Genomic DNA, 138300 nt, shown 5'->3' with positions numbered 1-138300 from the left:
GCTGTTTCGTGTACAAAATGCCTACCACGTATTTTTAGAGTGAACGCCATTTATTCATCGGGTCAGAAAAAAGCAGCCGGTGACACGGGCTTCCCACGGCGTGCCTGGTCGGGGAGAAACGTCCTCACGGCTGAGAGCGGTCAGGGTAGAGGCTGAGGCAGAAACGGGTCCGTGAGGCTTGGGAGGAACTAGGTTCTCCTCGGTGTCTAGGAGGGCCGCTCCCATCTCAGGCACCTCGAAGACTGCCCTGCACAGGAAGCTCCTGGGTACCTTGCCAGGGTCTGGGGCGGCCAGCAAACTGGGCAAGTAGGAAGCGGGGTTGGGGGGCAGTTGCCCTGTTACAGCTTTCTAGCGTTTTCTCCGTTTCCTAGTGTGGGGTGAACACTTAACATATGCTAGTGCAATGGAAGAATTGAATTCTAAATTTAATTTTAAATAAATTTTAATTAGTGGAAATTGGCCAGATAATCAATTCTGTTACTGAAAAACCGTTAAGTATATCTGGAACAATTTGAGGATGTGAATATATTTACAACTGCATATTTAATGAAGTCTAAACACAGATCAAGTATAGCTGATGAAAATTTAATATCTGAATTGGGCTCTAAATGTAAAATTCTCACAGGATTTAAAGCATTAGCATGCAAAAATAATGCAAAATGCCTCATTAATAATTCACAGTCGAAGTACCATTTTGGGTAAAATAAAATACACCATTAAAATGAATGTTACTTTTTTTCCCCTTTTTCAAATGTAGCTACTAGAAAATGAACAGCTACATATCAGCCTTGCCAGAGATCTCGCTCAGCCCCACTCCTCTGGATGACGGGTTGGCAGTGACAGCCCAGGAGCCCCAGTTGGCCCCAGTGAGGCCTGGCTCTCAGCCTGCTCCACGGTCTTGCCTGATCTCTGGAGCCACTGGACAAGGCCAGATCAGGTGACAGAGGCTGAAAGGAAGACCCATTCTTTTCCAGGAGCAAAAGGCTGGCAGTGACCATCCTGACAGCCAGTTTTGGAGGCAGCAACACAACAGGTCAGTAGGGCGAGGTTTGTCTGGGGCTAGAAACACCTGGCTCTGAGTTCTCATTAACCAGGTAGGAAGGGAAAAACTCAGGGTTACAAGATAACTAGTTTCTCCAACCTGGATTCGAAATGAAGCCTTGGTCACAGCACTGTGCTAAGCACCCGCTCTCCAGCATAGGTACACAATCCCCACTTAAGCCTTAGAACCTGGCTCCTTCCTGAGAATCTGAGTTTCATCTGTCAAGGCTCTGGAAGTCCTATGTCTGCATTTCAGGCAGGAGTCCCAACTGGGACTGGGGAGCTCAGGAAGGAAGCCAGACAAAATTCCCACCTTTACCAAAGTCACGATCCCACAGCGGCCCCTGGGTCCAGCCCCACTAGGGACCAGATTACCCTGCACTCTTCTCCCTACCTCCCACCCCTTTGAGATTCCTGGTACCCTGTGAACCACGGCATGACCCAGTGGGGTCTTCTGTGGCTCTGCTCCCAATTAGGCAGCCCTAAGTATAACCGTACAGAGGACTAGGGCTCAGGGGCTGAAGGCATGTGTGTAGGATCCTGGTTGACCACTCTGCACTGTGCCCTACCCCACCGCCCAAATTCCAAGGTCACACAAGTGGCAGGTTGCCTGGCCAGATTCCACTTCAGTCCCAATCCTTGATCCATTAACACAAAAAAGCAGGCCAGAGGGTTTATGCAGCCCTGGTACAGATACCAGCCAGCTTCCTCCACTAGCTCATTATGCTGGCTGAGTTTGCCACACAAACAGGACAAAGTCCAGACCTCCTGACCATAGGCAGTAAACCCTGCAGAGTCACTGTGCTGCACTTTAAAGCTTCCAAGTTTACATTGTCATTAAGTTTTCCAATGAGGTTTGGTCCTTGGTTCTAGCCTGGAGTAAGTGACTCATTTACATGATGGGTTGGGGGCTTCAGCTCTTGACCTTGAAGTTTTTGCTTTGACAACTGAGAGACTCCTCATGGAGACAAACGCTTTGAAAGAAGAGAAACTAACATGAATATTACAAAGGTTTCTCTGAGACTCAGTTAAAGTTGGTTTAGTTCTGGTTAAACACACACGTGTACACAAATGCAAAACCTCTGTATATTGCTATCTCTGAAAAAAAAAATCCCTTTTTAAATATTTACTTCTACTTTCCAGCTACATATTTCCCAATTCGTCATTAGGTCTATGGAGCTGTCACCAAGACCGGGTCGCTTTCAGGCCACCAACTATTAGAGAGGCTTTGGCCATTTGCTCAAATCTCCTGCTCCCAGGGGCCTGTGAGGAACACACTATGAGAACAAAGGGAAGATTCACTCCGTTTTGATTAGACACCAGTGAGGTACTGTTTGGTTTTATTAGAAACATGGAATTATCCATTCAAGTCAGAAGCAGCAAACCATTGCCACATTTAGAGATTAGTACCAGAAAGCCCAGACTCTGGCTTGGCTGGTGGACCCTTACCCATGGCTCCTAGGAACCAGTGTCTCTGGCCTCCCACAAGCCCACTTGAACCTTCATGCTTCTTAAGTCCTTCAGGGAAGAGACCCACCATGAAGATCATCCCATTTAGCACCAAACTATTCTGTCTACCAGGAAACAGCACTGAGACTGTCCCTTCAAGTATGGTGCACATGACAGCCACATCTAAAGGGAGCAGAGATGGATCCCAGTTCAGTTTTATTTGGGAGGAAGCACCCAAATCCCAGAAAACAAATACCTTTTCTCAACTATTCAAAAAGTAATGAAAAAATAATGTACAAAACACCTTTGAGCCAGACTGCAAACTCAAATGCTCACCTAAACCAGCACCAGGCAGGTGTTAGGGGAAAGAAGTGCAGTGGGGGATAGGATGGGTGGGAAGGGTAGGGAGAGGGGATCACAGCAAACTGGGAATGAAGTCATGCCCCACATCCACCTAGAAAACTATATATATTTTTTTATGTGCAATCTCCCAAGTTTCAAATATTGGCAACAAATACAAAAGATTTTTAAACTGTGGAACTTCTGCCTTAGACAAATTGCTAACTTAAAACAAACCCCCTTCCTCCACCAGATAAAATTCCAACCAAATTATTATAAAGAGATCAAGAAGAAATAGAAAAATATAGCAGCTTCAAATAGACCAGTCTCCCCAGTTAAAAGTAAAATCAATGAATCAAAATTCCTTGAGTTCATGCTTGTGTAAAGGATGCCAGCTGGATCTATCTACTGGGGAGACAATCCTGCATTATTAAAATGATATCACTGCCACCAAGGCCCAAGTAAGATGTCTTGCCAGACCTCACACCATCCCCTGAGGCCAGGAAGGGGTAGGACTAGCTCCCTGTTATGGGGAAAAAATTGAGGCACAGAGTAGGGAGGGACCTTCCTTAACATCACAGAGCCCCTCGGCGAGAGGTTTCCGGTTCTACGATTTGGCACCATCACAGAGAGAGCTGAAATAACAACTGGAAGGTCAGCAGCGCTTGCAGGGTGCGAGCCAAAGAGCAGGCACGACTGTCTGCTGAGCAAATCTCGCAGGAACCAGTGGGCGTGGCCACTTCCCTCGGGGCTTCCCACCGGGGAAATCAGGAGCTGCCCTCCTGGTCGGTTCTGAAGACTGGATTTCTCTAGGGCTCAAAGAAGACAAGGGAGGGATGCCGAGCTGCCTGAGTGAACGCGTGGCCTTGCCGGCTCTGCAGGGAACATCTCCCTGCTGACTCACAGACTTGGAGGAAAGCTTCAAGAATCTCAGGGCTGAGTCTGCTTTGACCTTGGGATAGGAACTGAGACCTAGAGCAGACGGGAGCATCCCCTGGCCCCGGCCTTCCTCCGGGTGGTGCTGTGGGCAGCTGCCAGCATTCTTACCCTACAGGACTTGGCACAGAAAGTCAATATCAACATGAGAAAGAGAGCAGTCCTTTCTTCTCAGAGGCATGCCGGGCTATTTCTGTCCTGGCCCTGCAACACAGGGACCATCTTGGCTCTGGCCTGACAGGCCCCCAGGGCAACAATGTGGTCTTTATTTCGGCTTGTTCTAAGAGCCAAAGTCCCAAGAAGCCTGACCCTCCCTGGGGGACTCTTCCTAGAATTTGACAGGGAAAAGGGACTGGTTCCTGCAGTTTCTCAAAGGAGTCACAGTATTGAGTGAACCAATTCTTTGCTGTGGAGACTCTCCTGCACATTGCAGGATTCCCACTAAGTGCCTCGGGTGCCCCACAGTCAGTGACCCACCCCAACACACACGTTTCCAATGCTGCCTGGAGGGGCTGCCCGGAGGGGCAGGTTGAAAGCCAATGGGCTGGCAGCCCCTCATACATTTGAAAAACAGAAGTCCCAGAGACAAAGTGACACACCCAAGTCACGGCCTGCATCTGATGACATCTGGTCCAGAGTTCCTTCCAGTTGCACTCTCATGCTTGTGCCCAGTGTACTGCACACACCCTGGGGTGCCACAGTTCTGTAGAGCCTTAGGGAGCCACCTGTCTCCACAGCTTGGAGTAACTGAGGCACAGTGAGCTAAAATAACCTTCCTGTGATCACAGAGTGAGCCAATGATCAGTGGGGAGTCAGTCCCAAGGGACAGGTTTCCCAGGCCCTGCTTGTCTTAGCGAGTCCTGCTACCTCGCTGGCAACAGTGAATGTGACAGCCCCCTAATAGCAGGGTCTTCACAGTCACCACGAGGCAAGGTCGACCTGGGGACTCTGTGAGAAGGGCCAGGCCTCAGGGTGTAGGTCAGAACCAGGGGCAGTCCAAGGGTCCAGCTTTCATCTGGCTTCTCCAGTGGGCTCAGGGGGCGTGTGAACAACTCCACAGGCTTTGGACCCTCTCCCACGCTCTTCACAGTCTCCGTTGGGAAATATGGCTGTCAGTGCCAGTTCCTCCTCGGAGTTCTGGAAGTTCTCTGGAACACAGAAGGAACGACCCATCAGAAGACAGAGTTCATGAGTCCGTAAGCAAGGACTGAAAGGGAGGAAGTTGCCCTAGTGAGCGTCTACTTTCAAAAGCCAAACGAAATACAGATCAAAACCCTTAAAAATGCACAGGCCCTTTGACCCAGCAGTTCACTTCCAGGATCTTATCCTGAGGAAACCATCAGGAATGATTAGTGGAACTGCTACAGCCGCCTTGCTTCCAGGCTAGGGAGGAAGCAACACTGAGGACGGCCCCGCAGAGAGCAGGGGAACTCCCAGGCTTTGTGGGGTTCCCTGAGCTCCTGGATCAACCGACTCTGAAGCCAACTCCACCTCCAGACGGTCCTTCAGGTGGGATAATGAGTTCCTCTACAGCTTACGCTGTTTTGAGCCACGGTTCTTAGCCTGTGTCTGAAAGCATCCTGATTCTGATTCAGTGACTCAGTGATTTTGGATTCAGCAAAGGGACAGGGAGAGGAAACTATGGCTCACACACAGGGTGAGATTTGGCATTAGAAATGACACACAAGGTTCCATAGAACTAAACACACTTGAATGAGCACAGTAAATTAGGGAAACTGGGATGTGATCTGTGGGTTAGGCAATGTCCGTATCTCCCTCGTGATACTGCACTTCAATTTTGTAAGCTGTTACCACGGGGGACACTGTGTGAAATGTACACAGGCTCCCTTTCTCGCTTCTTACAATTGCATGTTAATGGGTTGGGGATATAGCTCAGTTGGTAGCGTGCCTGCCTCACAGGCACAAGGCCCTGGGTTCAATCCCCAGCACCGCAAAAAAAAAAAAAAAAAAAAATTGCATGTTAATCTACAACCATCTTAAAGAAGATAAAAGATGTTACTGACAATGGAGTCGTAGTGTTACTGATGAAAAAAAAACAGATTCCAAAAGAGCATGTATAAATGTATGTTAAGTATAAGATCTTATATTTGTCATTCTTACTATAAATGTATGTACAGTTGGCTCTCTATACCCTTGGGTTTCACATCCAGATTCAATGAGCTTTAAAAAAATTTCATCTGTACTGCACGTGTACAGATTTTTTCTTGTCATATCGACTAAACAACACAGTATAACATTTATTTACATAGCATTATATGTTATAGGGATTATAAATAATCTTAGAGATGATTTAAAGTGTACAGTAGGGGTGCTGGGGAGATAGCTCAGTCAGTAGAGTGCTTGCGTTGCAAGCACAAGTCCCTGGGTTTGATCCCCAGCACAGTAAAAATAAATAAATAAATTAATTAATTAATTAAAGTATATAGCAGGGAGCTTGGGGGTGTGGCTCAGTGGTAGAGCACTTGTCTATCCTGCATGAGGCCCTGGGTTCTACAAAATAAATAATTAGGTAAATAAAGCATTCAGCAGGATGTACATAGGTTACATGCAAATAATACGTTTTACATAAAGGACTTGAGCATCCACACATTATGGTTTACAGGTGGAGTCCTGGAACCCATCCCCTTCGATACTGAGGGACAACAGTACATAAGCCATAAATGCAATTTTCCTTTTAATACATTGAGTTCTACATGTGATTTGTTATATACTACAGGGAAGGAAGTTATTCAAAATTTATGTACAATGTTAATGACTCCTTTGCTTTATTTTCTCCCTGGTTTTGAGATAGATGCTAGATGATGACCAAAAAGTTAAAGTTAACATTTTTGTAATTGACTATTTTGAATACCTACTGCAATCTGCAGATTAGATATTACTTAGAAGTAAATATTAAAATTTAAATAACACAGAGAGAGAGGGAAAGACAGATGGACAGATTAAAGGAACAGTCTACCCCAACATATTGGTTGTAGTTACCGCTCAGTGATAGAATCAAGTGAAATTTTAGTATTAATTTTTCTTTTTTAAAAAAAAGTTTTTTAAGCTTTCAACTGTGATAGGCCAAATTCTAAGACAGCCCCAAGATCTTGGTCCCTTACACTTGTCGCTCTCATACAAACCCCTCCTTGGGTGTGGGTGGGCTCTGTGAATACAGTGGCAGAGACAGGTGTCGAATAGGAAGCTTCACATGACCAAGGGGATGGTTGAAGCTGTGTGACACCCCCTCATATTGGAAACAAGGGAGTAGCTATTGTTGGGGGGCTGGTGAGAGCGAGAACAAACAGCCCGACTGACAGCAAGTCAGGGGCCTAATTGATGTGTGTCCTTTGAAGTCACCAACTTTTGTGGCGGTTTCTTTTGCAGCAATAGAAGGCTGATATATCAATTATTGCTTGCTTTTTAAAATAGGGGACACAATGTCAGTTTATTTTAAACTACTGTCCATTGTCTTTCCTTGCCCCTCTCCTGTCCCACACTGACCCGTGGGTCCAGGCCACCAGAAGTCCCTCCTAGGGCTATTGCAGTCCCTGCAAGCTGGGCTCCACCTCTGTCCTCCTCTTGCCCCACAATCCAGCCACCTTTTATACTGCCCTTCATCTGGACAGCCCTGCTCAGAAATGACCAGTGGCCAACTGCCCTTGAAGGACACCCGGGGCCCCAGTGTGGTCTAACTCTCCTCTGCGCCTCAGCCTTCACTCTCCTTCTGCGCCTCAACCCTGGGCATTCCGAGGGCTGTCCTCTGCTGAGCACATCATCTGCTGTCAAGCTTCTATGCAGGCTGCCCCCTCTCCAACCTTCCCATTTCTCCTTATAGAAAGACCTCCATTCCTGGCTAATGTCACTCACTCCATGACACTCCCTGGATCCTCAGGGGAGTCTGGCTGCACTGCCCTGTGCTCCTCACCTGCATTACAGACCTCCTCATCCCTCCTTCACCAGGTGACACTCCTGGGGCAAGAGTCCTGCCTGCCCACTGCCTGGAGGGGAGGGCCCTCACTTGGCTCACCCCCTTGCCCACATGTATGCAGCAGGTGCTCCATGGATGCTCTGTTCTTAAGGCCCAACCCTCAGGAAGGTCCAGGAAGCTGAAGCACTCACCCTGAGGAGGGCCTCGGGAGGAGGTGGCATCCTGGTCCTTCCTCTGGCTCCAAGAACCCCAAGAAAAACAAGCCAGCAGTCCTGGGAGGCCGGGTCTCTCCCAAGTTCCTTCTGCTAGAAAGAATACAAAGCCCCAGAGGTCAAGGTCAGAAGGGTCTTGCTTCACAAGACAGGGAGACTTTCTGTTCAGCGAACCAAGAGTCTCAACTGTTACCTGTCCTAGTTTCAACTGTGATCATTTCCTTTCATCCTCACAAATACCCTGTGACGTGGGTACCATGCTAGGAAAACCACAGCAACAAAAACCAACATGAAATTAATTACAATGACAAAGCACCAAAGAGAACACTCACGGGGCAGAAAGGTCTCCCCGATTTTTAGTTCGAACAGTTGCTTAACAGGAATAGATTTAATCTTTTTGGTAATCACATATAAAACAATTAGAATTTGAAACAATGTTGATTCTAGTAGTCTTATTAAGATTAGAGTGCCATCTCAGTTATCTGGAGATCACCTGGGATCCTGAAGCATCTGGAATCAACAGGAAGTGTTTTTTGTTTGTTTGTTTTTTAATAAAAAGATTTGGACCCAGGTGCGATGGCACAAGATTGTAATCCTAGCGATTCAGGAGGCCGAGGCAGGAGGACTGCAAGTTCAAAGCCAGCCTCAGCAACTTAGCGAGGCCCTGTCTCAAGATAAAAAGGGTTGGCAATGTATCTCAGTTGTGAGTGCCCTGAGTTCAATCCCCAGTACTGCAAAACAAATAAATAAACAAAAATAGAAACTAAGAAAATAAAAAGAACTGGGGAAATAGCTCACAAGTAGGGTCACTGGGTTCAACCCCCAATAAAGGGCGGGGGGCGGGGTCTTGGGCTGGAGGTGGAGCTCATTGGTAGAGCACTTCCCCATCATTCTTAAGGCACTGCAAAAATAAAGATTAAAAAAAAAACAAAAACCTGTTTACAGTCTTTCTTCACAGCCTATTCACTCTTTATATCCAGTTCTGACAAGACAGGGTCCTTAGGCTTTCAACCCAAAGGCAGCTGGCTTAGACACTGCACACTGTGCAAAAACGGAACTGACACAGGACAAGAAACTTAAAAAGTAAGGATCGTCCACAGGCAGTGAGGAAAGTAATCCGAAAACTTGTAAGAACCAGATCGTCTGCTCGGAAAACCTGAGTAACCTGGGTCCATTTGGCGTCAGGGTCATAATGCTGCCCGCTGCAATAGCTGCAAAGAAATGGGTGGGCAACAAGTTCTGACTACACCCTGTCCCTTTACTCACTAATGAAAGGCTTCATTTTGTTCGGTGTGTTTTAGGAAAGTAGGAGAGGGTTTAACATAGAAAGGGGCTTTGCAAAGCGTTAAACTTCCAAAAGTGTCATTTACCCCGTATTCTGTATGCCAGGCAGGGGGTCAGGAAAGGAATGCAAGTATGGTTAAACCCACAAGGGAGCGGTGACAGAATCAGGTGATAAGAGTTCGGACAGCAGGAAGGCAAAGGGTTCTGGGATTTCGCTAGTGAACTTGCCAACTGGAGTGCAGTTTTCCAGGAGGGCTTCCTGGAGGAAGAAGTCCAGTTTGAATGGAGAGATGAGATTGGCCAGGCGAAGAGGAGGAGGGGAGAAAGGCTTTTCAGGCCCAGGCAGCAGCCTTGGGTACAAAGCTTAGTAGGCCAGAGCAAGCTCCCATGGGAATGGGAGAGTTCCAGAGACTAAAGGCTAGAAGAATTTTCTAGGCATCAGCTCATTAGGGTGCATAAAATTTGTGTGAATTGCCTTCTTTCCCCCAGAAGAAGAAGGGGCCAAAAAACAATCAGAACAAGGCCCCACGGGAGGCATTTCCCTTTTCACATGCAGCCCAGGGGCCTCAACAGAAAGTGGCTGAGGGTGGGGGTGGGAGGTGGGGTACACTTGGGCTGAGAAGGAGAACGGAGCCCGGGTCAGGCAGGCTAGACTAGCAGGTGGGTTTGTGAGTTTTGTAACATTACAGGAACCAGGTTTCCTGCTGAGAAAGCAAGCTCTCCCGGTGTCTGGCATCTCCCAGTAGCTGGCTAATATCCAACAAGATACCCCAGGAAGCACAACACAGCCTCTCTTGTCTGCATTAACCCTTTAGGAGGTGGAGGCTGCAGGGTTTGGAGGGCTGCCCAAGCTGGATGGGGAGCTGAGTGCAAAGATCTCCCGGTTTTGCCAGACTCAGCATTACTTAATGTCCCCATTTTAACGCCCAAACACTGCAGAGTTCCTGTAAAACCTTGTGAAGCAGGATGGAAGAGATTGAGAATTCTGACCCCTCTGTGGATGGCAGCAGTCCCCGCTGGAAAAAATCCTCACTCCCCTCTCTACACTTTAGGTGCAGGAGGATGGAAAGGAGCCCCCTGCAGTGGGTGTGCAACCTGGGCCGAAACCTGGAAGCACTAGAAATTCCGTGTTTTCAGCTCCTGGCAGCTCCCCCAGCCGACAAGTCCCTTCCCTTCTTCCTACCTCTTCCCCACCGGACTTCCCTGGAGCCTGCTGGTGGCACAGGCCTCTCTTAGAGGTCTCACGCATCCTGGCTGCGCTGAGCCCTGGAGGCTCCGGGCACCCCACGGTCTGCTTCCCCACACGGGTGTCACACCACCCCACTCTTTTTCATCCCAAGGTTTTCCATCCTCATCCCCTGTCCTCATCCCCTCACCAACCCTGCCCAGTCCAACCCTTCTTCCTACCGCCTTCCCGCCTTATGCTTGTCCCGTCACCTTCCTAGTCCCCCGTATCCCGCGAGCCCTCCAGGGCAGACTAGACCTCTTGCCCAGGGCCCGCCCCCCTTTAGCTGCTAGGCTTCTCCCCGCACCCGGTTTACGTGGGTGCACAACAGGGGGTGCCGACCTAAAGGGGTGGACTTGGGGAGCGTCCCAGGCGCCGCCCGCCCACCCGCCCGAGTCCGGCTCCGCGAAGCCTCACCTGGTCGCCCCGGTCCCGCGGCTTGCAGGGCTCTGCAGGCGGCCGCCTGGACAGCCAGGCTGGAGGCCGGGTGGCTGGGGCAGTAGGCGGCTGCCTGCACCGGGCCACCCGCCTGGCGGCCGAACACTGTGCGCAGCAGCGCCTCCAGCAGCCGAAGCCCCGGCGCCACCGCGTCCTCCGGCCCCGCCTCGGCCACCAGCACCCCGACCAGCGCCGCGCCGGCCCGCCGCCGGCCGCGCACGTCCCGCAGCATCTCCCGCAGGCGGCGCCGCGGTTCCCGGGCAGCCAGAGATGACGCGCGGCAAAGCACGAAGACCAGCGGGGAGCGGATGGCGCGCGCCGCCGCCGTCCCCAGCGCCCTCTGCGCCCCGCACGCCGCCCCGGGCCCCGCACCCTCCGGCGCCGCGCAGCCTGGTTTGCGCGCGGCCGGCTCGGGTGGGAACACGGCCCGGGCGAAGTCCCGCAGCAGCGCGCGGCTCTGCTCGCGCTCCCACAGCTCGCCCACCAGCAGCACCTGCCCGCGGCCCCCAGCCGCCTCCACCAGCGCCTGGAAGGGCGGCTCGGCCGGGCTCGCGGGCCGCGCCTCCAGCGCCTCCAGCTCGCGCTCCATGCTCCCTCGCCGCCGCGGCCCGGGCGCACCGCAGCCCGCCTCTCCCGGCCGCAGCGCCGGGTCGGGAGGACACGCCCCCGGGGCCGAGCCCGCCGGACCCCCGGCCCGCAGGCTACCGCTCGGACTCACCCGCCCCCAGCTGGTGCGCGGGGGCGGAGTGGAGGGAGGGGGCTTTCTTCTCCAGCCCTCGGAGGGTGGCTCCTCCCGCAGCCCCCGGACCCACCGAGGGAAACGAGAGTCTTTCGTTCATTCATTCACCTTCCACCCGCCCACCCAGCCAGCCAACAGATACTTACAGGGCACCTACTAGGTGCAGGCTCAGGCAGCCCAGGGTGGAGGAAGAACAAATTATCATGTGAACAAAATTGTCACGTGAACAAGATGAGATCGTTCTAAGACCTGGAGTAGATCGTCGTTTCTGAGGAGTACCCACATGATTTGGGGGCCGGGCCTGGCTCCCTGTGCGGCGCTGGTTTTGGAGTGGAGGTGGAGTGTGCCGAGAAGGGTCAGGGAGGTGGGAGAAAAGACATTTCTGCTATCCAGCTCTTCTTTGGGGGAGAAGAGGCCGCTGGAGGGCCCACTATTTCCATCAATGCTTATTGGGTAGGGGCACAGCCCTAGGCATAGGGTGGAGTGGGAAAGACGGAGTGGGGTAAGGGTGGGGGTGGGTGGGTGCTGAGAACCCAGAAGGCAAACTTGCTCCCTGTTGGGCAGAATCTAGGGGAACAGGAGTGGGACTTCCGTGATGCTCAGATCTGCCTGCGAACTGTGGGTAGACCAGGTCGGAAGCAGGACCGCTGTTTCCTTTCATCCTGAAAGTCTAAGTCAGCTTTGTCCATCAGAACACTGTGATGGTGGAAATGTTTTGTTACCTGCACTGTGCAGGGCAGTAACCACAAGCCACATGTGGCTATTACTGAGCACTTGAAATGAGGCCAGTGCAACAGACTTTTACATGTTATTTAATTTCCATTAAATTTAAATAGCCATGTGTGGCTAGGGCCTAAGGCTTTTTATTTCTTCATCTATTACGAAGTAATACACTGTAGGCCCCTTTGTGTCGGCAACATGTTAATACCCAGCCCTGTCCTTCCCTGTATAACCCTCTTCTAGTTCCCTATAATTATCCTAAAACATTTCCCCAGAAGGGTTTCGTGTGTCCCTAAAACAAATCTTTCTTGAACACCTACTCTTTGCAAGCAGAGGAGATTTGAAGTGTAGAAGCCAGCCCCATATGAAATGTAATCATCCAACAGTTCTTTTAGCCAGCACTTGAAGGGAGGGTCCCGTATCTTTATCAGGGTCCTCATTAATGTGACTTGAATTTTTAAAAATTTATTCCATTGGTGCATTGTAATTATACACAATAGAGGGATTCATTATGCCACATTCATACATACACAGCATTTGTGATTCTCATTCCCCAGTGCCTTTCCTTTGCCTCCCCTCCTCCCTCCCCTTTAATTTACATTCCCTTGGAATCTCTGCTCAAGGCTGAGATCAGGGCCCCGGATTTGGAGTGAGAACCCCTGGGCTGGAGTCAAGGTAGAGTTCCAGCATTCCACCTGTATTAGTTGAGCTACTGCATGCACTGTGCCCAGTGCTGGGGAGGCAACTGTGAACCAGCAAGTTCCTACCCCTGAGAAGCTGCCATTCTAGCAGAGATTGGGGAAGAGTGACAATAAACAAGTAAACACAAATGGCAGCTTCAGATGGACATCAGTGTTATGAAAAAAATACTAATGTCGGACTGACAAGGTGGCAGTCTGTGTGCTGTGTGCCGCCCTGTGCACATACCCTGCCCGTGCTCCAGGAGAAGAGGGAGGTCAATGAGCACTCAGACACTAACATAGAGCAGAAACCCCCACCTATGCTCCATCCCGCTGTCAAAAAGTGGGCTGAGTGAACACCTTACACCTGTGCTCCTGTCTCGGTGGGGAACATGCCCACCCCCACCCCACCATGGCTCTGGAAGGCAGGAAACAGCCACGCCGGCCGTGGATGACAATGTCAGGCTGGGGTTTGAAGCATCGGGTAATGAGACCTGGCAGACCCTTCTCTGTACTTCAAGGTTCAAGAACCCATGGATTCCGGAGGCAGGACTCGGCTCATGAGAAGAACAAGCGGCCAGGGAGAGTGCTCTGTGAAGTTCTCTGAGAGGAACTTGCATAGAGTGGGAGGCGGCCTGCAGGGCAGACAGGTTCACGTGGTAATGCCACAGACAATTCCCACCCATCCCCATTCCCTGAGCTCAGGAGGGAGTCAAGGAAAAAGGCAGGTGTAATTTCTTCAAGGAGTACCCGTTGCTGGCTCTGGTGACTATTATCCAAGGAAACATGAACTCACTTGGAAAAATAATTAGGCCTGGAACGTATAAAACAAAGCAGATTAAAAGTGTCCATGCGGGGCTGGGGTTGTGGCTCAGTGGTAGAGCGCTTGCCTATCATGTGTGAGGCACTGGGTTCAATTCTCAGCACCACATAAAAATAAATAAACAAATAAAGGTTAAAAAAAATGCTTTAAAAACAAAAACAAAAACAAAAAGTGTCCATGAGTGGAACACATGGCACATGCCTGTAATCCCAGCAGCTCCGGAGGCTGAGGCGGGAGGATCTTGAGTTCATAGCCAGCCTCAGCAAAAGTGAGGCACTAAGTAACTCAATGAGACCCTGTCTCTAAATAAAAATACAAAATAGGACTGGGGATGTGGCTCAGTGGTCAAGTGCCCCTGAATTCAATTTCCAGTACCACCCCAAAAAAATAAAAGAAAGGGTACATGAATTAAATTTTGTTTCAGCTTCTAATAACAGAGTCTAAGTAGTGGTATAAACACAACATTATTTTTCTTTCTCATGAACACTTGTCAGTGGGTAACTTTTGACTGATACAGTAACTGTCTTGCTAGGTCTTTGAGGACTCAGGTTTGACTCCAGGTTGCTGTTCTCCTGTCATATCTTCAGGATCCAAACTGGCAGCTAAAGCTCCAGCCATCCCATTGCATTCTGAGCAGCTTGGTAGTAAAAGACTGAAGAAGGCATAAAAATCAAATTGACATCAAATTTCTTAACAGCAACATCAGGTCTGAGAAAAAGTTGAAAATAGTTTTGAAGTATTGAAGAAAAATAACTTAAAACCTAGATTTGAATTTCTAGCTAAATTATCAGGCGGATACAGAAGGAGAACGCTTAACACATTTAGTCCTTCTTTGAAAACATGATTAGAGGAAGCCTTCCATCAGGAAGAAAATAGGGCGGGGGGTGCAGCTCAGAGGCAGACTGCTTACCTGGCATGCACAAGGGCCTGGGTTCATCTCAAAAAAAAAAAAAAAAAAAAAAAAGAAGGAAAAGAAAAGAAAAAGAAGTCTAAGAGTGCTTCGTGATAGCAAGAAAGAGGGAAAGGGGGATTAATTAAATCCCTGCCTAAGTCAGGAATGCTGTGCCAGCAAGACTCAGGCCCTTGGCCCTCCCTCCTGACCCTAGTTCTTTCACGAGCTGAGTCCTGCAGTTGGAATCCCGGACCCAAGAAATGCGAAGGAAGGACTGTCAAGTCTCTTGTTCTGTGCTTCAAACCCCAGACTGAGGGTACCATTCCTGTAGGGCACAGCTGAGTTCTCTTCCAGTACCCTGGTGACAGTCCCCACCAAGGACAAGAGCACAGTGTGAGGTGTTCACTCAGCCCATCCCCCCATTTTTAAAACCAGGGTGGAGGATGTGTTTGGGGGGGGGTCTCGTGTTTTCACACTTGTTTCTAATAGTCCTCATTAGCCTCCCTCCTGCTTCTGTGGCAGCCTTGGGGTTGTGTGCACAGGAAGGGACCAGGACCTCAAGGACACTGCTACCTTGTCCAGAGGGCACAAGCTGAGAAGGTGGCAGAGCCAGGGAGAGCCCTACCAGTGAGCTGAAAGGGAATTGAGTCCATCTGGGTGACCTTTCGAGGAGCAGGGGAAGCCAGAACTGTGGATGAGGGAAGCTTGGTTTTAGCCCTCTTTCACGAGACTGATCTAAACCGACACACTCTGCCTCCTGACATATTTATCCTCAGCCCCTACGTTTCCAAACTTTGCAGGGGTGGGAAGAGGGACAGATCAGAGAAGGGGTGGAATGTTAAACAAAGGTTGGAGTCCAGGGCCAGTGGAGTTTATCTTTGTCTGTTATTTACATGGCAAAGTTCTGGTATGAAATTAACAGGAAATTACAAAAAAACTTAAAAAAAAAAAAAAAAAGGCAGGGTGCCAAGAATATTCCTTCCGCCTCTGCATGCACATTCTGGGAAATCATCTGGTGTTTACCTGATACCTGACACAATCATGAATTTATCTTTATTATCTGGAGAATGGAATGTAATCCAGAAATATTCTTAGAAATACATGTCTTCATGCGATTTTATAATCCTATAAGAATCCTAAGGATTTTGAGTTTTTCAGCCTTTTATTTCTTCTTCTTCTCTTCTCTCTTTGGGCATGGACCTAGGGTAGATCAATATCCAAGAGTCTCTAGTTTATTCTGGAGGCAAATTGAGAAGACAAATCTATAATGAAGTTCGACCTTCTCGGCTCCAAGTTCCTTGGTCACCAGCAGACACAATGGGACCCAGCAACTGGAAGATCATTTGCTTATAAAATTTAGGTATTTGTTATGATGTAATTCACAATCTTCTCAGCATTTTTTTTTTTTTAGAAAAAAGAATATAAAGACAATTTTAAAACCCACCCATTTTCCTACTATTACTAGAAGGTTACTAGCATTCTAGATTTTTAGCAAAGTTTTCACTCAACAATTTTTATTATGTGTCAATTGCTGGATTAAGTCCTGGGATATGCAGTGTTCGAAGCTTAGAGGCTGTCTCTGTGCCTCCCCCAGACCTCACAGCCCATAATACACTGGTACAAATAAGGTCATGTAGCACATACTGTTCTTCTACCTGATTTTGTTACTGGGCTTATATTTCCTCCATACTTTTCCATGTCAACACCTATAGACTGACATCATGTCAAACAGCTGAATAATATTGTGTAGATGATTAGCCATCATTCATTTCAGTCGGCACCCTACTACTGTGAACTTTTAGGCAATTGTAAAAAGTACTTCTGTGCACAAACTTACACGCACACACGTGGGCACCGGGTTTACCATTTCAGGATGCTCTTCAACCATCCTCAAATACACACCCAGGTAGGAAACTGGTCCCATGCCTCACAGGATCTTTTTGACTTTTCTGGTTTATCGACTGCAGTTGTGCCTGGTGATCTTCCTGTGCACTGGTCTGGCTTCTTTCTTTTGGGTCTTGCTGATTGGGTCTGCTTGCAAGACCATGGAAGAAAGTGTTTGGCTTCCTCTATATAATGGCCTGACTTTCTACAGCAACAGCATCATCTCATGCGTTGGTCTTGTTCAGTTTCCCCCACCTGGGGCCTCATTCGTGCTAGGCAGACACTCTACCACTGTGTATATGCCTGACTCCTGGTCACTTGTTAATTATTAAATTGCCTTTTCACTTCTGGTGGTGGAAGAAGCCAACTCCCCTCCTACTCCTGTAAGTAGGAGTACTGTCTTCTGGCATTATCCCAGCGCGCAGGTGTGTCTCAGATACGGTGAGTGGATGAAGGGACAGATTCCAGGACTGGAAAGGCGGTGGGGTGAGGAACAGACAGTTCACAGGTGGGTGGTAATATAAGGGAAGTAGAGGCGGGTCGGTTGGCAGGCCTGAGTTAAGAGCATGGATAAACTAAAAATGCATGCCTCGGTTCTAGAAGAAACACTGGAAACACCAAGAGACTTAATTTAAAAGCTAATGGATGAAATAATGCAAATTATAGGAGGCTCAGGAGGGAGAATCACAAGTTCCAGGCCTTCTTGGGCAACTTAGACTCTGTCTCAAAATAAAAATAAAAAGGGCTGGGGATGTGGCTTGGTGGTAGGCACTTTCCTAGCATGCCTAAAGCCCTGAGTTCAATTCTGTAGTACAATAAATAAATAAATAAATAAATAAGAAAAGTATTGAATCATAGTCAATTCATCCAAGAAAGGAGAGAGAAGGAGGAACAGGAAAAAAAAAAAAAAAAAAAAGACATAAGGGACAAATAGAAAACTCAACCATATAAATCATTATTCACTGTCAATGAAATAAGTTCTTTTTTTGTAAAAAATAGAGCTGGTCAGGCTCAAGAGAAAAATGTATAGAATATTCACCAAAGTAGACCATAGGTTGGGCCCTAAAACAAGTGTTGACAAATTTCAAAGGGCTGGAAATATTCATGATCTGTGGAGAGAGACCTTGGAGACAAGAGATGTGCTGGGTGCTCTGCTCCCACCTAACTCCAGCCGAATGCAGAGGCAGGAGTAGCCAAACTCCAACTCCCAGAGCAGAAGCGCCGCCCTACTGAGCCCCACCAACGCATGGACTCACAAGAGGTAACGCTTCATTGTTGTTTTAAGCCACTAAATTTTGGGGTGGTTTGTTACACTGGCAATAGACAATTTGAAACACAGAAGCAGCTTTGGATTTGGGGTGGTCTTTCAGAATTATCCTAAATGAGACTCAGATCCCAGCCATTAGGTTTGTGCTGCCTCTGGGAAGTGGTTTGGCGTTGGGTGAGACAACTTTCTTTAGCCAAAGCAGTGCCCAGAGAAGAGGCGTGGCTGCACCCAGTTGGCAGCACCAGGCGGCATCTGGGGCGATTAGCGTTCCGCTCTGGGTGGCACATTACGGCAAGTACTCCAGTCGTGTCTCTTCAGACTTCCATGACTTCCCTCTGGTGGAATGTAGGATGCCAAGACAAACTTCTAGCAGGATGTACCTAGCTTAAAGGAGGAGTAAAAAGTCAGACTGAAAACATAGTAGGTGAGTCAAGGAGTGTAATGGACCGTGATTCCTGGCCTTATGTGTATGCTCTCCTGCCACGATTGGCCACCTGTTGGTTGTCTTCTCAGATTCCGTGTTTCCTTATAAAAATAGCCTGTTTTCCATTCAGATAGTCTGTTTTCCCTATGCAGCCTACTTGCCTCAAGGGAAGACCATCCCAACCCAGTTCCTGGTTGGTCCTGGGTGGCCTGAGCCAATCAAGGTTTATAGTCCCCTGGTTCCAATTATTGGTGACCATATGACCTAAGTTGGTGCAGTAAGAGTGATCATAGGACTCTCACTTGGAATGCTAGGAACTGCACAGGTTCATGGGCACGCTCTCTGGGGTTGTCAATGACCGTTGTAGTCCAGGTGCTGTTGGCAGCTGTTGGGGCTCAGAATACAATACCCCAAAGCATGGCACTTTGGCATGCTGAGGAAATCGTAAGCCCTGGGAAGCGATCCTAGACGCAAAGTTTCTTTGCCCTCCTCACGTCCTCCTGACCCTTGCTGTGCCCTCTCCCCTGAAGTGAGTCGTGGAAACTAGAATTCTTCTTCCCCAAGGCAGGTGATAGAAACTAGAACCTCGCTTCCCCAGAGCAAGCCACAAAATCTAGAAGTCATAGAACATTCTTCCTTGAAGACCTTCATTCCAGAAGTCCTGTCCATGCCCTGGAGGAAGGAGTGCTACCAGAGAGGCCAAGAAGAATCTGAGCAGACAGGCCTTGTGGGGTTTCCCCCAGTCTGTACCATCAGTTCACACCTTTTTATTGGGTCCCTTCCCTTCCCTTCCCTTCCCTTCCCTTCCCTTCCCTTCCCTTCCCTTCTCTCTCTCTCTCTCTCTCTCTCTCTCTCTCTCTCTCTCTCTCTTTCTTTCTTTCTTTCTTTCCTTCTTCATTATTGTTGAACTGGGAATTGAACCCAGGGGTCTTTTGCCATTGAGCTATATCCCAAGTCCTTTTTATTTTGGTCAGGGTCTTGTTAAGTTGCTAAGGGTCTTGCCAAGTTGCCCAGATTGGCCTTGAACTCGAGATCCTCTTGTTTCCACTTTCTGAGTCATTGGAACTCCAGGCATGCACCACTGGGCGAGTTTCCAATCACCTGTCTGCATAGCTGCCTATGCTTCATTAAATCTAAGCATAGAAACAGGCTTTCCTAGGTCTTTGAGTCTTCATTCTGAAGGTTCTTGTGTCCTGCACAACTTTGATTCAATAAATGGGTTTCACTTTTGTCTGGTGGGCCTGCTTTCTGTTGTAGTGGTGTCAGCGTGACCCTTCTGATGGGTGAGGAAAGGGAGCACAGCTTTCTGTCCCTACACAGCCGTCACACGACCACAAGGCGAAACTAATTCTGTGGAAGGCAGATGCAGGGAGTGAGAAAAAAAAGGGTCAGTCTCCTCCAAGTCTGTTCCACCTGCGGACTTTACAGTTATGTGAGCCACTCACTCAGTTCCCCCTTTGTCTCAACCAGATGGACCTAGGTTCCCCTTTCTCTGTGAGTTTAACCCCCTGCCCCAGGCAGTATTCACCGAGCAGGTCTCAAGGTAAACCCTGCAGAATCTCGTTGCAGCCATTATGAAGGTCATCATGGAACATTGGGTGGCTATGAAAATGAGACCTTGCATGAAGTTTCCCTCAAAAAGTGGGAAAAGCAGGTTTTAAATATAGGGTACTAAATCCTATAGAATCAGAGGAGAAAATGGCCATTTTAACCAAATGATCGCTTGGTGAAGGGAGGTGTGGAGACAGGAAAAGAAATCTGTTTTTGCAGTTACCTCAGCTCTACTCTATCTGAGCTGGAAGGAAGAAGAAGAGGCACCTGCCAGGGAAGGAGGAGGCCCAGGAGTGGTTGCGCGCTGAGCGTCTGTGTGACACAAGCAGGTTGGGGGAGAGGACAGAAATGCGCCAGGCTTATCGGCTCAAGTCATGCCGTGGAATGCTCTTCCGTGGGGGCGGAACCTACAGCCCCTCGGTTCTGGAGGGGAAGGGCACAGGCAGCCGCCGGCCCCTGGAAAGGGGAGGAGTGGGCTCCGTTAGAGGTTTAGCCAACTCATGGATTGGAACTCCTGGTGGGCAACAAATCAGTCTGGTTGAGTCTCTAGTCACGCGAGACTAACGCGGCACCCAAGGGGTAGCAGTGAATCAAAGGGAGGAGGAGACCGAGGCCGGGGCGAGCCTCCCACCTTTGACTTTCAAGCCTGCCTTCCCAGCTCCAGCTCTGCCCCTTTTAATGCAAACGGTGTTTCTTAAGGAGCCTCTTGTGCCCAGGGAAACCCTGTTCTGCTTAACAGCTCTCAGGGCCCATGTGCGGCTTTAAAGTGTTTGAAAAGAGGAATCCGCTTTTGAGAAATTTGCATTTTCAGAAAGCTTTCAATGCGGGGCTTGTGAATAAGGGCTTTGCATGTTTGCCACGGCCTGTGAAAAGTGCAGGGGAGGAAGAGAAAGGCGAGCTGCGCACGGCCCCAGCCCCGCAGGCTGCGGAGGCGCGGAGCTGCCCTCGCCAAGAGCCCGCGGGATGCTGGGATGTGCGCTTTGGGTCACTTGCCCCTGGAGGTTTCCAGGGAGCTGCTTTGCAAGAGGTAACCCTGCAGCCGGAGCCCGCACGCCAAGGGCCCTGTTTCCCAGCTCTGCGGCCTCTTTGCCTCTCCTTTTGAAGAGCAGCAAGGAAGGGCCCTGGTGGCTTGGAGGGTGGCAGCTGGCTGCTGGTATTTAAATGGAATTCCTCCAGAGCTCTCAGAGCTTCTCTTCCAAACCTTCTTGCCTCAGGACTAAGGCGCCCTCTGGCTCCATCCCTAGGCCACCTTTGCTCTGAAAAAGGTACAGAGAAAGCCAGGAAGAAGGCATGTTAGCACCTCAGCCCCCAAAAGTTCACCCAAGGCTCCGCCCAGCACCGGAGCCAGCTGTGGGTCTTTGACTCACTCAGGGTACAGCCCCTGGAGGTCACAGCGAGAGAGAGGTGGACGCGTTTGGTCAACATGCCTCCCCTGTTCCTCTCTTCCACCCACTTCAACCTGTCAGGAGACAGACTGGCAGAGTCGTGGGAACATGAGGTTAAGGGAATCATTCTGTAAGATAGGCCCGCACACTTAAAAAAATTATTATTGTTATTTAAAAATATTTTTTATATATTCTTTTTACTTACACATGACAGTAGAATATATTTTGACATACTTCACATACATGGAGTATAACTCCTCATTCTTATGGTTATACATGATGTGGAGTATCATGAGCGGCAAGGAGTCAATGAGAGTAAATTTGGTCCAAAATCAATTGGCTTTTATTTGACACTGATCACACAATTATTTATAGTTATTCTAACTTTTAGTCACACCAATATCACACACAACTTAGTCACTAAATTATTATAAGCCCCGAATAAGCAAGACTCACTCCTTACTGAGACCCGTTCCAAGGTCCACTCCTGTGTGACGTGTCTTGAGTCGAAGGGCAGCAGCTCCCAGAGGTCAGTCAGGAAGACAGCTCGGGAGGTCTCTCTGGGGAACTCCCTCCGGCAGGAGTTCCGATCGGCCATGATGGTTGGGAGGTGAAGGAAGGTGGCAGGCATTCCGGGCAGAGACACCTCAGGCAGAATGGACACGGGCAGCTCCACTGTCACTTCCACAGGAACGTCTCAGTCACGATCAGGATGATGGATGGTCCATCAAGCAACGAGCAAGTCAGTGAGTCCCCTTCAGGCTTGGCGCAACACTGGCGTCATTGGTATAAAACGGGGACTGGAGCTAGGCTCATCCTGAGTCCTTTTAAATCCTTTTTATCAGACCCTGCCAGCCGGTCTTGGTCGGAGGGAAGTTAGTTATCTTACTTGGGGTCAGTTGCACGTGTCTCCAACTTGGGGCCAACGTCAATCGTATCTTGGGGCAACACCACATCATTACCTCATTACAGCACAGAGCACTCAAGTTATTTTTTTGCAAGTTACACAGCACAAGTTGTTTTTTGTAAGTTACACAGCACAGAGTAAACAAGTTGTTTTTTTGCAAGTTACACAGCACACAGAATGTCACACATTTAACTTTGCTCCTTACATGCAGTTACACTGGTCATGTGTTCATATATGAACTTAGGAAAGTTATGTCCCATTCATTCTACTGTCTTTCCCATCCCCATTCCCCATCCCTTCTCCCAACTCTGCCCTGTCCAATTCAGTGACACCCCCCCATCCCCTCTCACCTATTGTGAGTCAGCATCCACCTATCAGAGAGAACATTCAGCCTTTGGTTTTTGGGGATTGGCTTACTACACTTAGCATGATAGTTTCCAGTTTGACCCATTTACCGGCAAATGCCATAATTTCATTCTTCTTTATGGCTGAGTAATATTCCATTGTGTATATGTACCATACCTAGGCACCTAGGTTGGTTCCATAGCTTAGTTGTGTGAATTGAGCTCCTATAAACATTGATGTGGCTGCGTCACTATAGTTTGCTGATTTTAGGTCCTTTGGGTATATACTGAGGAGTGGGATAACTGGGTCAAATGGTTGTTCCATGCCAAGTTTTCTGAGGAATGTCCATACTGCTTTCCAGGGTGATTGCATCAATTTGCAGTCCCACCAGCAATGTATGAGTATACCTTTTTCCCACATCCTCGCCAACATTTATTGTTGCTTGTATTTTTGATAGTTGCCATTCTGGCTGGAGTGAGATGAAATCTCAGTGTAGTTTTAATTTGCATTTCTCTAATTGCTAGAGATGTTGAACATTTTTTCATATATTTGTTGACTGGTCATATTTCTTCTTGTGAAGTGCCTGTTCAATTCCTTAGCCCTTGTGTTGATTAGGTTATTTGTTTTGTTTTGGTATTTTGAGTTCTTTATGTATCCTGGAGATTAATGCTTTAAGTGAGATGCAGTTGGCAAAGATTTTCTCCCATCTGTAGGCTCCCTCTTCATGTTATTGATTGTTTTCTTTGCTAAGAAGAAGGTTTTTAGTTTGAATCCATCCCATTTATTGATTCTTGATTTTACTTCTTGTGCTTTGGGAGTCTTGTGAGGAATTCGGCTCCTAAGCCAACATGATGGAGAGTTGGGCCTACTTTTTCTTCTAGTAAGTGCAGTGACCCCACATATTTTCTTTTCCAAGAAACACCTTACCAGGCAGCCCCGTCTGGCTTAAGTGGACAGGACATGTCACATTCCTCAGCAAACTACCCATTATCTTCAGGAGAAATGCAGACCCAAAATAATGTCGATAAGAGGAGCCCAAGTTACCCTAAAGGGGGAGAATTTTGTTACCCTTTACACAGACCAGATCCTGGAACTCAGGGAGATAATGATAATTCCCCCTAACCATAAAATCTGTAAGAATTTATGGTTAAGAATCAAATTAGTACTGGTCAGCATGGACAAGAGCTACATAGAGTTGTCATGGCAGTCGGGACTTGAAAATCTGAGGTTATCCTGTTGTTCGATAAAAGTCAAGAGGTGAACCTGGGTGGGATTCTCTGGAAACTTCTTGGGGATCCCTAATAAAACTGGATAGAGGGCTGGGGATGTGGCTCAATGAGAGCGCTTGCCTAGCACATGTGAGGCACTGGGTTCAATCCTCAGCACCACATAAAAAATAAACTTATAAAAAAAACTGGATAGAGTGCAGTCTCTCTCCTCTCTGAGAGGACCACTCTCTCCCTTGAGAGTGCTCCCTTTCCTCCTCCTCCTCCTCCTTCTTCTTCTTCTTTTTTTTTTTTTCCTTTGGTATCAGGGATTGAACCCAGGGTGCTTAACCACTGAGTCCCATCTCCAGCCCTTTCTTATATTTTTAGAGACAGGGTCTTGCTGAGTTGCTAAGTGCCTTGCTAATCTGTTGAGACTGGCTTTGAACTTGCAATCACCTGCCTCAGCCTCCGGAGTTGCTGGGATTACAGGCGTGTGCCACCGCGCCCGGCTCCCATCCCTTCTAATAAGCTCATTACCTGTTACTCTGAGTGACATATCTGAAATCTTTCTGACTTGATTGTAAGAATAGGGGTTTGAAGTGGGGGTGTCTTTATGCTGCCTCAGTTTTCTGGAAGTCCCCAACCCTGTAACAGAAGGACAAAGACCGACAGAATATCAGAGCAGCCTAGGGGTCCCATGAGATTACAGTCCCAATTTTACAGGAGCATGTGGAAACGAAGCTCCAATCCTCAGTTCTTGTGTTCTTGTGATGAAAGAAAATTTAGTCAGACACGAAAAGTCATGCAAAAGAGTTTTATGGGTGAAAGTATAGAAAGGATCAAGCAGGGAACCCTCTCAAGGGGACATATCTGAGCAGAGAGAGACAAAGGAAACAGTGCTACTTCCTAATTTACTACTATTTGATATTTACCAGGGGAACTGGGGTCTACATTCTGCCGTCTTCTCATCTGGCTCCTCTTTCACTTCGGGAGGGGGAGCTTTTGACCCTTGTTGGTCCCCTCCAGAACTGTCCCGATGACCACCCTATTCAGGGGCTTCGTGTTGGTGCTGGGATCGAGCCCACCACTAACAGACTTCATCTCAGAGCAGCTGTGCTGTTCATGAGATGCTCCCTCTGAAACAGTGCGACACCTGTGGCTGAATCCTCGCTTTACAATGAGCAGGGTGGAGTTAGTCCCCTTGGTCTTTCCTTTCTGACACATGACTTAATTGGCTCCCTGCGTTTCCACCTCTTTATTCTCAGGGTCGGCGCACCTGCTGTTGTTCTACAAGTTACCTGATTGTTCATTAAAAGTTTATTAAAGAAGAAGAAGCCGGTGACCCTACTCTTGCTGCTTGCAAGTCACTGCTCATTGCTAACCACTACCTAAGGCCGATTCTTGCTGAAGGGATGGCGTGTGCACCCGTTATCACAGGGCTCAGGGAGCCAGATGTGCCGCTGCGGTTCTCTAGGATGCCCCTCAAAGCCACCCACTGCATGGAAATAAACCCGTCATCGCAGCTGAATTTATTCTATGACCAGCCCACCCCCTTGGCCAAGAAATTACTCTTGATTTTATGTCTGATGTTAACTAATGAAACAAGGTAATATAATGGACAGCAAATTAACTACAATAAAATGCCAGTAGAATTTAAAGAATGCCTCCAAATGCAGCCCCCGTTCCTAGAAAAGTGTTGCACTCTCCCCTGCTCCTTCCCTCCCTCCCTCCCTGCCTTTCTTTCTTCCAACCTGAGCAAAATATTATTGACCCCTTTCTGTACCGGTGTACTGTTCCAGGAGCTGCTAATACATGAGCGAATGACAAAATGGAGAGGCACTGGTCCCATAGAGCTTCCAGGCCAGCAGACACAGGCAGGGGGATTAAAGTGAACGAGCATTTGCAGTTTTAAGCTGGATGCCAGGAGGGTGGGGGGGTTCCTTGTGCAAATGAACAGAACTGAAGGCCAGGTGGCCGAGGGCTTTTAGGGAAGATGGTGCCTGGCACAGGGGCACCAGTGCAAAGGTTTGGTGCAGAAGGGTGTCTGGCACAGGCAGGGGGCCTGTGCAGCTGGAGCAGAGCCAGGGAGGGGCCAGGAGCTGCCATCTGAGCAAAGGGCCCTGCAAGGACCCTGGCTTTGACTTTGAGTGAGATGGGGAACCACTGGAGCAGTTTTTGTTATTGTTCAGTTTTGGTTTGGGGTTTTCTTGTGGCGCTCTGACAACTGGACCCGGAACTTTGCACACAGTAGGCAAGTGCCAACCCGGAGCCACATCCCCAGCCCCCAAGTGCTGGTTTCTCTTCAAGTCCTTTTGCTGTGAGTGCATTTTATTTATTTATTTACTTATTCATCTCTCTGCAGTACTGGGGATGGAACCCAGGGCCTTGTGCATGCTCAGCAAACACTCTGCCATTGTGCTGCCTCCTCAGCCCTTTTGAAGTTCATTTTGAGACAGACTCTCTTTAAATTGCCCAGGCTGGCCTGGAATGTGTGATCCTCTTGCATAGTGAAGAAGGAAGGAAGGAAGGAAGGAAGGAAGGAAGGAAGGAAGGAAGGAAAGAAGGAAAGAAAGAAAGAAGAAAGGAAGGAAGGAAGGAAGGAAGGAAGGAAGGAAGGAAGGAAGGAAGGAAGGAAGGAAAAAGATAAAAAAAAAAAAAAAAGAAATTCTCAGTTCTACCCCCATTGATAGTAGGTCACAAGACCCTCCTCATTATGGAGAGATCCTGCCCCAAACCTGGAGTGAGGAATCCTGCACAGAGGCACCAGAAAGACTCTGAACCGAAGGCCTTGCTGGATTCCCCACTCCGTCTATTAGCATCAGATGGCGCCATTTGGGTGTGATCACATCTCGGCTCCCACGGTTGTCCATGCTTCAATCATGCCTATTCGATGAAGGTTCCATAAAACCCCCCGAGTTAATCATGATTCCTTAATCCAACAAAATATCCTGCCGTTAGATCCGTAGAGGGTTTTTTGCTGTGTGTTGTTTTTGCAGAGGAGTAGCACATCTGGGTTCACTCTTTTAAATGGTCAGACTCTTGTTGTGGTGGGAGGTGCAACCTCTTTGAAAAAGCAGTGTGGCACTTTCTTGTCAAGTTAAACGTATGACCCAGACATTCCATTCCTAGGTATTTTCCCCTGTAAAACAGGGCTGGGAGATTTCAGATAGCTGAGCACATGGAGGTCCTGGGGGTGCTGCATGGGGTGTACCCCTTCCCCCATACCTCGCCCTACGCTTCTCTTCCTCTGTATTCTTTGCAGTATCCTTCATAATAAATCAGGAAGCGTGTTTCTGAGTCCTGTGAGCTGTTTTAGGAAATTGATTGACCTGGAAGAGGGGTCATGGGAACCCTAGTTCACAGCTGGTTGGTCAGAAACACAAAGACCCCCTGGAGCTGGTGACTGGCATCTGAAGGCTGAAGCGGGCGGTGTTGGAGACCCAGCCCTCAAGCTGCCATCTGACACAGCCTCCAGGCAGACACCTCAGAGCTGAATTGGATCAGAGGACACCCTGGCTGCCCACCCCTGCAGCACTGCTTGCTGATGGGAGAAACCCCACACCCTGTGGGGACATGGAAGTATTTGTGCCCACGAGCGTGCAGCGGCCAGCAGAGGAGAAACAGCCCGGGAGCTTCCAACAGTGGAAGTTTACTGCTCCCAGTCTGGAGGCTGGGACGTCCAGCGCCAGGAGCTGGCAGGCTTGGTTTCTGGTGAGAACCCTCTGGCGTCTTTTCACTGTATCCTCACGCGCTGCTAGGGGCCTTTTTTATAAGGGCACTGATCCTACTCATAAGAGTGTCATGTCATGACCTAATCATCTCTCAAAACCCCCTTCCCCTCCTAATACGGTCACCCTGGAGATTGGCTTAGGTTTCGACATATGAATTTGGGAGCAGGGATCACAAACATTCTGATCATAATAGGGAGGAAAAAATATTCCTTTACCAACTTAGTTTCATCGGCTGTGTCTGACCAGTTGGACTGACAAAAGGCAGCGCAGCGAGAGGAAAACAGAGGTTGTGAATGAGTGCATCTCAGGTACACAGGGGACACTCAGTGGGGAGTGACTCAAAGGCTCACATAGAATCTTAACCAAGAAGAAGAATCTTGCAGAGGACTGAATAGAGGTGGCTGAGTGGGTGGGCACACGTGTGGGGACGCAGTGGGAGGTGGGGGCAGTTGGTAAGGTCTGTCTGGGTGGACTCTCTCAAGCCCTCCGACTCCAGGGTGTGGCAGTTCACCCTTCCTGCTGCAGGGGGTGGGGTGGGGCTCCTTCATGAGAGGACTTTAGGTTCTGTTTTCAGGTAGAAGGGAGCGGGCGGAGAGCCCGTCCTGTGTCTACTTTTTCCTCAATGGCTTTCTGCTTAAAATAATCCAGACTGGCACATTTGGGGTGGCATGCTCTGAACCCCTTCAGGGAAGAGGGTGGTGAGCCTCTAGACTCTCACCTCCCACTCCTGACAGTTGGCATTTCATCCACGAGTGTTTTCAGAAGTCTCTAAATGATGAGGACTTCCTTTAAGCCTAGCTATAAAATCACTTTCCCACCTAAAAATTAATCATGATTCCTTAATCCAACAAAATATCCTGCCGTTAGATCCATAGAGGGTTTTTTGCTGTGTGTTGTTTTTGCAGAGGAGTAGCACATCTGGGTTCACTCTTTTAAATGGTCAGACTCTTGTTGCGGTAGGAGGTGCAACCTCTTTGAAAAAAGCAGCGTGGCACTTTCTTGTCAAGTTAAACGTATGACCCAGACATTCCATTCCTAGATATTTTCCCCTGTAAAATGAAAACTTCCTCTGAGCTTCCCCAAGTTTGGCTGGGGCAGAATGCTGGATTTAAGCAAGGTTGTGGTTTTGCTAAGGGGGATGAAAGAAGACAGGCAAGGAACTTGGAAGTTTATGAAACTAAATCAATTCCTAATTCCACCAGAAACTGACTCTCCTTCTGCTTGTTCCCACGGAGAAAGCAACGTCTCCAAATAATAGGAGATGCTGATCGCCAAAGGCACAAACAGACCCCAACAATCCTCTACCAGCTTCTCCTGCCCACCGCTGTCCAGGTAGAGAGACTTGAACAAGGCCTGCCGGGGCCTGGGGCTCCTGATGACCACAGCTCCAGAATCTTCCACCCGCTGAATCCTTGAAGCTGACTTATCTGCCCATCTGAAGCACTGCCACCACACCTGGGGAATAGCACCCCATCAGTAGAGCAAGGAAAGCTGTACCATCCGCAGCAGATTGGGATCTTAACACCCCTGGCCCTGGTGTAACCAGATCCTCCAAAATGCACACCAGCAGTTTGCTCTGTCTGCTGGTGGTGGCAACTGAGAGAAGGGAAGGAAAAATGGAGGGGAGAGAGGAGAGAGATTTAAGGAGGACACAGTTTCTCGGGTTCAGTTTCTTCATGGAGCTGGTTGACTGAGACCCTCTGTTCCCACTCCAGTGGAACAGTGGGCATTTCTCCTCACCTATTTCATGGGCTCCTTAACTGAGACCCAGCACTCAGACTGGGATAGAACTCTGTCTTTAACTCGCCACCTCCGAGCCCTCGGGGAGGAATCCAAGCCTGAATTCCTGCTCAGCCCCACAGCTAGGAGCAACCCGGCGTTCTTTCCTGGACACTTTTCTCCACACCCCTTGAATGGAGGCACCTCAGGGCTCCTGGGTCCTATGCTCTTTGCCAGCTCCTGGCTTGGTTCTACTTGACCTTGGCCAGAAATGCTTCTTGGAACACTGGCAAGGGCACTATGCCAATTCAAGTCCCTGCTCTGGGACTGCTCAGTGGTGGAGAGGTGGATTAGTTCAATCCCTAGTACCACAAGCAGGCAGTCGTGTACACACACACACACACACACACACACACACACACACACCAAATCCCTGCTCCGACTCTTCATGAAGACAGGTCTGTGAGGTGTGATGTTGTACTGCTGTCCCTGCATGTACAGAGAAGATGCTGATGGGGACAGAGGTCTTCCTGAGACCCCCAGTGAAGCCAGAACCTGCAACAGCAGTAGGAAGAGCTGTCCTATCTTGATGGATTATTGGTGACCTCAGGTCTGGTTTCCTGCCCTGGGCACATGGCATGAGCCCCCACAGGAGACTGGGCTGTGCCTCCGGGTCTTAGGACTGGCTCTCTGTGGCAGTTCAGTTCCCTGAATCCTGGTTACTCCATTCCTCTGACATTCAGATATGGCTGGTGTACTGGGCATTGTGGTCAGTGGGAGGGTGACTCTGCTCCAGGGTGCAGGTGGGAAGAATGGAGCTCAGAGTTGAATCTATAAGGCCAAGGACCTCTCAGACGGTCCTGTGCCCCTTGCGCAGTGAGCTGGGTTGACCAGACAGGCAGCTGCAGGAGGAGGGGGCTTCCTGGACTTGCTTCTGCCCTTTGCTCTTTGTACCCCCATCCTGTGACCTTCTCCTACCCTTGGGTAGATCTCTGCATTGGGGCAGACCTGACCAATCTGATCCCAAGACCATGCACAGAGCCAGGGTCTGAGCCCAACCTGGTGGAGATGCTGGACTTGCAGGTCCAAGCTCCACCAGCTGTCCCCAACTCAGCCACAGCTGCCTTGGTTACTGCACTGTATCGGAGATATAACTGGCTAGTCTTCTTTCCAGCTTTAAATTTCTCTTTCAAAAGCACCCATAGGGGCTGTTTTTTGGAATTGGTAGTAATTAAAATACTCCAATCCAATGACCGCATTTATAAACCACCCTGAATACAATGACCCAACCCAAACCTCAGTTTATTCAAAACGCATTCAAGAGTAATAGGTTCATTCATTCCAGAGATTCTTTTCTGAGCTGGGAAGAAGCCAAGAGAGGAAAGACCCCTGGCCCCTGCCTCCAGGACCTGACAACAGAGTGGGGAAGCCGGAAGGAAGAGGAGGCTGTTGGCACGTGACCGTTTAGCGTGCATACTTTCCACTCCTCAGGAGAGATCCCTACAGTTCACCACAAGCCACGTGAGCCCGGTGCAAGGCAGGTGCAGGAGAGTGTCCAGAGATGAGTGCCGGTGGCAGTGGCCATCAGTGAGGATGCTACAGGCCTGCTGGGCAGGTTCATTATTGTGTGGACTTGAGTACGCTGCATTCTTGGCCTTCACTGCTAACAGCTCCCATTATCCCCAGTCACTGTGACAAGAGCGCTGGGGTAGTGTGTGGTGCTGCCCCAGGGCACCACTGCCCTGAGAATCTGCCTGCCAGGGGTCTGCAGCCCAAGCCAGCTGTGGCCACTCAGCATTCATCCTGGTGGTGTGGTGGTGGCAGTGGAGGGGAAGGGGCGAGGGAAGGGCAAGGCCCTGGTGCGGACCTGTAGCTGCTCTTCCCATTTCCTCTGGCCACAGGCTACGCACAATGCTCTTTTGAAACACAGCCGACCTTGCTCTCGGCTCTCATATTCTCCATGGAATTTACTCTCAGTTCCAAAGGGCTTGCAGCCCTGGACTGGTCAGTCACGGAACTTTCCCTGGGCACAGCCATGGCTTCCAGGAGGGACCCAGGACCTAATCAGAGCTGTAAAGCTTCTTGCTAGGGGCTGGCTTGTCCTCCCTGCTAGGCTTGACCTTGGGAGGCTGGGAGGCTGTTGCTGGGATGGGAATGGAACTGACTGCAAAAGCAGAGATAGACAGAGAGGGAATCACGGCCTGTGCCCCTGGAGCAAGCCACATTTGAAAACTCTCTTCTTATACAGGAGTCAATACATTCTCATTTTGCTTAGGCCAGTTTGGGTTAGGTTGTCATTTACAACAAAAGGGGACCCGATTAATAAAACAGGAAATGGAGTTAAGCGTCTTTAGTTAGAGGGCCACAGTTCCGAAGCAGCAGTCACTGGGCCTCTGATGTCTGTGGCCTTCCTCATCCTGACCTGCAGAACAGGACAGAGACATGACTGCACTCAGCAGTCAGGAGCCCAGCTTCTCAGAGAAGGCTGCTGTCTACCTGGGGGTAGACCTTCCCAACCTGCTAGTGCCTAATTGGGAAAGGAAACCATGGGATTAGGGAGTGGCCGGTGGGCTCTGGGGTTCCTGGTAACCAGCCTGGCCCATCCTGACCAGTCTCTGCCTCCACAAAAGGCTGTCCCATTGGTCCCCTCCACCAATTCTTAGAGGAGCCCAGCTCCCCTGGCATTCAGGGTTGTCCTTTTCCCACCTCCCCTTGGTTGTGCTTCTTTGCCAGATGAAAGTGCAGGGGAATTAACCCCCTTCCTCCCAGCAGTCTCCCACCCATGGGTGTCCCAGGGTCCCATCTTTCCTCCTGGGGTTGGATTACTCTGCCAGTGTGTTCCACCATCTTCCAGGGTGGCCCCAGCAGGAGCAAGCTCCAGTTGCTCCCAGTGGCCACTGCAGCCAGGATTGACTGTTCTGCTTTCCCTGTGTGACCACCCCGCCCCCCCAGTTCCTACTGGTGTTTGCTGGGATCACATTGAACTGAGACTTCTACCTGGCTGCTCAGGAGCTGGATGTGGCAGCCCACTGGGCACTGACCAGGACCAACCCTAGGCAGCAGGTCAGGCTGCCCCATCACGGGGGCACTAAGAGCAGCCATTTCCTAGCGACAGTGCGCTGTGCTGCGGGGCCAGGGCCTCTCCTGGAGGTGCCGGCCTGGAAGCGCGCCAGCACATTCCTACATGCCCCCTGCTGGGATCGCCACAGAATGGAAGTGCAGTGGATGGTTACACCAGGCCTCATAATTCCTGCTTTTCCAGTGGGACATCTAAAGCAATTTGTTCTGTTGTGCGCGCGCAGCGGAAGTGCTCCACCTGGGCCTGTGGTTCACATGTGGCTCAGGAAGTCCCCAAGACCTCCCTGCCCATTTGCGTCTCTGAGAAAAACACACTAAAGACACAAGATTATTTTTCCTTTTTTTTTGGTTTTTTTCTTTTTTGCTCTATTTGGTGACAAGTGAGATCCTTGGATGGAAACTGGATCTGTAAGAAAAAAAATAATAATAAGGACAGAGCCTTTGGCTCAGACGATTCACAATTCTCTGAGAGTGGGGACTCTGGTGGCTTTCCAGTTTTACACTCTCAGGGGTGAGGGCTGAGCAGCTAAGATCCTTTTATGGAAAAATAAGTTATTCAGGATTTAAATGTCTTCCATTCATGATGTCGTCTTCCTTTCAGTCCAAAAAAGCCACATGGAGACTGCTTCTTCCCTGAAGGTGTGACACTTTTGCAGAGTTCCTGGCATCTACCTGGCCTGACTCAACGTCAGCATTTTGTTTCCTCCTTCTCTGAGGGTCTCCGCAGCTAAGGCGAGACTCAGTCCCCACAAGCTAGGCCGGGGTGCTGAGTCTGAGCACATTCAGGAACTCAGAGGATCAGGAAGGGCCCTTTGTTTTTAATGCTTCACCATCCTCTGAGGAAGATGCGGATGGAGAGGTTCACCAAGATTGAGGAAAGGAAATTCTAGAAGCATCTTTCCCAAAGAGGAGGCAGCTTTGCCACTGTCATCAGACGGTTTTTCAACTCTCTGGACAGAAAAGGACACCAAACTCCCTGCTTCCCTTCCCTTCCTAAGTGATGAGCCTCAAAGCTCAGAAAGACTCAGTGTACAGTTCATCCAATCCCTCTGCGTGCTCTGGGGGTGGCTTTCATTGGTTAAAGTACTTCCCGGGCCTTCACGCCAGCAAGGCCTGCCCCTTTGGTCCCCCTCAGAGAGCTTCCGTATCATCTACCAACGCGTTACCCCTGGCAGTGGGAGCTTTGGGCTGCCCCTCTCCCGTAACCTCACTTCTTCCTGGCCAGCAGGTGCCATATCTGTTTTGGATGCTCATCCCTCCTGTGTCTGACTCGGGGGAAGCAGCCCAAGCTCAGTCCTGGGGTAGATCTAGACTGGGTTAATCTAGTCACCATAATTCAATCCCTTTGTTCTTAATTATAAACTTCTGGGCTCTCCAAAGGCCTCCACTGACCCTTGCTGGTACTTTCATCCAATCCTGAGATCCATGGCATCCCTGAAGGACAGGGGAGATGACCACACAGCCGGACTCTGGCAGTGGGGCCCTGGAAGACGCTGGGTCTGCCGAGCGCCATTAAACAGATCTCAAGCTGCCGCACGCGGGTTGGTATTGAGACCTACACTGGTTCCCCCCAGTCACTGACCAGCAATTTGGCAAAAACTGCAGGTTATGTGGGGAAAGGCTGCCTTATCGGAATCACCGGGCACGGGCTCTGGGTGCTGCAAAGGCCGTCTCAAGTGATTCACATGGGGGCAGATTGGTGGCACAGTCTTCCTCTCTCCAGCATCTGTCCCCTGGGTTGTATCATCTGGCCTCCAGAAAGCCACACTGTAACCAAGGGTCTGTGGCCAACCCTGGGCTAAAGGGAGCTGACCTAAGCAGAAAGCAGAGTTGCTGCTCGGGGGAGAAGAGGCAGGGCTGTGCGAAGCTGGGAATGGCACAGGTTAGACTCTCCGGTTCCAGAGTGACATCAGCAGTGACCTCCCAACCCAAGCCCCCCGCACAACTGAACACCATAGCATGCGTACAGCTGGGGGTTGTAGTGAAGACCGGATTCAGTCTGCAGGGAGACTGGTGGACTTTGTCACCAATGCCTGTGCCACCATCTACCCTTCTACCCTGGGCAACAGCCCTGCGCCAGGCGCTTCCCTTAGTGAATCCTCACAACCACCGCCTGGGAGGAAGGGGGCAGTTATTCTTCCCATGAGAAATGACATGACTGTCAGAGGGTTAGGAGCATGCCCCTGACACCCAACTTTCAACAGCCCAGGCAAAATGGGAGCCTCCCAGCGTGTTTCCAACCACCATAGTGGCAGCAGTAACAAGACCTGCTAGCCCCTAGCTCTGTCCCGCCAGCACCGCATCCCCCCCCACAAACTCAGGAGGGCACCATTACTTTCCCTACGTGCCGATGAGGAAATCGAGACTCAATTGCTGTGGTATTTCCTAAAGCTTGTGGTGCTTCTAATCCTATTCCACGAATGTCCTGGGACAGGTAGCAGGAGCCCTTAGAGAGGATGCTGAGCTCCCACTGGGGTTTGTTTATCTTCTAGGTTTGACTTTGAGATACTTGGAGCATGCACTCCCAGTACCACGCGTGACTATGGCCACTAACTGTCCACTCTTGTGAGCAGTGGAGGTCTGGGGTGGGCTGAACTGCCTCCCACGACCCCTGCACACCCCCTCATTGCTTGTCAAACATCATTGAACATGGACCTGGCCATGGACATCACTGTGGATGCTCTTGGTGCCTCGCCCAGCCCCTTCTCTGGCCTGGTGCATCTGTAACAGCTCAGCACTGCCCCCTTTTCCAGGGATTGCACTTGGCCAAAAGGGAGCTGCCTTTTCCACAAAAGACATGCTCCTGACCTCCTCTCCCCCAGCCAAGGATGGACTGACGGGCCCCAGGGCCCCAGAGGTGCAGCTCTCTGGTGTAGTTCCTGGTCCTGTGCTGCTGGGTATCCAGCTGGGGCCTCACCTCCGCTGCACTCAGCACCATCCCCTGTCCTCTCTGGCACCCCTCACTCACTTCTCCCGGCAGAACTTCCTCAGTAAACTTCACCCCCAATCCTTGTCTCAGGCTCTGCTCCCAGGAGCCCGCCAAGACAGGGGAGGATGGACAAACAGTGGCCATGGAAGTGCTCCTGGCCCCAGAGGATCTTGCAATAGAGCTGGGAAGACAGATCCCGCACACACTCAAGAATCACCCGCAGCACAGCGAAGAGCAGGCTGGAGAGAACGGGGATTGAGGAGAAGGAAGAAATCACGAGCTGGGGTGGGGAGAAGGGAGGCCAAGTCCCCAAGGACTGGTAGGACCGGACATGGTGAGAAAGGAGACAGGCTTCCCAGGAAGTTCTGAGGAAAGGCCCTGCGATGGGGTTAAGAACTTCTGTCCTAACCCCCTCCACCCAGTATCCAGGACTAGGGAACCAGCCCAGGTCAGCAGGGACAAGGGGGATTCTGGGCTGTTTTGATTATCTCTCTCTTTTTTTTTTCAATCTGGAGATTGAACCCAGGGGTACTTTACCACTGAGTCACATTCCCAGCCCTTTTTCTTATTTTTTGAGACAGGGCCTTGCGAAATTGCAGAGACTGGCCTCAAACTTGTGATCCTCCTACCTCAGTCTCCTGAGCTGCAGGGATTGCAGGCATGGACCATCACACCTGGTTGTTCTGATGATTTTAACAATGGTTCTGTCATAATCTGAGGGCATTCAGGGCTTCCTGAGAGCCATGGCAGCTCACCCTGAGGCCAGGAAGGAGTCACTCAACTCTCAAGTTTTCCCCGAGAGGCTGGGGACTTAGCCCATCTGCAGACACCTCCATTCACAGAAGGGACAGGGGCTCCTCCTACCTGCCGGACCGTGGGCTGGGGGCTTGTTCACAAGGATTCAATGATGTAGTAGGCAGCTCCTAGGGCCCCCAGAGCCACAGCAACAGACCCAAGGGCTTGGAGCTCGGGAGTTATGCTGAGTGGAACGCTTTCTTGAAGATCTGGAAAGCAAAGCAGGAAGTGGGGGTTCGGGAAGAGGGCTTCAGAGTGTCTGCAGCAGGAGGAAATGGCCGTGATGGGGTCCCCAGGGGAAGGGTGGACTGATTACCCCTCAGGAAAGTGTGGAAACCCTCTTGATCTTCTCTTAAGAGAACACTTATTCCCCCACCCCTTCCAAGACTTCCTACTGGAAGACCCTCTAGGACCCAAGGATGAGCTGGCCTGGGGCACCAGCTGCCTGGAGGGGAGCAGGTGACAGGGCGGTGGAGACCCGCGTGCCAGGCCCTGTGCTGACTTCTCAAGCCACTGTCATCTTCAAGTCTCATAACCACTCTATGAGGTAGGGCCTATTGCTTTTCTGTTTTAGAGATCAGGAAACGACGGATCGCATCCCACTACGAAGGCAAGGAGAATCCTCACTCCTCTACTTATTGCAAAGAAGGCATTTTAAGAGTACGATATTCATTTTCATAAAAATCCTGCAAAGCAGGGATTCTTATATCATGTGAATGTATATTTTTTCCCAGTACTGGGGATTGAACCCAGGGGCATTTTACCACTGAGCTACATCCCCAGTCCTTTTATTTATTTTTTACTTTGAGCCAGGGTCTTGCTAAGGTGCTGAGGCTGGTTTTGAACTTAGATCCTCCTGCCTCAGCCCCCTGAGTCTCTGGGATGACAGGGGTAGCCACTGCACCGGCTGAGGCCAAACCAACGTTACTCCTCAGTGGCAATGCCCCATACAGAAGCAGATGCTCACAGCTGGACAGAACTAAGGCTCCGTGGCTGACCCGGCCATACTGGTCCCTATCCCTTCCCCTTCCTTTCCTAAAAGCTAAGCCTTCTTTTCGCCTCTTCCTGATCTGGAATGCTCCCCCTTTTCAGTTTAAGCTGAGGAGGATCCCAAGATCCTTTCAGATCAGCTCACATACTGGGGCACGAGGACCTCCACCGGGCCCCCAGTGTAGACTCAGGTGCTCTCTTGTTCTGACACTCCTGTACTCTCGGCTGGGCACAGCACGTCTTACCTTGCGTCCCCACTTCTAATCTCACACTGTCAGCTCACCAGGCCAACTGCATGCATTTTGAGGGTAAGGCCCTGTTCTGGTTTCCCTCAGTACCACTCATGGGTTTTTGAGGACTCGTGGCACCACTTGGTAGCAGAGGGATGGACACACCAGGCGTGGGAGGGAAACTGGGAACGGTGAGAGGTGGGCAGGCCCTTTTTGGATGGGCAGTGAGATATTTTGGATGCAGGCATGTTTTCCTCTCTCCCTGGTATCTCGTAGCTTCTCTTAGGCTGGAGACGGTGTTTCTCGTCTAGAAACGGGATGGACTGGGCCCGGGAGGGGACGGAAGGAGGAGCGGGATGAGGATGGAGGAAGGGGCCTCTGCTCCTGGGGAGAGGGAATGAGATTCCCAGTGGAGGGGCCTGCTCCATGGAGTACAGTGGGGCTGTTCGGGGGGTGCGGGTGGACGTCCCTGTCCCAGCCAAGCACATGACTTAGCAGCACTGGGAGAATGTGGGGCGGGCATCCTCAGCCTGTTCCTGACAAGTACAGGGGACTTCTTTCAAGGGCCGGCAGCAGCCATGACATTTCTCTTGGTGGCTTTGTGGAACAGGAAAAGGAGGACAGAGGCTGTGGGTGATGTCGTGGGGTGTGGCCTTTGGCAGACCAGCCTGGGCCCCCGTGACCCTTGCATTCCCCCAAATCGCCTGACATGCTCTCAAGGGGATTGGGGTCCTGCAATTACCTGGGGGTGGGGAGACCTATGAGTTACAATCAGTTTTTATCACTAAATTCCAGAGGAAATTCCTGTGCAGGACAAGAAACTGAAGGCCCATCTATAGTGCAGGCCATGGAAGGAGGTGAAAGGCCACTCAGAGTGTTTATTCACAAAGCTCCTGTAGGGTGTGGGGTTCGGAAGGGCTGGGGGGGAGTGAACTCTGAGGAAGGCAGGGCTTCTATGGAGAAGAGAAAATGGAGATGCCTTTGCAGCAGTTCCCAGAAGGAAGGCAATGGCACCTCTGTGCAGAGGGGTGGGTATCCCAGGGGACAGGCTGGGTCAGAAAGGGCCCCCGCCTGCCAAAGCCCAGGAAGAGATGGCAGTTGGAGGGTAGGGCGTTCCTTCCGGCCCATAATTCCAGGAGATGTTGCAGGTGATTGCTAATAAGGTCTGGGGACAGAGCCTGGGTCTGGGAAGTGTTTCCCAGGCTCTAGCCCCGCACGCGCTCGGGAACCTGTAGAAGGTGAGGAGGTTTGGGAGTCCTCTCCCTGACATGGCCTGACAGTCCTGAGGCAGAAGGACATCGAAGATGCGTCTGTGGCACAGCCCCAGGCGACGCCAGCAAGCAGAGCTGCCCGGACATGCAGTGCAGGAGCAGGGCTGAGGGACCGCCTGGGTCTGAGGCCCTGGTGGACAGAGAAGGAGAGAGATGAGGGAGGCACCTGTCCCGGGAAGGCCGGGGATAGCCTGGAAGACAGTTCTAGAAGGCTCACAACAGACCCGCTGTTTGTGCATGGCAATGGCAGGGTTGCCAGGGAAACCCTAGAGCCTTCAAAGGCATCTTCAAGGATGTGGGTCTGAACTGCCCGAGGAACGCAGCCACCCCCCACACGAGCCCTTCCAAAGAGGAGGGGGGACCATCTGGGTGACAGACCCGTGCTTCCTGGGGAAAACAGACATCATGACCATGCAACTGCTACACCTGTGTGGTGTGCTACACTTCCATGTCAGTCAATTGTCACAGACATCCTGTGAAGTGCGATGTTGTTAGTCTCGTTTTATAAATAAGGAAACTGAGGCTCGAGGATATAAGAATGTGCCACTGGAACAAGTAGATTGCAGACGTGAACTTCAACTCAAGGTGTCTCTTTTTCTTCTTTTTTTTTGCAGTACCGGGGATCGAAGGAATGTCTTAACTTTTAAGTCAGCAAAAACCATTGCCACGGAACTGGCAGAAGGGACATAAGCAGGTGACTGCACTCCATGACGCTGCACAGAGACTCCTGGAATCTCAGCTGCTGAGTTCCATTTATCTAGGGGCTACCGAATCTTCCAGGAGACAACCACTGCTTTGGTTTTCCTCAAGGAAATCTCCCATTTCTGCCTGCTGAGGTGGTAACCAGCAGAACTCTGAGATGGCGCCCTCTGCTGTTGGGCAAGAGGACTTGCGACCTATTTCCCTCCTGGCTACTTGACAGAGTTAAGGATTCTTCCAGATCTGGGAAGCCACTGGTCACCAGAAAACTCAGCATCTACTTAGGCCAACCTCGTCACATACTTTCCCTGAAATGGGGAAGGAAGGGATTCTAGAGGCAAGATTTACCCTTTAAAAAAAAAGTTTTAAACTGAGATGTAGTTCCCAGACCCTATAATCTAGCCTTTAAGAGTGTGCAGTGGGGGCTGGGGAGATAGCTTAGTCAGTAGAGTGCTTGCCTTGCAAGCACAAGGCCTTGGGTTCAATCCCTGGCAAAAAAAAAAAAAAAAAAGGCCTTGGGTTCAAATCCCCAGCAACCCCCCCCCCCAAAAAAAAAAAAAGGAGTGTGCAGTGGTTGTTGGCATATTCATAAAGTTGTGTGACCATCACCATGATCTAGTTTTAGAACATTTTCATTTCCTGAAAAAGAAAGCCCACCCCACGAAGTCATCCCTCATTTGCCTGTCCCCCAAAGTCCTCGGTAATAATTTGCACATTCTGGGCACTTCGGGTAAATGGAATCTGACAATGTGTGCGTGTTGTGGGGATCGACTTTTTCCACTTAGCCTGAGTTTCATCCATGTGTGGCATGCATCAGTGTATCATGTCTTTTTAAAAATGTGTTGAAGACTATTCCACTAGATGCATCATACTGTGGTTATTTCACACCACATTTTGTTATCCCTCTGTGGGAGGACGGACCCTTGGGTTGTCTTTGCTTTTTGGTTAGTGTAAACACCGATGCCGTGAACATCCACGTGCACGCCTCTGCGTGGACGTGTTCTTAATCTTCATAGGTATGCCCGCGAGCGCAATCATATGGAGCCTGCACGGTCTCCTGGGAAACTGCCAAGCAGCTTTCTACAGCAGCGGCCCCAGCTACCTCGGGCGGGCTGCGTGTGAGTGTTGATTCCTGCAGACCCTCAGCCATGCCGTTGTTGTCCGTCCTTTTGGTGATAGTCATGCTATTGGAGGACTCTTGAGTTCTCAAGTTACACAACTTTGCTTGGCTTTAGCAATTGATTTCCTTATTTAAAGACCTCCATCCCCTATCTCCAACATTCCTTCCCACTTGGACTCAAAGGGGGGAAATTTCTTTGGAAGAAAGGTGTAGAGTGTCTGCTACAATCATTGGTGAGCCACCAACATGTCTTGCTTCGCCTCCTCAGTAAGCTGAATTCCCTCCTGGGGTGAGTCTCAGGCACTCAAAAGATTTGGGAATGAAAAGTGAAAGTTCCAGGTTGTTCCACACAGTCTGTTCATCTAAAAAAGTAAACCAGGACTGGGATGTAGCTCAGTGGTAGAACACGTGCCTGGCATGTGCAAAGGCCCTGGGTTGAGCTCCAGTCATGACAAAAAACAAACAAAAAAAAGTTTTACTTTCTACAGATCCCAGCTCTGAAGGCCATAATCCAGACATGTTTATGTCCATGGTCGATGCTCACAATACACACGGTATTCAGTAGAGCACCCAAGACCATTACGTTATGTCAAGGATGGACTCTCAGCCATAGGAATATTCTTGTCACAGCATTTCTTGGATCTAGCACCCTTACTTGCATCTCTCACTAAACCATCCCAGCAGGATGAACTTGTGGCTCCAGGTCGTGGCTCACGGCAGGTGCAGGAGAAGCCTGGGGAAGGAGATTCCTCCTCCCAGGAGACCTCGAGGCCTCTTGGAATTGAGAGGTGGTGCTGTGGTCACCAGTGAGGATTCTGGAGTGGGAACAGGAGGGTCCCCTCTCACTGCTACCCATGCCTGCTCCAGAGCAAGTTTGATTCCTGTGAGGCTCAGTTTCCCCATTTATGAAATGGACCTGAGGGTAGCACCTACCCCAGGCCTGAGAGAGGAGCAGGTGAGCTTGGCTGGTCACACTGCGTGCTCGGCGTCAGTGTGGTCAGCAAGTGCCATGCCGTGAGCTGCACAAGGCTGCCCACTCCCCGAGTGCCCTGCACTCGCCCGCACAGCCGCCGCTCGCTCAGACTCTCGGACAGGCCAGAAGACGGGAGCGCTCTTCCTGGACAGCCGTTCCGTTTCCAGACAGCGCTAACTGTTGCACAGGATTCTGTACCTTGAGCAGAGGTCTGGCGGCCTCCAGGGTCTCCCCGTGGGTAAGGTTGCCAATTAGCAAAGAAAAATGCAGGATGTCCATGCGATATTTGGGGACACACATATAAAGAATTATACGTTGTTTGTTGGAATTAAAATTGAGCTGGGAATCCTATATTTTGTCTGGGTCTCTTCATGGGCCTCAGTCAGACTGCTGGGGACGACACAGAAAGACTGCTCACGTCTCCCTCCTGGCAAACACGTTCTCCAAGTCCATCAGTGAATTTCACACACCAATGGTTCTCACTCCCCTCTCCCCTCTCATCCTCCATCAACCTGGACTCTCTTCCCTGGACTAGTTTGTTAGTCATCTTTTATCGCTCACAGGGACAGCCTGATGAGGACAGTAAATCATTTGGCCACCTCCCTTGTTATAAACCGTATACTTCTATAAATGGATCCTTGGCTCTTATTTTTTTAGCTGCCACACAGTACTGCTGACTCCTAATGAGCTAGGATTACTCTAGAGCAAGTTAATATCAATATGTATGCATGACTATCTTCAGTGAGACTGATGATGATGAGAAATGACAAAATCCAGGAATCTCAGTCTCTTAGGTAAAAAAAAAAAAAATTCTCGTACACTCCACAAGCACAGTTTCAGAACCCATGCTAACCACGCACCACTACCCTATAAGAACCAGCCTCTGGGTGGCCCTGGAGCCCTTCGGCAGGAAGGCTAGAACTGTTTAAGCTAGAAGTCTGCCCACCTGCTTTCCGGGATGGAGGGGTGGCTTTGGAGTTGGTGTTGGGAGATGACGGGCATTCAGAGGACTGGTGCGCTTCTGGAGCTGGAAGAGCCTGGGACGTGGACTGCTGCGGGCTGTTTTCGGGGCTGGACTTCTGAGGTCTGGACGGCTGCACGGGGGACTTGACCTGCTCTGTCGTGGACCCGGGGCCGGGGCTGGGCTGGGTGCTCTCGGAGCTGGGCTGTTGCATGCTGGAATCGGAGCTACCCCTTGGGGAGGCGGAGGAGTCTCTGCGTGGTCTGGTCTCGGACTTTTTCTTCTTGCTCTTCTTCATGATGGTGTATCCTCCTAACCTTAAGTTGGACCTACATGGAGCTGCCTAATCCTTGGGGTCCCTCTGAGAGGGGCCGTCTGCCCTCTGCCCTTGGTGTTCAGCCCTGCCACTGACTGAGCCCAGGTCCCACAGAGAACAGTCACTTATACCTCCTGTGAGGTCACAAAAGCCAGGCGGCTCCCACGGCCAGTGCTCCAAGACAGTCTTCTCTGCAGGCACCAACCTGGTGTCTCTGTTCATCCCAAGCTGCCAGGATAGGCAGAGGGCCACTTCTGTCCTGCCCCCTCGCAGGCCTGGTTTAGCCTGGGGACCTGTGACAACTGGACCCCACGATTCTGCGACCAGAATACCACCTTCAGGCTCTTCATCACTGTGTGTTCCTTGGTCCAAGTGAGCTACCTCTTTCACTCTGAGACACCCTTGATGGGACACTCAGTTTCATCACCAATTTCCACATACAAAAGCAAAGACACAAACATCTGTCCTCACTATGCCTGTAGTAAGTTCCACGTAACTTTTCTGAAGATCTGGGGCTTCTCTGAGCACGTGACCTTCCACAGCCCAGAGCCTCCACCATTTCTGAGTAGCTTCCCCAGCCTCCAAAGCCTGCTCTTCCCCAACCATGGGAGGGAAGCTAGTTAGGTGTCCCAACTGTTAGAAGAAACTTTGGATTTTCAAAAAATTCTCCCTTAAAACATACCTGTTGCTCAGAACACAAAATTCTTAAACTCATTACTTTGGCAAAACCTGGTGGATTATTCCCAAACCCACACTGGTTGGGTCCACAGATTATGATCTTCATCTACATTAATGAGATTTTCATTTTAGGACAGAAGAGGGAAAAGCACTTTGAATAGACAAGCTAAACTTCACACTTTGCAACGAAAGAAGTGTTCATCGGAGAAGACAGATACTTCATCCAGCAGGTGAGGACACCAGGCCACCACAAGGTCTGGAGAGCTAACTAGATACAAAGGATTCAAAGGGGTCCCCACACAAGGCCAGCCCAAGCCAACTGCAAAACCACAGGACCTATTTTAGGGCTTCTAGAACCTGCAAAGACTTTAATGGTTATCTTTTTGAAGAAGGGGACATTGACATTTAAAGAAGTTAAATTACTTTTGCAAGGTCACATGGCTAGTTAGGGGCACAGGCAAAGCTAATTCTAGTTCAGGGTTCTTTTCATTTCCTCAGAAGGCGATAGGGAATTGGATAATTACATAAGCTTTAAAATCAATGAATCAAAAAATAAAAACATTAAAAAATTCATTGAATGAGAAGACTGAAGAAGCCAAACAGGCATGAAGGATTAAGATGGAGGGAAGCTCAGATCGATAGTGTTTGCCGTATGTGGTTGATGCTGGAGTAAGGAGGGAACAGTAATTGCCTGAAGTCAGGAGCAATGGTTCTCTTCAGGGGGTTCCATTTAGAATCAGAAAGGCTGGGACCCAGGCCAGGGACCCCATTAGCAGACAGACCAGGAATTCCCAAGGGATTCATCTCTGCAAAATTGGATTTTTGGACACCAGTGGGATTAGACTGTAGGCCTCCACCTAGTTGAAATCAGGGTTTCTCAACCTCAGCTTTACTGACATTTTGGGCAGGATAATTCCTGGGTGCGAGGCTTTCCTGAGCATAGTGGAAGTTTAACAGCATCTCTGGCCTTGACTCACTAGCACCTCCCTTTGCCCGGGACAACCTAAAATGTCTCCAGACATTGCTAAATGTCCCTACAGGTGGGAGGGAGTGTCAACATTGCCTCTGGTTGAGAACCATTGGTTTAAACGAGTTGGGGGGCGGGGTGGCGGATATACATAGGTAGAATTTTCTGGTAGCCATGATACTCCATTTCATCCAAAAGAGTCAAAGAGAACACATGTCTCTGTTCCCAGGAGGGAGATGGAGGAAATGCAGTGGGCAGGCTAAGGAGTGTGTCTATGGCTGTGGAGAAACTATGTGTGGGTTCCTTACTACAGGTGGTCCCCAGAAGCAGGAGAGGCAGTCATGGAATGAGAGGTTGTTCCAGAAAAATGCAGAAGAATGGCACAGCAAGGGATCCTGGCCAGGACACTGTCTCTGCCTGAGCCCATGTTCCCTGCCTGGGAGCCTGGTGATAATATGGCGATAGCTCACTGTCCCATGCCCAGTGCCACCAGGCTGCTGCCTCTGTCCCACTCTAGCCAGCTGGTCTGGGAGGTCTTGTGAACATGCCTAACTTTCAGGCATTTGTAGAAGTACTTTCCCTCCACTATCTCCTCCCATCTCTGTCAAAATACTTTGTGGCCAAGATCCCTCTCAAGGGGATCCACCTCTTCATAAAGTCTTCCTTGAGATCCCCAGAAGAAAGCCATCTTTTCCTTTCCGAGCCTGAGGTGCCTGTTTGTATGGCAATGGTCACATTCTGCATGGTGTTAGGATTGTTCCTATCCTTGTCTCCTTTCTTGTTCCCCAACCCCCCACTGCGGAGACGGAGGAGGGCCAAAGCCAGCAGGGGCTCAATGCAAGCTGCTTGAATTGCAGGAGGGTGAAGAGAGGACAGGGAGCAGGGGACAGCTGCAGGAAGGATGGGAGATGGGGACAAGGCACCTGGAAGATTTTCATCATTACAGGCTGTTTCCAAAGATGGACCAGGTCTTTCTGACCTCTGCCAAGGATGACAGTTGGAAGAGCCAATAGGTAGGGGGCTTTCCCAACCACAGCACCGGCCACGTGAGACTCTCCTAGACTAAACTTGAAGGCTGTGAGAAGTATGAGTCTAAGCGGATGTGAAGTTAGGTGCCAGGGCAAGAATTGAGGGGGTTAAAATCCCACCCACCCCAAAGGCCCCTGATGGTGCTGGCTCTGGGATGTGTCCTGGGCACTCAGGCAAAACACGCCACCATTTGTCCTGAAGCATTTTCAGGCTAGATGTCATCTCAGAAGACTGGCCCATTACCCTCATATGCCACATGGGAGGGGAACCGGCCCACAGAGAAGACACCCACCCCACCCAGAGCTTCCTGAGTCCCTGCGGTTGCCCTACAAGAGTCCACTAACTAAGGCCCTCAGGCTGCGGATTAGCCCTGGGGCCGCAGGCCCAGCGCCCTCGCTCAGAAGGGTCTGGGGCTTGCTCAGGGGAGTTCTCATGTCAGCAAGCACTGAAGTGCCATCCTTAGAGGGCTGCTGGGGGGCTTGGAAGTGAAAGCCCCGGGACAGAGCCTGGCGCACGAGAGGCATGTTTTTATTGTAATTATTATTCCATGGGGGAGGAGACTAAAGAACCCCATCAAGGAACAGAGGAACCAATCAGTGCGTGTGGAGAGGAGCGGGTGGGCTCTCGGTCCTACGAAGCTCCCAGTGAGTACCCGACAAAAGCGCAGCTGCCAGTAGTGGGAAATGGTACCCCACGCTGTGGGAAGAGCTCAGGGCTGGGAGGTGTGGCCCACTAAATTAGGTTGATTCAAACACTTTCAGATTGCCCAGCGGGCGCACCTGGGGATGAGAACCTCAGTTCATCACCCGAAGCCGTACCCAGAATTGCTGGAGGCGCCATAAGAAGAGCCACGAGGCTGGGGTTTGTCCAAACTCAGCGGGGCACCGGGGTCGGGACAGGACTCTGAGCGCACCCCCTCCACACAAACCCGCGGCGCCCCTCGGGCCCCTCACCATCCATCTGGGTTCCCCGATCCACTGGGGGGACCTTGCGCACTTGGCTGGCGGCACGCTGGACGTCCAGGGCGCCTTGCGGACGGCCGGGGCAGAACACGGCCGTGTGCACCTCGACGGCGGGGTTGTGCTGCGCGAAGATGCCGCAGAGCAGGTTCTCCAGGCGGCGGCGCGCCTCCGCCTCCTCGTCCGGCTGCGGCTGCACCAGGATCCCGATGAGTGCGGCGGGTAGGCGGCAGTCCCGGGCGCGCACCTGCTCCAGGACCAGCTGCAGCCGCGGGAGCTGCGTGCACAGCGCCGACGCGCGGCACAGCACCAGGAGCAGCTGCGCGCCCTGCTGCGGCGCGGCCTGCTGCTGCTCCACGGCCCCGCAGCCCGGTGCTGGGTTCTCTGCCTCCACGGAGCTGGGGGTCTTAGGCCAGGTCCTGGGCGTCTCGCGCTCGTCCCGGTCGGCGAACTTGCACTGGCTTCTCCCCGCCTTCTCCGCGGAGCGTTTGGACTTAGCGGCAGGGCATTCGGAGTTGTCCTCGGAGTTGTCTGCGGAGTTGTGGCCGGAGCGCTTGAGTCCCCTCCTGGAGCAGTTGCTGGAGCTGCCATGACCTCTGGTGGCTCGTGTGGACAAGGATCTGGAGAGCTGATGGGTTGAGGTCAGCTCTGGAAAGTTCTGCAGATCCATGCAGTAGTCGTCCTCCTTCCAGAACTCTCTTACCAGCAACACCCGCCCGTGGCCCTCGATGGACTGGGCTAGAATCTCTTGCTGCGACTCGGTGCTCTCCCGGGCCCCGGAAGGCTGCGACTTGAGCCGCTGCTCCATGTTGATCCGGCTTCCTTGTCCTAATGGGCTCGGACCTCGGTTGGCCAAGGGAAAATCTGCCTTTCCCGAGCATGTCACAATACCCCTGCGCCTTACCTCTTCCTGCATGGCCAAGGGCCTCCGCCCACTTATTCCTTGGAAATCTTCCAACACAGGGAAGTTGCTATTGGATTCTGGTGTAAGGCGAACTCTGTTCAGTTTCTCCATCATTCCGTATGCATATAGCTTTAAGAGGTACATCCTTTCATCCGGTGGATGGATCTTTGTGCCCAAGCCTCCAAGTAAAACGAATTTTTGTGCACCTGTGGTATTTAAAAAGGCATGCTCTTTGTACCTGGAACTTTGGAAAAGCACTTGAGGAACAGAGTGGCCGTTCTGGGTGGGTGTGGCCCGGCAGGCAGGTCTCAGTTGCACGTCACCTGGCTCTTCAACAGGTGAGCTGGGAGCCAGGTTCCTGGACTATTGTAAACCCATGGGGGCTGCAGGACATTGTCTTCTCTGGGTACCGGAGTCCTGTCAAAATGTCAGCCAATATTTTCAGCAAAACAAAACAAAAAGCAAAAATTCCTTTAGTTGCCCTGCATGTGGGGTGAGTGAAGGGAGCTTGGGGAAGTGGGACAGAAAGACCTGGGGCAGCTGAGACTGGGACCCCAGTGGTGGGGATAATTGTCCCTTTGTTAATTTCTAAGAAAATGAGCCTTGTTAAGCTCTAAAATATCTTTGAAAAAATATACAAATAAGACTCTGAAAAATCAGTCTGTCAACCAGAAACCTGTGAACTGAGAACTCTAGGACCCCAGGCTGTGGAGCTGCATTGCTCAGTGAAAAGTGACACCGGACTTTCATCTGGGACGGCAGCCCCACCAGACAGACGTTGACCTTTCTGCAGGCTGACCTGAGTGTGGGGGTCTCAAGATCAAGGTTACTGTGGGATGTTGGAGCCCAAATCTTTGCTTTCTAAACCAGATTCTACCACAGTCCTAAATTGGGAAAACCAGGTCATAAAGGAATAGAGAAACCTCAAACATCGATTTGAACTGTTCTGTTCCCTCTGATGGGCAAAAGTAGCCCAGAGTGTGGTGGTTCTGTGTTGTTCATGGTCAACTGAATCTGGACAAAGTTCTCAGAGGTCTGATATGGGGGATCCCCTTCTATCTGCCCCGGGCACACAGCCACATCACGACTGAGAGGAGGCAGGACCCCAGCCAGCAGGAGGATGGGAAAGCAGACAGGGTTGGAGGTGGGGAGAGGCAGCCTCCTGTCCTGGGAGTGACTTGGAATCGGGAGTATCATTTCCTCCATATTCCATTGACCATAATCAGCCGTGTGACCAACTCTGGCTGCAAGAGAGGCTTGGAAATAGTCCTTGGGTAGTCAGGTACCCTGTTAATCACCCTTTGGGAAGGGGTGAGTGTATTTAAGGGACACTTAACAGCCTCTCCTTTGTGTCAAATAATTGCCCCTATGACTTCGTGTCCTCCTATGCGTTGGGTGTGTTACATGTCTCATCTTTATACAACCCAGAAATGGAGACAGCAGTCTTCCCAAGTTGTAGAATAGAAATGGGGGCTCAGCCAGGTTAAGTAACTTGTCCAAATTCAGGCAGCTAGTGAGTGGTGGGTCTGGGATTTAGACCCAGGCTGGACTGGCTGCAGTTCTTAGAGTTGTGGCCTTGGGGACAGTACTTTGGCTCCCTGAGGCAGGCAGCGGGTCTGGCCTTCCATCACACGCTGGTTTCTGGAGGTTAATACTGAGATTGGGGAAAGAGACTCAGGAAGGAAGAGAGAAGTGTGGGGACAGGAGTGCTGCCACCAGTCCCCACTTGTTTTAGGTCTTAGGATTGCAAAGGCTTCTGGGCCCAGAGTTTTAAGATCACAGTGACACTGGGCAGGGAATTTACATTTCATCAAATGACTAATCCTTCTTTCCATCCTTTACTGATTTAAAAATTTTAATAAAATATTTTCAAAATAAAAGGACATTGAGAAGAAAAGAGTTTAAGAGGACAGACATCCTCTTGCCATTTTGAATATCATAAAATCAATTATTTCCAGTTTTGGAAAGACAGAAAAGGTCCTGTTTGGATAAAAGACTAACCCAGAAGCTTGTAAGCTGAGGAGTGAGAGACATGCCTGAGATGGTCCCTGGGCTCTTGCCCTTGTATTTGGCAGTCACATCGGGCTTCCTGAGACATTTAACTTGATGAGGGAATTCTGTGGATAACGTGTGGATGCTGCTGAGTAGACCAAACTGAGTTAGGCTATTTTACAATTTTTTTTCAAAATTTTATAATTTTGAAAGTTAATTATCTTAAATCATACAGAGGTACTTGGCTAGGATAAATATATCCATATTGTGGCTTGGGTTTCACTCTTTTGGATCACTGGGGGATGCCACTGCCATATCTTGCAGCCCTAAGGAGAGAGTCCAAAGGCAGGAGCAGAGACCTCCTTGCCAACAATCATCAATGGAGCCATCTTGGAAGTTTTCTGTTCTGTTCACAACCTTTTGATAACTTGGTGGTTGATATCTTGTCTGCAGCCTTGTGGAAGACCTGAACTGGGATCACTCCGCTGAGTCACTCTCTAATTTCTGACCCTCAGAAGGGGTATGAGATAATATTGGCTTAGACTACTACATTTTGGAGTTATTTTTTACATAGCAAGAGATAACTAATAGGGCTGGGGTTGTGGCTCAGTGGAAGAGCACTTGCTTAGCACGTGTGAGGCACTGGGTTTGATCCTCAGCACCACATTAAAAAAAAAGAACAAATAAAATAAAGATATTGTGTCCACCTTTAAAAAAAAAAAGAGATAACTAAGAGACTCAACATTCCTCACCCCCACTACAACCTTTGTAGGCTCTCTATTTTATAAAGAAACAGCTGGCCAGGTGCAAGGTGCGTGCCTCTAATCTCAGCTACTTGGCATGCTGAGGCTGGAGGAGAATAAGTTCAAGACTAGCCTGTCCAGTTTGGTGAGATCCTCTCTCAAAATAAAAGGAAAAGAGTTAGGGATGTAGCTTAGTGGTAGAGGGCTTGCCTAGCATGTGTGAGGGCCCTGGATTCAATCCTCAGCATTGAAAAAAAGGAAAAGAAACAGATCTTGGAGGTTGTATAATTGCTGTGGTCTGTGGAAGGCAGCATAAAGGCCCCTCAAAAATGCCCACATCCTAATCCCTGGGTCCTATGAATCTGTCAGGTTTTCTGGGAAAGAGGAAGTACGGTTGCTGATGGAATTGTGGTAACTAATCCCTGATTTTAAAATAGATTGTCCTGGATAATCCAGGTATGCTCAAGTGTCCTTAAAGGGAGGCTGAGAAGGTATGATTACAGAGTATTGGCTTTGAAGATAGAGGAAAAGTGTGTGGGTGTGTGTGTGTGTGTTGGGGGAGCAGTTCTAGAAACCAGCAAAGGGGAGCAAATAGCAAATGGATTCTCTTCCGGTCTTCAGAAAGGGCCACAGCCCTGCTGATGCCTTGATTTTTAACCCAGTGAAAGAGTTAAGTTCAACCTACAGAACTGTAAGGTAACAAATTTGCATTATTTTAAGCTACTAAGGTTGTTGAAATTTGCAGCAGTAAGAAACATAAACAGTCCTCTAGCTAGGAAGTTGGAGCAAGGAGTCCACCCTACTGTCCAGCCAGAGTCTGCACCTTACCCGCCTCCCACCCGCCTGGCTCCAGATGCCGGAGACTCCCGCCTTTTCTGCTGCACTTGTCCTTTGCTCAGCATGTGGGTTTTGAATGCCTGTGATGGTCAAGCCACTTGAGCACATCCTGTAAACCATAAGGGTGACCCCGCAGGCATGTTTCTTGTCCGTGAAGAGGTTGCCATCTAGTGGAAAAGAGACAGATTGATCCTCGCAGTAACCACTGTGACCACAGCCTGTGTTGTAATAGATGCTGGGCAGAGAAGTTCAGGCCTCATCCAAGGCCACGTCCAAGGTCACAGAGCTGGTGAGAAGTACCACGGAAGGGGCTGGACCCCCCAGTCAGTCCACCTTGCTAACTTGCCAAACTGAGCCTGGTCCCTCCCCGGGGGTGCCACAAACACAGCTCAGAGCATGGGCATCCCTGGTGGTAAGACCAGGGAAGGGACTGTTGGGCCTAGGGGCTGGGCGGTGAGAATGGGTCAGGGAGCTACAATGATTTCATGTCTAAAGTCTCACCTTATGGCAGCATAAAGAACTGGGCGATTAAAGAGCATCACAGGCCATGAAAAGATGTTCACAGGATGTTGTTAAATGGGGAAGTTAAGTTGCAAGATGTTTTACCTTATGAATTTCACACATTTTTGGGGTAAAAAAAGCTGTCTCAGTGTGTTAACTAGAGCATAACTAGGTTAAGGGTATAGAGTTACTAGATTTAGCAAATAAAAATACAGGTTAGCTAGTTAAATTTTCTTAGATCAATTATGAATAATTTTTTAGAATAAGCATACCTCGTGCAATCATCTGAAATCTGAATTTAACTGACTTTATGTCCTGTATTTTTATTTGGTGACTTGATATAATAGTTTCTTTTTGTTCACTTGTATTTTTTTTTAATGATAAACGTACATTAATTTTTTCTTAAATTTTTTAGACTTTATTTTAAAACTGATACATAGAAACATAAAAACTGAGCTGGACATGGTCTGGATGTGGTTTGAATATGTCCCCAGAAGTTCATGCCCTGGAAGCTTGGTCCTCAGTGTGGTGGTGTTAGGAGGTGGTAGAACCTTTAAGAGGTGGGGCCTCATGGAAGGTGGTTAGATCATGGGAATGCCACCCTGGGGAGGGATTAAGGTAGCTCTCAAGGAACTCTGGTTAGTTCCTACAAGAGTAAGTTATAAAAGAGCAACCTATCACACATGTAATCTTGTGACTTGGAAGGCTGAGGCAGGAGGATCACAAGTTCAAAGTCAGCCTTAGCAATTTAGTGAGGCTATAAGCAACTTAGCAAGACCTTGTCTCAAAATTAAAAAAAAAAAAATAAGAAAAGGGCTGGGGATGTGGCACAGTGGTGCAAAAGAAAAAAGAAAAAGAAAAAAAGAATCTTAAACATTGTATGTAGTGACGGGGCACCACCCATTACCTTTGAAATAGAAAGAAAAGGGAAACGAACAGGCGTCCTGTCTTGGGCAGAAAGGATTTGTTGGAGGTGTCTAGATGGATTCCTGGATTCCCTGTGCACAAATCAGATTAATCAGATAAACAAATCTTCCTCTCCCACCTTGGCCCTGGGCTGGGACACAATTCCTGTCCCTGCCAGAGCGACAGCCACCACCAGGCGGCGCTGCTGGGTTGCAGGACAGGAGACGGGAACCCATTAGTCATCTCTAGGATCTAGGTGGCTCTGGGGAGTCCCCACCCGCCAAATGACGCAGGGATAAATGGGTGCAACTGTGGAACTCCTCTGAAGCTCACCCTATTCCCCTTTCCTACGCAAAGACCCAAGGCGCAGTAACTGGAGGTGAGTGTGGGACTGGAGCACAGGAATCAGCCCTCCATGTCCCCACAGTGTCCTGGCCCCTTTTCTCCAAGAGAACCTGCCCTCAACTCTGGGCAGACTCCAGGACAGAGAGGAAAGATAATTTCTGCCCTTAGGGAAGCGGGCAGGGATGTCTGCTTCAAGGCGGGGAGAAATGAAGGGAATACCCAGGAGTGTGAAGTAGGCGGGCATTGTAAATTCCCTGGGGTGCTGAGCTTGTGTCCACGCCTTTGCACGGCTTGCTCAGGGCAATCAACAAACACTCTGAGCCCCTCTTTGCACCAGGCACTGGGAGAGGCTCTGGGATGAAATAAGTCCCTGCCCACCTAGAGCTGGTGTTCTGGTATGAGAGAGGCAGTAAGAGGTGGGCCAGTGTTATAATTTCATATGCTGCTGAGCTCTAGAAGAACGTAAATCAGGGTAAGACTCTTAATCCAGGGTTTATGTGTCTCCCCACCCCATGCAGGGGAAGGAGGAGGGTTTGGGGCAGGGAGATCCCCTCCTACCTCTGGAGCTTCCAACTCTATTGCATCTAGGAGGGGCTTCTTGGGGGAAAGGTAGTTCCTGGAGCCTTCAAAGGGATGGGGTCCACCTAGCTGGAAAGAGAAAGACTCAGGAAGGCAGAACTCAAGTCCCTGGGATCCTTTTGAATAGAACAGGTCAGGGAAGAGCCTCATCCTGGAAGGGGAGGCCACTGAGAAGGACTTGGAGAAAGGACACCTCGAGGAGCCCCAGAGGGCATTTGGAAAATGGGAAAGAGCGTGATGGTAATTTTACGTGTCAACTTGGCTGGACCATGGTACTCAGATATTTGATCACATCATTCTGGATGTTTTCTGTAGAGGTATTTTGGGGTCGTGATTCACATTTAAACCAGTAGGTTAAAGTTGGGTAAAGCAGATTTGCCCTCACAATGCGGGAGGGCCTCATCCAGTAGGTTGACGGCCTTAAGAGAAATCCTGACACCTCTCTTCCTCCTTATCTTGAGAAAGAAAACATTCCTGACGGGGGAAGTTCTCCAGCAGATTGCGCTGGAATTGCAGCATCCATTCTCTGGGTCTCCAGCCTGCTGGCCTTCCCTGCAGGTTCTAGATCCTCCAGCCTCCACAATCATGAGCCAATCTCTTTAAATCTGGTTCTCTGAATCCTATTGGTTTATCTGGAGAATCTCCCTAATCCAGGGACCCTTAGGGCCCCCAGCTGAGATTGATTGGACCCAAAAATTCTCAGAAATATCCAACATTCAATGAACACCTCCTGGGCATGAGCTGTGTCTGGCCCTGGACATGGTGGTTCAACTCTAGACCTGGACACATGTCCTTTGTTCCTGTGGTGGCTCTGGTGGACAGTTGATCAGAGGGAAGAAAACTGACATGGGTGAGGGGTGACAAGTACTCTATTAACTCTCTTACTCAGAATTGCCCTTGGTGGAAAGGTCCCTGAATGAGTCTGTGAAAATAACACGCTGCGAATTCCTGCGTCCGACTTAGGAAAGCAGCAGGAGGAGCAAAAGGGAGAAATCTCTTGATCCCCTTTCCCCTCGCCCCATGCCTGTCCTCAAATCAGACCTGCCTGGGACAAGGGAGCCTCTGCCTGCCTTGCTAGGTGGGTCATGGAGATCCTGGCTCAAAGATGATTTTGACCACAGGGGCTTTAGCTCCAAGTACTGCCTTTTGAAACTCCTGCTCCCCGTGGGAACCTGGGACTTCATAGAACCAGCCTGAGCACGCAGAACAGGGGGATGCACGGTGAATTACCAAATGAGTCTTCTCCAAAGGCTGAGGCCTGGTGAGAGTGGGCAGCCAGAAAATGCCTGTGGAGGTCAAGGCCCAAGGGGAGACATTTGGGGCCTGTGATGGCTGGCAAAGTCCAGGGCTTGAAGAGGGGTCATTTGCATGATTGTGGAGGGCGGAAGGTGGTTGGGGCCCACCAGTATTTCCCAGAATGCCCTCTGTTTTCTCCAGCAGTGAGAGCCTGCGGGAGGGATGGGTTTCTCAGTGCAGTCCCAGTATGAGTGGCCCTTGCCACAAGGCACCAGCACCAAGTCAGAAGGCAAGCAAGTTTAACCGCTGCCTCCCTTCCCCCACGGTCTGTGAAAGTCTCATGCTGCAGTGGCTTCAATGGCGGTCCAGAAGATACGTCCATATTACCATTCCCCAGACCTGGGCACACGACCTTATTTGGAAAAAGGGACTGGCAGACCCTGGAATGAAATGACACATGGGACCATTATTCAGATCAGTTCCAAATTCAGAGACACATGTCCTTCTGGGAGATATCCAGAGGAGAGACACAAATGGAGAAGGCTGGGTGAGGTTGAGGCCAGGATTAGCAGCTACAAACCAAGGAGGATCTGGAGCCACCTGCTGGAAGAGACAAGGAACAGATCCTACCCTGGAGCCTTGGGTGTGTGTTGGGAGATTGTGGCTCTGCTGGCACCTTGGTTTTGGACCAGGTGTCTGGTCATCTGTTATGGATGACCTGCCTACATTTTCTAATTCCCAGACCCTTCTTCCACCCATGACCTGCTTTGTCCCCTTTTGCCCTGGGGGTGAGTCTCCATGTCGTGGATGGGTTCTACATAAAATGTACTTCCAGCAAGAGTTTCTAACTGGCTTGGAGACCATGGGTGACGGGGTTGGAGGAAAGGTTCCATTTCCCAGTACAAGCCCTGGGCTTTCCCTTGACCACAGCTGGGTGAATAAAATGATCTCTAATCTTTTTTTTTTTTTTTTTTTTTTTTCCTTTTGGTACTGACAATTGAACCCAGGGTGCTTTAACCATTGAGATGCATCCCCAGCCCTTTTATTTTGAGATAGGGTCTCAATAAGTTGCTGAGCTGGCCTCTAACTTGCAATCCTCCTGCCTCAGCTTCCTGAGTTGCTGGAATGACAAGCATGTGCCACTGTGCCTGGCTATGATCTCTAATCTTTACAGAGCTCATTGGATACCTCTGGGCCACTAAATCTTGAAGAAATAATTATGCATGAGTGTGTGTGTGCACACGTGCGTGCACATGTGGGCCACCTTCATATCCCCTCCCACACACCTTGCTTTCAGGAGACAAGGGAAGGGCACCCGTCCTGCTAGCAAGCCAAAGAAACCCTGTCACCTGGGGCATAGGGTGCTGCCCAGAACCTGCTTCTGAAAACAAAGAATGAAAAGCAAAAGAAAAGGAAATTGCATTGGACTGAAGCCCTTTCTGGGTGTGTCTTCGAGGGAGTGGTGGCAGTTTCCAGAGGAAGAACACGGTGGGCTTCTCCCACACCCACAGCCCAGCACAGGCCTCCCCTCTGTGTGTTCAGAGATCTGCGTAGAGGTCTGTCACTCCAATCTCGTCTTCAGGTTTCATATGGGATGTTCCAGCGAAGGTCACTGCCATCCAGTTTTACAAGCAGCACACTGGGAGTGTCCCTTGATACTTTCCTTCTCATCGTCCCCCAAATCCACCCCATCCCCCAAACCTATTGTATTCCCTGCTTGTATTAGTTCATTATTTGTTGCTATAACAAAATACCCGAAGCTGGGTGCTTATTCAAGAAAAGAAGCTTATTTGGCTCACAGTTCTGCAGTTTCAAGTGCATGGCACCAGCATTTACTCAGCACTGGCCTTGCAGCTACATCACAACATGGCAGAGGGCATCATGGTGGACTCATGTGCAAGAAGAAATCAGTCGCACAGCAAAATGAGAAGCCAGAGAAATTCAGGACAGGCTTGACTTTTTTTTTGTAACCAGGGATTGAACCCAGGAGTATTTACAACACTGAGCCACATCCCCACCCTTTTTTATTTTTTATTTTAAGATAGGGTCTTGCTAAGTTGCTGTGGGCCTTGCTAAATTGCTGAGGCTGGCTTTGAGCTTGTGATCCTCCTGCCTCAGCCTCCCAAGTCACTGGGATTACAAGAGGGTGCCACCATGCCCGGTGACAAGCTTGCTCTTTTATAACTTACTCTTGTAGGAACTAACCAGCTCCTTGAGAGCTACCTCAATCCCTCCCCAGGGTGGCATTCCCATGATCTAACCACCTTCCATGAGGTCCCGCCTCTTAAAGGTTCTATCACCTCCTAACACCACCACACTGAGGACCAAGCTTCCAGGACATGAACCTCTGGGAGACATACTCAAACCACATCCAGACCATAGCACTGCTTGTCCCTCACATGTCACCTCAGACAGTTCCCCCACCAGCAGCTCTGCTGGCACCTTGTTCCTTTGTGGGATTGTCACAGTTGTAGTTTGCAGAGAATATGACATTTGTTCCTTATGGTGTCCCTAGGGCCTAAAACAGAGCCTGGGGCATTGTTGGTGCTCAAGAAATACTTGTTCTGGGCAGAGGGTGTAGCTCAGGGGTTGAGTGCTTACCTAGCATGTGAGAGGCCTGGATTCAATCCCCAGCTCCACACACAAAAAAAGAAATACTCGTCCCATCACTGAATGAAAGAGTGGACCAAGGCCTCTCCGAGCCAGGGTGGTGCTGCAGAGGAGTAGAGGCTTCCCTGGCAGAGCCCGAGGCCACATGGGAAATGCCCAGGTGTCCTAGATAAGAAAGGAGGAGCCCTGGCTGGAACTGGACTCTTCCCACCCTTCCATGAGTGCAGGGCTAGGCCAGCCAGAGGCTTCCGGGTGTGGGGGAAGTGGGGGGTTGCGGGGGGGGGGATGCCCCGCCCGGGCCTGGGGATCGGATGCTCCTCCTCTCCACCTGTGCCACGTTGCCAGGTGCGTTTCCCTCAGTAAGCTTTTCCGCTGGGTGTTGGGGTCAGCTTCCACCTCGCTCTGGTCTTACCAGGTGCTGAAAGAGGGTGAAGAGGATCAAGGAAACGAAGGGCAGACCCTTCCCCCTTTGAGGAAAAGTTCATAAGAAGGGCGAGTGGCAGATGGCCTTGGGTCTGTCACCCTCGCTGCCACCACCTTCTCTGCGTACCCCACTCCTGTCACATTTTACTTTGAAATCTTCACTTCCAGGAGAGTTGGAAGAAGAGCACCCTGGACCCACATCCTCTGGCTGTTAATGTTTTCCCAGAATGGCTTGCTTTCTCTCAGCCTGTTTTCCTTTACTTCTATTTTGCTGAACAGTTTGCCAGCAGGTCTCCAAGTTGATGCTTCACTTCTGACAAGGACGTTCTCCACGAAACCACGTCCCAGCATCACAACCAGGAAAGCATCTAGCACGCCACCCGTATTCAAATCTCGGCAGCAGTCCCTGGGACGTCTGTTAAGGGTGGATTCCCCACCTCTCCAGAATCCAATTAAGATTCCTGTATGATGTTTGGTTGTTTTGTCTTTAGTCTCTTTTAATCTAAAGCAGCCTCTTGCCTTTTTGTTGTGATTGCTGTTTGTTTTTGTGACATTCTCCTTTTGTAGAGTCTTGTAGCATAGCCTGCATGCTGGGTCAGTCTGGTTAAGAACACACAATTTGGGTTTAATGTTTTGGGGACAAGTGACTCCTTCATTGCATCACTTCAGGAGCAAGGAATGCCTGGTGTGCTCCTGCTGCTGATCTGAGCGTGAGCACCAAGCCTCTCTCCACTTCCCTGCTTTGGATCAATTAGGGAGTCTGTGGGATCCTCGAGTGCTCAGAGGGTCAGTCGAATACCCAGCAGTGTCGCCAAACATCGATGGTGCTTGCAGAAGGATGGGGGATGCGAATGGGTGTTTTTAAATTCTTTTATGCTTTTTACATTTGTTAGTTGGCAATATTTTTCCTGTAAGAATTTACACTTTAGAACCATTATTCCCTGTGGATTCCTGGATTTTAAAAGTGTTATGATCAAATAGCATCGCTATTTATTTTGATGTTCAAATGTCCCTGCCTTTGAACAGCAGGAGCCTCTAACTGGCTCCCGAGTGCCTCTGGCATGATCACATTTATTTGAAGTACTTTTTTGCTTTCTGATGGGACATGATATTCCAGGCTCACGTTGTACATTTCTAGCCCAAAACCTAAAATCAGCCACAGCTCCTGGGGCCCCGGTATCTTCAGTGTGAGAGGTATAGAGAGAACAGGAACTTTGCTTCGGGTGTGTCCATGTCCTGGATGTTGCTGAGCTTTCCCCTCAGCAGATACAGTTAGGAATTCCATTTTATAAAAAAATAAAATCGTGTGTTCAAACTGGGTGCGGTGGAACACACCCCTAATCCCAGCGGCTCAGGAAGGAGGATCTCGAGTTCAAAGCCAGCCTCAGCAATTTAGCGAGGCTCTAGGCAACTTAGCGAGACCCTGTCTCTAAATAAAATATTGAAAAGGGACTGAGGATGTGGCTCAGTGGTAAAGCGCCCCTGGATTCAATCCCTGGTACCAAAAAAAAAAAAAAAAAAAAAAAATTGTGAGTTCAAACTGATACTTCGAACTCAAATTTAACATGACAGGGTGTTCTTTAACTTTTATTTATCACTAGTATCTTTTCTTTTCTTCCAGTAAAATACATATTTGCTTATTTGTTTTATACTGTCATACATAAAAGAGTTTCAGAATTACAAGACCTATATTAGTACTAACAGTAACTCCAGTAAAGTTGGAGATTATTGTGGTTCTTTTGTTCTCAGAACAGATCTGCTGTGTACTTCGTACTTGAGCTAATCCCTTGCTCTGTGTGGTTATGGTATCACTTCCATATAATATCAGTTTGATTTGTTTCTGTTTGCACTCTATTGTAGGGTTTGCTTTATTCCATCCTTTTAAAAATTTAATTTAATTTTTTGAATATATAAAACATGTATATGGTTCAAAAGTTAAAATGATACAAGGCAGAAGACTCAACTGTTCCTGTCCCTTCTCCCCGTTCCCTCCACTCTGCACTTAACTCTTGTTTGTTTCTGTTTTATAGATAGTTTCTGTATTTCTTTCACAAAAGTGATTCACCCACATATTCTTCTTTTTTCTCATTTAGATACAAAATATAGTACACTGTACATCCTCCTTTGCATCTTATTGAAATTTACTCTTGGTAAGTGTTCTGGTATGTACTTTCTTTTCTTCCCATGTTGGAACATTCTGCCTTCATATGAAACCCATCCCTTGTTGGTTTGTGTCTAATCTATCGATGTCGTCTGCTTAGAAAACCCTGTAACCCGTGGGCTGTGGCATGGGGAAGACCTGGTTGCTCAGGGAACTGACACGTCCTTCCAAGTCTGAGAGTTATGGGAGGGGAAGGCCTTATGCAGGCGGATCCCTCTGCTTGGCCTCTGCTATCTTGTGTCTTTTGGGACACAGGCAACTTTGGGGATGGTGTTTGGAGAAGGGGCTTTGACATTGGAAGATTACGAAATGTTGCAAGGAAAGATCTAGTTTCTTTCTCACCCCCTTTTTATATAGTATATATTTATTAGTTTGTACTAATACATTCTCTTTTAACAAAGGCAATTTAGGCTGCAGCCGAGGAGCCGGCAGTGTCCGCGAAGCCTGAGAGGGAACCGAGCGTCAGGGGAGGGGCACCGGGGTTGGCAGGAAGGCATCCTCCTGGTAGGATACACACGAGGTTTGAGGAGTGGCTGGGCCTTCTTTCTCCACTTGAACGAGCCCGGAGAAGCGAGGGCTGTGGTGATGGTGGCAGTTACTCAGAGAGCCCCAGTTAAGCTGCGCTTTGGGAGATACATCCAGAAGGTGCCCAGAAGAAACAGCCTGTCAGAAAAACTGAAAAAGCAGTATTTATAACACAGGAATTTGTGGATAACTTGTTAAAATGGCAGAATGTAGTGAAAATAATAGTAAAAATGTAGATGTAAGGCCCAAAACTAGTCGGAGTAGAAGTGCTGACAGAAAGGATGGTTATGTGTGGAGTGGAAAGAAGTTGTCTTGGTCCAAAAAGAGAGAGTTGTTCGGATGCTGAAACAGTGGATGCTATAGAGAAAACTGAAGTTCCTTTAAGGAGTCAAGAAAGCACAGCTGTTCATCCATCGAGCTGGACTTAGATCATTCCTGTGGTCATAGATTTTTAGGCCAATCTCTTAAACAAAAATTGCAAGATGCTGTGGGACAGTGTTTTCCAATAAAGAATTGTAGTAGTCGGCACTCTTCGGGGCTTCCATCTAAAAGAAAAATTCATATCAGTGAACCAATGTTAGATAAGTGTCCTTTCCCACCTCCATCAGATTTAGCCTTCAGATGGCATTTTATTAAACGACACACTGCTCCTATAAGTCCCAAATCAGATGAATGGGTAAGCACAGACTTGTCTGAGAGTGAATTGAGGGATGGTCAGCTAAAACAAAGAAGAAACATGGAAGATGTAAACTGTTTCTCTCATACCAATGTTCGACCTTGTGTCATAACTACCAACAATGCTTCATGTAGAGGTGGTCTCATGACTGACTCTGTGATGAACCTGGGTTCAAATAACAGTATAGAAGATAGTGATATGGATTCAGATGATGAAACTATAACACTTTGCACAAGTTCAAGAAAAAGAAACAAACCCAAATGGGAAATGGATGATGATATCCTACAGTTGGAAACACCTCCTAAGTACCACACCCAGATTGATTATGTTCACTGTCTTGTACCAGACCTCCTTCAGATCAATAGCAATCCATGTTACTAGGGAGTTATGGATAAATACGCAGCTGAAGCTCTACTGGAAGGAAAACCAGAAGGTACCTTTTTACTCCGAGATTCAGCACAGGAAGACTATTTATTCTCTATTAGTTTTAGATGCTATAGTCGTTCCCTCCACAATAGAATTGAACAGTGGAATCACAACTTTAGCTTTGATGCACATGATCCTTGTGTCTTCCATTCTCCTGATATGACTGGGCTCCTGGAACATTATAAGGACCCAAGTGCCTGTATGTTCTCTGAACCACTTTTATCCACTCCTTTAATTCGGACTTTCCCCTTTTCCCTGCAGCATATTTGCAGAACAGTTATTTGTAATTGTACAACTTATGATGGCATTGAGGCCCTTCCAATTCCTTCTTCTATGAAATTATATTTGAAGGAATATCATTATAAATCAAAAGTTAGAGTACTCAGGATTGATGCACCAGAACAACAATGCTAGGAAGAGGGTAGTAACATGGAAATAATTGCATACATATTTTTAGTTAACATTTTATTTTTTGCTATTCCTCTTTGAATTTTTCTACAAAGGCAGTTGGAGTTGAAAATAAGCCTCTGCTGGATCAGTTTATTTTTCTTATGCTACACTATTTGTTGGATGTTAATAGATATTTTTAACCACAGACATTCAGTTTTGGGTTTTACTGTATAAATTGTATGCGTAATTTTTCTTTCCTTAATTTATACGTGGTCCAGGCATATTTGAAATTTGGTAGGCATTACAAATATATTTGGATAGTCTGTATTTTTCTTTAATAATAAACTTAAGTTCCTTTCTACATGTAAAATATTTTTTAACCTATGCTATCAGTGTTCTTATACATAAAATATAGTTTCCCCATCCCCTCATTGTTGAACTTTAAAATTCTTCAGTAAAAGTAAATGTTATGATTCATCCAAAAAAAAAAAAAAAAAAAAAACCACAAAAAAAACAAAGACAATTTAGTGGAAGAATCTTCCTTTTGATATTTGACTTCACTGAACACACAGAACTATACATTAAAAAAAAAAAAACAACTTTCACTTGGATAACAGAAAAAAAAAAAGACAAGTTAAACAACAACAAAAATTTCCTTTTTTACAGGTGGAGGTTGAAATGGACCTAATTTGTTTTCTTTTTAAAAGCCTTCAAAGGCAAAAAGCAGTTAAAGGCTAATTAAAATGAATAAATAGCACTATTCAAAAGAAATAGTTTCTATGCCAAACACTTGCCTTAGTCAAATATAGGCTTTTTAAAGTTTGAGACAAAATTCATACAACATAAAAATTTCCCCTTTTGCCACTTTAAAGTGTACCTTCTGCAGCTTTCAGTACACTCACCATGTTGTGCACGCATCACGTTTTGTCACCACCAAGGGGAACCTCGTTTCCACCAGGTGATCCCTTCCTGGCTCCCCTATCCCCAACCCTGGCAACCACTGATCTGCCTGCTCTGGATATTTCACAGACTCACACAACACGTGTGTCCTTTGGGGTCTGACTTCCTTCACTTAGTCAGATGCTTTCAAGTTTCATCTGTGCTGCAGGGTGCGAGGGAGACTGTCCCTCACCTGGGTTACACAGTCCGTGTGCGGGGTCCCTCCGTCTATAAAGCAGCCCTTTCCCGTCCGCTGCCCCATCTTGAGGTGAAGTGCTGAGGTGGGCTGACTGTACACCTTGTTTGCAGGAGGAAGCAAGCACCAGTGGCTGGTCCAGTCGTAAGGCACTAACTGGTCAATGGAGGCGTGGTGCTAGTAAGGACGCTCGCTGTGGGCTTGCTGCACTAGCCAGACGCACACGGAGGCCGAGACTCACGGAGGCCCGGCAGACTCATTTTGGAAAACCAGGTCCGCCAGCTTACCACACACACCAGGCCGAGGGCACAGCCCCCTCACTCGAGGGGCACCCCACGACTGGATGAGGCAGCACCCTGACCTGGGCACTGGTCACTCATGGTGGGCACTGGTCACTCCTTGCCCAGGAGACTTGCTACAGCGATGGGCCTCCGAGCCTCCATCCTTGGCTTCAGTAGAGTGGGGTGTCCCCTGCCTGTGCCCACCACCCAAGGGCGACCCTGTGACGCTGGCTTCGGTCAGGACCTTGGCCTGGAATAAGTCCCTGCCCTTCGACAGCTGAACTGTTTGCTGGGTCCTGATCTCCTCTGCCCACTGCGGTGACTCCGCATGCACACCTGCTCTCGCCTCTATTCTCAGTTCAGCCCCTGAGCCCTGTGGCTGCCATAACCCTTTCTTGGCCCTTCTGTAACCTGCATGCATCATTGTGTAAAGCAAGGTGTGACTTGAGTGTCACAGATACTCGACATTAAGATGGGAATGCAGGAAGCTGTGATCACTCAGCTCGTGACCAGCAGGACCCCAGTGTTCAGTGACCAGCAGCGGCTGAAAGGGGTGTGGCCTGTGAACCTACTGTTATTGGATGAATCCTGACATTGTGGAGAGACACACAGTTCCATCTCCTCCAAGTTTTAGTCTCCTCTTGTGAACGCTGGTGCTCAAACGCTCATATACAAGTTTTCGTTGGAATACTTGCTTTCTCGTCTTTTGCATATATGCCTAGGAGTGGGACTGCTGGGTCACGGAACAATTCTGTTTAGCTTTTTTTGGTGGAGCTGGGATTGGACCCAGGCCACCTGCATGCTAGGCAAGCTGCTCTGCCTCTGAGCCACGCCCCAACCCCCTGTTTAACTTTTTGATGAACGGTGGAATTGTTTCCACAGGAGGCACTCCATTTTACATTTTTATACCTTTCTACCAGCAGTGGATGAGGGCTGCACTTCCTCCACGTGGGCACCAAGACCTGCTATTCTCCTTTTTTGATTATAGCCATCCCAGCCAGTGTGAGGTATCCCAGCACCCCATTCTGACAGAAGCTGGAGAAGTCACAGTGCATGTCCTTTGGCATCCCAGGCTGTTGAAAGCTTCCATTTTCCTTTAAGTAAGATTAGTCTTTGTTATTGTTACACAAACTTGGTGACCCTAGCGGTTCAGGCTATATGAGGGGGATCTTGCTATATGCTAAATGTGATGTTAGCTGAATGTTTGCTAAAATAAATAAATAATAAAAAAAAAAAACAAAGCAAAAACCCCCATCTTTTTACAGCACTTGGCCACACTTACCATGTTTTATGGGAGTAGAGAAAAGCACAGGTGGCATTATTTAGTGGGGTGAGGGGTGTGAAATAATGCCTGGGACAGGTGACCTTTAGGGCTTTTTTTTTTTTTTTTTTTTTTTTTTTTGTGGTGCTGGGGATCGAACCCACAGCCTTGTGCTTGCAAGGCAAGCACTCTACCAACTGAACTATCTCCCCAGCCCTAGGGCTCTTTTTAAATACACAGGTGATGGTGATAACCTGGTCCAGGCCTGCAAACCCAGGCGTCCTGACAAAACCACCTGAATGGGGAGAGCAGCCTTCTCACAACAGCCCCCGGGGGCCTTTCAGCCAGGCGTCTTAGCTCAGGGCTGCTGGTGCTAGTGAGCTCGCGCTCTGGGCTGGAGCCCGGTGAGTCAGAGCGGCCAGGGCGAGAATTACCACTTCCTGTATGTGAAAAGCTCGCATGAGTGTTGGTTCCCACCACCGCCAAGAATCAGATCGGGTTCCTCTCCACCCTCAGCCTCCAGGGGTTCACTGGCTCCTGACAAACCGGGCGCTGCAGAAGGTGTTCACAGGGGCGGGTCCGAGGGGTTCTCCTAGTGGATGAACGGTTTTAACTGTGCTCTTTTCAGATTTAATGAACATGAATCCTTAACCCAGGTCTTACCTCACTATCCTCCTGCCACATGCTGCGCAGAGTTCATGGGATGGAACGCAGTCACCGGCGCAGGAGTGTTGGGAGGCAGGGGTGATAGCAGGTGCTGGGCTGAGAGGATTCAGCCCTCCTGAGTGCATGACACCTTCATCGGGGAGTGGGTTTGTCCTGAAGCGGGTTTGGCCCCCTTTGCTCTCTGCTCTTGCCCTTCTTCCTTCTGCACAGAACCCTGCAGCAGGAAGGCCCCCACCCGATGCTGGCTCCCAGCCTCTGGAACTGCAGCCAAACACCTTTCTGTTCATTATAGATGATGCAGTTGGCATAAAATGGATGAAAACACCAAGAAGTTTGGAAAAGGAGAAACTCCTGGGGAGTCAGGGAAGACGGATGGGAAGCTTGAGATGGAGGCCAGGGGCGCAGAGCAGGAAGTTACGGTGCTGCCCTCACACAGTGCCCAGCACCAACAGCTGGGCAAGGAACCCCAGCTTGGAGCGAAGCCAAGTGTCCGGGCATGCGAGGCGCGTCTGCCATAAAACCATAAATCCGGAATTTGTTGAAAAATTATTGTGGCAGTTTTATTTTAATAAATCCAGTGGTCAAATTTTAAAAATGTGACATTACAGAACAGGAATAATTATTTCTTGGCACTTAATTCTGCAATTTCCTCCATACTCACCCCGCTGAATAATGGTCAGACCGCAAGACCCTTTTCAACCGAGGTAAGCGGAGGGGCAGGATATTTTGGGGCTGTGGTTATGGGAGCCACCCAGGATGACCTCCTTTACCCCTGGGGTCCAGTGTAGTAAAAGCATCCACTTTCACCCCAACAGTGTCCACATTTGGATAATATATGAACACTCTTTATCATGGATATTAAAATCATTAATTTTTTAAAAATTGTGGTAAGATATACATAACGTAAAGATTTCCATTTTGACTCTTTTAACCAATATTTCTTTTTTGAAGTGTTACTTAATTGTTGACTCAGTGTCATTGGCAGATGCAGGGATTCATTTTTAAGCGTGCACTTCAGTGTTCATTATTGGTATATAGAAAAGCAGTTGATTTTTGTATATTAACCTTGTAGCCTGCAGCTCGTTATAGGTTCCAGAAGTTTCCTTGTTGTTTCTTTAGTGTTCTTTACATAAATAATTATGTCCTCTTCGAATAAAGATGATTTTATTTACTTCTTGATTTGTACACCTTTTATCTCCTTTCCTTATCGTATTAGCTCAGTGTTCCAGAATGATCTTCAAAAGGAATGGTGAGAAAGAACGTTTTGGCTTGTTCCTTACTTCAGGAGTTAACATCTAGATCTCATATTAGGTAAGATGTTAACTGTAGGTTTTCGTAGACTTCCTTCATCAGATTGAGAAAGTTCTTCTCTATTTGTTTTTTATCATGAAGGGGTGTTAGATTTTGCCTAATGCTTTTCCTGCATTTTTTGATATGATCATATGATTTTTCTTTATAGCATGTTGATATAGATGAGTTATGCAAATCGATTTTCTACTGTTAAACCAGACTTGTATTCCTGGAATAAATCCCAATGTTGGTCAAATCCAACATTGTTGGATTAGATTTGCTTTATATACATATATACTTTTTGTTTCTATGTTCATGAGAGATATTAATCTAGTTTTTCTTTCTTAAAACCATCTTTTTCTGGTTTTGTTATTAGGGTAATGCTGGCCTCAGAATGAATTAGGAAGGGTTTCCTCTAATTGTATTTTCATCTTTATTTAGTTTAAAATATTTTAAAATTCTTTCCATATTTCTCTTTGACCCAGATATTTTTAGAAGTGTGATGTTAAATCTCCAAATATCTTGGGATTTTGTAGCTATCTTTCTGTGATTACTTTCTAGTTTCTCTTCTATTGCTAATTCCATTGTGGTCGGAGAACATACTTTGTATGATTTCTGTCCTTTTGAACTTACTTAGTATGACCTACAATGTGGTCTTTTGGTGAATGCTGTATGTGAGCTGGAGAAGAATGTGAATTCTGCTGTTTGGGGATGAAATATTCATATATGCCCATTCATCAATGGTGATCCCATTCATTGATAGTGCTGTTCAATTCAGCTGTCTGGTGGATTTGCCAACTAGTGACAGAGGGGTATTAAAATCTCCAACAACAGTTGCATGATTTTCTATTTTCCCCTGCATTTCTATTGGGGTTTCCCTCTTAATTTGGCACTGTTGTTAGGCCCGTGCACATGAAGGATTTTTATGCTTCCTTGCACAATAGACCCTGTTACTATTATGTAATGTCCTTCATCCCTGTTTTCCATTTTCCTTGTTCTGAAGTCTGCTTTGTCTGAAATAAATATATTTACCTCAGTTTTCTTTGATAAATTTGGATGCATCTCTTTGCTTTTTCCCAGTCCTTTACTTTAAAAAACAAACAAACTAGTTTTTATTGTGGCAAAATAAAAATGATGCAAAACTGACCACCTTCCCCACGTTGAAGCGTGTGGTTCATTGACATTCAGATGGTTGTGCCCACACCGGTGCTGTTCATCTCCAGGCAGACTCAGAGTGGAGGCCAGCTGGCATCGGAGGTGCTCAGAACTCTCGTCATCTCGCAAAACTGAAACTCTACACCCACCAAACAAAACCCTCTAGCATTCCTCCAGCCCCAGCCCCTGGAAACCCCGTCCTGCTTTCTCTCTCTCTGAATTTGGCCACTCACATAAGTGGAACGATACAGTATTTGTCCCTTTGCGTCCTGCTTATTTCACCTAGGATGACATGCTCGAAGCTCGTCCATGTTAAATCATGTGTCACAATTGCCTTCCGTTTTTTTTTTTTTTTTTTTTTTTTTTGTGGTACTGGGGATTGGACGTAGGGCCTCACACTTGCTAGGCAAGCACTCTACCGCTGAGCTACACCCCCAGCCCTTTTGGTTTAGAGACAGGGTCTTCCTAGATGCCGAGTCTTGCTGTCTTAGGCTTGAATTTGGGATCCTCCTGTCTCAGTCTTCTGAGCAGCTGGGATCACAGGCGTGCACCACTGTGCCCAGAGAAACTTTTTTCCTCTTAAAGGCTCTCCTTCCTTTACTTTTATTTATTTGTTTTTATTTTTTGGTACTGGGAATTGAGCATGCATGCATGCGCGCGCGCGCGCGCGCACACACACACACACACACACACATACACACAATTTTTTAAAATTTTGGGACAGAGTCTTGTTGAGTTTCTATGGCTGGCCTTGAACTTGTGATTCTTTTGACTCAGTCTCCCAAGTTGCTGGGATTACAGATGTGCACCACTACGCCCAGCTCATTCCTTTACTTTTTTTTTTTTTTGCGGTGCTGGGGATCGAACCCAGGGCCTTGTGCACGCAAGGCAAGCACTCTACCAACTGAGCTATCTCCCCAGCCCTCATTCCTTTACTTTTAATCTCTCTGTTTGTATATTTAAAGTGGGGTTTTTGTAGACAACATATAATTGGGTCTGTCTTTTTATCCAGTTGCTTTTTAAATCGTCCTACTTAGACCATTCATTTAAAAATAATTTTTGGTCTGTAACTGCTTTCTATTGATTGCCCTTGTTCTTTATTTTTCCAAACCTCCACCCCTTCTGTACCTTCTCTGGTTTTAACTGAGCCTTTTATATGGTTCCACTTTTTCTCTCCTATATATCTCAGTATATCAGTGAGGACTCTTTTAGTGTTCTGTTGACCTGGAGTTTGCAGTGGACATTTACAACTAATCTAAGTCTACCGTCAAACCCGACTATGTAGCTTTCCTGGTAGCGCAGGTCATGTAGAGGGATGTGTTCCCGATGCCTCTGTCCTAGGCCTTATAACATACTGCATCCATTTCACTTGTCCATAAGCTATAACTGTCCAATACATTGCTGCTATTACTGTTTTGAACAATTGCCTATTAGCTCAATTAAGAACAAGAAAAGGAAAAGGTTTTATTTTACCTTAATGTATTCTTTTTCTCTTTTTCTTTATGTAATTTTGAGCTTGTGATCTCTGTCATTTTCCTTCTCTTTGAACTTTTAATATTTTCTATAATGCAGTGCTACTGGAAACTAGCCCTCTCAGTTTTCACTTGTACAAGGAGATCTTCTTTTATCCTTGACTTTTTCACTGGATACAGAATTCCAGGTTGGTGTGTTTGTTTGTTTGTTTTTGACTGATGGGATTCAGGACATGTTACCTCACTATATGGCACTGTTCAGACTACTATAGCAAAGTACCTGAGGCTGCATAATTTATAAACAACAGAAATTTATTTCTTATAGTTGTGGAGGCTTAAACTCCAAGATCAAGGTGCTGGAAGATTTGATGTTTGGTGAGGGCTGTTCTCTGTTTCCAAGATGGCGCCAGTTTGCTATGTCCTCATGAAGCCAGAATTAAGGACAGGTAGTTAGTGTAGAAATAGGGAATCGGGTCAATTCGAGGAAATGAAGCCATGAAGTCATCTGCCTCTGGAAGTTGGAGACTGTCCCTGGGAGAATGGAATGTCAAGGATCTCCAGAGCCCATTGATTACCAGATTTATCTGCCTTTATCAAGGAGTGCAAGCATGGAGCTGCTAGTTAATGCCCCCTGGGCCCTTGCCTGCCTGAATCACCTTGGCCCTCCCCCTGCCCATGACTTCTCACTTAATGCAAAACCAGGCCTAGTCATGTAGGCAGGAAGGAGAGAGAAGAGGGGAGAGAACTGGAGAACAAAAGAAAATTTAACCTATAAAAGATGTAGGGTGCGCTCACTTCTTGGGGACTTTTAGAACATCAGCCATGGCACGCTCACTTCTTGGGGACTTTTAGAACATCAGTCATGGCCCCCTTCTTCCTGCCGGGAGAAGTCTGTATTATTACCTTTAAATAAAACCTGCTTAATATACTTGCCTTGGCGTGCTTCCCTAGTGTTCAATCTTCAACATTAGAAGGAGCAGAACTCGTCACCGGTAAACGGCAATATCACTCACAGGGCAGAAGGGGCAAACACCAATGTCCTCACATGGTGGCAGGGGCTACCTGCTCCCTTTACCTTCCTTTATTAGACTTGAATCCCATTAATATCTTAATCCCATCCTCAAAGCCCCACCTTTTTTTTTTTTTTCTTTTGTACCTGGGATAAAACCCATGGGGACTTAACCACTGAGCTACATCCAAAGCCCTTTTTAATATTTTATTTAAAACCAGGGTCTCAGTGTGTTATGTGGTGCAACTTAAGAACAGACTGATCACCACTGAGAAGTTCAAATTTGAGAGTCTTTATTAAGCTGGCTGGCTGACCGTCTCACACAATGCCCCCAAAAATGGCTATTGGGAGAACAGCTGGACCACAGGGTTGTAGGGGTTCTTATACCAAAAATCACATCAATCATAAGTATCTGTTGTTATGATTTGAAATTACAAACTAACATCATCAGATCATCAACAGAGAGGGAAGTGGGTCAAAACGACCCTTACCTAGGTACAAAGTAAAGAATGGTTACTGACATCCACACAATCACTGTTCACATGGCACATTGGTTAAGAGCAATAGGGATCAAAAGAGAGCAATTTTTCATTACATAAGAATTGTCCTTTTGTATTGTTAAACATGTCACACTAAGTAACTGAGGATGAGTACAGAGGTGGGGTGTTCCCATGGGAGAAACTTATTTCCTACATAACATGGAGTCTCAGAGCAGAATGGAGTCTGTTTAGTCATTTCCCTTACAGTCTGGCCTATACATTCTCATGGAGCCAGATCTGTCAGCCCATCACAAGTGAGTTGCTTAGGGCTTCACTAGTTGCTGAGGCTGACTTAAAGTCACACCTCTTAATACCACTCCAGTGGGGATCAGGTTTCAACATGAAGTTTGGAGGGACACACTCAGACCTCCTTGATATTTGAGCAAACAGCAAAAGTGAGAAGATCCCTTTTGCCCCTCCTCCCTCATTTCTCCCCTGAAGCAGGTCATCAAACATCCTGTGAGGGAGGCTCTTCCTATACCCAGAGGAAAGGAGCATCCTTATCTCTGAAGATGAAGACTCAGAAGGATCGGAACAAAGAGAACTTGCTAAATTTTCCCCAGTTTAGTATCATCATATCATACTCTGTCCAATCATATTTTTCCATGACTGTCCATTCTTTATCAAACCTAGCATTAAAAAGTAACCCACAAGTTTAGCTGTTTCTTCTGGTCTCATTTCATTATGAGGCTCCCATATCATGTAAAATAAATGTGCATGCTTTTCTCTGTTATCTGTGTTTTGCTAAAAGGGCCTTAGTTTTTAATCTGGGAGGGGTAGAGGAAAGATATCTTCCCTCTCCTACACATTTAAAATATTTCAATTTCTTGCATGGTTTCAGATAAGAAGTCCAAGGTATTCATGTTCTTGTTCCTTAGAAGTAAGTTTAGCTCACCCGACTTTTTTCTCCAAGATTTTCTCTATGTCTGTGGTTGTCTAGAGTTTGAATATGCTATCAAGGTGTGGGTTTTGTTTTTAAAATTCTTATTCTCTGAGCTCTCTGTATCTGTGGCTTCATGTATGTCATTAACTTTGGAAAATCCTCCGTCATTATTATTTCAAATACTCCTGCTCTTTCTCTCTTTTCCTTCAAATGTTTCTACTACACATGTTATACCTTTTAAAATTGTCCTTTTGTTCTTAGATATTCTGTCTATTTTCTTCCCTTGCATTTCGGATGTGATTTCTAGTATTTCCTTTTGGTACTTAAGAGTTTCTGTCTCTTGGCTTGTTGTTATGTGTAATAAAAATAACAGTGTGTATTCTTGCACAGTGTCTTAGTTTTTCCCACTAGAATCCTTAACATGTTAATCATAGTTATTTTAATTTCCTACCTGATAATTCCAAAATCTGGATCATATCTGAGTTTGGTTCTGATGATTGCTTCTTCTCCATAGACTGAGTTTTTAACCACCTTTGACATGTCTTGTAATTTTCTGTTGAATGTTGGACATGATATATGTGATAATGTATGTGACATAATTGGGCCTTCAGTGTGAGGTTTTACGTTAATCTGACCGGGACTGGGTTGTGTTAAATGTTTGCTGTATGCACGGGGCCAGAGACTTCAGTTCTCTTTCCTTTGGTGGTGGATGCAGTTCTCTCTTCCTTTGGTTTCCCTAAGAGCATCCTCTTAAATAGAGCCTGGGTCTCACAGCTCTCTCGGTTGTGATCTACTTTCATTATACTGGAGCCTGTTGTTGAGGGTCCTCCCCAAATTCATGTTTACCTGGAACTTCAGAATGTGAGCTTATTTGGAAGTAGGGTCTTTGCAGATGTAATTAGTAAGATGAGGTTATACTGGGTTAGGGGAGGTCCTAAATCAAATGATTTATACCTTTAAAAGAAGAGGGGAAGATACACACAGACACAGAAGGGAAGGAATTCAGCACAGGCTCCCCACTCCCAAATGTGCCACTTTGGTATAAGGATTATTTTGAGTTAAAGGCACCTGAAAACATAGCACATACAGCTGGATGTGGTGGCACATACCAGTAAGCTCAGCTACTAGAGAAGCTGCAGCAGGAGGATTGCAAGTTCAAGGCCTGCCTGGGCAGCTTTGTGAAACCAGCAACTTAGGCAGCTGAGACAGGAGGATTGCAAATTTGAGGACAGCTTCAGCAACTTAGTGAGATCCTGACTCAAAATATAAAACAAAAAGGGCTGAGAATGTGGGGATGTGGTTCAGTGGCAGAGCATCCCAGGATTCAATGCCTGGTCCTGCAAAAAACCAAAACGACCAAAGCAAAACAGTAGGTAAGAGAAGGATGCTTAGCCTTCCCCATTTTCTTCTTGAAAGCAGGAGATAAAAGCTGCCTTCCCCATACAGATGGTGTACCCCCTAAACCAGGAGGAAAGCGACATTCTTTTTTTCCCCATATTTTTATTGGTGCATTATAGTTGTACATAGTGGTGGGATTGGATGTTACATATTCATTCATGCATACATCATAGCTATGTAATTTGGCCAATATCATTCCCCAGTATTTTCCTTTTCCTTCCCCTCTTCCTCCTCCTCATCCCTTTCCTCTATTCTACTAATCTTCTTTTGGTTTTCATGAGACAACCCCACCACAAACCACATTTTTCCCTTTTTCCTCTCTAGCTTCCACATAAGAGAGAAAATATACATCCCCTGACCACCTGAATTTGGCTTGTTTCACTTAACACAATGTTCTCAAGTTCCATCCATTTTCCTGCAAATGAATTTCATTCTTCTTTATGGCTGATTGTATGTATATATACCACATTTTCTTTATCCATTCATCCATGGATGGACACCTAGGCAGGTTCCATAGTTTGGCTATTCTGAATTGTGCTGCTATAAACATGGGTAGGAAAGTAACATTCTTATCATTAAAGACAAAAAGTCATAGCTGAGAAATCTGTGCAGATGAACCCCACTGAACTCACCTCACCTTCCGCCCCTGTGTCTACTCACATTTTCGCATCTTTATTTTTGCCCATATAATGTTTGACTCCACCCTTCAGGTCTTCGTTTCTGCTATGGTCTGAATGTCCCTCCAAATGCAGGTGCTGGAAACTTAGTCCCCAGAGCAACTTAATCCTCCACCGTTGGGAAGTGGGGCCTGGGGGGAGGTGTCTGGGTCACCAGTTCTGCACCTTCCCAAATGGAATAAAGCTGGTAAGAAGGGATTGGGGTTGTTCATCTTCTCTTCTGTCATGTGAGGACTCAGCAGTTAGGGCAACATTTTGGAGCAGACACTGGACAGTGAACTTGTAAGTGACACTTTGATCTTGAACTCCTATCTCCAGGACTCTGAGAAAGGGCTTTTGGTATTTTAAATATCACCCCGTACATGGTATGCTATGACAGCAACACAAACTGGTCCCAAATGAGTTCCTCCTGAGGGCTCCTGTGTCACACAAAATTTATATCAAATACATGGGTATGCTTCTCTCCTGTTAATCCAAGTTACTTTAATTCTCAGGCCTAGCTGAAAATCTTAAGGGTGCAGAGGTAAAATTTTGTCTCCCTTGTGGAGGAAAGGCCATGTGATGATAGAGACAGAAGTTGGAAGGATACAGCCACAAGCCAAGGAATGCTGTGGATGAGCACGGGCCCCCGGAAACCAGGAAGAGGCCAAGAGGGAGTCTCTCCTTCACCTTCAGGGAAAGAGAGCGTGGCCCTGATGACATCCTCATTTTTGGACTTCCAGCTTCCAGCTCTGTGAGAGTGTAAATTTCTGTTGTTTATGTTGGTGGTGTTCAATGGCAGCCGGAGGAAACTAATACCATAAGCTGTTGGGCAGGGGGGAGTGTTCTACAATCTGTGATAAGTCCCAGTGGGCCTGAGTCCTTGGGCTGTGACCTTCAAAAGTGGTTCTTGGTCCTTCTTTCTCTCCCCTGATGAGAGGCTGGAGGGCTAGCCTGTCTCACTGCCCTTCCTACAGAAGATAAGGCCCTGGTGAAGGGGTGTCCCTTCATGCTAAGCCTTGGTGAGAGGACAGAATGTTCTGGGCTTTTAAAATGGTTACTTTTCCTTGGGCGTATTGTGAAATGGTTACTTTCCTCCTCTCTTGGTCTGAAGCCTGGGGGTTTTTCTCTCATCTTGAGTGAGAACTGGGTAGATAGCTTTCGGAGTAAAACCCTGAGAAAGGGTGGGGCCCCCTAAGACTGGACCCCAGGAATTTTTAACTCTAACTACTCCACACCAGCCTCCAGCAATTCATCATTTTCCGTTTGAGCGTTCCTACAGTTCCTGCTGGCTCCAGGGATGGCTTTGGCTCCAGGTAAGCCACAGCTCTCCCTGTGTCCCCTGTCTCCCGTTCTCAGGGTGGGTGATTTGCCCTGCGACCTCAGCTCTCCGAGGGATCTCTGAAAAGTTGTTGATTTTCAGTTTGTTCAGGTGTTTTCCTGCTCGGAGGATGCAAGTCTGAGGCTGTCAGGTTCTTCACTGTGGGACCTGTCTTATGGTGGCTTTTTGTCATTCAGAATTATACGTGGCTTGGTAATGGAATTCAGTCTCCCTACTAATTCTTCATTTTCCTTTTCAAAGACTTTTTAAACTTTCTCTCTTTTTTCTGCTGAAGGCTATGGGGCAAGGACAGAGAGTAACAGAAATGGGAAACAGGAAAGTTTCAAAGACTGAGAACCTCTGAGTAATGAGTCTGGTCTGATTCCTTCTAGAAATTTCTTGAATCTTCTGTATTTCGCCTTCCCAGCCGAAGGTCAGGCCTCTTCTGCCACTGAGCTTTTCTTATCTTGTCCTCTTCACATTTGCTCCCCGTGTGTTTCCTTGTCTTGCTCTTACTTTGTTAACAATTCGAGGTCCGGGACACAGTCTTCTCTGACCTTGATAGCTGCCTGGAGTCTTGCACAGAGCCAGCTTGTGATTAGGGCTCTGGAAACACGGAACAGCAGTGAAGTGGATTTTCCCCCAATTGGTTTGGTGGACAACGAGTCATGTACATTGCTAAATTGGCACCTGCTGGCATACAGGCCCAGGTATGTACCCATGGGTCCACCCTGTTGATCTTGACTCCAATAGAGACAGGCAGCCCCAGAAAGAATGTTTTTGAATTTGACCTCTAGGAATTTGCTCAATCCTTTTTTTCCCTTTAAAAGTACTATTTATATCTATTATAAAAGAAATGCATGTTCATTGTAGAAAATTTGGGATATGTAGATTAGTATAAAGAGGAAGATAAAATAATGATACTAGTCAATATTTCATTGGGATTCTTCTGGTCTTTTGAATATGTGTGGCTGATACTTGGGGGCAAGGATGCATTCTTCAGCAATCAGTAGAAATCAGGGCTGCTGTGGCTGTTGCATCTGACTATGGAAACGATAGTTCAGTCGTTTAGGAATGCAGCTGGGCAGGAACATGACCTTTCAAGTTGAATGGGTCTGGTCTAAATCCCAGGCCTGTCACTCACTGGGTGTCCTGGGGCAATTGCTTTCTGCGGTCCAGTTTCCTCATCTGCACAGTGGGCCACCCTAGGGTGGCTGGGAATAACCAAACGATTGGATGTGCATGAAGCCCTTCCACTCAGCGAAGTGCTCAGTAAGAGGAACAGTTGGAAGGAAGGGAGAGGGAGGAGAGGAAGACGAATGGGGACCACAAAGGTGGCATTTTCCACTTTTGGAAATGCTCTGGTCCTTCCGCGGTACACTGTGCTCACTGCTACATTTGTAGCGGAAGACATTTTACTGTTTTAAATGTGACTTATAACAGTTGAAAACCCAGATTTCAGCTTGTCTTCACAGAATGCCAGCTGATAAATGAAGAAGAGTGGTAGAATTAGATAATCAAGACTTTCTGAAGACCCCATAGCCACAGGGTGCTACTGCCATTGGATGACAGTTGCTGGCATCGCTTTATAGATTACATATGAGTTGCAGAGGCAAGAGCTTGTCAAGTGTCACCTTAACTGAAAGATCAAAATTAGACTTATAAATAATGGGACAAACTAACCTTCTGTGCCTTCGATGTGCTATATTAGGAAGAACATGAAACCTATGTAGTATTCTTGCCCCAAATGGCTGATCTGAATTGCCTCTCAAGGAGTAAGTGGGCAAATACAGATTAGGAAGTAGTCCATAGTACTCTTCCAAAATGTCAATGTCATGAAAGACGAAAAAAGGTAGGGAGGCAGCTCTAAATGAAATGTATTAAACAGTCAAATACAACGTGTGAATTATTCTGCATTTAATTGAATGCAGAATAATTATTTTTTGAAAAAGGATGTAAAAGACATTTGGGAGATAATTGGGGAAATTTGAATAAGAATTGTCTATTAGGAAATATTATCTTCATGTTAAATTTCTTAGCTCTGATGATGATATTGTGGTTAAGAGAATATCCTTCTTTTAAGAGATGCAGGTGAAGTAGTTTAGGGGTGAGGTGACCCTTTGTTTGCAACTTAATCCAAAAGGCTTAGCAAAAATAGCTGTTTCCCACCCCACAAAATTGGTGAAGAGTAAATGGAGTTTTGTTCAATTGTTTTTCAACCTTTCTGCAAGTTTGACATTTAAAAATCAAAAATTGGGAGTAAAATCCTGCTTTCGGTGAGAATCAGAGTTCTCTCTGGCTTTGCCATTGGGACTTCCTCTTAGCCCCGAGGAATCAGGAAACCATAGTTTAAAGACACTGGCGTGGTCTTTTCTGGCTGTGTTTTCCTCTGGGAGTCTCCCTTTTGGACACGTGGTCTGCATGTGTTAGTAATCATTCTCTACCCTTGAGTTGTACTGGTTTTGTTTTACAGTTCTAAGAAAATTCAGTCTGGTGTTTCCTGGGCTCCCGAGTAGTGGTACTCTAAAGTGCTACCCAATTTTAGACATGAACGGTCTGAACAAGCAGAAGAGAGTGTAGGGTGAGAACCAGCCTGTATTAGGTAGTGGGATTTTGTCATTGTACAGGCGACAAGGACTTTATGTGAAAACCTCTTTCTTCCCTAAGGACAGCTGATCCACTCTCACACCTGTCCATTAAGATCTGTTGTCATATTAAGAGAACATGGAAAGCAGGAAGTCAAGACTTTTATTTTCCCAAAGAAATAACACAAAATCACAAGACAGCAAAGAGCGTAGGGTTTGTCTTATGTAATCCCAATTGCGCACTGTGAATTTTTCTTTTCTTTGTACTCAAAGCAGAGTGATTATCATTTCATAGGAAGGATGAAAGAAGTGCATACCAGCTCCGGGGGATGGAGGGAATTACTGTCCCATAGTGAGGGAATAGAAATAATGAGAGGAATTCAAAAGATGAATCTGTCCCTGGCCATGTTTGTCTCGAGAGATGGCACATGTTTCTTTTCACCTGCCTCCCATTGTTTGACTTTGTTAAGAAGGATTTCTGGGGCATTTCAGGTTTAGGAAAAAAGAATGTGGGAATTGATTAGTGAGGTCTGTTATGATTTTTTGGAAGAGCGGAGTTATATACATATCATATTACATACCATATTTTCCATCTTTAAACTCCTGATAAACTAAATTGGATGCTTGAAAAACACCAGAGTCCTCAAAAAGGCATTGGTCAAGGTAATGATCATAACCATAGCTTATTTTTATTAAGTACTTACTAAGCACAGACAGGATTCCGTGTGCCTGGCAGGCACTGACTCATTTAGTTCTCACGACAGTCTGATGAAGTGAGAACTGTTTTTGTCATGCCTGTGTTTCCACTTATGAAGGGGAGTCACCTCCTGCAGGTGGGTGCTCACTTTTGCACTGCGGCCTTCCCTGACTACCTCTGCAACTCTCAACCCTCTTTCCCTGATTTAATTTTGTCCTTGCCCCCGCTGCCGGCTGACCTTCTTTGTTCATTGTCTCCTCCCACTAGGATGTAAGCATTTAAGGGCAGGCATTTGTTTGCCTTGCTTACTTCCCAGAGAGGTGCCCAGAACCATCTGGGGCCTGGTCTGGCCATGGCTAAACCTCTACCTCCCAGGAGCTTTTGGTTCAGGAACAAACAGGTTGGGGATGTTGTCAGCTCATAGAAACTATAGGGAGGCTTCTAACAGTGACAGGGAAAGAAGGGAAATTCGACTGTGGCCCCACAGCCAAGCTTTAGCACCAACAGGAGATGGATCCTAAGAGACTGTAGTCAAGTCCCTTCAGGTGACAGAGCAACACCAGGTTGCAGCAAAGGCCTGTTTGTCATTGTGGAAGCCCTGAAAAGGGAGTGTCATGGATGGGGTCCTGGTCATGCTCTCTACAGCCTGTCAGGGGATGGGGTTGCGGGGCCGGGCCCCAAAACGCCAGGAGCGGCTGTCTGGGCCTGGTGAGGGGTTGGGTGGCAGAGGCTGTGAAATATTCGAGTCATGGAATTTGCTGCGAAGCCTTCTGGCTGTGATTTGGCTTCCTGAGCATCTTGGCTTGAGCAAGACAGGGTCCTGTTGCTTCTCAGAAGCCAGTGATCTGGCAGTCTTGGAAGCTGTGGTTCTCAGAAGGAGCTCAGCTAACGTGACATGTTCTCCAAGGCCCACTTATCAGACCACAGGGCCTGTGTGGCTGAGGCCCTGCCTTGGGAATCCCCGCAAGGAAGGAAGTTCCAGGAGCCCTGCGGGACTGCCAGCCCTTTCCCTGTTTGCGTGCCAACTCATGCTCAGATTCATGGTCTTTAACAAGTCCATGCTGGGCAGGTTGTGTCCCGGATGCTTCCATCCTCCACCGCTTCCTGGTGGGTCCTGCCCTTTAATACCCTCGTTTCGATCAGCTGAGGCCCCATCCCAGGAATCCAGGGTGTGCACTCAGCCGGTTCTCCTGCCAACAGTGTCTGGGAGGCTCTCTTAGTTTCCTGTTGCTGCTGTAACAAATGGCCCCATTTTTAGTGGCCTACAAGGGCACAGATGTGTTATCATACAGTTCTGTAATCTGAGTCCCCCAGAGACTCCCTGGGCTGTGATCAAGGTGCCCGGGGGCCATAGTCTTTCTGGAGGTCCTGCGGGAGGCAGAGGCTCTGCCCACGTTCCTCGAGTTCTCTGTGGCCCCTCTGCCTCCAGCAGCAGTGGTGTGTCCCGGCTCCCTCTCTTCCTCCGAGAGTCCTGTGCTTACGACGTGGCCGCCCACGTAATCCAATATCGTCTCCCAGCGTTAGGTCGGCAACTTCAGTCCCCGTCTGCCACATCATTGAACGTGTTCGCAGGACGTGGGGATTCGTGCAGGACGTATTTGGGGTATGGGGAGCCTATGGCCCACCCCAGGTCCCTGAGGGGTGCTCTAGCATCCACACAAAACCTCCCTGGTTGCTGCTGGTCACTTTGGCCAGACATCTCTCCTTCTTACCTCTGGTCATCGGGGAATAAGCTTTTTCTGGGGTGCACATTCTCCATGAGCCACTGCACCCTAGGTGTGGGCTCAAGCATCACCCAATCCCCCAAGGCCCTGGTGACGCAGAGTGAGAGTTGTTACTGTAACCATGGGCACCTGTGAGTCCTGCGGCCTGGGACCATCGTTAGGGCAGAAGGTGGGGCAGGAGAGTGTGGGCGCCTGCAGGAGCATCCTCGGGCCTGCCCCATGGGCTCAGGCTCCTGTCGGCAGACAGGTGCCCTGCGCCACTCTGGCTGTGGAGGTACCTGACAGCCAGAGTCCTGCTTCTGTGATGTGACATCTCCCTCTCTCTCCAGTTCCCAGCCTCAGAAATCCCTCAACACTCCCTTCTGCCCACAGACGGGGTCTTGGCGGGACTCTGAGGAGAGATAGAGGGTGGAGCAGCTGGAGGGACCACGGGCAGCAGCGAGAGGGGGCATGGAGGGGTTAGCGGCCCAGCCCCAGGAACTTGTGGAAAACTTGGGAGGGCTGTGGCCATCCCCAGAGCAAGGAACAGGACACCCCAGGGAGGGCCCTGCCTCCCCTGGACCCTTGAGCTCTAGATGAACAGTCCCATTTAGAGCTGGAGGCCCCACCAGACTCTAGCAGACTTCTCAATCGCTTGGTGAGGACCAGGCTGTGCCTTTTAACCGTGTGTAACTGGTGACTCGGTGATATCAGGAGGGCACCTCCAAGCAGAGGGAACACCCAAAAGTGGTCAGCAGGCATGTGGCCCCGTGGGCCCTGGACTGCGCCCTGCTGCAGGGTTTGCCCAGCTCGCAATGAGAGTCCCTTGGCCAAGTTGATCCACTGAAGTCCACTTACCCTCTCTGTCCTTGAGTGTGACTTTCTCTGGGCCTGCTGAAGGGGCAGGAAGACCCCCTACTCCCTATTCTCAGGGTCTCGGGCAACTCCAAGTTGCAGTGGGGCAAAGTGTGGTCATTGTTAAGGCTCTTGGAATTACCTTCTAGAAACCACCTGCAGACGTCCGCCAGCGCTGAGCAGGGCCGTTGAACAAATCTCTGACGACTTCCTTTTCATTTTCAGTTCTTTGATTACATGTGAGATGTTTTATAAAATATGCACATTATTTATTTTGAACGGGATTAGTAATAATGAAATACCTATATCAAATGTCATTAAATCTCTAGATGTGAGAAAAATTTCGATTCGCAGGAAGAAGGGAAGGTTTTGTTATCTGTGTGACTTTTGTTATGAGAATTGAATCTGGGGGAGGGGAGAGAGAAAAACAAGAAAAAAGGAAGAGGGGACAAGAAGAGGAGAATCAATGAAGAAGACAGGGAAGTAAAGTACAATCGCCTGTGCCTGTCTGGGGACCACGCAGGGAGACAGGCGTGCAGGCGGGTGCAGATGGGCTGACTCTGCATTCTGTCTCCTAGTGTCCAGGCCTGCAGTTCTCAAACTGTGTGACCATGGAACCCCTTTATACTACTACTAAAAATTGTTAAGGACCTCCAAACTTTTCCTCATATAGATTATATTTATGCATATTTCTCTAGTAGAACATGAAACAGAAACCCTTAAAAATATTTAAATGACTTTTTAATTAAAAATATATTTTGTCAAAACAAAAAACAAATGAATGAGAAGAGAGGCATTTGTTTTACATTTTTTCAAATCTCTTTGATGTCTGGCTTTATTAAAGATGGCCAGCCTAAACTTAGGATTGTGTAAGGGAAATGGGGCAGGAGTGGGTCGGGGAAGGAAAGATAGTGGACTGAGACAGACATCATCACCCTGTGTACATGTATGATTACATGAATGGTGTGAATCTACATCATGTACAATCATGGAAATGAGAAGTTGTACCCCATATGTGTACAATGAATCAAAATGCAGTCTGTAAAAATAAAAAAGAATTAAAAAAAAAAAAAAGGATGGCCAGCCTAGCCTATGTGCATGTAATCTGTTGTGATGTCATAGGTCACGTAGCCTCTGGAAGATTCCATTCATAAGACAAAGAGAGGAGGTACAGCTAACAATGTCTTGGTATTATGAAGATAGTTTTGATCTTGTGGGTCCTCTAAAAGTGTCCCAGGAACCCCTCAGGGGTGCCAGAGTCACACTTTGAGAACCAATGATGGAGGTAGAGGAACTGAAAAATGCTCTTTTTCTCTCCTAAAAAGAAAATGGGACAATCTATAACAAGGACCCAAAACCCTAACACTGTGATTCCCCGTCAAGGGATATGTTTTAAACCAGTAATCCCAAAGGAAGAAAAAACTGCAAAATGATCCATAATTGGGGAATGGTTAAATAAATGCTAATGAGTCCACTTAGTAGAATATTATGAGGTTTAAGAAGATAATTAGAGAGACTGTGGACTAGCACGGGAGGGTATAGCCTTCAGCAGGAGCTGCAGAGTATGAACGGACTCTTCATACCCAGCCAGGGTCAGACTTTGTATAATGGAGACAAAACCCAAAGGTAGAGAAGGATGGTAGGTTCTGTTTGTTATACGGGACCAGGGATTATGGGACAATTTTTTTCTTTTCTTTTTGCTTTATTGTCTCTCTCTCTCTCTCTTTTATAAAGTTGTTTTTCTTTTGCAAGAATTAAAGAATTGAAAACAAAAGTGAGAGATGTCCAGTCCTTCTCCCCTCAGGCAGTGTGACTGTGGGGGAGCCGAGGTCATCGCCTAGAGGCCTAGGTCGTGGGGGCTGGTAACGAGGGACCGGTCAGGGATGGATGGGCTGATGTTCCAGCTCACTCTGATGCCTTTTCAGTGGTGACATGAGAAATCTTCGCCAAGCAGCTGGTATCAGAGGCTGGCGTGGAGATGACAGGTGATGGGCTGGAGGTTGTGTTTCACTTCTCAAAGGGAAGGAAGAAGCCGGGAGGCACCTGCAGAGCCCCAGACCTCTTGACGAGGACAGCGGTCAGGGGCCATGCCATGCCTCAGGACCTGGTGAGGTGCTGGGACAGCGGTTGGTACTGGGGGGTTCCAGTCACAGAGGGAACAGGGCCTGGGGGCCTGGCTCAGTCCCTGCCCTGCTGAGGGGGCTGCAGAGAATCCCTGTATAGGCCCGGTCACTGCCACCTTTGCCTCCCAGGAAACCTCACAGGTAGCTTGTGCAGGTTTCCTTAGATGCTGGGGAGGATTAGTTAAAGCTGAGCACAAGGATATTTTAAAAACAGCACTAAATTGGTCAGAAAGTTGAGCAGCAGGCTCAGTTTTATGGGGGAACGGGCAGGGAGTCTGGAATGGGTCTTATTCCCCCAAGCTAAAAATATAACCCAATCCCTAATGGCACTTGTGACTTAGATGCAATCTTCTAGATTGCGAATGTGCCTTTAATCATGCTCTCGTCCTTCACCCGGGATGGGGGTTGGCTGGCTTCAGTTGGGTGCCGCTGATTGAGGCCCCGGCCCTGCGGCTGCCGCTCTCCTTCATTTCTGCCTTCGTTTCACCTGTGCTAAGGTCCTTTGCTATCATCGTATTGGTACTTTCATTTCTTCCCATTTGTTATTGACGTGCATAAAGCATCAAGGACTCATCTTGGTAAAATAGACCACAGTCCCCGGAACTGTGGTGGTGCAGACCGAGAGGAGGCGGCTACCTAAATTGAGTCAAGGGTGGTCAGGCAGGTGCCACCAGCATCTCTGAAGAGGTGCGTGTGAGAGCTGACGGGTCTCTGGGCTGGTGGACCGTGTTGGTCTGTGATCTGCGGGAGCACGAGGGGCTGTGGGAAGCCTGAACGCACTTGGGTCAGACCTGGGAAAGCTGACGACGGGGTTGGGCCCACCAAAGTCCAGCGGGAACCTGGGAATGTTCTTACTTACTTTTGGGGGTTCCTGAGTAGTTCAGACTATGGATTCTGCCCTTCAGTTTGTGGAACTGTCCCAAAGAACCATACCAAGTGCCCACCTGCCACAGCTGCCTGGCTCCTGCCTCGAGAGGCCCAGAGGTCCCTTGGGGTTTGAGGCACATGTCCTTCTGGCTTCTGTCTCGACCGGGACTTCGGTGGGTCCCAGAGGGGACCACAGCGGGAGCTTGTCCTGCTCTGTCGGGTCACCCTGCTCAGCTCCACGGCCGTCAGTTCCTGCCAGCCTTGTGGCATTGATCTCTGCCTCCCACCCACTCCCTCTCAGCCCACGGTGTGGTCGCCTGGGTGTGTCTCTTCTGATAAGGATGCTTCCTTTTTCTTCACCTCCTCCTCTGCTTATTAAGGTAGGATCCATGAGAAGCGCGCATCTTCCTGGTGTGCAGTGGGATGTTTGGATCCGTGTGTGCAATTGTGGAACAATTAAATCAAGCTCATTGGTATATCCAGCACCTCGCGTACTTATTCTTTTTGTGGTAAAAAAAATTATGATCTACTCTCTTAGCAAATTTCAAGTCTCCAAAAGATATTGATGATAGTAACCACGCTGTACAGTAGATCTCCAGGATTTACTCTTGTCTAACGGAAACTTTATACCTTCCAAACACGGTATCCCCATTCTCATCACCCTAGGCCCTGGCAACCACTGTTCTAAACTATTTCTGTGAATTCAATTTCTTTAGATTCCACATGGAAGGGAGGTCACATGGTACTTGTCTTTCTGTGACCTGGTTTATTTTATTGAGTGTAATGTCCTCCAGGGTCTCTCATGAGCCTCAAATGATAAGGTCTCTTCCTTTTTAAAGGCTGAATAGTATTCCATTGTGTGTGTTTGTGTGTGTGTGTGTCTGCGTAATTTTCTTTACCCATTCATCTGTCAATGGGCACTTAGGTTGATGGCCTGTCCTGGCTATTGTGAATAAAAAGGACACTTTCTAATGCAACCATCATGCCTTCATCATAGCAAACAAAAAAGTACGCTTTGGATATCCTCCATATCCAGATTCCCCTCTGTGTCAAAGGGGTCTTTTTCTGGCTGGTTTGTTGGAATCAGGGCCCAAGGGAGGGCGTTCACTACATTCTTTAATAGTCTCCTGTCTTCTTTTCTGTTCATGCCATTGATTTGTGGAAGAAACTGGGTCCCTTGTGTGGGAGCACATTCTCCCTGGGCAGCTCCGCCCCAGCCTGCCTTCCACAGGGACCATGGGGGACCGCAGCTGCCACCCTGCTCGCTCATCCCTTCGGTTCGTTCTCAACTCCCAGGTGCCCCTGCTTCTGTGAGCTGGCTTTCTCCTGCCGCCCCCATCCTTTTGTGCAGGCCAGCTCAACCTGTAGCCTCTGGAGTTCTGCTGGCCTCATGACCAGGGGTGGGGGCTGGAGCACCCAGGGGCCTGAGCGCGCAGACGCAGACCCTTCCCTCCGGCTGCTGGTGACAGCTGCACGGTGAGCCCGCTTGTGTCACGAGGGGGCTGGGGTCTCTGGGTCCTCACCAGGCTGCAATGGCTGTGGTTGGTGGTTGGGACCGTGTCTTAATTCTCCATTGCCCGGCAGGGTCTGTACAGGGCTGTCACCTGCAGGCCATCAAGATGGACTCCTGGTTGTCAAGAGGACAGGCAGTGGGGCTTCTTTGGGGTCTTTGGGACAGTGGCCAGGCCTGAAGAGAACTGAACAAGCTGTGTGTTCAGGGACGCTCTGGCCACTCCTGAGAGACTCTCCAGCCCCTGGTAAAGCCAAACCTGCGTGTGGCTCTCTGAGTCATCCTCAGGGGCTCCCCACGCTCTGCCTTCTTGTTCTCACTCTGAGAGGTGCCTCTCGTGCCTCCACACTCATCTCTGCCGTGGACATTTCCCTCGGAACTAACCAGCGATGCTTACTGGAACCCACGTCCCCTCCAGGTCCCTCTGGCAGGCCCTCTCCCCGACACCCCACACAGCTGGGGTTTCCCAGGGATCGGTGCCGTGGCGCCCACGAGGCATAGGCAGCTCAGTGCACAGACTCGCATTCAGAGGAACAGGCTTGTTTTTCTAGGTCATTAAGTTCACGGGAGTCCCAAGGAAAACCATGTGGTCATCTGTGTGAAGGACATGGGTTTCCAGTGCAGGAATTCCCACCAGCTCTTCCGGCCCTTCCCTCCTGGGATCCAGGCAGCACAGGATGCCCCATGGCCAGGCATCTTCATGGGCTCAGCTGGGGTTCTCGCTCATCCTACTCCAGGGCTGGGCCAGAGGGGACAGGGCCTGCCCCTTCCTAGCAGGGACTGAGCAGCAGGCTGGTGACTCTCTAGGCTCTTGCTCCTTGACCAACACCAACCTGCAACCCCGGGGCCCTCGCCACCGAAGGGATGGCCATAGACAACATGGCCTCCCCTGTCTACTCCAGTACATTGCTGAGCCCATACAGCCCTCAGGTGCCCACGGCCAGGGGGAGCCGAGCCACATGGACAGCCCCGACCCCGTGGGGAACTGGGAGGGGAGGGTATCCATGAAGGAGGGGCCACCCCAGAGGACAGTGGCCATGAACTCTCCGGCAACCTCTGGGGAGGGAGCCAGCCAGGACACTGTCCGGTGGACCAGGTGGGGCCTGGCACGCTGACAGGTTGCAGAGGCGCCTTGTCCTGGCTCTGGCCCAAGCACTCACTCTGACAGCTGCACGAGGGCTGGGTGTCCACTCTGGAGTGGCAGAGCCGTGCTGCAGACAGGATTCTGCCCGCCCCCTCTCCGTATCTTCTTGTGAGGCAACAAGGACAAATCCTAAGGGAATAGAGGCAGGGTGGGCTCAGGTGTCAGAGCCGCAGCTCCTGCTCTTACCCGGTACCACAGCCCCCACCGAGGTGCCCCGCTCCTGCCCTCCCTCCTGGCCTCCCCTCTGCTCCTCATTCTTCCTCTGCCCTTGACCTCCCTCTGGTCCTTCTCTGGCCTTCAGCCCCCTGGGCAAGCTCCTCAGCCGCCCTCACTCCCCTCTGACCCACTTGCCTTCTCCCCCCATCTCCCCTCCTCAGGCTGCATTCCTGCCAACCTGTCCCTCTGGGAGCTGCAGGGGTGAGGACCCCACTGGGTGCAGGAGGCAGCGCATGGCAGGCAGTTGCTGTGCAGCCTGGTGGCCTCTGGGAGCTTCAGGAGGCTGCCTGTCCACAGTGAATCCTCAGCCATGTAGGGTGAATGACCCTCTTTGACATTGGTCCACAGGCCAAAGAAAATGGAGCAGCCTTGGGGCTGGGTTGTGGCTCAGTGGTCGAGTGCTTGCCTAGCATGCATGAGGCCCTGGGTTCGATCCTCAGCACCATATAAAAATAAAAGGTATTGTGTCCACCTACAACTAAAAAAAAAAAAAAACTATATATATATATATATATGTATATATATGCCGAGCTCAGGGGCCTCGGGGCCTCTTTCCTTGTGACCCCCTTCCCTCCCTGCAGAAGGAGCAGCAATACACCCTGGTTTCCCTAACCAGCCTCCCCAGGAGGCAGACTGGGGCTCCCTTTGCAGGGCAGAGTCTGCCTGGGAGAGGGGCTGGGGGTAGAGAGATGGGGATGGAGACCCGAGGACCTGGGTTCTTTAAGGGAGGCATTGCAGGGCCCTCTCCACCAGAGCTTGGCCTCAGAAGCTCCTGACTCAGGTTTCTGAGGTCACGTCTACAGCCATCACAAAGTTCCTGCTACCCCATTGGTGCTGGTCAGGCTCTGGTGGCCCCATCCGGCCACCATGCCTTGCCTGCCTATTCTGACCTGGGGTCAGGCCACTGTCCCTGTCCACCTTATAAGGTCTGCTTTCAGTGCTAATGGACTGGACTGCCTCATGGAGGCAGCCTCGGCCTAGCAGACTGGTGAGAAGTCCCCACTGGCTGTCTCTCTTCCTGCACCCTGGAACACAAAAGGCTGACTGCTTCCCTCCTCAGATGACAGCGTGGTGGCTTCTAACCCAGCCCTGGTTCTGAAATCACAGTCTAGCACAGTCTGCAGAGAACGGCCCCTTTCTGTTCCCATCTCACCAGAGCTAGTGGAAAGGACCAGGTGGTATGTTCATAGGTCCCTAGCCGCTCTGCAGCCCCTGCCCCTGATGCTCTGCTTTCTGCCCCTCAGGGAGCGGGTTTCGAGACCAGATGTGAGATGTTGACCACAGTGATTTTGCTCTGAAAACCTCAACCCTGTGCTCTTACTGCCAGGAAAATTTGGACACAAGTCCAAAGAGTCAGGGAAACCCATCTTTGCCCGGCCCAGGTGGGTCAGCAAGATCCCCAGCCCTCCCCCAGCACACCTCCACCCGCTCCCACAAACACTGGGTCTGAAGGCATTTCCCAGGCCAGAGTCCGCCCCCTCAGGCAGGTTCAGTTCTGAGCTCCTCAGGGTGACCTTGGTTTGCCACTGAGGTGGGTGAGGGTGACCGTCTATTCTGGTTGGTCCAGGACTGAGGGCCCTCCTGGTGGAGGGACGGCGCCGGGCTCTCAGTGTTAGACCAGGACAGGTCTGACAATCCACAGGACAGTCAGGGGTACTGGTCTGTCCCTCCAGTCTGAGGCTGTCTCACCCAGATTAGGAGTGTCCTATTGGGTTCTCGGCCCCCTGCTCAGGATCCCAGCTCCCAGCTGACAGTGCTGGGATCCTTGTCTCCCAGGGCCACCCACCTGGACAGAAGGGCACCCCTTTGTACCAGAGACACGTGGGTCTCTGGCACCTGAGGCAGGGGGTACTTTTCCTCTATCCCTCAGAGATGGCTGACTGGAACCCCTCTTTCATCACCACTAAGACCGTATATCTAAGAAAAGGCTCCTGGTTCCACTGTTGGAACAAAGGGGCTATGTGTGACTTCAGGCTGGCTTGTTGCCATGCACAGAAATGTCTGGAACCCGTAAGAGAAGGGCCTCGAGGTACACGGAGGCAGGCCTGTCTCAGGAAACTCGAGTGTGGTCCAGAGCCCAGCCCTGTCTGATGAGGGGCCCAGGGAGAGCCCGGACACTTGCTCATGATCTTCTCCATTGGCAAGTGTCTCCTTAGGCAAGTAACTCCAGGGGTCTCCAGCGTGACCTGCTCTGGCTGCAAAGGGGTTTTTCCCAGTCAATTCAGTCCCAGTTGTGTTGTGCATTGTGGTCTTCCCTTACAGCTCCCCAGGCTCACAGCAAGAATTGTGCACACCCACTTGGATGTCAGCATGCGCACACCCAGAGACACACCTATGCACACAGCTACCCACATATGTGTACATACCCAGAGACACACCTCACTCAGGACGAGAGATTCAGTCACATACACATCACCCCAAAACACAGCACGCATGCATCTAAAGACAAGATCACACACACACACACACACACACACACACACGGCCCACAGGTACACACCTGGAGATGTACTTTAACTTGAAACACACATTCAGAGACATGCACGTGAATGCATACTCATGCTCATGCACACGTGCACAAATTCCTCCAAAGACACCAGCACGCTCACACTGCAACCCGATGATACAGGCCTGTATGACAGATCACACCAAAGGGCAAGGAGATGGCAAGGAAATGGCCAGCTGGAAGGCTACATACTCATGAGCACACACCCCGAAACATACCCAGCTGCATACTCCAAGACAGGTGCACCCCAGAACCCACCAGGAGAGTCCACACGGCTCATCACCTCAGTTCTGGTTCATGATCTCCTCATTCCTCTCTGCGGTCCCAGTTCTGGTCTCCCGAGCCTTCCTCACCAAGAGGACTCCACAGGATGGCCGGGGGTGGGGGACAAGTTCAAGAAAGACACCCAGGGGACATGAAGCCAGGGTGCTGGCAAAAGTGATCTGAGCCAGTGACAAGAACCAGTGATGGTCTTACTACCATGTGGCACGGTCATACTGCTGGCAACCAGGGGCCAGGGTGAAATCCCCAGACCTGTTGGCTACTTCAGAACGCAGTGGGAGAAGAATTTGAAAATATTCCTGCAGATGACATTTGGGGTGCATTAACGTAAAAGGTTTTCAAGGAACACCAGACCTGATAAAAATAACTAAGAAGTGAATCTTGAGGAAGGAAAAACATAACACTTACAAAAGTAAAACATCTGGTTAACTATGGTGCATCCTATATGCAAGAACTTTACTAGATTTTTAGCCATGTAGAACAATGCATAATTAATGTGATTTTGAGAAAATAAACTTGGGTAGAAATTTTTGCTATGTTATAACTATGCAAATAAATAAACTTTGGATTAATGAGAAAACACAGGAAAGAAAAAGAATAGGAGAGGAAGATAAAAATCATGAGAATATTAGACATTTTTCTTTTCCAATATTTTTGTAAAATTGGCAGATAAATATTAAAAGTAATAAGCATGTAAGTATATTGTAAGAGAGACCAACCTAGCCACAGAGGACAAAGTTATCACCTCAAATGGTTGATGTCTTCTTCCTAGGAGTAGAGTGGGACTTTATGAAAGCAGAATAAGTCAGAATCTGACACTGAAAACCTGCTCTTACTGATTTGCCATTTTAGAAAAGTCAACGTCAAGTATTAGATTCCATTCTGATAAAAACTAGTAAAGGGGCTGGGGTGTAGCTGGGTGGTATGACACATGCTCACACCCTTGACATTCACAAGGCCCTGGATTGAATCTGCAGCACCAGAGCAAAACTAAATAAGTAATAAAAGAAGTCTACAGAGGTCCTACTACTGAGGACACAAAGATGAATAAAACATTCTCCATAGTCTAAGGCTTCTTGGAGGAGATGCTGCCTGATCCGGGAGTAGAAAAGGAAAGGGGGAAAGATGGATTCCAGGAGTGATTCAGGGAGAGTCGAGGGGAAACTAATTTAAATAGAGAAGGATACTGTGGAGTCAGCAGCTCAGTAGCCACTCCTGGGTTCCTGGCCCTGGGACTCCATGCAGACTGAGCTGGGAGGGCAGTGATTGCATTGTGGACCTGAGGATGTGCAGTCCCTGGAGAAGATGCCCCACCCACACGGTGGGATGCAGAGGGCGACTGGAAAGCCACCCGTAAAGGAGAAAGCTTGCAAGTTTGTAGGAAACGTGAACTGTGGGACACGATCAAGCTGTGACCTCTGGGAAAGAGCCATAGTAGAGAGGTTGGCAGAGAGATTGGAACCCACGAAGACGGAAAGGGTTGCTCAGAGGTGGGAGAACTGCAAGTCACAAGAGCTCTTTCATAAAATCCCACTCTTGCCCTCAGAACCACCAAATAGAATAGAAAAATTTTACTCAATAGAATAATAAATTTTGGTTCGACTCACTCTTACGCTAATAATTAAGTGTCATGCAGAACGTCACATGAGAAGAAGCTGGCTGGGCAAGGACCTCTTTTAACTGCCACTTGAGGAAGTAAAACCATCAGGGTGGGCTTCGTAGGGAACCAATTTTCTTTAAAAGACCATGTAATGCCTTTTACTCGTTCTAAAATATGCAAAAAGTACAAAGTTCTCTTTCTGTCACTAGATGATCAAAAAGAAAAAAAAATTGTGGGACCAGCCATGCATAACTTGGTTTTTTTCTCCATTTTCCTGTGAAACAGTCTAACAAATTTTATATTGCTTTGAGAAATTCTGCTATTCCGGATGGCTTTTCACTTGAAGAGGACCCAAGTGCTGCTTGACTGGCACTCAGGAGGCTGGACTCTGACAGTAAAGGCAGATTCCAGGTGGCCGTTTGAAAAGCTCTGGAAAATACAAGACTCTCTTGGGAATCCCAAGGAGGTTCCTGGAGCCCAGAGCCTTCTGTCCACCAGCTGTGCCCTGGGGCAGCTGGGATTTCTCCTGGGCCCTTGTGACCTTGCCTGGTGCTCCTTTTCCATCCCCTTATCCCTTGAAGGATGTCATTTTGGATAAGAGGAAAGAAAACTCTCAGTCCAATCATTTGTTCTCAAGAGCTTTGATTCCTACTGGATCTCTTCCGGGTCTTAGTAAACAATCCCAGGAGGGTCAGGACTTTAACAGAACTCTTGAAACACTGCCCCAAGCAGTGCTTTGAGAAGATAGTTTACTATCCTTCTGGCAACTCACCCTCCCACTAAAATTCAGAGCTCAAGGTTGGGGTCTCCTGACTGACCACATTCACTTCAGAACCATCAGCAAACTTGAAGCCATCAGTGGGATGGGACCTGGGCTTCCCCGGCCGCAACACTGTGAATTCTGAGGAAGAACCAGAGGACTTTGGCTCCAGAGCAGGCGCTTACCAAGACTGAGAGGGCGACAGGGGCCAACAGTTCTGGACCCCGATACACTGCAGGCTGGGGTCAGGGTGGGCCTGTCCAAGTGACCTCTAGGAGACAGTGCCCAGTGCCTGTTGGTGAGTTCTGAGGGGTGAGCCAGGAATTCTGAGACACCTTCCTAGGAGGACAAGCTGCTGCCTGGTGCCACCCCAGCTCCCATCTGGCCCTGCTGGGTAGCTGGAAGTCTCTGAGGAAGCCTCCATTTCCGGCCAGTCTAGCTTCCCTTGCCTCAGGTGCAGGGAGCTCTGGGGCTGCAGGCTCTGGTTGTGTGTGGACTGCAGAGGAGGAAGGAAGGAGAGGGTGGAGGAAGCAGGCCCGGGAGTCCCACCAGTCAGTCCTCGCTCCCCTCAGGAGCCTGCAGCCACCCCCAGGAAGACTGCACAAGTCCCATCCTGACGTAGCTGAACACTGGCCAAACACAGCCGCCCAGGAGCCACATGAGCCGGGACCTTTGGGCCAGGAGGCCCCCAGCCTGAGCACAGCATCTGACGCCTGAACCAGAGCTGGCATCATGGTGGTCCCGCCCACTCTCCCAGGCCCAGGGGTGCTCAGCTGGGGCTCTTCCCCAGTGTCCACCGCTTCCCGCACAGTTTCTCAGCCTTCTCTCACTGGGACCCCTGGGCCCACTGGGACCCTCAGGCCTTGTGAGTTTCCCCTGTGTGAAGGTCTCACTGAGCAGAACCAGACCTTGACTGAGAGAAGCTCAGTCTTCTCTGGCTCTGAGTCACTTGCAGCCACCCATCTGTCCTTCAGGTCTCAGGTTGAATATCATCCCTGGAGAGGCCTCCCCGAACCCCAACTTCAGTCAGGGTGGCCCTGTTATCAGTCATGTCAAGCCTCCATCTTCCTAAAAAGTTGTGATCTTTAAATATTTTAAACATTTTGAGTATTCTGTTTGATGTCTATTCTCAGCTCTGTACTCTAAGCCCTAAGGGATCAATATCTTCTCTGATTAACAAATATTTGCATAAGTTATTGAGTGATCAGTCAGAGCTGGCCTGACTGATCCCAGCCTGAGATTTCCAAGGTATTCTGGGATCCAGACAACAGGGAACCAAAGGCCACTGTGGTCTCTCTGAGCTACCCTTCCCTGCATGGGGCCGTTCTGGGTTTTTCCTTTCCTGAGCAAGGTCAGGAAAGCCCTGGAGATTGAAGTGAAAGATGGGCCACCAACAAGATGGGGCAGGAAGGACTGTCAGGGGGCAGGGCAGGGCTCTATTTAGAGGGGTCACCCCACCAGCCCACACTCCGGCCAGCAGACCCCCAAGAGTGCCACAAGATCAGAGAAAGGAGTCAGGACAGAGGGTGAGGCCCTTGCTCTGCTGCCTCAGCCTGACCTCCTGGCCCTGCCCCCAGGATTGCCCCAAGCCAGATGAGCCCAAAGGAGAGTCAGAGAGTGGGTGAAATCCAGGCCTCCCTCTGAGCCCTGAAAACTGCTTCTGAGAGAGGGAATTCCTGTCTTCTCAGAAGTAGGGAGAATCCTCAGACTGCCTCTGAGAGGACCCAGTCCCTCAGCCTCTACCCCAATCACCTGTGGCAGGGCTTTACCCAGGCAGCCTTTGCCCTGCAAAGGGAGCCCCAGTCTGCCTCTTGGAGAGGCTGGTTAGGGAGACCAGCATGTGCTGCTGCTCCTTCTGCATGGAGGGAAGGAGGTCACAAGCAAAGAGGCCCTAAGGCCCCTGAGCTCGGCTCCCCGCCCCCTCCATGGTGGCCTTGGGAGCCCCATAGGGGCAGAGAATGGACCAAAAAGGAGGTTGCTCCATTTTCTTTGGCCTGTGGACCAATGTCAAAGAGGGTCATTCACCCTGCGTGGCTGAGGATTCACTGTGGACAGGCAGCCTCCTGAAGCTCCCAGAGGCCACCAGGCTGCACAGCAACTGCCTGCCATGCGCTGCCTCCTGCACCCAGTGGGGTCCTCACCCCTGCAGCTCCCAGAGGGACAGGTTGGCAGGAATGCAGCCTGGGGAGGGGAGATGGGGGGAGAAGGCAAGTGGGCCAGAGGGGAGTGAGGGCAGCTGAGGAGCTTGCCCAGGGGGCTGAAGGCCAGAGAAGGACCAGAGGGAGGTCAAGGGCAGAGGGAGGAGTGAAGACTAAGAGAAGGGGGCAGGGGGCAGTCAAGGTCTGGGAGGGGGTGGCTGTGGGGCAGTAGGCCCTGCGGGCTCCCAGGTGGGAGGGGCCAACTGGTGGGAGTGGGGAGCCTGGCTGGGGGAGGTGGGCAAGTGGGAAGAGGCCAGGCCAGAGGCCCTGGAGGGGAGGGAAGGCAGAGGAGCGGGGAGCGGGGCTGCGGGAGGGGCAGGGACACTGGGCAGCTGGATGAAAGCAGATCCATGACTGCTTCTTTGGTTCCCACGGCCAGAGTGGGACCCTGTGATTCAACATCCGGCCCATCCTGCTTCTGTTCCCTTAGGAATTTTCCTCGTAACCAAGTAGAGAATGAGATGGAGACACAGGCAGACGGACAGACAGACAGGGAGACGAGGAGAAGTCTGGTGGATAGCGCAGCTGTGCCCGGTGTGCAGATGGAAACTGGAGGCGCTGGCGGAGGCTGCGCTGGGGCCAGATCTGGCCGTCCTTGGAGGAGGAGACCCAGTGCTGAGCCCCTGGAGATGGGGGGAGGTCTGAATCAGGACAAGGGCCAGAACTAAGTGCGGCTCAGGCCTCCTGCAGAGCAGTGGGGCAGCTGGCCAGCAGGACCCTCCAGACACGTGGGGGCCGCAGCGGAGACGGTCCTCGAGTTCACACCCCCTTGGGCTCAGAGCTCTGGGGGCGTTTCATCAAGAGGCCTCCGCGCGCCTGTTCATCTTATAAATATTCATACCCACGTTCTCCTCATTTGGAAGTGTAGATCCAATTATTTTAATGAACACTGAACACTTTCCCTTCCATAATAGCTTTCCCTTCATATCACATTATGAGCATTATGTAACGGAATTTAATGTACCTTCTCTGTAATTTTAAAATTATATAATACATAAATCAAGACTTCTGGTCACCTTAGAACAATATCCATCTAATTTGGGAGTGGTTCTCTACCTCCAAGTGAAACCATTTTTATTCTTGTGACATCCTTTAACATTTTCTCTGACCTTGGGACACCCCGTGAATGGCAGTGATGACCTGATGGAGCAGTGGCCCTGGACATGGGTGGTCAGGCTGCAGAGGAAGAGGGCTTTTCTACATAGCAGGGGCCCCTTCCAGGTCCTGGTTGGATTCAGACAGTGCCTGGGCTTCGGAACAGAGACAGGGCCTGACACCGGGAATCCAGGTCCTCTGTGAGGCGGGAGGTGAAGGTATCCGTGGATTGTGGGGCCTGGAGCAGAGTCCTTGAGACGGGGAGTCACCTGGGATGGGATCGAGCTGGGGTGGGGCTTGTCTGTCACCAGGGAAAGGATACTGATGCCTTTGCTCCGGAGCACTTTCCATGGGCTCAGGGGCCTGAGGTTGCACAGGAGGAGGGGTGGGGGACTGGAGGGGCTGGGGGGACCTTCGCTGTGGAGGACAGGCACCTCATTCACAGTTGCGGAGGGAGAACTAGAAGAGAGGGGACCCTGGGGACAGAGGGACTCCACTGTGTCTGCTGAGGCTGGGGGAGAAGGGGGCACTGTGAGGTCGGGAGGTGGAGGGCGGGTCTTTGCGGGCACAGCAGGGTGCGTCAGCGCGGGAGCCTCTGGCATCAGGCAGGCGTGGTTTGGGTTGCTGCTCAGATTTTTCTTTGATTAAAAAAATGGCGCCTAATAATTGTGCAAGTTTGTGGGGTACAATGTGAAGTTTAGATACATGCATACCTTGTGTAATGGTCAAATCAGGAGAATTACCACATCCATCACCTCAAATGGTTATTGATTCTTTGTGGTGAAACATTTATCAAGCCTCTCTTCTGGCTATTTTGAAGTATCCAGTGGGCCTGGGCTGTGGCTCAGTGGTGGAGCTTTGCATCCTGGAATTCAAAGCCCTGGATTCAACCCCCAGCATTAAAGAAGTAAAAAATAAACTCTATGCACACATACTGACCCTAGTCACCCCAGCGTGCCCTAGACACCAGAACTCATTTCTCCTGTCCAGCTGTCACTTGACTTGTTGACCGTCCCCTCCTGCTTTCCTCCTCCTGGTCCTCCCTATCCCCACTCACCACCTTCTACTCTCTGCTTCTGTGGATTTGTTTAGGTCCACGGGAGTGAGACCGTGTGATGTTTGTCTTTTTGTGCCTGCTGTTTGCACTTAACAGGATATCTTCTCATTCCATCCAGCTGTTGTGGACGGCGGGATTTCATTCTCAAGCCTGAACGGTATTGCGCTGTGTAAAAGCATCGCATTTTCCAGTCCTCTGTTGCTGGACGCTTAGGTGGAGTCTGTGTCCTGAGTACTGTGAACAGTGCTGTCATGGACATGGGAGTGCGGGTGTCCCTGTGCCACTCAGCTCATTCACCGGGGTACATACCCAGCAGCGTCTCAGCTGCTGCTTCTCTCTGTAAATGAGGCTGTTAGAGTGTACACCTCTGCCGAGCTGTGGAGAACAAATTGATTTTATTTGTGATGTTGGAGCCCACAGACTAACCCTGAGGACAAGCAGCGTAACAGGTGGAGGGTGCTGTCACCCTCATTAATGACATTTCCTTGAACAGCTGGGGTGACTGGGGGTGGAGACCAAGACTAAGCCACGTGTGGGGCAGATATTTGATGACATTAAGGGGCAGAGTTGGGGGGCCCTATATCTGGGATAGGGAGTGGGTGCTGACAAGTGTTCCTGGGGCATTGGCAGCGCCTCCCCTGTAGCCCTGACCTGTCAGGTTCTTGTACTGAAGAAGAATTTTTATCACCTACCTCATGATTTTTAAAAAAGTCATCCATGTGCACATCTGTAACCCAGTGACTTGGGAGGCTGAGATGACAGAATGACAAGTTTGAGGTCAGCCTCAGCAACTTAGGGAAGCCCTCAGCAACAAAAGGCTGGGAATATAACTTAGTGGTAAAGCGTCCCTGGGTTAAATCCTCAATGCAAAAAAAAAAAAAAGTCAAAATTAAATAAAAGATTTTCAGGAGGGAAGTGAATACCATAATTATTCTAACTGTGGAGGGTTGACAATATTCTCATTATTAAAGAGCTACAAGATAATTCATGGGAACAAAAGGACAGGACTTTGACCAGAATTAACTGTTTCCACAGTTAAACAAAGATGCAAAGGATAAACGTAGGGGAAGGGCCGGTAGGGATGAGAGGGAGAAAATGCTCACAATAAATAAGAACAGAAATTTCACAGCTAAAGCCCAAAAGAACACGAAGCCCCTGGCAGTGTGTGGGCAAAGGAAATAGTACACTTTTAGGCAACAGGAAATGTGAAGAGAAAAGACATATTTCAGAAGGGTCCACCACCTGCTCACTCCATCCCCACGTGGCCCCAAGAAATAAACAAGAGTAACTCTGTAGCTGTGACCTCACCTGGTGTCAAGGAGAAGGCAGAGGTGGCACTGAGATGAGAAACCCTTGTCCTCGACCCCTGGCTGAGGAGACTCAAGGGCTCTGGTTGGCAGGTGGGAGTGGAGGAAAGACCAGGAAGCCCCAGGACGGTTCAGCTCAGGACCCTGCCCCGCTGAGAGCCAGACCTCAAAAGGGCCCCAGGGGAAGCCGGGCACCAGGAAGCCAGTGGTGTTAATGTGGGAGCATTTTTTTAGAGTTCATAAGATGCTCAGAGGCTCCACGCATGGGGTGTGGTGGGGGAAGTCAAGGAAAATGGCGGGCTTCCCTCCGAGCAGCAGTCCTGTTCACATAAAACAGGATTCTTTCCTTCCCCGAGTTCAGCAGTGTCCATTTTTTTGGATATCCATTTTTTTCCAGAACATTCCTGGTGAAGGGCTCTCTGGATGCTGTGGATTTCAGTGTCAAGATAATCACTGGCTGGAGGAGCACATTGGTTAGACTTCTTCATGTTCAGGGGGCTCCAGGCGCCATCAGGAACCTGAACCCCACAGCAGGATGGCTGCAGGGAGGAACCGGGAGGCTCCAGGGTTGGCCAGAGTCCTGACAAGGGCAGGAGGAGGAGGCAAGCCTGCACACAGAGGCTGAGCACCTCCAACTCCTCCTTTGACCTCGGCGTTACAGTTCCAGGGAAACCTGGGGAGGAGGGACACATGCTAAATGGCTGCTGGCCCCTGCCTGGACGAAGCATCTGGGACCTTGATGCAGGTCAGCTGCCGGTGTGTCCACTTTCAGGAAGGCCAGATGCCTTCAGTGCTGCCAGTGACTCTTAGGATCCAGCTGTCTTTGTGGGCAACCAGGCTCTAGGAACAGGACTTGCTTGTGTTTCTGGATGATTGACTGCCTGTGGGAGTCATCCAGCCTTAGGTGGAGCTTGGGGACGGAAGTGTGGCAGAGCCGTGGGGACAGAGGCTGAGATGAGCAGCTGCTATGGAGCATCAAAGTTGCTCAACCCACCTTCTTCTCCTTTCCTCCCCTTCCTCAGTTTCCCTTGCCCTCCCCTCTCTCTTGAGGTCTCCTCTTCTGGTTGGGACCCTGCCATCTTCATTCAAGAAGGTTCCATTATCAACGTTACTCCTTTTCCTTCGTTCAGATAGACCTTCAGGGAAGACAATGGCAGATGCGTCAATGAGGACGAGGGGTCTGACCCTCCTGCTGTGCACCAGGCAATGCTGGGTGCTCTGACCTTGTCACCCTGGCGACTCCTCAGTGCTTCTGAGAGATACACTGCTGGTCTGTCTTGACCACTGCCGGCTACTTAGTAGATAACCAACCAATGCTTGAATCCATGACCCCAATTTGCAAATGAGGAAGTGGTCTCAGAGAAGTGAGGCAACCAGCCCCAGTCTACAGAGGGGGAGTGGCCACTCCGGGCCTGCTGGGCTGTCTTTGGAGTCAGGCTGCTTCAGATGACCTGGAGGCCCTTCTCTCAAGACAGTCTGACACCCCTCCATCCTGGTTCCTTCTTGCTATGACTGTTGCCTCACTCCACCCTGCCACCTCCCGCCCCCGTCCAGTTCCTGAGCTTCCCCCATGTGCAGTAGCTGATCCTGATTTGGATGAGAGAAGAATGTCCGGGTCTCCTTCATGGGATGCCTTCCCACGCAATGTTCCTGTCCAGTGCATGTGTTTCTGGGGACCCTGAGCATCCCCTGCCCCTGTTCCTGTTTGGCTGGCCTCCAAGCCACCACTCTTGCCATTCCTTATGCACCCTGGCCTTGGGCTGCGCAGAGAGACCTTGGGCCCCCAGGATGCCAAATGCCTCCTGCTGTGTTAGTTCCTGTTCGCTGGCCTCAGCTCCCCTACCCCCCTGCCTGGCAGTGGGGGCCCTGGCCCAGCTTCTCTCCTCTGAGTGGGGTGTTCCAGGAGGCCAGGGCCAGCCCTTTGATGCTGAATGGAACCAGCGTCAGGAGAGGATGTGGCGAGCCCCAGGTATGGAGGAGCTGCTCTTTGACAAGCACGGTCAGAAGGGCTTGTTTCCTGCCCTAGGAGGAGCCGGAACCTGGAGCTGTCTCGCTGCCCGGCTTGGTGAAGTTGGAGGTATGTACTCAATGTCACCCCTCTAGGGTCCCCATCTGGAAGGTGGCAGGAAGCACACCAGGCTCCTAAAGCCTCTAGTTTGTTCTCTGTGGCGATGGGGTGGGCAGAACAAGGGTGTGTCAGTTCCAGGAGGCTCAGGGAGACCTTCTGAGAAGTTCTTACTTCTCCCCGGGCTGTGGTGGTGGCGGAGGACCGTGTGGGACTTCGGGAAGCTGCCTGGCTCTCCAGAGCTCAAGCTCCCCTTGTTCGGTGAAGAGCCTGGCTACCCCCAAGTAGTGCAACCCTCTGGGTGTCTCTGGAGTACACAGGGAGCTGGACTTAGGGGAGAGGGGCAGAGATCTTTTACCAAACTTTACATATGTATTTGAATCATCACATGTGTTCAAACATTTAAATCAAAGCAAGGTCAGTAAGACAGAGAAATATGCGTTCTAAAAAAGAAGGTACCTGGGCATGGTGGAACATGCCTGTCAACCCAGTGACCTGGAGGCCGAGGCTGGAAGATCACAAATTCAAGGCCAGCTGGGGCACTTAGCAAGATAAAATAAAAAATAAAAAGGGCTCAGGGTGTGGCTCAGGGGTTAAGTGCCCTTGAGGTCCAACCCCAGGACCAAACAGAAGGAAGGTGGCCAGAGCCGGAGGTCAGCAAGGCCCCCTTTGAAGGGGCTGAGCGAGGACATGCCTTTCAGGGTGGACCTCCCACACCACAGGCTGTGGGCATCAAGGTGGCACCTGACGCCTGTGTGTCATCTCCCTGCTGCCGTCCTGGTCTCCTGGACCCAGGGTGCTCTGCCCTGTAGGCGCTACCTTGCCTGGTATCCAGCTCTGGCTGGGGACACTGCAGGAGCCTACGTGGCACTCCAGGTCCTGTGCAGGGAGTGGCCTGGCGTTACCCATCACACCAGCATGGTGTGATAAGGACTGGTGACCGGGAGAGCCAGAAGGGCTGCCACAGTTCTGCCAACCTCTTCACCGAGCAAGGGGACTCCAAGCTTTGGAGGGTCAGCCAGCTTCCCAAAGTTACACACGAGTGGCTGTTTCTACAGGGAGGACCCGCGTGCTGGGATGAATCTCCCAGACCCGCCTCGCGTGCTGGGATGAATCTCCCAGACCCGCCTCGGGTCATGTCCCTTCCTGCAGACACCTGAGAGTCACAGCATGCGAGACTTGTGAAACATCCTGTGCCTCAGAACTCTGAGGTGGACTCGGGCACTTCCTGGACACGCGAGCTTTATCTGCCGGACTGCGTTTCAGCCCAGACCTTCCTGATGGCCTGGGATCTTTGAGGGGTCCTGGTTGAGAGCCACCCACTGCTCAGGCCAGTCTCGGTTTTCTCAACCCTGGAGATCAGAGGCACCGGGGAAATCTCTGCTGACTGTGCGTGTAGTCAGGCCTGTGGGGGACCAGGCGTCCCTGGGCTGGGCCACCTGGACTTTCCAGCACAAACGTGGTAGACACCACTCTCCTTTCTGTGGGCAGCAGGTTCTCATCCTAAACCCAGAAGTGCTGCGTATCCTGGCAACCTTCCCCCGCCTCCTGCTGCTCCTTGTCCCTGCCTGACCCCGTCTTGGAACGTCAGGTATATGAGAGGCTGCCTTCTCTTTCAAAGACTTCCAGGTCTTCACACACGCACGCGCACCCACACCCACACACACACACACACACACACACACACACACACACCCTCCTTCTTGGCTTCTATTTTTTGGAAGCTGGGTGGGTGTGCAGACCCTCCATGAGAACACAAGAGTGTCGATGCTCTTCCCGAAAGCACGCTTCCTGTGAGTGACAGTCTTGATCTACTCAGAGGCCAGGGACCCCCACCCAGTCCCTCCACCACACAGGCTGAGCTGGAGCCACTTGGAGCCTTTGGCCCCACCCCCTCCTCTCGCCCCCGAGGAAGTTCAGAACCAGAGAGGGGAAGTGGCTCTGCCCAGAGCAGACAGGTAGCCGGGTCTGGAGGAGAAATGACGTCTTGCAGCCCACTCAGCTGCACTGGACCACCCACAGGTAACAGCTTCTGGGCCACTTGGGAAACTGAGGCATCAAGCTCTGACCTGACCTGGCTCTCATGGACCACAGGGAGACTTTCCTGGGGTCAGTGGGCCCTTGTGGGCCTATGCTCAGCCCACACTTGCCCTGGCTCAGTGGGCCGCCCCGGGTGGCAGGACGGTGGCAGACCTCGGGCACACTCCACGACAGCAGAAGAAGCAGGCAGACCTGGTTTGTCCCCGATAATGGATGACATTTTCCTACAAACCCTCAACTTCCTCCTGATCTGAGTCAGGGTTGCAGCATCTTGTTGGGGTGAGGACACTGCCCCGCAGGCAGCCTGGGAACCTCCCCAGCAGACTGGGCTAGCGAGCCGCCCCCTCCATGGGGCCAACCCTGACCGGCTGCCTGCTCCCCAAGGTCTTGTTGGGAAATCATCGAGTGCCCGAGACTTTGTATTCTCAGGAATTATCCTGCTACCTCTGAGCACGGTACTTGTGGCGTGCCAGGGCCCTGCGTGGGAGCCCAAGACCAGCCACATACCAGTTGTATCATTTCCCTAGCCTCAGTTTACCTCTCAGGGGAATGGGACAATATTGGTTTCTTCCTCATAGGGCTCTTGAGCAAAATAAATGATTGGGACTGCTAGTCCCCTGCAAGCACCTGGTCAGCTCTGGCTACTATCATACAACTGGGTTGCTCTTTTATTATTATTATTATTATTATTATTATTATTATTATTTACAGAGCTGGGGATTGGACCCAGGGCCTCAGGCATACTAGAGCAAGTGCTGTACCACTGAGCTATGTTCCCAGCCCTAACTGGGTTGTTCTTGAACTCTAACTCTTGAAGAGGCTGGGAGGCAAAAACTAGCAGCATTTAAAACCATGGAGTTCTAGATTCTTTCCTGAGCATGAGATCAGGAAAGAATGTCTGCTGAACTGTCTTGGGTTGGGCTTTGCGCTGCTCAGGGTGGTGCCGAGGGGGAACGGGTGTGCAAAGCACTCCCTACGGCACCCTGGGAGGCTCAGCTCTGCTCCGGTTCTGAGCAGCCATCCTTGCCCCTAGGGTGCACCTGTCACCTGGCTGCAGCCCATCGGGCCCTCCCTCCCTCCTTCCGCTTCTTCCTTTCATATTCTTTTTCTCTTTCACTCAGTAAGACCTTCTGGAGGACCAGTTTTCAAGACACTTGGTGATATAAAAGGGAAGGAGCCATGGTTCATGTCCCGGGGTTGAGACTGGAGAGCGGGGACACACCCTGTAGTACAGAGATGACTCCAGTGGTCCCCACTTGGCTACCATGGGTAAATCATATGGGATGATGCGGGTGGATCAGGGTGTGGGCGTTGGAAGGAAGGGGTGGGATTTTTAGCAGTGGAGGAGAGTCCGAGACGAAAGAGGAGGAGGCTAGTGGGGCCAGCTCACAACAGAGCGAGGAGGGGCCTGGGGCCTGGACAGCAGGGTGCTCCCGTTGGTGCTGGTGGGGGCCCGCACGAGGGCTGCGGAAGGAGAGACCAGAATATGAGTTCTAGCTGACCTTCAGCATCTCTGAGCTTCATCTCTATAAAATGGCCTTCCAGGAGTGTCCCCTGTCCCTTCTGGGGAGCACTTAGAACAGAGCTGGACCCCTCTACTCTCCTAGCCCCACTCCAAACCCACCAAACTCCAGAACAGTCCTGGCACCACGGAGATTCTGTCTGTGTGCTCTGTTCTTGCATCATGGTCCCCAACTCTGAAGCCCACGTGGGCGGATGAATTATTCCCACCAAGGTGATGGTGGCAGATAACTGCATTCAGCTTAGAGTTTTGCTCCAGCTATGGTATTCCACCCTGCAAACCTGAGGACACTCGGATTCTGGGCAAGGAAACTGGGTTGGGGTAGTATGAATCTGGGAGAATGTTCCAGGGCCCCTTCAAGATGTATCCCTGAGGTAGCGCCAGCTCCCAGGGTCTCGTGGCTCAGAGCAGACACTGCACAGATGAGGGCTTTGCAGCCACGGGAGAGAAGGGGACACTCTTTTGATCTACTTGTAGGAAATCCAGGCCACTGGAGGAAGCAAGGTGGAGCTTGTGTGGAGCCACAGAGCTGGGTTTCGGTGCCCCAGCTGTGCAGACACAGGCTCAGGGCTTCAGGTGGGAAACCATATCCTGGAAGTTGTGGGCAGGTGGGGGCACCATAGGGCACAGGGGCCGCAGGAAATCAATGGTCCAGAATGTGGCAGAGTTTGTGGGTCAGAGCCAGCATGTGGAGGCCAGCAACAGCTGACCGGGGCTGAGCAGGACCTTGTGAATAGGAGAGTAGACGTGAAGCTCTGCCACCTCAGGGAGCTGGGGCTGGGAGGGGGACGGAGGCCCTGAACCCCTGACCCAGACCCTTTCACACATTGGGGTGCCTTCTCTCCTTTTCATCGAGCATTGGAAAAAGTAGTATACTGAAAGAAGATTCCATTTCGGGGCTAAAAGCAGATGGCACAGCACTCTCCAGTAAGACCTGCTGTATGTGTGGAGTCCTGGACAACATTCTAATGAGCACGCCTCCTGCTGCCTTTGCCTGTCATACCTCTGGTGACAGAGAGCTTTCTGCAGCACCCGGAACCCACTCTTTTTATGGTCCCATGAAGTCTCACTGTGGAGCACGTCCTGGGTGTTGGGGGACATACTGTGTGTTTCCCTCTACAGATTCGGAGCCCCTTCCTCTCTGCATCTTCCCCTGCTCATGGCTCTCAGGTCCCTCCATAGGCAGTCCCCGCAAGCAGCCAGCCTTGGGTCTCAGGGGGATGCGAGCCCCATAAGGCCACAGCAGCCTCTGTTCCTCTTCCAAAGTCTCCAGTGTAGCCTTGGTTCACCTCAGCTCTCACTTTCCTGTTCACAGGGAAAAAAACCGCTTAGAAACTCCCATGTATTATTACAGCTAGAGCTGCATTCATGTTTCGTGTGTAGACATTTGTTCCTTCCCAACATCTCAGCAAGGCGCTTCTGATTTTCTCTCTACCGCACGTTATTCAAGAGCATGGGTGGGCACAGGCCCAGAGGTGCCTATTACACGTTGGTAGTGTCAAGGACCTGCGGCTGCACGGTGAGGACCATGGCGTTGCCGTCCGAGAACCGGGTGTGTAAAATCACCTTTGCCATTGACCCCTGGCCTGGCCCAGGAAGGGAATGGATTTTGTGGAACTCCTTTGGACACAGAGAGTATGCGTCCTGGGTTTGCAATTCTCGGGCTGGGCTGCTGGCTCTCCTTGTGACCGGGCTGCCCAGAGCTCCAATGTCTGTCTGTCTGTCTGCCGGTCTTTCACCAGAGCCAGCACTGACGTCACTTACTACAATAATTTTCCCATTTTTACTTAACTTCTTTTTGCATTTCTGACTTGTTTCTATCACGCTCTGCTTTGCCGTGCTCATGGGAACATGAATCGAGTGCTTTATGCTTTCGTTATTTATTACGATTTTTGCCATCCTGGTCTCCACTACCCTCTCAATATTAAAAAAATTCTGTTGTTATAGTCCCTTCTTTTCCAGCATGCTGTGGGCCTGATAAATCACAGAGTATTTGATCATTTAACTTGGTCTGTGCTTTTTGTTTTTTTCTGTTTCTTATCGACAAAAGAGGTTTGGATTTAAAAAAAAAATGCCTGGTCCTTTCTGAGGAGTTCATTAATATTAGAATCCTTTATAATATCTCTATGTGCGGGGGTTGTTCCTCTGCTTCCTATATTGAGACATTGTAGTTTTTTCACTTTCGGTTTCTTTTATATATTTTCTCTTCTTTTTGTTCCTTTAAAGTGGATAATATAATTTAATCTAAATATCCAATTTGAAAAAAATTAGACTTTTACGTTTATTTCCGTTAATAGCTTGCCGAACTTTGGGGGTGTGTATTTTAGATGGCGTCCTTTACTTTCTCTCCCTCCCTTGTGGATGTGGCATTTGAAGTGTCTCTTGTGCTGTTCTTCACCCAGGATGGCGACCTGCGCACAGGTGAAACTCTTATTTTTTCATTGTTTTAAAAAATCCTGCCTGGGTTCGTGCTGCTGCTCGCTCTCTCTTGGTGGGACCTACTTTTTCACTTGACACATCCACTTCTCTCTTCACTTCATGCTTTGCTCCCAAATCCCTCGAAAGATAATACAGCTTAAGATGTTGGTCTTTGACCTGGTAAGATGAGGTGTCATCCACTGGGCAGGGGGTAGCTCAATTCATTTGTTTAAATTTTTAAAAATATTATTTTAGTTGTAGATGAACACAATACTTTAGTTATTTTTTATTTTTATGTGGTGCTGAGGACCAAACCTCAAATGTGCTAGGCAAGTGCTCTACCACTGAGCCACAACCCCAGCCCCCATTTCTTTTAATTTTGAGTAAACTTCACATCCCCTTTTGTTCCTTTGATATTTAAGAGAAAAATCAAAAGAGACGCTTAATCCACCCCCAGCATTTATTACAAATTTTAAAAAATCTTAAGTCATTTTCAGACTATCACAAATTATGATGTAACTAGAAACATGCACTTAAAAATTAAGAGCTAAAGATAAAAGATTTTAAAAACTACCACCATCTAACTGCTAGAATGCAGCACTTTTTGGCATATGGAAATTTTTTTTCTAGGTTTTTTTTTCCCCCTCTGCGTGGGTTTTTTAAAATCATAGTTGAAATCATTTTGAATGTGTAATTCTAGAGTTTGTGGGTTTTTTACATAACCTAGTCAGCATCAGCATAACAGAGAAACATTTTCCATTGAGTAGAATTACCCTAGTGAAACGCACTCTTGTTGGCATTTAAGGGTACTTGTGCATTTTTTGCTATTTGAAAAAAATGCCAAAGTGAATATATTTCTGTAACTAATTTTCCCTTCTTTTGCATAATTTACTTAAAGTCTTAAGAATTACTGGATGAAAGACTAATATGATTTTTATGGCTTATAATATAAGCTACCAAATCCCCAAAGTTGTGTACTAACTGGTACCCTTATCAGTTTATTTGTGACAGTTTCATGGAAACCTGGCCATAATCCTATTTGGTAAGCAAAAATATGTCTGGGTAAAACTTCTTCTGGGAACAGCGTCCATGGAGAGAGAACGTCATTTATCTAACATATTGGTTGCTTTTCATTTCCTCCGGTACATTATTTGATGTTAAAAAAATTTTTTTAACAAAGTAAAATTTTCTGTTTTTGTGGGGCCAGACCTGTCCTGTTCGTTTTCTGTTCCTTTTGCCTTTGATCATCCTAGGCTGACAAAGAACTTTCCCCTCATTGACTTTTATAAACAGGTTGCCTATTGAATTTTCATCTTTTTTTTTTTTTAAGGTTTGCTTTTTGAAATGTAAAATCCTCAAAGAATTTGAAATTTTTTCTATATGGTGTGAGGTTAGGATCATAATTTTTAACTGCAAAAAAATTTTTTTTTGGTACCGGGAAATTGAACCCAGGGGCACTCAACCACTGAACCACATCCCCAGTCCTTTTTTGTGTTTTATTTAGAGACAGTGTCTCCCTGAGTTGCTTAAGGTCTCCCTAAGTTGCTGAGGCTGGCTTTACACACATGATCCTCCTGCTTCAACCTCCTGAGCTGCTGGGATTACAGGCATATGCCACTGCACCCAGGGGACCCCAGAATTCTTCACTGAAAGTCTCAACATAATTTACCAAGGCTTCCTTTCCTTGTATATTATTAATTTTCTGGGGAATGCCTCATTTGTTTTCTTGTTTTGCTAAATACCATAATGCTTTGTTTGGAATTTCTGGGTCTTAGTAAGTGTCTGATTTCAACAAGAATGTCTTTCTTACTTGACTGTTAAATACAAAATTGTGGTAGTGTGAGCAAGTTACTCTTTATTATGTGTAAGAAGTACCTTTCTAGTCCTTCATGTAAATAACTGTGAATAACTTTGTTGACATAACCAGATGGTTTTTCATTTTTTGTTTTAATGAGGTTATACAAACCACTAATAGATTTCCTAATATTGAAACTATCTTACATTTCTATAGTAAATCTGATTTAGTTGTGATGATTTGTAAGTTCAATGTACTGAATTCTACCTGGTAGTATTTTACTTAGGATGGTTGCATATTATTCACATGTGCATTTGATCAATAGTTTTTCTCTTCTGTGTTACATGTGTTAAGTTTTGGCATTTGTGTAAGCTAGTTAGATGGAAGAAATTCATTAATACTATCTTATATTTTGAAATAGTTCAGAGAGTAAGAGAATTACACAGTGCTTAAAATTTTGCAGTAAGGGAGTCAGGGTAGACCATGTGATTGGCATGCATGAGACCCTGATTTCTATCCCCAGCACCAAAACAAAGAAAGCAAGCTACAGCCTGTTTTAAAAGTAACTATTTGCCAGGTGTGGGTGTACCCCTGTAATCCCAGGGGGTCTGGAGGCTGAGGCAGGAGGATTTCAAGTTCAAAGCCAGCCTTACCAACTTAGTGAGGCCCTAAGCAACTCAGTGAGACCCTGTCTCTAAATAAGATACAAAAAAGGACTGGGGACGTGGCTCAGTGGTTGAGCGCCCCTGGATTTACTCCCCAGTACCGCCCCCCCCCAAAAAAGAGAGTAATTCTTTGATAACATTCTCAGTGTCTTTCATGGTTTTGCTAATAAGGCTTCTTTTTGCATTAACTCTGCCTGAGTTGTGATAAACGGCTCCAAGTCACTGACTACATCAAGGTTTGGCAGGGGCCTGCCAGACCAGGATAGGACGTTTCTTACTATGTTTACTCCTCTTTCCATCTAAGCTCAGCCTCTTCAACCAATTTCAATTTCTCATCATTTGTGTCTTTATTCTTGGTCATAGCTGTTAGAGAAAAATGTATGGTTTAGTTGATTACTTATGTCCCCAAGGAACCACCCATCAAATTTACAGATTCTGATACTTCTATTTTCAATTCATTTATTTCTGTTTCTATCTCTGTAAGTTTTTTCCTGATTTCCCTACAGCTTTTTTTTTTTTTTTTTTTGTTCTCTCTCTCTCTTTTTTTCTAAATGCTCAAGTGGAATGCTTAATTCATTTATTTAGTTTTCTTTTTTTTTTTTTTTCCCAGAGAAGAAAAAAAAATTAAAACAATTAGGGAGATGTATGTATCTCTGAGAATAGTTTTGGCTGCATCCTGAGAATTTCTTGTTTAAACAACCAATCCAAAAATGTCTGTGTTCTTGATTACATCTCATGCAGTTTGTTTTCTAGTTCTCACTTTATACTTATTTATTTATGTGGCATTGGGGATTGAACCCAGGGGAAGCTCTACCACTGAGCTCTGCCCCCGACCAACCCCCACACACAACTTTTTTTTTCTTTTTGGTACCAGGGATTGAACTCGGGAGTGCTTTACACCGAGCCACATCCCCAGCCCTTTTTAAATATTTTATTTAGAGACAGGGTCTCGCTGAGTTGCCTAGGGCCTTGCTGAGTTGCAGAGGCTGGCTTTGAACTCACCATCCTCCTATCTTGGCCTCCCGAGCCACTGGGATTACAGGCAAGTGCCACTGCTCCCGGCTCACCCCAAAGTCTTTTGGAAACAGGGTCTTGCTAAGAATCTATGATTCTTGCCTTGAATCTATGATCCTCCTGCCTCAGCCTCCCAAGGAGCTGGGATGACATGCATGGACCACGAAGCCTAACCTACTTTATTTATTTTTAAATAATCAATTCTTTTTTTTTTTACTACCTAGGTTTTCGTGTCTGTGGTCAGAAAATATGGCCAACATAATTTCTGCCATTTTTTTAAAAAATGAGAGATTTTGGTTTTGCTGAACAGATAATAATTCATTTTGGCAACTGTTTCTTGGATACATGAGAGAAAAGCAAGTTACCTATTTGTTTAAAAAACAAACTCAAGAAGTATAAGTAAATGATATTAATTATATTATTTATGTAATCTAGTCTTAATTTGTATTTTGCCTACTTGATCTGTCTTTTCTACTTCATGTATCTTTGTCAGTGGTTTGAATTCTAACAGTTTTACTTTGCATACTTTTATACAGTGCCATCGATGCATAGATTTACTATACAGTATTGGTCTTCACGATTGTGTTTTCTTTTATTAATATAAAATAATCTTAATCCGATGAGTGAATTTATTCCTAAATCCTGCAGTGCTAGGTTTGCGTATGGCCACTTGAGGCTTGTTTTGGTTTGCTCTATCTTCGTGGGATTTTTACAGTGAACATTTGGGTGACGTTACATGTGCCCTTTATAAAGGTAGAGTTGAAATGTACTTCTTAATTGAATTGAGGCTGTTAGGAAAGTTTGAATTTTTAATGTTTGCTGTCATTTCTATGCTTGGTTTCTTTTTCAATTGTATTTACTTCTGTGCTGCATAGGTCAGTGTTTTTGTTTGTTTCTTTCTCTCTTCAGTGACTTTGAAGATAGACACCCTATTTTTAACAGTCAGTGTTAGCTGGGTACAGTGGTGCCTGCTAGTAATCCTGCTACTCAGGAGACTGAGTCATGAGGATCCAAAGTTTGAGGCCAACCTGGCAACTTAGCGAGACCCTGTCTCAAAATTGAAAAAGAAAAAAAGTCAGTGGTTTCTGTAGGGTTTTTAAAAATGCTTACACTTATATTTTGGTAATTATCAAAATCAAAACCAAAACAAGTAAGTTCTGGTATTCTGTAGCACTGTGAGGTAATTCACGAGAACCCACCACCTGTGTTATGAGGATCTGGAAGAGAGCAGTGCCCAGGCTCCAAACAGGAAGAGACAAAAGAGGAAGGAAGGCTGTTTACCCGACAGGACCCGCGCACTCTGTGAGCACCAGCTGAAATACAGACCATGCCCTACAAATGTGCAGTCATTACGTGGAGGTCAGAAACAAGATCAAATTAGTTTTTAAAAGCTGGATATCAAGAAGTTTAAAAAATCCTCCAAACATGTGGCTACACAGCACAAGGGCAAATAAATAGGAAAAAACTAGGCATAGAAATTGCAACCATAAATATTAAAATTCAAGTTTTCTTTCCTAACGGTCTCAGTTCACATTAGAAATACAGTTCGCCCCTGCTTTTGTGCAGGGCACACTTAAACAACAGAGAAGTGTTCAATGTAGAAATCCCACAATGACAGAGCAAACGGGTCAAAACATAACTTTTGATTCCGTTTTATGGAATATTAGCAACAGAGCCGCTTGCTTTGCCAGGTGCTGTCCCTCCGCATCATTCCCACCTCCAGCCCAAGAGCACGTGTCCTTCCGTGTCAGGTCTCTAGGGTGTGACCCCCAGCGGAGGCTGGAGACCGAGGATCACACTGAACTCCGTGGTACTTTCTTCAGACACAGTGCATTGTGTCTCTTTCATCTTTTCTGTTTTTCCCTGCGGTTGTGTATTCATCCTAATCGAAGCCTCGCTCTATAGTTTCCTGCTCTCAGTGCTCAGTTCCAGGCTGTTCTGCCTCCATGTCTTCTTTCCACCTTCTCCATCCTTATTACCTCTTGGACGTCCGAAGCTTTGAGGCCACAACTACCTGAAAGTGGCTTTCTGTGCTCTTCAGTCCTGAGCAGCGACTGGGTTGGCAGCAGATTCTTGCATCCCGGTGTTCTCTCAGAACTCTTCTGGTGTCATTTTTCTGAGAGGCGTCCAGGAACACTGTCCACTCATGGATGTGGTGGGTTCTATATGAGTACCACTGGAAGATGGCAGCAGGACATCTGGGAGCGGCTCCTTCCATGAATCTGGCATGAAACCTGGCATCTCCGGGTTTCTATCTCATGTTCGGTTCAGCCCTACCCTACCTCTCAGGCCCCATGCTGCTGGTGACTAACAGTGGTCAGATCTCCCCTCCAGAGACCCTGCTGCTGGGAGCCCTGGAGAGAGACATGGCAGCTCAGCCCCTTCAGGGCCACTATGGTGTTGACAGAGTCCACACTTTCCTGCTCCCAGAGAGTGACGGAGCCCAGCAGAGGTGCTGGGCCTGGGTGATTCCTGCTCCCATGGGGGCGCCTCCAACAGGCAGCCATTGCTCAGGGATATCCCATAGCCTGGCCAAGACGTTCTCAGAGCTGCCCGTGGTCTCAGGTTCTCCCTACCTGGTCCTTCCTTCCCTGTCTCCTGCCACAGGGTCAGACTACAGGGGCCTGAATGCTCTTCCTCTCCACTCTGCTCTCCCTTTTAGCCTCTCACACCTCGTCCCCTAATCAGGCTCTTGGAGTCTAATAGCATCTTAGCGCCTGCTTCTTAGAGGACCTGGAGGGACGCAGCCACCCGCACTGCAGTGGACAGATTGGTTCGGAACCCTGGCTTGGCCAGAGCCGCCCCTGGCCACAGGCCCCAGGTCAGCGAGGACAGTCTTTACCAGCAGTCCTCTTGGAGAACGATGACTGTTTCATCTCGCTGCAGTCTGAGTGCATTTTTGCCCTTTTATCTTAGTCTAGCGAAGTTCCGGATTTTTTTTTTTAAAGAGATTCTTAGATGACTTCCTTTGACCTTCAGAGGGAATTCAGAGGATTAATATTTCAGATTCTCTGCTCGCTTTGCTATTAGCTGGAAGTATTTTTTCCAACCTAATTTCTTTTTGCCAGTCCACAGAATGAGTGCTTTCTCTGGCTTCAAAGATTACCATCCGAGAAGTTTCCATTTGAAGTCTGTCAGTAATTCAAATGTGACCTTTAGGATAGTCCTACTGGAAAACAGAGTGGGATTGTGTCTATTTCCCACACATACACCTGTTTCAGCCAACGAGGACAGGTCCCCGCATCCTGGATTGTAGCTTTCCACCAGACCAATTTCCCTCTGTATTTCTTTTCTTCCTAAGTTAGCCGTATTGAGAGTTTGAGTTGATATTTGAGCAGCACTGATTTTCTTCTTGGCTACTTAGGTTCTAGTCTTCCAACCACCCCCAATATGGTAGAGTCACCCATGGAGCTTCCAGAGAGTGACCAAAACAGAGGCCCTATGCTCTTTTTTTTTTTTTTTTTCCCCAATTTTGTTGAATTTCTTTTTTTCCCCGCCCCCTGCAGTCCTGGGGCTTGATCCCAGGGCCTTGTGCTTGCAAGGCAAGCACTCTACCAACTGAGGTATATCCCTAGCTCTTGTTGGATTTCTTTAAGCATAAACTTTTGCTTAATTTTGGTGGTTCTTGGTTTTCTGCTGTCTCTAATCTTGAAGATGACTTCTCTAAGGGACTTGCTCTTTGGTGTTGTGACATTGTTCATTTAGACCTGCTTTTCTCATCATTTAAACATTTATCCTGTGGGTTCCAAGCTATGCTAGCTGTTTTTTGAGGTAGACGCGTGGCTCTTTTGGCGTGTTTTGTCAAGAGGAAGCAGCCTGCTGGCTCGTGCTTGTCTCATCTTCCTCCAGCAGGAGTGGTCACCCAGGACCCGAGGTCAGGACCAGCTTTGTAGAGGTCCCGCTGCCCTCCCAGGATGTGCCACCTCATGCACTGAAGGGACCAAAGCTTTCATCACCGGGAGATGTTTTCCTGGATCTCTTGTGACATGAGTCCATAAGAAAAGCTCACACAGAGGAAAGCACAGACTCTTTGGAAAGTCACCGAATCAAGTAGTGTCTACTAAATGTTTAACACACAGTGCTCAATGGGGGACGTATCTTTGTATCTATAAATAGATGTGTACATGTCTATAGATATATATTTTTCCTTTTAATTAAAAGATAGAAAGGGTTTGGGAATGGTATTCTATACAGGAGCTTAAAAATATCTAGATCCTTTCTTTAAAAGGCTCCCAGGGAACTGTAGTTATGATAAGTAGTAGCAAAGGGGGGATCCTCATAGCATTCCCATATTTATCAACAACTGTGAGCCAGAAATAAGTCACAGGGATGTTTATTGTGGAATTTCTTGTTTCCCCATAAAGCACTAGGAAACCTAAGTGTTCGTTGATGTACTACTGGCTAAAGGAATTGTGGTTTATCCACACAATGGGAGGCAGCAAAGTTTCTAGGAAGAAAAGTTGGCTCATCTATACTGACGTGGAACAATTCCCAAGAAACCCTGTTAAGTAAAAAGGTGAAGGACAGAGCTTCAGGTATAATATTTTTGAAATTTTAACAATGTCCCCGTAGGTACGCATGGACTTGGAAAATGTCTAGGTAAAGCATGTGAGGAGCTGCTAACCATGGCTGACTCTAGCAATACAACCGAGGCCCTGGGTCACACTGGCTTTCCTCAGCATGCTCTTTTCACTGTTCCATTGTCTTTTTGGGTGCTTGGAACTCTTTTTCAATTAAAAAAAGAAACTAGTATAACAATAAAAGCTAAAAACAACGGTTGCCCAGTGAGGGTCACAGGTGCAGGGTCTCCAGTGTCAGGCTGTGTTGATGCCCCCGCCCTGACTCTTGGGATCCGGGCGCTGCCAGCCGGGAGGTCATGGAGGGTGGAGGAGGCACAATAAGCAAGGGCCACAGAGCAGGCCGAGGCTGCCGAGGCTGCTGAAGTGACTGAGGCACTGAAGCAGAGGCCCACTGTGATCCACCTTTCTACAAGGGCACCCTGGGCACTAGTGAACATGACCTGTCACATCAGTAGCTTGGCTTCACTTTGGGGGGGAGGGGGATGGAGGGAGGTGGGCAGAGGTGGCATGGAGGTGATGGTGGCAGGATTGGGACATATTTGAATTTTCTTCCCAGCAGCACTGATTCTGGATGCTGGACTCGGGTGCGGATCTGGTCCAGGGCCACCTGCCTTGGTGTTGACACCACAGTGGCACACCCCACACCCTCCCAAAGTGGCAGACTCATAAGTGGGAGCTGGCCGGGCCCACATCACCACACCAACAGCCCTGGTTCTCTTCTCCTGATCTTCAGCCGAGCTAAAGGCCTTCCTTGCCCCATGGATACCCCAGGCCCCCACTTGATTCCCTCTGGGAACATCCTTTCCTCCATGTTTCTCCATTTTCTGTCTGGTTTCTCTCTTTGGGGTAGTAAGAGGCGGAGGCAGCTCCAGACTTTGCATCTGCCTGACTTCTAATCCTGCAGAAAGACACCCAAGCAAGAGTTGTATTGCTTTTCATTGCCTTTGAATGAGTCAAACATCTGTCCCTGAACCAATGACAAACCAATTCTTGTGTCCAGAAGAATGTGATACGCTAAGACTATTCCTACAGCTGAGGGCGAAGTCAGCTCTGCTCAGTCGTTGGGAAAATGAGTGGGAGGGCACAGGGGGTAATATATGGAGAGGAGCTGAGTCCTGGAAGCAGCATTTGAATCTCCAATCAAGCTGCACCTGGATAGACCCCTACCCTCATTTGCAAGTTTTCCATTATGTGGGATTTTCTCTCTGTTTAAACCATATGGTCAGGGTTTGTATTGTTACTGCTTTCAACAGTTCTGATTGAAAAAAGGGAGAGATGTGTATGGACAGAAGGATTCCACTTTTGTAAAAGAAAATAGAGAAGGAGTCTGGAATGATATACAGATAACCCCCAGCTTGTGATGATTCGACTTAAGAGCCTTTGGCTTTGCGATGATGTGAAAGCGTACCCACACGGTTATTCTGGTTTTCGCTTTTAGTAGAGTATTCAGTAAATTGCATAAGATATTAAGCACTTTACTACAAAATGGGCTTTGTGCTAGATGACTTTTGCCAATGCCAGGCTAATGGATGTGTTCTTAACCTGTTTAAGACAGAATAGGCTAAACTATGGTGTTTGGTAGATTAGGCGTGTTAAAGGCATTTTCAACTCCTGATGAGTTCATTGGGACGTAACTCCATTCTAAGTCAATCTAATGCCATCTGAATGAAAAAGTAACAATGGCTTTACTGGGGCAGGGGGAGTAGAAGTCATTTTCTCTTCAGTGTTTTCTGATTGTGACTCAACGAGCGTGGATTGCTGTGTGATACAAGGGAAGTATTCATCATGCTCCACCAAGTCATTTGAGACCACCACTTGAGAGAGTGAGAGAACCCGTCTAACCTGCCCTTGGTGTTGCAGGCAAGAACATGAGCCGGCTGCGCACGAGTGAGAACTGTTCGTTCAGCGACGTGGATGAGCTGATGAAGACCCTGCAGCTGGTGGTCCACATCCCCACCTTCGTCCTAGGCCTGCTCCTCAACCTGCTAGCCATCCGAGGCTTCAGCACCTTCCTGAAGCAGAGGTGGCCAGGCTACGCGGCCACCTCCATCTACATGATCAACCTGGCTGTCTTTGACCTGCTTCTGGTGCTCTCGCTCCCATTCAAGATGGCCCTGGCGCACGTTCGGCCTCCCTCCTCCGCCTCCTGCACCCTGGTGGAGTGCCTCTACTTTGTCAGCATGTACGGGAGCGTCTTCACCATCTGCTTTATCAGCCTGGACAGGTTCCTGGCCATCCAGTACCCACTCCTGGTCAGCCACCTTCGGTCCCCAAGGAAGACATTGGGGATCTGCTGCACCATCTGGGTCCTGGTGTGGACTGGGAGCATCCCAATCTACAGCTTCCATGGGAAAGTGGAGAGGTACACGTGTTTCCACAACATGTCGGACGGTACCTGGAGTGCCAGGGTCTTCTTTCCACTCGAGGTGTTTGGCTTCCTCCTGCCCCTGGTCATCATGTGTTTCTGCTCCTCCAGGAGCATCCACATTCTGCTCGCTCGTAAGGGCCACACCCAGGACTGGGTCCAACAGAGGGCCTGCATCTGGACCATTGCGGCCAGCCTGGCGGTCTTTGTGGTCTCCTTTCTCCCAGTCCACCTGGGATTCTTCCTGCAGTTCCTGGTGAGGAACGGCTTTATTGTGGAGTGCAGAGCCAAGCAGAGCATCAGCTTGTTCTTGCAATTGTCCATGTGTTTCTCCAACGTCAACTGCTGCCTTGATGTTTTCTGTTACTATTTTGTCATCAAAGAATTCCGCACGAACATTATGGCCCATCAGCCTTCTAGGGTCCAGGTGGTTCGCCAGGACCCCATGATTACCAGAGGCTAAGGGAAGGCAACCTAGCTCTAAGGAAAGAAATCCCAATGCCTAGTTCTTGTAAGGGACATCCCTTTCCAGTTGGTGTCCTTCCCCTTTGATGCTTGTTGGACACCGTCTTTGCTTTTCATACCCCATAATGTCCAGCTTGGTGGACATTGTCCCATATGATGAAGAACCTAAGCACTAGGTGGATTCTTCATTCTAAGTTCAAATAGCATGAGGCAGAAGAATTGAAAAGAATGCATTGAAAAAAAGTTGTTTCTCAACTCTCTCATCCTTCTGTTCAACCAGAAGATTCTAGAAAGGATGAGAGAGAAGGCAAGAAGAGTTAGGGAGGAAGGTGACTTGAGCAGAGAGGGAGTGGCAGGGAAGCATCAAGCCCCTTTTCAGTTTGAGGACCCCAGAATGGAGTGTACCCACACCTCCCAGTCTCTTCTGGAGCTCTACTGGAAATAACACAGAGAGAGACAGTGTCAAACAGGAGTGTCTCGGCTGGGCAGATATTCGTGGATAGTGCTGCTTCCTCAGGCCCTAGAAAAGCACAGCAGGCCAGCCGGGCCTCCCCGAGCCCATGGGAAGGCTGCAGAGGGCTGTGGGGGCCTCTGGACCAGGTCATGGGGAAGTGGCAGGTGCCTTGTGGAGACAGTGGGGACAAAGTGGAAAAGCATTAGTGATACCTGAGAGCCCTGAGGGTCAGCACATACCGGGGGAAGGAGGGAGACAGACCACGGGCTGGAAGTAGACGGCCCCTCTCCCATGGCCACTGGGGTGTCCACCACGTGTAGTGTTAGCACTGTTCTCAGGAGAGGGGACAACCTGCGGGAGGAGAGATCCCTGACATGACAAGCTTTTTACCTGTGGTAGAAACTTGGGAAGTTCATCCTTTGGCCTTGTTTGTAAAGACTGTGACAAAAGAGTGAGGAGGCGTTTGTCTTGCTCACCTGGGTCTTGGCTGGGCAGGGGGCACTGCCCAGGGAGCTCTCCCCCTCTGGTGGCTGGCAGGGATAAAGTGAATGAGGCAGGAATGGCGACCCATCTCTACCCACAGGCACAGGGCCGGGCCTTGAGAAGGGCAGCCAGGGGGCTGCCAGCATTTCCTGGAGGCGACTGTCAACAACTGATTCACCATGTGGATCCCTCCCTCGCTTCTCTAGCGCTCTAGAGGAGCACACGGTGACAGCTGAGCGCCTTCCAATGACTCAGCTGTTCCAGAGAGTGAAATGATTCGAAGGATAAATTGTGGGGTGGTTTTGCAAGACGGAAGGAGTGGGATGAGAAGCAACCCATGAGACAAAGTGAACAAGGAGACGGTCTTAGGAAGCGGCTGCGGGCAACTTGTAGGGCGGTGGCTTTAGCTGCCAAGCGGGGGTGGAGGGCCTGGGAGAGGGTGGTCCTACAGAAGGGGGGTGGGAGAGGAGGTGACTTGGATAAAACGGGGACCTGCCTACTGAGGAGGAGGAAGAGGGGGAGGCGCAGGAGGGGAGTGGTTGCCCAGGCTTGGAGCCATGGAGGGGAGTGGGGCGGGCAGGAGCTGCGGGGCAGGAAGGGTTGAGGGCAGAGCTGCTTCCTGTCTGAGGGTCCGTGTCTCCCACTCAACTGAGAGCCACTAAGGGCAGGAGCCTTCCACAGCAGCAACTGTGGCAGTGTTCTGGTGCTTTCTGTGGAGACTCCTTCTCGGAGGCTGGAGGGAAAGATGAGAAAGAAGGCGCGGAGGAAGGTGGAGTTGTGATGTCCCGAGGGCCAGAGACCAGCAGCCACGCCAGGGCTCTGCAGACCCAGAGGTGAGGCTGTGTCCCACCCAGCTGTCCCAAGCCCGGGACACTCCTCTTCCTCTCCCTGCTGTGGGCCGCATGTCCCATGGCCATTGTGGACAGAGTGGGAGAGCCAGGTTGTCATATACAGCAGGACATTAGTGCGGGGGCTGGGAATGCTGCGGTGAGCTGGTGGTGGCCGTCTTGGGCACATGTGTCTACCCTTGTGCCTAGGGCCAGACTGGCTTCCCAAGAGAGAAGTCCCGACCATCCCCTGCATCGTCCCTGTTGATGTTCAAACCTAAATCTTGTCCATGTTGTCGCATGACTGTCCATGACAGGGAGGGCTGGCGACCTCTGAAAAGAGAGTCATCGAGAAGGGAGGGGTCTAATCATGTATAATTACATAAGCTGCGTCGCTGTAAGGGGTGTGTCCTTGGAGTGGTCCAGCAGTTTCAGGTTGATGGGATGACCCTGAACTGAAGGTGGGCCTTGGGACCCCTAACCCATCCCCAACCAGTGTGGAGGGCAGAGAAAGTCTCCTCCTCTTCCCCAAGGGGACTCCTCCCGGCCCCAGGGGCTGTGGGTTGGGCACGGGTCCAGTGCTACAGCATGTGGCTGCTCTGAGGAGAGTCCATACTCTGGGCCCCAGTAGCCACAGTCCTCTTGGCCCACATCAGTACCGGCCCAGCAGCACAGAAGGGTGAAGGGATTGCATGAGGGTCAGGGTGAGGCTCAGGGGAGCAGTGAGCGGGGAGCCCAGAACTCGGCTGTGGGAAAGGCTGATTCCTGCTCCTGGAGCGGTGTCGGCTCGAGGGTATGGTCTGGCCATGAACGTGACCTTGTTGGTACTCCTAGCCTGGAATCACCTGAGACATACCTGCTACACGTACCTCTGTGAAACCAGCACGATGAATTGGAAAAACAATTTGATTAATCTGATTTGCCAAATAAATAGATTTGTACAATGCAGTGTGACCTTGTCTTGGGCTACACTTTCTGGCTCCAGGGAACAGCTGGCCCTTCATGGCTCCTGCCAGGAGACCCAATAACCTTGGTCCCTTCAGTAGCCACTTGAACACTAGATACGAAGCTGCAAGGAGCCGGCCCTCAGGCCTGCCTCAGCAGCACAGCCAGGCCTGTCCCAAGTGGCCAGGAGCCCAAACCAGCAGGCCCCGTGGCAGCTTCCTGCAACCATTTGGATGCCTGGTTCTGTGTGTTACCAAGTGGGCTGCACAGACCCCACACACCTGGCCCTGGTCCACCCCACCTGCTCCCATCTTGTTCCATTGCCATGACACAGAAGCTGCCTCCACAGGCCCTGGAACCTCTGCATACATGGGACTCCCAGCACAAGAGGCCTGCTGGTCACTAAGGGGCAGCAGACAGGGCCAGTCTCCGTATGTCCTCCACTAGTGACCTTTCCTTCTCTAGTCTCCTATGGGGTGAACCTGACTCAGGTCAGACCTGAGTTCTCTTCGCAGAGGCTCACTGCCCACCTGCAGAGAGCTGCTCATGTGATCACTGGTCTGGGCCACCTCTTTCTCCTGTGTCCCCCACAATTCTGAGCCCAGCCCAGCCATGGCCTGGGGCCGAGGACTGACCAGGGACATTCTTACTCTTTGACAGTCATTTGCTGTTAACCTGGGAGTCACCTCACATGGGGGTCATGTCCTCGGGGCAGTGACTCCTCTTGGCTCCCATTGACTTGGAGAAAGCCAGTCCACAAGCTGAATTGTCAACTCTGTTCTCCTTGAATTACCTCTCTGGGGACCGAATGAAGCTGAAAGTCACTATATTAATGGGATGTAGCTTGTCTGGGACACTAAGAGCATCCGCATGTGAGATTCTACCCTAGTCGCACCTCATAGCAAGTTGTCATAAATGGACAGCATTTGTGGGGTGGAGGGTGTGGCTCAGCGGTGGAGTACTTGCTGAGCATGAGTGAGGACCTGGGTTTGATCCTCCGCACAGCAAATAAAGAAAAAGAGAAAGAAAGTAATTGCAAAGAGGCTCGAAATGACTGAGACCTGGTAGGTAACTCCAGAGACTCACAGGGATTGAAGAGGTTTGGTTAATGGATCAGCAAGAACTAAACAGGCAAGTCGTGCATGCTGATGTGACAAGTGACCAGGCAGGGACAGAGACATCCCCACCTGCCGCATGCCTCTCCCCTCACCCCAGAGAGGGTGCTGTGCTGTAGACAGTGGCCTGCCAGGGCCCCAGAGAGGCTGGCTGGCCGCCGTGAGAACCTTACTCTGAGGAGGAGAGGGGACTCAAAGACACGCAAAGGTGGGGCTTTTTTTTGTGGGAGAGGGTTGCACCCTTGAAATTACCACACAGCATTTCTCACTTTTCCCACCAGCCCTGAACTTGCCGATGAGCCTGATTCAGGCCACTACTGGCATTTGAGAGCCGAGACTTTAGAGCAGAGGAGGTGGACCTGGGAGCTGGAGCCCAAGAATACAACACGTCCCTTGTCCCTGTTTCCAGTTCAACCCAAGTTCCCTCCAGCCAGGAGCCAGCTCAGTGCTGCCAGAGGGCCTTGAGCTGAGCCATCAGCACTTTGAAGTCTCAGAGATCAGAAGCACTGTCACTTCAAAGCGACCTCAGAGGAGGGACCACTGAGCTCCCCTTTGAGGCCTCAGGCAGCTCCTTTGTTCTGGGGCTGTCACCTGAGTGAGTGGAACCAAAACAGCCCCTGCAGGGGAAACCCCCGTCTCCGCAGGGCATGGCAGTCACGCAAAGGTTATTTAGGGGGATCTGCAAAGTGTCCTGGTGGGAAGCCCCTCTTCTGAGGACGGCTTTGGACCCTACATCTGTGCTGATGAGGTGCACACACACACTCATGCATGTTTCTTATTTGAGTGGTGTCTTGTGAAAGATTGAAATCAGAAGTGACAAAAAATTTAGGAGAGATATGTAGGAACTGGACCAGACCTGGCGAAATGCAAGTGATCCAAAGAACTGATTCTCCCAGAACATTTCAGGCACACTGGCCCAGGCAGAGAGGAGCTATTGAGTTTACCTGGCATATGTGAGACTGTGGGTTCGATTCCCAGCAGCTGAACAAACAAACAAACAAACAAATAAATGTCTAGTGACCCAATGATCCTGGTACAGGCCCAGGGCCAAGGTGGGGTTTCCTGAAGGGCTGTGGAGGGGCCTCAAGACAGTGGACCTGGGATGGTTGAGGAAGACCCAAGAGGACTGGCCTTAGGGTAGGGTGTGTGTATGGGGTTTGACTCCAGTAGCTCCTGGTAGGCCCACCCCCAAGATGGGCCAGATGTTGGGGCACCGGACTCTGGGCTTGGCCCTCTCCCACACTGGAACGAGCTCTGCTATCCTTTTCCTAAATCTTCAAGGGGCACCTGGGGCTCAGCTTTCACCCAGGGGACTCGGGTGTGCACTGCAGAGAGGAGTGTGGTGCAGATGCCAACCAGAGGCACCTGAGGGCCTTCCCGCAGCTCCTGGGCAGGGGACCCAGGAATACTTGGGGAAGGGAACTGAGCAGAAAACAACTTCCTGCATGAAGCACGGACAGCAGGTCAACATTCCTTGAGTATTAAAGAAACTGACTCCAGAGTCAGGAAAGTTTAAGTCACCTGGACAAAACAGATGAAACTTGATGGTTAATAGAGCTGGAAACTGTTGATATTTCACACTGCAAAAAAAATCCACATACGGCAGGTGCGGTGTCTCGGTCTGCTTGGGGTTGCCGTAACAAAATGCTACAGACTGGGTGGCTTCAAGAGCATTTTCTTAAAAAAATTTGAACTTGAGTTCTAAGTTCAAGGTCTGGCATGGTTCTCTCTGGTGAAGACTCTCCTCCCGGCTTGCGGATGGCTGCCTCCTCACATGGCAGAGAAAATGAGCTCTCTGGTATCTTGCAGAAGGGCACTAATCCTACTGGATCAGACCCTACTCTTATGACCCTATTGTACCTTAGTTGTCTGCTAAAAGCCTTGGGGGTTAGGGCTTTGGCCTGTAGATTTTGTTGGGCACAATTCAGAACATAGCATGTGGCTTTTACTCTGTGACTTGGAGTAGAAGAAATGTCATGCTTTTAAAATTTCCTCAGAGGAATGTAACCTGCCCTGAGCTCACGTGGCTTTGCTGCGTTATCCCAGCTTGCTCCATCAGAGCTGGGCTCCCTCTCGCTCCCAGGATCCTGCACAAGTCCTATTGGGAAAGATCCCCATTTGTAGGGACCCGGGTGCCCACTGACCAGGCCCTCCAATGAAGGCATCCACAACACCGGGACACAGGCTCCTCCCGTGGCCCGCAGCCCTCTGAGCTCAGTGCTTCCTCTCCGTCAAGCCCGAGTCCTCCCTGGCCGAGTGCTTACCTTGGCTTTTCCTGGGAACCACAACAGCCCTGTCCTTCCCACGCACAGGGCGCTCCAGCGCTCTGACCCACCTTGCAGTCTCCCGCCTCCCTGGCCCACCGCCACACTCTCCCTGCGAATCCGGCTGCGCTTTCTCCATCTGGCCTCCTTCTGGACTCAGAAACCAAGCTTCCTTCACAGGCAGGAGGAGAAAGAGATGCTGAAATCAGCCAGACCCCTCTGGCCAGCAGACCCCTTACGCATGGTCCTCGTTGCAGGATCCCTGCTCTGGGCAGAGGAGCAAGGAGGACCACCGTGCCAGCGTCAGCCTGCGAGGGCAGCCCTGGCACCTCCAGGTCAACTCAACCGGCTTTGTATTTCCTGGACAAATGCCATGTGTTCCTCCTGTGTGGTTCACAGCCCTCCGAGAGACCAGTGGCTTCCTCGGAAGGGAAGAACAGGATGGTCACAAACCCACACCTGCCGCAGTCCCCGGCCAACTTCCCCTGGGTATTTTCTAAACTTAAAAAAAAAAAAAAAATCACTCTACAGCAGTTGAAAAGGCAGGGCAAGGAGTCTGACCCATAAAAAGGTAGAGGAGGATTGCCGGGCACGGCGACGCACGCCGGCCATCCCAGTGCCTCGGGAGCTGAAGCAGGAGGAGCCCAAGCTCAAGGTCAGCCTCAGAAACCTAGGGAGGCCTCGACTCCGCAACTTAAGGAGACCTTGTTTCAAAACAAAAAATGGGAAAGGACAGGATGTAGCTCAGTGGTAGAGGACTCTGGGCTCCATCCTCGGTATCAAAAATTAATTAATTAAATTCAGAGCAGCCGTAGCAGGAGGGTCTCGGGCAGCATCCCCACCCCTGCTCCCAGCGGAAGCCCAGGCACCCTGTGGCCTGTGGTATGAGCGTCAGGATTGCAGGGTTCAGTCTGGATTCTACTAACCCTCCCGCCACCCACCCGCTCCCTCCGGAAAGGCCCTGGCTGGAGTCAGAGCTGCGCTGAGGGCTGGGGTTCTGGAAAAGCCTCTTCTGAGCTGGAGCGGAGCCTGGGGGCTGCCTACGGAGTGTCCTTGGGACTGTCTTGGGAGAGAGGGCGCAGAGGCAGCAGGCCAGGGGAGACCTCCCCGCTCGAGCACCAGCCTGTGTCCAAGGGCGGTCAGGCCCTTGGACCTCACGGCCCATCCTGGGAAGGACACAGCTTGGGCAGACAGCTCCCGTGCTGGGGCTGAGGGCGGTCAGAACCACGTCCTCACTGAAGAGGGCCCACGCCCAGCCTCATGGCCTCACGGTGGCCCCAGGGGCCGGCAGTCACAGCATGGGGACAGCAGACGCATTTAGCTAGGTCCATTTGGGGTTCAGCACTGCCCTGGGAGGAGCTGTTGGGGACATTATGACCGGGAAGCAGGGTGTCCAGCAGAGGCTGAGTGAGAAGCACAGGGCAGGGCAAGTCACCTTGAGGAACACCAAAGGGTGGCTGGAGGGAGGCAGCTGGGGGTCTGGGGGTCCAGCTGTGGGGTCTTCAGAAGAGTCAGACAGGGTCTTGGCCTTGAAGGACCTCTGAGACTGTCGTGGGCTGGAGCCTGTTCAGGAACGGTCAGGGTCCGGACCATGGCTCCTGTATCACAGCCACAGGTCCCAGCTTCCCTGGCTCCCTCTGCCAGGTACAGAGACGCCTGGCTAGTGTCGGGACCTGTCTGGAAGAAGACTGCATGCTGACGGGCGGGCTGGAGCTGGGCTCTCGGCACCCCAGCTGACGCTCGTGACCTGGTGGCTGGGTCCACAAAGCAGCAGTCAGGAAAGTCCGGGTACCAGTGAGCCGAGTGAGGGATGTCTGATTCTGGGGACCCGGGCTCCCCTCCTCTCTCAGCTGGGGTACTTGGAGCCAATTTAGTAACCTCTTGTCAGTGAGATTGGAAATGTTTGCTCACCAAACCTTCTTCCTTAAGAAAAGAAATTATTTGGGGAGATCCTAGGGGTGGTGATGGAAAGAACTGGAGTGGAGGAGGAGAGAGAGAGAGAGGGAGGCAGGGGGAAGAGAGAGAGAGAGAGAGAGAGAGAGAGAGAGAAAGAGAGACACAGAGAGAGAGAGAGAGGGAGGGAGGGAGAGAGAGAGAGAGGGAGAGAGACAGGGGAGAGAGAGAGACAGAGAGAGAGAGACAGAGAGAGAGAGAGGAGGGAGGGAGGGAGAGAGAGAGAGGGAGAGAGACAGAGAGAGAGAGAGAGAGAGAGAGAGAGAGAGAGAGAGAGGAGAACGTATTATTTCAGGAAGAGAGGAGGGACAGGGAGACCAGATGGCGAGAGCTGGTAGGGACGAGAAGGACTGCAGAGGGCTCCATGACCTGGAGAATCTCTAGTAAATTATGTGAGTCTTGCAGCGTCTGGTGCAGAAACTGGACACTAAGGTCTGGGGCCACCTGAGCCGGGCAGGCCAGACGCAGCACCCGGGGAAGAGAGGTGAGGAAGGATGCCAGCCCCTGGACATGGGGTTGGCAGGGGCGGGCTCTGTCCCTACCCCCACACGGGCTGTGACACCCTGCTTCTGGTCACAGCGTCCAGGCCTTCTAGCAGCAGGGCCCAGGGTGAAACTGAGGATGAACTTGCTTGGTCCCTGTGAAATCAGGGCAGCAGAGGGCACAATGTCAGGGCCAAGGCTGCCCCCCAGGGAGGTAAATGCTGTCCTCCCCAAGACCACTCTCCTAGACCTGAGGGGCCAGGGCCCTGGGGTGGGGGCTACACTGAAGTGGGGGTCCTTGGACCCTGGAGGCGGACTGCCTGAACTCTGGGGCAATGGGGCACCAGGTCAACCCTGGCTCCAGCTCTGACCCCGGGAGATCACAGCCAAGTGACACCATTTGTTACACGGTGCCTCAGCTTTAAATGAAAATAACACCCTACCTACAAATGCAATATGCATAGAACGTGCCTGGGATGTGGTAAGTTCTCAGGAAGCAGCTGTCAGAATCGGGGCGAGCTACTCAAAACAGCACGACAAAACCAAAGGCGAGGCCAGTTGCTCTCTGTGTTGACCCCAGGGCCTTCATCTGTGTGTGCCGTGGGTTCCTTCTGCAGTCTGTCGAAGCCTGTGGACCTCCCCAGGAGGATGGCTTTACATGATGAAGTAAAATGCAAAGGAAGAGGCAGGAAATGAAATAGGCTGAAATCAATCATCAGGATAGGAACATACGCTTCTTTACTCAAGCACTGGATGATAAGGTTGAGGGTCAGGTGTAATAACTACCATAATCCTGAATCAGTGATCATCAGAAATATTGTTTCACCAAAATATCGGCAGCAACTGTAGTGTGATATGAAAGACCTGTGGTGTCCATTGGCCACTTGCCGGGCGCCATCTTGGTGCAGGCTGGAGCCTTCACGCAGAGTGGAAGCCCATGCTTCTTTCAGACTAGGACACGAAGGTAAGTGTTCGTGCTTTCTTTCCAACCACTTCAAATCACCTCAGATTCACTCCTGATCCCCAGGGTAAGAACTCCAGGCCTAGGGCTGGGGATGCGGCTGGGCGGTGGAGCCCTCGCCCAGCATGCTCCAGGCCCTGGAGTGACTCCCCGCACCGCGAAACAAAACAAAACTCCCTAGTGAGGCAGAGATGAAAGGAATCCCGACAGGCCTTCTACTTCTGGAGAAGGATCATCCGTGGGCCCTCTTGGTCATACACGTGTGGCCCTGCAGGGTCCCGTTGACTTTTCCTTGGGGTTTGGGCTGACCCAGGACTTCTGTTTGTGCAGTGTGGCCGGTCCCTGCAGGAATGCCACACTAAAGGGTAAAAATCCCTGGGACTCCCTGAAAGCAAAACATCCAGATCTCGGCCCCGATCTCTAAGATGCCAAGTCAGGGTTACCTGTCCAGGTGTGCCGGGGGGAGTCCAGAGCAGTGGCAGGAGAGAGCAATGGGGCCCCTGAGGTAAACCCGCTGGAGCGGCCTGTGGGGGATCCAGGCTGATGTTCCGTTCTCAACGGGGGAGGGCTGAGGCCCGCGTGGGACGTGCTGCTGCCAGACCCCCCTCAAGCCCAGCCACCCTGCCCCGGGCCCCAGGCTTGGGGAAACTAAAAAGGGCTGTAAACCTGAACAGGGCCGCCAAGGCCATCCCAGCCTCTGGGGGCAGCAGCAGCCTCCTGTGGGAGACCAAGCTTCAACAGTGACACCTTGTGACAGTGTGGAGAAGCGGCGGCAGCGGTGGGGCTGAAGGAACCCTGGCTCTCCAGGGGTCAGGAAGCACTGCTTCCCCATCCCTCGGGAAGGGTCCCTCCTTTGACACACAGGGCTGGAGCAGCAAGTGAGGCGGGGAAAGTAATGTGGCAACTTCTAGGAGGAACAGCTGTGCATAAGAAGTGACACCGGGTGGCCTGCTCCTAAGAGCAGGTGACAAAAGCAGGGAGACAGAAGGCTACAGGGGGGAAGCAGTGGAGCAGGAGGACCAGAAGCAGGGAATCAGGAGGAACCAAAGGTCACCCAGTGAGGCCGTCACCATCCTCCCACACGGTATGTACCACCACTGTCTTCTCCTGCGAGGTGACGTAATCCTGAGCTCCACTGGGAGGTGACCTTCCCTATCCTTCTGCGCAAGTTCTGGGGGCTCTGTCACCCGATAAAGCGTCTCCGAGACCCACCCACTCCCCACAGATCCCACCTTGCGACTGTGAATCGGTGTCCCACCTCCAGCCTTCTGTCTCTTCCTGTTCTTTGTCACCTGCTCTTAGTGGTGGGTCACTCCTGGTGCAAATTGGCCACAGCTGTTCTTCCTAGGGCTTTGTTACCTTCACATGGAAGCAAAGCTGTCATTCAGAGGAAGCCGGAGGCAAACAGTTGTCATGAAGTCTCAGAGCCTCTGAAATGCCAGCAAGCCTGTGCCCTTCCCAGAGAGGCGTCACCGAGATCAGCAGCCTCACGGAGGACAGGGCCAGGTGCATGGGGGCCCAGCTCCGCACCCCGCCCGCCTTTGGGAAAGTCTCCCGCAAGTTCTAGACTCCTCAGTTGTTCTTCATGTGAAAAGGGAATTGGGAATGTTCTGTGTGGGTGCTGGGGCTCAGGAAAGGATCCCCAAAACCTCACACTGTGACGTGCTGAGAGGCCTCAGCCCACCTCAGAATCCAGGTCCTTCTGGCCTCCCTGTTCCTCCCAGGGACAGACTTTCTGCAAAGTTTTCTCATCTGCCTGAAATTAGTATGCTCAACAAAAGTGAATGAGTCACGCTGGTCCCTTCCCGTTTAATTTCCATTAACTAAACTCATATCACAGGAAGAGACACACCTAAACAGACTTCTGCCGCACCCCACAGTCCTCTGTTTAGGACCCAGAGAGAATCACTTACAAACCGCTCTCAGTTCTGCGGGACCCACTGACCTGTGACGGCACCGTGTGTTCCCCAGTACCAGTGGGCTCCCCCAAATATTCAGGATTCCCCTCAAAAGCGTCAACATCTGCATTGCCCCCACCCTGTGTAGAAACAGGGTGCTTGTTTCTGAACGAGCCAAGCTGCTGGGTAAATGCACGTGTGTGATTCCCTCATGCACTTGTCACCGGAAAGTGGGGGACTCAAGCTCCAAACTGTGGTTCTTGCATCCTGATAAAAGAAAATTTAAGTCAGACACAAAAGGTCAAGCAAGGGCTAGGGCTGGGGTTGGGTTCCAGTGGCAGAGTGCTTGCCTCTCCATTTGAGGCACTGGGTTCGATCCTCAGCACCACATAAAAGTAAGCAAAATAAAGACATGCTGCCCATCTGCAGCCACAAAAAAAAAAAAAAAAAAAAAAAAAAAAAAGACACGCAAGATCATCTTATATGTGAAAGCAAAGTTCAGTTCAGGGGCTGGGGAGATAGCTCAGTCGGTAGAGTGCTTGCCTTGTAAGCACAAGGCCCTGGGTTCGATCCCCAGCACCCCCCCAAAAAAAAAGTTCAGTTCAGAGCGGGTCCTCTCGGAGCAGAGAACGGCAAAGGAAAGAGCACTGCTTCCAAATTTGTCCAGTTTGATGTTGGCCAGAACTGGGCCCACCTTCTGCGGTGTTTGGTTCCCCCTTCATGGAGGGGCGGAGCTTCTTACCCCAGTGGTCCTCTCAGGAGCTGACAAGAGGGTTTCACCTGCAAGTCGCTCCTATGCTAAAGCGCTTCCGTCGGTTCTTCCGTCGTCGATGACCTGACCGACTTAGTGCGCCTGCACTCCTCATGAAGTTTCCCTTCTGAAATCCATCGGGAAACCTGTGGCCTTACCTTTTAACTTTACAGTGACCTCAGCTGACCCCGCCAGGAGTTAGCCCCACTGGTCTTTCCTTTTCGACAGTATTCATTGGCTCCCTTTGTTCTCACCTGTTTATTCTCAGGGTTAGGACACCCGCTGGGATCCTAGCAAAATTTGATTATTATTAAAGGAATTTGAGGAGCCCCGTGACCCTGCTGTGTTACTAATTTGCATGTCCCTGCTCTTTACTCACCACTACTGACACTGTGCGTTAATAAACGCGTTGCCTTTTCTTCTACTTCATGTCTTTGTCGGTTTATTCCAGAAACCTTCGGAGGGCAGAGGGGAAATTTCCCTTGGCCCCTACAGGGAGCAGATGCAGAGAGAGGCAGGACTGTCTTGGGGATGTGAGGGTTCTCGCTGAATGTGGGTGGGAGGGACCACAAGCCCTTGTTTGGAGAGTAAATGGGGTGACCCCACAAGCTGAAGATGGGGCTGGAAACGGTAGGTAACAAGACCTTGGCTTCGAAGGGGGCTGCTGTGCAGATGTGCAAACTGAGGCCTGAGGAGATGTGGACAGCACTGATTTTCTGATCCGAAACGTGATCCTGTGAAACGTGGAGCTGGCCTTCCCGCCTGGTTCCTGGTGTGCAGCTCCTCAGATCCTTGGTCCCTCCAGGTGATGAGTCTTTTACATGCTAATAGATGACTGGCAACTGGCAACCCTGGGTGCTTCAGGAGGGGGTGGTCCCTGGAAAAACCAGGACAGAGCTAAAGTTGGGACGTTGGGACCCTCCCCCAGCTTCCATGGAAGGGAGAAGGGCTGAAGGTCGAGTCCATCACCAGTGGCCAGTGATTTGATCAGCCACACCTTTGTAATGAAGCCGCCGTAAACCCCCAAAGGGACAGTCCGGAAGCTTCCAGATAGTCCAACACGTGGAGACTGTCTCCTGGAGGTGGCTCACCCAGCGAGCGCTCTGCCCTGTGCCCCTTCCCCTGTCCCTCTCCCTGTGCACCTCTTCAGCTGGTGTTCGTTGGCGTCCTTTATAATATCCTTTCGAATAAGCCAGTAAACTTGACCAAAGTGTTTCTCTGAGTCCTGTGAGCCGCTCTCGCAAATTAATCCAGCTGAGGAGGGGGTTGTGGGGATCCCGAATTACAACCTGCTGGTCAGAAACACAGGGAAGAAAGACAACCTGGGGCTGGGGACTGGCATCTGAAGTGGGGGCCACCTTGGGGACTGAGCCCCCGACCTGGGTACCTCCATTACGTAGTGTCAGAACTGAATTGGCTCAGAGGACAACCGGCTGGCATCCATTGCTGCTGCACGCTTGCTTACTGGTGGGTGACCCCCCTGCGGCCGCCGCCACACTTGGTCATAGAAGGCGTCTGTGTGGCTCCTTGGATGAGAGTGCAGGAGGAAACGACCTGGGGTCCCTCCTGCGTGCTGTGCTCCTGCTCTTTGCATGACAACATCCTGACCTCCACTTGGTCTCTGCCCTGGCTTGCCCTCTCCACTCCAAGACCCTCTTCAAAGACCCTGAGCCATCAGGGATGACCCCTCTGCCCTCCAATAGAGGTCAGCACAACCCAACTGCTGGTCTCCACTGCCGTTTGCGCCTGGCAGAGGAGGACTCGGAGGTGGACTCGGAAGTGGACTCGTCCTCTCGGGTTCTCTTGAGTCTGCAGCGCCTCATTTGCTTCCCCTCTCCCTCTGCACTGCAGTGGGTGTGGTGTTCTAAGTAGGATCAGTGCCTCTTAATCCTCTCTGCCCGAGAGCGCTCACTTCCCTCTCCGCCCTCAGTGCCGGCACAGGCTGGCTGCGGAGCAGCGTGAGGGATACTGGTGACTGACAGCTGCAGTCCTACCTGGGCCCCAGGCCTCACTTTACACCAGGGTGCAACCCGAGGCTCAACAGCTGGCACTTGCTCATGACAGCAGGGTGTCGGGGCCTCCCCTGAGCCTCTCGTTCCTGACTCTTTGCGGGGAGCCTCCGCAGTAAGAGTGATGAGCCAGGAGGAAAGTGATGTGCCCTGGAAGCTGCTGGTGACTCAAACTGTGTATCTGGTGATGAGGAGACAGACACCCCAGTCAAGGGTGACAAGTTGAGATAAAAATATCCCATGAAATGTGAAAGTGGAAAAGAGTAGCATTTCCAGATTTATATATTGGTTACTCCTGTGAAATTAAAATAGGTCTTTAAAACCTGATACAATAACTTCCCAGGAGACATTTAAGCAATCGCACGCACACCCCTGGTCACTGGTACATTCAAGGTGGATATTCTCATTTGGAAAAATTAAATGTGGTGTGCACTCTCTTAATGATCAAGAGGAAGCACTCTATAATTGGGTGTATTTGCTTTGATTCCTGGAAATACTCAGGTCTGGACCAGTGGAGCAAATCCAGATTCTTTTAATGGGATGTGGAAGCAGAAGGGGTGGCATCTTCCGGAGGCAGGGTCTGGGTCAATGCCCCTGATCCCTGACATTGAATGCTCCAAAGGCTCAAGGCTAGGGACCCTGGGACCCAACTCTGCTGTCAGGTTCTTTCTGCCAGGAGGGAAGGGGAGAGAGGCCCAAGGCTGTTGGAGTCACCTCCAGGCAGCTGGTTGCCTGGCAACTCCTTTGCAAGCTCCAGGTCCCTGCAAGGAGCCCCTTATTTACTTGGATTAGCTTGAGCTGGTTTCTCTTGCAGGCAACAAAGAAGCCTACTGTTGCTGAAATGAAGTTTCCTGCTCCAGAATGAGAAGGGCCAGCCATGGGAGAAGGGAGTGCAGGGTTTGGGGTGTGGAGTGGCGAGACTTAGCAGGGAATCCAGGCCAGAGGGGAGGGGGCGGTTGTATGGCCAGACCTCTCCCACAAGTCTCAGAATGAGACTCATCAGCCCTTGGTGACAATCTCACTCAATTCCTTAGAATCCCTGGTTTAGGACTTTTCCTGAAAGAAAAAAACAAACAACTCTGGGGTGATGCAGGCAGCAAAGCCAGCCGCTGACTGCCCCAGGGGACAGGTGCAGATTCTCCCCTCTCCTGCTGTGAGGACTTGGGAGTCCTTGTGGCTGACCTCGGAGGACCTGTGCACAGACACCGGGTGGGCCAAGGCTGCCTCGCGAGGGCGTGGAAGACCTGTGTTTGTGGGTGCTGGTGGGCAGCGTGGGATATAGTGGTGATGCCACACCGTGTCTGCTGCAGGGGACACCGGCCCAGGGTGGCATCTGGCAGCTGCTGTTTAAAGGTCAAGGGATGCTCCTCCCCTACATCTTCAAGGAGTTCTCGTTTGTCTTCATCTCTGGTCTCACCTGGAAGCCTTCCCAGCCCCAGGCAGGGTCCCTCCCCTGTGTTCCCATGGTACCCTGGCTTCCTGCAGGGTATTGGGGCAATGGATGGAGGGTCTTGTGGTGGCCGGGAACTCACCAAGGACCCTTCAGGAAAAGCAGGTGGATGGTGATGATGTTTGCAAAGCTTTCAAGTTTACTAAAAATTACTGAATTAAACAAGAAAGGAAACTATTTAAGTGTAAGGATGTACAGTCACCCCTCGGGATCCATGGTGAGCTGGTTTCAGGACCCCCATTCCCCCTGTGCATTATAAATCATCTCTAGATTACTTATAATACTGGTACAGTGTCAATGCTAGGTAAACAGCTGTATGTTGTATTATTTAGAGAATAATGATGAGAAAAATGTCCACATATGTTCAGTGGAGATACAGTTGGTTTTTTTCCTGAAAGTTTTCTGTCCCTGATCAGCTGAATCCTCAGATATGGAACCTGAGGGTACAGAGGGCAGAACTTACATAGAACTAAAGAAGACTGGATGCTCAGCTCCATGGTAAGGCTGCCTAAGACCCCAGGAGGAGCCCACAGCCAGGGCTCCCTGGGCCAGGCTGGGCCTCATGGGGCCTGGAACATGCTCAGGGTGTGCAGGACTGGAGGGTCCCAGGAAGGCTCTTGGCTCTGCTCCACCCTCTCGCCTTTCAGTTTCCATCTCCTGCCACCCCTATTCCACCTAACTGCCACCATCTCTGCTGGCCTGTCCACCTACGTTGGTGGCTGGCAGCCTGAGCATGGGCCGCCCGTGGGTCAGGTGCTCAACTTACTGCGGGTCCAGTCAATTGCCAGTCACATGGAGAGGAAATGGGTCTGCATGAAACACCACAGGGCCATGTACAGAGCCACAGAGAGCCACTGCCGCCAGCAGGAGCCGGATAGGTGTTCTGAGGCTTTGCGTGTCTGTCTGCACCTCTGCTCCAGGGCCTGCTGCTTCTGAGGGTTGATTGGCACATGGTCACACCCCTTCAAGCTGTCGTGGCTGCTTTTGGGTGACCACAGTGGAGATGGGTAGTGATAACAGTCTGTATGATTTACAAAGCCTCAAATATTTATGATCTGGCCCTTATCAAGAAATTTCTCTGACCACAGCTCTGAAACACAAGCTCGGGAGGAGGAGACTAGGTCACGTTCATCCCCAGCGTCCCAACACTTTGCAGAGCCTGACACATAGCAGGAGATCATTAAATTGCATTAAATGGAGAAGCAGACAGGGTCTGGGCTGAGTCTGTGAGTCCATGCCCCTTACAATGTCCCCCAGACAGCACCCTCCTCATGCTCGGCCTGTTGAACAAGGTAAACAACTGTCCCAGTTTGTCCAGGACTGAGAGGTTTCTCAGGAGAGCCCCAGGCAAACTAGGAACATGTGGCCATCTTATGTTGGACCCTGGCCTCTGTATACAGAAGTGCCTGCCTGCCCCATCTGGCCAATTAACCCACACATTTGCCAGGAAGAACTGCATGCCTTGTGGAAACAGACACACAACAGCTTATATGACAGAGACACATTCAAATGACATTGGAGGAGAGTGCTGCTGGGCCTGGCAGTAGCAGGGGACAGGGATTCTGGATGCTATGAGTGAAGCAGCTGAGATCTTCCTGGAGCAAGATGACAAAGAAAGGTGCCCTGGGGAGCTGGGGTCCAGCTGGGTCTTGACTGGATAAGGACAAAGCCATTGCTGGCAGAGAAGACAGCAGGCAGTGACACTATTGGTACACAAGATTCCCAGTGTCTGTAGGTTAATCCCCAGTGGACACTCAGATTGGTCACAAGGTCATTCCTGAGCTAAGTTCTGTGGCCAGGAGCCAAGGCTTGGCTGGGCAACCCGGGTCACGTGTCCAGCGTGGATGGGCTGAGGGATGCTAACTGTGGCCCCCAGAAGATCCTATTCGGTGGAGGAGGAGCTCTGGAAGGAACTCGAGGTGGCTTAGTTTGTGTTCCTTAGAAAGTGGAGTGTGAAGCCAAGGCTCCCTGCCCTTCCTGCTAGGAGTGGTGACTCGCAGGGCGAGGGGCGGGCGTGTGGCCGGGAAGGAAGTGGAGCCACTTTCCCAGTGTCTGGGAGCTGGCCACAGCCTGTATGAATACTGCAGGCTGCTCAGTCTCAGGCGCATCCTATGAGAAGGCACAGTCCTTCAGGTGGACAGGGAGGAAAAGCTGCCCCTGTCTCCCATCTTGCTTTGGTTCACCCGCAGGAGGCCAGTTCCCCAGACTGGCTGGCTGTGCGTGGCTGGATACAACCGCTCAAGCGAAAAGGTCCAGGGAAGCCCCAAGGGCTGCTCCCCAGGATAGGTGCTGCTGCTGGGTGTGCCTAGGGGAAGCCGATCTGAGTCTACCCGGGGTCGGTGGTCTTAGCAGTGTCCTCTCTCTATGGAGAGAGGTGCCCACAGGCCCACGAATAAATGACGGGGTCCAGTGGTCCAGTATAAGTGTCTGATAGAGGGAACTTGAGAGCACAGGTCACTGTCTTCCTCAGGACACCTGGTCTCTGCTTCTAACTGCAACTGAGACCGAGGCTGACTGGCATCTGCACAGACTGTCAGGTGGCCAGGTGTAACCGGGGCTGGAGCAGCCACCGGGTCAGCTCTCTCTAGTGAGAACCAAGGGATCGTCTTTAGCCCCTGCTCTGTGGAGTCTGGAAAGGTCTTATAAAAGTTGCTTAGCAAATATTTAATTAAGCCGAGCAGGCGTAGTAAACTCCAGGACCCAGTTTTCTTGCCTGTAGCAGAGAAGCCCTGAAACTGCAGAGCCGGGCGGGGCGGTGGGTGGGGCTCAAAGGCAAACGACTAGGATCACGATTTTATCAAAGGACTTGGAGAAGTCGGCAAGCAGATGGGTGACAGAACAGCATAAAGGAGCAGGTGCCCCAGCCCCAGCCCCAGCCCCCGCCGGAGGGAGGAAGCACTTGCTCTCGAGCCCGCTCTGTGCGGGTGGCTGCTGGGCTTGCTGTGCGCCTCAGGCCGCATCCCTCCTCTCTCAGTGGAACCAGGAGGCTGTGCAGTCCAAGGAGCTCCAAGCCATCTCTGGGCCTTGAGGCTGTGGCCAGGTCTTCAGCAGATAGATGGGGTTACTGTCAAGATCAACGAGGAAAATGCGAAGACTCACCCACTAGTTCATCATAAGCCTGAAAACATTTGGCCCTGATGACACAGGATGACGTTTAGAATGAATCAAAATGCAGGTCCCTGTTGTTTTGCTTGATTGCTTTGGAAATACTCTCTCCCAAAGTGCCGACTTCTTCACCGTAACACTTAGCACACCGCCCAGTCTCTTCTGTGTCTTCCTCTACCCCACTAGAGCTGGGCTCTGGGGAGGCAGAGTCCATTTCTTATTGCCACTCCACTCCAGGACACACCCCGGGGCCCTCTGCCCCACAGGTGCCCAGCAGGGCTCCTGAAGCCTGTTTTACACCTTGGTCTGGACATCAGGTCTATCAGGCAAAAAGGCAGGACAGTGCACAGGCTCCCCGGGTCTGCCACCTCCTAGAAGACAGGGCTGGTGGACTGTGCATCTTGTCCCCAGTCCCCACCAGGCCCAGCACATGGCAGGGCTCCGGAGTGTGTGCGTGTGGATGACTGGCTCTCTTCCTCTCACTGCCTTTTCTGTTCCCAGGTCAGCAGCTGGGGTGAGCTGAGCAGTTGGAGAGGGAGCTCTCGTCATAGCTGGACACTGAAGACACCCTTTCCATTCAGAGAAGGGAATGGAGGTGGCAGGGGGGGGCGGTCCTCATGGCTCCCGGCCTCTGAGGGTGCACGGTGGGGGTGTTTTCACCCTCTGTGCACCCAGTTCCCCAAGAAGGGGTGGTGGGTGATGTGGTTGCCATGAGAAATTGGTGGAATACAGCCCCCCTGAGCCAGGACATCAAAGTCCCAGGCTCTGGCTGCCCGAGGGGGCCACCAAAGTGCCAGGACCTGGCACGTTCCCCAAAATGCTGTTCTTTCCACCGGGTATTTGGCCCAGTTCTGGGAAATGCAGTGATAGCAACAAAAAGATGAAGTCGGAGGAGATCCAACTGGAAACCTTCCTGGTCTCAGAGGCTCAGTCTCTGTTCAGCACAGTCTGGCCGAGAACTCCTGCGGACCATGGTTTCCTTGGTAACACTGGACCAGACTCAGGAACTAGAGCCCTGCTGGGGGTCTCCCTGCCGGGGGTCTCCGAGGTCAGCTGGGCAAGCTGTGTGGGGCGGCTTGGCTTGAGAGGGGTCACCCGAGGGAAACGCCTGGGTGGGCCTGGCAGGTGGGTGGTGGCTGGGGTGGTCAGGGACCAGGATGGCCTCCACAACGCCTGGGAGAAGGGGGCTCCTGAGAAAGGCTGCATCTTGCCCCTCCCTCTCCACTGCTCAAAGACCCCAGTCTCCACACTCCTAAGGCAGCCCAGGACTGCCCTGTCCCTGTCAACAGGGGTTTCTGAACATGGTGAAAGCCAGGTTTTCCATCTTTTTTGAAATAGAGATAACAGGGTTTTGCTCCCCATTTCAGCTAGAGCCACCTCATTTCCCAAGCTACCCAGGCTCCGTCAGGTGGCAGCAGCCCCGGCTGCTAACCGCCTAAATCCTGGGAGGCCTGGAGATGCCCCCAGGACCAGTCAGCTCCACCCACTGCTTCGTGCAGACTGCTGAGCTGGGGCTTGTGCTGGGCCTCCTGCAGAAGGGGGCCCAGGCCCGCATGCTAATGAGTTGGATGCCACCCACCGCTGCCACCAGAGCTGGGGCGGGGCTGGGGGTATGGTGGGGGCTGTCTTTCCTCTTAGGAGCCTAGGACTCTACACTTCTCTTTTCTCCTGCTTGACCATGAAGCCCTTTAGAGGCCCCCAGGAAATCAGCTACAGGTTTACAAGTGGCTACCAGTTAGTGGGAGCCCGCAGAGAGTGGCCTTAGCATTGTTCTGTAGGATGGGGGCTCATATCCCAACCTGGGGAAACTGATGGCTCAAAAGCCCCTCCAGGAGCTGACCCCAGACCCCTGAGTGCTTTGCTGCGTCCCCAGGGAGAAAGGGAGGGACAGCTCAGAGGATGCAGGGGTGGTGGCACTAGATGCAAGGAATTGGAGAGGAAATGGCAGAGGCAGATGCTGAAAGGTCTACCACTAGGAAACATTTCCACATTTCCAAATTGTCAAGTCTTGAGTACTTGACTGCTCTCGTAAGCCACCAGGGTTTGCGCTGTTTGTTGTGCAAAAACAGATAAATCAAACAATCCTTCAGTCAATAGGTGGCAGAAATGGGATTCAAATCCAGGTCTGGTCACTCAGGGTCCACTGTCTTACCACAGTTCCTTGGGGTTGAACTGCCTCCACTGATGTGTCTGGTGTCACCCTCACTCTGAGGTGAGACTGCAGTGCCTTCCTTTCACATTCAAAATGCAGATTGATCACTGTCTGTCTCTAGGACCTCTGGAGCACAAGATTCCCTGAATACCCAGGGCGGCAGAGTAGGGATGCAAAGAGTCGGCCTCGGGAGACGCTTCTCCTCAGCTGTAGAACCAGCTGCCTGAGGCCTAAACAATAAGTAGTGCTAAGGAGACGTCACAGACTTTCCTTTTCCCCAGTCTTCTTCTCCAGGTCTAAACAAGACTCCACAAATCAAAGGAAAACCAAATTAGAGACTAGTAAGGTCACAGAAGTGGGACCCTGGGTCCTCCTACCCCCATCATCTGAGGTTAGCTCCTGAGAGACTGTGTGCCCCTGTCTCAGTCTGATTTTCTGTTGCTATAACTGAAGTCCATGGACTGGGAGGTGGATTTAGTCAGCATTCTGTTCTGGAAGTCCAGGAACGTGGGCCCAGCACCTGCATGGTTTCTAGGGAGGGCCTTTCTGCTGGGCCATGACATAGTGGAGGGTACTCTATGGCAAGGCAGAGCAACTAGCCAGAGAGAACTCACTTTTACAACAAAGTCACTCCCTCAAACACCCATTAATCCAAAATGGGTTAGTCACCTCTTAAAGACCCATCTTGTCCCACATTGTCCCACTTCTTAGTACCTCACCATGGGGATTAATTCCATTATGACTTTTGGTGGGGACATTGAAGTCATACCATATCCCTTGGGGATCTGAGATAAAGAGGGAGGATTGTGCCCACTTAGCCACACATTTCAAAATAGAGGACTTGCAGAGGAGGTGACCCAAACTCACTGTGCCCCTCACGATCACCCTCCATTCCGGCTCTCTAGCTAAAGACTGCCTGGAGAGAGCATTTCTAAGGAAAGAGCAGTCTGAGGGTTCCATGTAGCCCCCCTGCTGAGGCTGCCCCAGAGCTGGACACGAGTCCTCTGCTGTGGGGAGGGGGCCCAGTGTACAGGTGTGTGCCAAGATCCTGAGGAAGCGAAGGGTGAAGGGCAGGGCCTGGGGCTGTCTGCTTGGAGGAGAGGCATGTGCCAGGAGTGGCCAGGCTGCTGGAGGCTGTAGCTTTGAAGACGTGCAACTTTCTCAGAAGCTGGTTTGAGCTACTTAGATCCAGTCTAAGGTGAGGTGGCTTGGGAGCATTTACCTGTGCTGAAGTGCAGCGAGGGCCAGGGAGGGGACCACAGCCTCCCATGGAGCCTCTGTCCAGGTAACAGCAGGGACTTGCCCAACTCCTTGTCTCCTCCATGCCCTGCCTCAGCTCCCAACCATAGCCCCAGCCTTGGAGGAGCCCAGTGAAGGAGAAGAAGCCCAGAAGATAAGGCAGGGAGCAGAGAAGTGGGCCCTCCCCGAAGCCCTTGCAGGCTTCCCAGGTGGGACAGGCCTGCGATGGGGAGCAGCTTTAGCTTCAAATGATGTTTGGATTTCAACCATCTTTCGCAGTTGGAAATTGTAATGATTGAAATCAGATTTTTGTGACTAGAAGTGTCCCAAGAA

The 138300-nt window shown here is 49.9% G+C and overlaps 4 protein-coding genes, 1 long non-coding RNA gene and 1 other non-coding gene across 9 annotated transcripts; 4 read left to right on the top strand and 2 right to left on the bottom strand.

Annotated features, from left to right (window-relative positions):
• Positions 1-3545: 3545 nt before the first annotated feature.
• C3H2orf72 (chromosome 3 C2orf72 homolog) lies at positions 3546-11713 on the bottom strand. 2 transcript variants are annotated; one of them, XM_047544206.1, is made up of 3 exons: positions 10835-11713; positions 7888-8001; positions 3546-4913 (listed from the first exon to the last, which is right to left on the bottom strand). In XM_047544206.1, exons 1-3 carry the CDS (start codon positions 11442-11444, stop codon positions 4777-4779), a joined length of 861 nt encoding a protein of 286 aa, XP_047400162.1. In that variant the 5' UTR covers positions 11445-11713; the 3' UTR covers positions 3546-4776. The 2 variants fall into 2 exon arrangements, with proteins under 2 accessions (XP_047400162.1, XP_047400163.1); XM_047544207.1 differs by having other exon boundaries at positions 7888-7998.
• Positions 11714-16932: 5219 nt separating this feature from the next.
• LOC124981419 (uncharacterized) lies at positions 16933-26149 on the top strand. 2 transcript variants are annotated; one of them, XR_007107963.1, is made up of 3 exons: positions 16933-17034; positions 17684-17854; positions 24946-26147. It is a non-coding gene; the product is annotated as an uncharacterized LOC124981419 (long non-coding RNA). The 2 variants fall into 2 exon arrangements; XR_007107964.1 differs by having other exon boundaries at positions 17025-17101; positions 24946-26149.
• Positions 26150-36038: 9889 nt separating this feature from the next.
• Positions 36039-42474, bottom strand: Spata3 (spermatogenesis associated 3). Its single transcript, XM_047543907.1, has 3 exons — positions 42162-42474; positions 38382-38553; positions 36039-36141 (listed from the first exon to the last, which is right to left on the bottom strand). Exons 1-3 carry the CDS (start codon positions 42472-42474, stop codon positions 36039-36041), a joined length of 588 nt encoding a protein of 195 aa, XP_047399863.1.
• Positions 42475-59292: 16818 nt separating this feature from the next.
• Positions 59293-61729, top strand: LOC124980800 (suppressor of cytokine signaling 4-like). Its single transcript, XM_047546719.1, is given in 4 exon segments — positions 59293-59351; positions 59764-60211; positions 60213-60274; positions 60277-61729. Coding segments are annotated over 3 exon segments (1314 nt in total). The 5' UTR covers positions 59293-59351; positions 59764-60086; the 3' UTR covers positions 61404-61729.
• A 39226-nt stretch (positions 61730-100955) lies between these two features.
• Gpr55 (G protein-coupled receptor 55) lies at positions 100956-115882 on the top strand. 2 transcript variants are annotated; one of them, XM_047547056.1, is made up of 2 exons: positions 100956-101037; positions 114910-115882. In XM_047547056.1, the coding sequence occupies exons 1-2, from the start codon at positions 100995-100997 to the stop codon at positions 115875-115877; spliced, it is 1011 nt and encodes a 336-aa protein (XP_047403012.1). In that variant the 5' UTR covers positions 100956-100994; the 3' UTR covers positions 115878-115882. The 2 variants fall into 2 exon arrangements, with proteins under 2 accessions (XP_047403012.1, XP_047403013.1); XM_047547057.1 differs by lacking the exon at positions 100956-101037 and adding an exon at positions 104930-104998.
• An 11891-nt stretch (positions 115883-127773) lies between these two features.
• Trnat-ugu (transfer RNA threonine (anticodon UGU)) lies at positions 127774-127848 on the top strand. Its single transcript has one exon. It is a non-coding gene; the product is annotated as a tRNA-Thr (tRNA).
• Positions 127849-138300: the final 10452 nt, after the last annotated feature.

The sequence above is a fragment of the Sciurus carolinensis genome, chromosome 3, assembly GCF_902686445.1.
Source record: "Sciurus carolinensis chromosome 3, mSciCar1.2, whole genome shotgun sequence".
Classification (NCBI taxonomy): domain Eukaryota; kingdom Metazoa; phylum Chordata; class Mammalia; order Rodentia; family Sciuridae; genus Sciurus; species Sciurus carolinensis.
This window is presented reverse-complemented; position numbering and strand designations above follow the sequence as displayed.

Excerpts from the sequence above, each read along its gene's own strand:
- Gpr55 (XM_047547056.1), top strand. The coding sequence starts at position 100,995 with ATGACGTCTTGCAGCCCACTCAGCTGCACTGGACCACCCACAG. Across the intron at positions 101,038-114,909 it reads CTGCACTGGACCACCCACAG|GCAAGAACATGAGCCGGCTG; the intron begins GTAACAGCTTCT and ends TTGGTGTTGCAG.
- Spata3 (XM_047543907.1), bottom strand. The coding sequence starts at position 42,474 with ATGAAGAAGAGCAAGAAGAAAAAGTCCGAGACCAGACCACGCAGAGAC. Across the intron at positions 38,554-42,161 it reads CCCTCCATCCCGGAAAGCAG|GGCCTCAGACCCAGGCGGTC; the intron begins GTGGGCAGACTT and ends TCTGTCCACCAG. Across the intron at positions 36,142-38,381 it reads AACCTCCTCACCTTCTACAG|ATCTTCAAGAAAGCGTTCCA; the intron begins GTTCCCGAGCGC and ends TTTGCTTTCCAG.
- C3H2orf72 (XM_047544206.1), bottom strand. The coding sequence starts at position 11,444 with ATGGAGCGCGAGCTGGAGGCGCTGGAGGCGCGGCCCGCGAGCCCGGCC. Across the intron at positions 8,002-10,834 it reads CGCGGGACCGGGGCGACCAG|CAGAAGGAACTTGGGAGAGA; the intron begins GTGAGGCTTCGC and ends TATTCTTTCTAG. Across the intron at positions 4,914-7,887 it reads CTCCCGAGGCCCTCCTCAGG|AGAACTTCCAGAACTCCGAG; the intron begins GTGAGTGCTTCA and ends TCTGTGTTCCAG.